The sequence below is a fragment of the Erpetoichthys calabaricus genome, chromosome 12, assembly GCF_900747795.2.
Source record: "Erpetoichthys calabaricus chromosome 12, fErpCal1.3, whole genome shotgun sequence".
In the NCBI taxonomy this organism is placed as follows: Eukaryota; Metazoa; Chordata; class Cladistia; order Polypteriformes; family Polypteridae; genus Erpetoichthys; species Erpetoichthys calabaricus.
The window spans coordinates 25,263,494-25,380,963 of NC_041405.2; the positions used below are offsets into that span (position 1 = coordinate 25,263,494).

At 41.5% G+C, this 117,470-nt stretch overlaps 2 protein-coding genes across 3 annotated transcripts; both read right to left on the minus strand.

Annotated features, from left to right (window-relative positions):
• Positions 1-6,531: 6,531 nt before the first annotated feature.
• On the minus strand, positions 6,532-29,440 carry LOC114661976 (tripartite motif-containing protein 16-like). 2 transcript variants are annotated; one of them, XM_051935132.1, is made up of 6 exons: positions 28,851-29,440; positions 21,684-21,779; positions 18,152-18,385; positions 17,814-17,973; positions 14,045-14,110; positions 6,532-10,052 (listed from the first exon to the last, which is right to left on the minus strand). In XM_051935132.1, the coding sequence occupies exons 1-6, from the start codon at positions 29,427-29,429 to the stop codon at positions 9,511-9,513; spliced, it is 1,677 nt and encodes a 558-aa protein (XP_051791092.1). In that variant the 5' UTR covers positions 29,430-29,440; the 3' UTR covers positions 6,532-9,510. The 2 variants fall into 2 exon arrangements, with proteins under 2 accessions (XP_051791092.1, XP_051791093.1); XM_051935133.1 differs by lacking the exon at positions 14,045-14,110.
• Positions 29,441-32,744: 3,304 nt separating this feature from the next.
• On the minus strand, positions 32,745-108,473 carry LOC114661977 (E3 ubiquitin/ISG15 ligase TRIM25-like). The gene is made up of 13 exons (XM_028815253.2): positions 107,711-108,473; positions 98,905-99,000; positions 96,839-97,072; positions 80,154-80,310; positions 77,378-77,443; positions 76,565-77,134; positions 60,879-61,288; positions 60,583-60,792; positions 56,326-56,421; positions 50,868-51,101; positions 50,632-50,779; positions 40,671-40,736; positions 32,745-33,344 (listed from the first exon to the last, which is right to left on the minus strand). The coding sequence occupies exons 1-13, from the start codon at positions 108,287-108,289 to the stop codon at positions 32,746-32,748; spliced, it is 3,465 nt and encodes a 1,154-aa protein (XP_028671086.2). The 5' UTR covers positions 108,290-108,473; the 3' UTR covers position 32,745.
• Between the last annotated feature and the right edge of the window lie 8,997 nt (positions 108,474-117,470).

Below are 117,470 nucleotides of genomic sequence, written 5' to 3' on the forward strand. Positions count from 1 at the left end.
TCCCGCTTAAATGTCCCATTTCCTGCTTCAGTCGTCATAGACAGACAGACAGACAGACAGACAGACAGACAGACAGACAGACAGACAGACAGACAGATAGATAGATAGATAGATAGATAGATAGATAGATAGATAGATAGATAGATAGATAGATAGATTTTAGTGTAGTAGGCAGGATTAGATAGATAGATAGATAGATAGATAGATAGATAGATAGATAGATAGATAGATAGATAGATAGATAGATAGATAGATAGATAGATAGATAGATAGATTTAGTGTAGTAGGCAGGATTAGATAGATAGATAGATAGATAGATAGATAGATAGATAGATAGATAGATAGATAGATAGATAGATAGATAGATAGATAGATAGATAGATAGATAGATAGATTTTAGTGTAGTAGGCAGGATTAGATAGATAGATAGATAGATAGATAGATAGATAGATAGATAGATAGATAGATAGATAGATAGATAGATAGATAGATAGATAGATAGATAGATAGATAGATAGATTTTAGTGTAGTAGGCAGGATTAGATAGATAGATAGATAGATAGATAGATAGATAGATAGATAGATAGATAGATAGATAGATAGATAGATAGATAGATAGATAGATAGATTTTAGTGTAGTAGGCAGGATTAGATAGATAGATAGATAGATAGATAGATAGATAGATAGATAGATAGATAGATAGATAGATAGATTTTAGTGTAGTAGGCAGGATTAGATAGATAGATAGATAGATAGATAGATAGATAGATAGATAGATAGATAGATAGATAGATAGATAGATAGATAGATAGATAGATAGATAGATAGATAGATAGATAGATAGATAGATTTTAGTGTAGTAGGCAGGATTAGATAGATAGATAGATAGATAGATAGATAGATAGATAGATAGATAGATAGATAGATAGATAGATAGATAGATAGATAGATAGATTTTAGTGTAGTAGGCAGGATTAGATAGATAGATAGATAGATAGATAGATAGATAGATAGATAGATAGATAGATAGATAGATAGATAGATAGATAGATAGATAGATAGATAGATAGATTTTAGTGTAGTAGGCAGGATTAGATAGATAGATAGATAGATAGATAGATAGATAGATAGATAGATAGATAGATAGATAGATAGATAGATAGATAGATAGATAGATAGATAGATAGATAGATAGATTTTAGTGTAGTAGGCAGGATTAGATAGATAGATAGATAGATAGATAGATAGATAGATAGATAGATAGATAGATAGATAGATAGATAGATAGATAGATAGATAGATAGATAGATAGATAGATTTTAGTGTAGTAGGCAGGATTAGATAGATAGATAGATAGATAGATAGATAGATAGATAGATAGATAGATAGATAGATAGATAGATAGATAGATAGATAGATAGATAGATAGATAGATAGATAGATAGATTTAGTGTAGTAGGCAGGATTAGATAGATAGATAGATAGATAGATAGATAGATAGATAGATAGATAGATAGATAGATAGATAGATAGATAGATAGATAGATAGATAGATAGATAGATAGATAGATAGATAGATAGATAGATACTTTATTAATCCCATGGGGAAATTCACAAAAAAAAAACATGACACAAGCTCTAGGCAGCTGGAATTCTTACCGGGCGAGGTCCTCCTAGACTTAGTCATCACCTATAATGCCTGAAGGGATATTCCCTTATCATCATTCATGGTGGTAGTCAAGAGAGCAAACCCAATTTTAGTGTAATGTAGGCCTATTACAACATGATGAAGATAGGAGTGGTGCTATCACTATATCGATCCATAATGGTAAAGAAGGAGCTGAGTCAGAAGGCAAAGCTCTCGATTTACTAGTTGATCTATGTCCCTACCATAACTTATGGTCATGAGCTTTGGGTAATGACTGAAATGTAGTCAGGGGTACAAGTGGCCAAAATGACCTCTCTCCACAGAATAGTCGGGTTCTCGCTTAGAGAAAGGGTTAGAAGTGTAGATATCTAGGAGTGGACCCACTGACAATCCTCATCGAGAGAAGCTAATTGAGGTGGTTTGGGCATCTGACATTGATGCCTCCCAGACGCCTTCCTGTTGAGGTTTTACTAGCACAACCAGCTGGGAGGAAGAAACGGGCCTGCAAGAGAGTAGGTGGGGTGCAACACCAAAACGGTTCAGCCAATATTAATGAATGGTTTGACACCAGCTGTTTCTCAATTGGGCATCAGCACGCAAAACAACACTTCCCAAAATATTGCCCTTAAGAATGATTTAGTGCAATTCCAACTATTTCATCACTATGAGGAAAGCACAGTCCATACCACCATTACATCTCTCTTAATATTTATAGAGCCTTGCAATGAGAAAGCGTGATACATGAATGAAAGGATATAAGAAAATTAGAACACTCTAGATGAGAACAGGCCATTCATCCCAACAAAGCTCGCCAGTCCTATCCACTTATTTCTTCCAAAAAAACATCAAGTCGAGTTTTGAAAGTCCCTAAAGTCTTACTGTCTACAACACTACTTGGTCGCTTATTCCAAGTGTCTATCGTTCTTTATGTAAAGAAAAACTTCCAAATATTTATGCGTGTTCTTGATGAACTCATTTTAAAATAACAGTCTCAATCCACTGGACTAATTAATAATTGTAACCACTTCAATCATGTCTCCTCTTAATCTTCTTTTGTTTAAACAGCTCTTTTAATCTTTCCTCATAACTCACCCCCTGTAGCCCTGAAATCAGCCCAGTCGCTCTTCTCAGGACCTTTTCTAGTGCTGCTATGTCCTTTTTGTAGCCTTGAGACCAAAACTGCACACAGGACTCCAGATGAGGCCTCACCAAGCTTGAGCAGAACCTCCTTGGACTTGTACTCCACACATCGTGTTATATAAACTGGCATTATGTTTGCCTTCTTAATGGCTTCTGAACACTGTCGTGAAGTCGATAGCTTAGAGTCCACTATGACTCCTAAATCCTTCTCATAAGGTGTACTCTCGATTTTCAGACCACCCATTGTGTATTCAAACCTCACATTTTTACTTCCTATGTGTAATAGGAGGAATTTGCTATACCAGAACAAAGTCATATTGTGAAGAAAGGGACCAGAAGACCTTAAGACAGTGATGGCGAACCTTTTGGGCTCGGCATGTCAAAAATTCTGAAAATACCTAAGCTGACAATCTGGCGTGTCGCCCTCTGCTAAACGAAGGAAAGAAATAATTCTTTACATATTCATTTATTAAAAAAAAAGAAAAATAGTAGCCCAATCATGTGTGATGCTATGTATTATAAAAGTAAAAGAAAAATCTTATAATATAGAATATTATATGTGCAATGATAATTGGGCTTAAAATAGTGCACTACAAAAATTACCGCTACTTTTAATAGTAATTTTCAATTGAACTGAATAATATATCAAACGGGCAGCACGGTGGTGCAGTGTTAGCGCTGCTGCCTCGCAGTTTGGAGACCTGAGTTCCCTTCCCGGGTCCTCCCTGCGTGGAGTTTGCATGTTCTCCCCGTGTCTGCATGAGTTTCCTCCGGGTTCTCCGATTTCCTCCCACAGTCCAAAGACATGCAGGTTAGGTGCACTGGCGATCCTAAATTATCCCTGGTGTGTGTGTGTGTGTGTGTCCTGCGGTGGGCTGGCGCCCTGCCCGGGTTTGTCTCCTGCCTTGTGCCCTGTGTTGGCTGGGATTGGCTCCAGCAGACCCCCGTGAATCTGTAGTTAGGATATAGCGGGTTGGATAATGGATGGATTGATATATGAAACACATTGCATTTGATTTGACATCAATTAATGGCTTCTTTGCTGAGTTTTAATAGATAAGTCTCAAATTGAAAGTAGGCACTTTGTGCACATCAAGCCCAAACAAGCAGCACTAACTTCATCAGTCAGTCAGTTTCTTTTGCCCATTTTAATGTTGTTTATCACAGAGAATAAGGACTCGAAAAAGTATAACGTGGAAAATAAGTCAGATTGAGAAGGGATTAGGAGGGACAGTTGAGAGAAGCATAAAAACAGCACACGCTTAGAAATGGAGACTACTTGCCCTTGGCAGAAGTGGAAAAAAAAACAATGTCAGCACTGACTGCCCTTTGCAGACTCTATGGCGACAGTACTTTGTGAGACATGCCCGGACACCACCAGACCGAGACCACATCTTTATCAAAAAGCACACATTTATTAATGGTTACACAACACAGTCCCGCACAGCACACTGTGCTCCCAGCACCTCTCACCCCTACTCCGGGCTTCTTTCTCACTGTCCATGGGCCACCTTTCCTCTCTCCACGGGAGCCTCGTCCTGCTCCCACTCCCGACTCTAGCTCCCCAATTGTAGGGAAGCGGCCCCTTTTATTCTCACCCGGACGAGCTCCAGGTGCCTGAAGACATTCTTCCTGCAGCACTTCCTGGTGTTGTGGAAGTGCTGCCTTTGCACCCGGAAGCACTCTGGGCGTCCCTGGAAGCCTCTTCATCCATCTTCCCTGGTGTGGCGGAAGTGAATGTCTCCCCAGCTCTCTGAGGCTCGGGGCACCCCCTGGCAGTGGCTACGGGCCCCAACGGGCTTGAGCCTCCTTGCTTCTCTCCCGTGGTCCTCATACGATCCAGGACGGTTGCCCCCTCGTGGCCTGGAGGACGAATACGCCACCTCCCGGTTCTTCCAGGTGTCCCGGCTGGGTCTGTCCCCCAGCCGCTTGTAGACTGAAATAGTCTTTGAGGTTAATGACTTCCTTACCTCTGCAGCAGTTTCTTGTTTAGGGAAGTTCTGAACTGCACAATGAAAAAAAAAATGATGGGATAACCCTTATCTTGTACATATCCCATATGTATGTGAAAATATCAGAAATGTAGTATGTACGGGATATGTACGAGATAAGGGTTATCCCAAGTGACAGATGGCAGCCGGAGCCATTACCTGACCAGGATGCCTCCGAAATGAAAGGTGGAGAGGACTTCTCCCCCAAACTGTTACTTGGCAGCCATCCCCAGGGGTTGCAATGGTGCCTCTGATTCCCACTGAGCTGTATGGGAATTACTATTAGACAGCACAGCCCTGTTGGGTTTTGTGGATGCCACAAGGGAGAGCCGTGGGAACTGTGGGAGCTGCAGAGCCGTACTTTGGGCATCAGCCATACGTGGGAGCAATTCCTGACCTCCCTACTGAACCACCTGGAGTGCTCCCGGGTGTGGCTTTAAAAGGAACCAGCCACCTCACAGAGGGAGCCAGAGTCGGGAGGAGGTGGACAAAGCTTGCTGGAAGAGGAGTGGAGGCAAAGAAGAGACAGAAAGTGCTGTGGATTGTGCTTAACGTACTATGTTGTATAAGGGGGGGGAACAAGGGAGAAACGTTTCCCAGCTCTTAATAAAGGTGTCTTGTCTGCCAAACTTGGGCTCTGTGTCTTTTGTGTCTTGTACACCCCCTGGTATCCACACTCATAATTTTATTTTCATTGTGCAGTTCAGAGCTTCCGTAATTGTTGAACCGACTCCTGGCAAAAAATAATTTAATGCACTTCACACGAGCGATAGATAGATAGATAGATAGATAGATAGATAGATAGATAGATAGATAGATAGATAGATAGATAGATAGATAGATAGATAGATAGATAGATAGATAGATAGATAGATAGATAGATAGATAGATACTTTATTAATCCAAAGGGGAATTTCACATAATCCAGCAGCACCTTACTGATACAAAAAACAATATTAAATTAAAGATTTAACATTTAAACCCCCCCCCCCCCCCCCCGGGTGGAATTGAAGAGTCGCATCGCTTGGGGGAGGAACGATCTCCTCAGTCTGTCAGTGGAGCAGGACAGTGACAGCAGTCTGTCGCTGAAGCTGCTCCTCTGTCTGGAGATGATACTATTTAGTGGATGCAGTGGATTCTCCATAATTGATAGGAGCCTGCTGAGCGCCCTTCGCTCCGCCACAGATGTCAAACTGTCCAGCTCCATGCCAACAATAGAGCCTGCCTTCCTCACCACTTTGTCCAGGCGTGAGGCGTCTTTCTTCTTAATGCTGCCTTCCCAGCACACCACTGCATAGAAGAGGGCACTCGCCACAACCGTCTGATAGAACATCTGCAGCATCTTATTGCAGATGTTGAAGGACGCCAGCCTTCTAAGGAAGTATAACCGGCTCTGTATTAAATGCAGATTTCGCACAAGTGCTCATTTTGGAGCCTGCAGTTGCAGATATTGCACATGCACCATAAAAATGAGCTTCCAGTGCGCCGGTTAGAAATCAACTGAACTGTCCAGTTGCCGTTATGACATATGATGTGCCATTTTAAGCTCTGGGTGGTGCAGGGTCTCATATTTTTGTTCTTATATTTTTATTTGTTCAGTTTCTTCTGTATCTTGGGTCTTGGTGAACACTGGTGTCACCCAAAATGTCATTGCGTGTCACCTTTGACATGCGTGTCACATGTTCGCCATCACTGCCTTAAGATGATAATTTGGTGATGATGAGTGTGCAAATAATTCCAAACTCCAAAGGTCAGTAACAAACTTTAATTTTTTTTAAGCTGCATTGTTGTACAATATAACATTTGGGGTAATATAGATAAAAAATTAGTTGTTGAGTAATAATTTCAGTATTAACATGCAAAGCTACTTTTAACATAAAAATTTGAAAATTTGTCAAGATCTTTAGATTGATTCAGAGTAGCACAGCAGTGTGATGTTTTACATTTACAAAACACTTCGAGATGTTTGCATTTTGCCATAGCTTGAAATGCTTAGCTCTCATTTTTCGTTTGCCTATTTTTCTGTGTAGTTTGCTCCCGTAATTGTGAAGCACTTTCTTCACTCTTTAACCCATGTGCGGCAGTACCCTGAGTTCATATTAAAAAGGTGCCTAATTTATAACTTATTTTTCATTGTCCCTTGTAATAGATAGCAGTGGTTGGCTGACATCCTTACCTGGCTGAGATCCATCCATTTTCTAACCTGCTGAATCCTAAATATAGGGTCATGGGGGTCTGCTGGAGTCAATCCCAGCCAACACAAGACGCAAGGCAGGAAACAAACCCCGGGGAGGGCACCAGCCCACCGCAGGGCACACACACACACACAGACACCAAGCACACACTAGGGACAATTTAGGATCGCCAATGCACCTAACCTGGAGCACCCGGAGGAAACCCACACAGACGCGGGGAGAACATGCAAACTCCACACAGGGACAACCCGGGAAGCGAACTTGGGTCTCCTTACTGCGAGGCAGCAGCACTACCACTGTGCCACCATACTGCCCATACCTGGCTGAGATGTTTTTATTAAATGAACAATGTTAGTTGAAGGACATCCCAACTGGCCTGGGCAGTGGTACCTTTCCTGATCAGGATGCTTTTATAAGGGGAGACTGCTTCCCAGGGCCATGTGCTTCCCCAGTACCCTGGGTGGTGACACCCCTCTGCCATGTACACCCACAGGGCTGAATGGGATTTGAGTGTTGGTGTGCAGCCCTGTTGGGGTCCTCGGGTGCCACTAGGGAATACTGTTGGAGTGGAGAATTCTACCTGACCCCGAAGTGTTTCAGGGAAGCAATGCAATAGCACTGAAAATACTTTCGGGTCTGGAATAATGGAAGCTGCTCTACTTCAGTTGGGAAAGTAGTCGGACGAAGCCCATTTGGGTGAAGTAGAGAAGGGGAGAGTCATATAATTGGAGCTGTAGAGTGTGTTAAGGTACTTGTGGCAATAAATCTATTTATTGACATCGGGAAATGTGTCTGTGCTGCTGTGTCTGAGGTTTGGGGTACAGCAACACGCCCCTTGTGGTTCACTCCCTTTAAAGGAATTCTCCTCCCAAATACATTTTATAGTCTATGTTATTTACCTCATTTGTTCTGTAGCGATGGCAGATGAAAATTTTTAATTTCAAATTTTTGTGCAGAACGCACGTAACAAAGTTCCTGATAGAATTGAAGCCTACGGTGACCCAATGCTCGACAACTGCCATCAATATTAAAAATGTCCGCCAAAAAAATCTCACGTTACAGTTGTACGCTCACAACATGCAAAACACATGTATCTTCCACAAACAGGAAGTTCCTTCACACTGGATTGTGCTTTTGAATTGAAGACAAGATTCTTGACCAATGAATGTGGGGTTGTGGGGGTGTTGGGTGGCTTGGGTTGTCTTCATTTGACTTCTACTTGTGCATTTCTGAGAAGCTTCAAGAAGCACAAGGTCAACTCGCCTTTGGAGTTTTATAGACTGCCACTAAATAATCTTGAGGTACTCCTAAAGTGGATATGAATATAAAAGGAATGACAGGAGGGGGTCTGTATTTCAGTTTAAAATTCTAAACTTTCCCTCCTTTTAACTTATAAAACCTTAAATGTCCAAGGCCCTGCTTACGTATCTGAGCTTATCATTACTTCCAAATCAAAGTGCACATTGAGAGTTCAAGATGTTGGCCTATTTAAGATTCTAAGGATTAATAAAATCAGAGTGGGAGGTTGAGCTTTTACTTACAGGGCCCTAAAGTTGTGGAATGATCTGCCTGATAATATAAGAGACTCCCTTTCAGTGTCAGCTTTAAATGTTCTAACTAATTTAGTTTGGCATACCCTGACTAGAGCTGCTGATTAGCTGTGCATACTTCATTTCTGTTTGTTAGTCATATCAAATAAATTTGTAAACCGTTACTAACCCTCCTCTTTTCTGTTTCTTTCCTGGGTATCTGAACGTGGGACTTGGTTGCCACCACTCTACTGCTGGGCCGCTCTCCTGCATGTGGAAAAGTCATCTCAGATAATGGGCCATTGGAATCATTGGATGGAACGATTCTCTCATCGGATTGGACGGCCAGCACAGACTCTACTATAGAAAACCCAGGAGTGGGTTGGTGGCCAGTTGGCTGAGGTCTACAGGACTGTGATGTTATTTTTGGATTTCTCTTTTTACGATTTTAATTTCTACCGTTGTTCATCGGTTAGTTAATGGCCAGATATTGTTGGTTCCTATTGACGTTTAATTAGTCTCTACCTTGTTTTTTGTGTGTTTTAACAAATCTGCATTTATATGTGTGCCAGTTCTGTATTTAGTAATTAGTATAATCTGGAATTGTATTTTAACTGAGATTTGTTCACAACACTCTGCGCCTGCACTCAGTGAAGAGCACTATACCAGAATAAGCTGTATTGTATTATTATTGTATTTTAATGCCTGTTTGTGTCCGAGTATGTTCCACTTTTGTTTTATTTAACAATATTTTAGAAAAATGCATGTATTTGGGATGTTGTAAGCATACAATCTGATGACTTGACATATGTGATATAAGCACCATTTTATATTGATTTGCATTTGTCCAGCACTTGTTCCCATAAATGCACATTCTATCACAAACTTTTTCATCTCCATTCAGTATGGAAACATGAAATTAAACATTTTTATCGACCATCAGTACAAACTATATGGGGTAAGAGTATCAGTTTTGGGTGGACTATTCGTTAAGGTCGAATGTTGGTTATAGGGAAGGTGAGGAGAGTGTGCAGATTGTTACACTGGAATCAGGATAATAAAGACTAAACCCTGGGCAGAGTGGCTCAGTGAAAGTGGTCTGGAATCTGTGCAGGAGGGTCATTGTGTCTGAGACACTATAAAATGAGAGCAGTCCAGCAGGATAGTCCAGATACACCCCTATTCTTAGACAGCGCGGGGCACTTATTTCAATTTTCCTACTGTTGTGCCATACAGCAAAGCAGACATCTGAGCAAAACAAGCTCCAGGATATGTCATTGCATCCGAGCAGACACTCCTTATCTACTCCTTTCCTACCAATTCCTTTATATGCAACTGCAATATCTGCTCCTCGATTCCACTCCACTTCCCAGTAGCAACGAGTCCCGGATAGACTCTCTCTGCAGAGGACTTGTTCATAAAGGTCAAATCTGTCAGGGTGATTAAGATGGAACTGCATGTCTTGCCATGCCGTCACCTTCTTGTTCTCATCTGACAAACAGAGGTTTTTATTTGCTGTGTTGGGGTCCAGTGTGAGATCACAAGCATCTGAAAGAATAAGAAAACCAAAGAATGCTAAAGAATTACAAAAGTGGGAGTGTTAATAGAGGCTTACCATCCAAAGATGAACCAATAATAAATGTTAATATAAAGCTAATTCTTGGTAAATATTTGTAATATACTTAGTATTAGGTACACCTTTGCATACAATTAACTATTGAATCAGTGACTGAATCACAAATAATAACTGTGAGATTCAAAAAAGATTTAAGCAGCTTTGGATTAAACAGAGTAGTAGATAATGTGGTCAATGTATAAATAATGACCTATCAATCAAAAGCCATTTAGCTAACAGTGGTCCTGTAATAGGGGTGGCATGGTGGCGCTGCTGTCTTCCATTAAGGAGACCCGGGTTTGCTTCCCGGGTCCTCCCTGTGTGGAGTTTGCATTGTCTCCCCGTGCCTGCATGGGTTTCCTCCAGGTGCTCCGGTTCCCTCCCACAGTCCAAAGACATGAAGGTTAGGTGCATTGGCGATCCTAAATTGTCCCTAGTGGGTGTGTGTGTGTGCACGCCCTGCAGTGGGCTGGCGCCCTGCCCGGGGTTTGTTTCCTGCCTTGCGCCCTGTGTTGGCTGGGATTGGCTCCAGCAGACCCCCGTGACCCTGTTTTAGGATATAGCAGGTTGGATAATGACTGACTGACTGGTCCTATAATATGAAACAGACCACTGAAACAGAGGAGGCAAGCAAAATCTCTGTCCAAAGCTTTAAAGAACACTGCAGGGCCAATTGGTGCTGCACCTCCGCTAGAAAGTGTTGTTTTCATTTTTTAGTGATGTGTTTGCACTTGCAGTTCGAGGTAGTGAGGAAAAGGTCATCAAAACTACTCCAGTTGCGCAATATTTCTCAGATATCATATGTCTTTGTTTCTTATCATAACTAATTGATAATATCGATACACAATCATTTATCTCTATAATCAAACTTTATATTAAAATGATATTTTCGCACTTAGGGAGGTTGAAAACGGTGGTGGAATTTTTTCATGATTACATATGCATTACCTACTTTAAATAGAAAAGAGTTATAGTCACTTAAAACATAGAAAAAGTGTTGGTATTATATAATATTTGTTGCAATAAATTGCTATAGGTAAGACTACATTTAGCTACATTTAATTATGATAATGATGATGGAAATAAAAAAAAATCATAATATTAAATGTATTACCAGGAACATGACGGGGACGTAGCAGCTTATTACATCTTTATATTTACATGGCATGGGCGGCACGGTGGCGCAGTGGTAGCGCTGCTGCCTCGCAGTTAGGAGACCCGGGTTCACTTCCCAGGTCCTCCCTGCGTGGAGTTTGCATGTTCTCCCCGTGTCTGCGTGGGTTTCCTCCCACAGTCCAAAGACATGCAGGTTAGGTGGATTGGTGATTCTAAATTGGCCCTAGTGTGTGCTTGGTGTGTGGGTGTGTTTGTGTGTGTCCTGCGGTGGGTTGGCACCCTGCCCGGGATTGGTTCCTGCCTTGTGCCCTGTGTTGGCTGGGATTGGATCCAGCAGATCCCCGTGACCCTGTGTTCGGATTCAGCGGGTTGGAAAATGGATGGATGGATGTTCAATGTTTACATGTTATTGTTAAACTGATGATGTATTCATTAAAATAAATGAATAATACTTATTGAAAGAATATACATTGTATTGAATACAGTTTTTAATATTGTGTACTCATTTATATTTCCATGATGCAAAAAATTTGGATGGTTGTTTAAATAAAATAATACTTCTGGTTGAGTAATTTTTCTCAAATTTCATATCTGTTTGCTTTTTATCATTATAAATATCTATACAAAATTTGAATCATCTATCTGTAATCCATATTAATAACCGAGAATGGTAAACCGGAAGGCACGGACGCAGGTACATGGCGATGGGACCATGAGACATAGTGCGCAGGCGCCTACAGCGCGTGTCTCATAAACCGCAAGCGAAGTCTGATCCACCGCGAATGAAGGAGTCACAGCCCAAAAACGAAAGAGCTCAACTAACGTGAATGAGAAATGAAGCAACAACGCTCTCATAGCTAACGACTAACGACACAGCCACACAAAAAATAGGATTCTGCGCTGCACCCCAGAGTCGAACGGAAGAGGCTACGGAGTCCCCACAGGTCCACAAAGATAGTACAGAAGGCGCGTGAAAGTACAAAAGGCGCATGCGCCTACAACGCGCTTCTGAACTAAACGTCCACACACACAGCATGGTCCGGGTAATGAGAATAAACGAACTCTCTGTATTAAACGTACGGCATCCTCACATGTCCAAACCATATAGCATATGTGAATCACATTACAGTGATGCATTATTAACAGTACAACCACAGAAAGCGCTCCGTATTAACTGTAAGTGCAATTATCCATATTACTAACGGTAGACAACATATAACTAATGGAGTCCCGGTCACGGCTCCGGCTCCAAAACGAAATTTTTCAACTAACGGACATACAGAAACGAGCCCGCCTGAATACAATTAATGAACACACGCGCCTCTCAAACAGCAGAGGCAATAGATAAACGTCAAAGAAAGGAACGACAAACAGCCTCTAAACAATTCCGCCAATTAGCTGACAACGCATTCTGTAATGCGTCCACTATTAATGAACATTCATTTGGATTAATGAATATCATTTGCTGTCATTGTCATTCACTTAACTTCCCTGAACAAACAACTGGCAATACAACTAATGAGTTTACACGTTGTTGTCAAAGGGGTCAGGTTAGACTGCCTCCTTTAGATGAATATCCTGAATATCTACGGATGTTTCTAACTAACAATGTACCCGAAAGTAAAAAACATTATGGACTGCATTAGATCCTACAATAGTTCATTTGCTTTTGGATCTACCGGGGTAAATATCAGGCCACCAGCTGGCAATGGCCCATACTGCTTTTGCGTATGTGGACAAATATTACATCGGATTGGAACAGTGCACCCTGAGCCAAATCACGAACGCAAATATGCACAGCTCTACGTGTTAGATCCAGATGACGCAATCTATCAACGATTTTACTACAAATGTTGCGTATAAAGAAGTATTCCAATAGATCCTTCTAATGTGCCATGCTATGGGTTCTTTACTTCCTTTGTTCGTCATCTACACCTTTACACTCCAATATATCTCATACATTCATCAATGTATTTTGGGTTACCCAACCCCGGGGGTAGGCGAACGAAGCGAACAGGGGGCGGAGCCCCCTTGTTATAACTATAGTTTACTTGAAAATTTGCTAAAGTATTCAGTTAAAGTACCACTTCTGGTTGCGTGATTGTTCTCAAATTTCATATTTACTTATTTTTCATCATTTCTAATATCCACACAAAATTTTAATCATATATCTTTATTTATAGCCATAGTTTACTTGAAAAAATCTGAAATATGTTCAGTTAAAGTACCACTTCTGGTTGCCGGAAGTGGCCCAAAAGTTGATAGGATTCCTTATTTTTGATTTAACCCTTATCCGGCCAAGGTGGGTCCAGCGGACCCATTCATGCATTTGGCCAGAGGTCCTAACCAAACCCATACCCAAAAAATTAAGAAAATATTAGAATTCCTCAGTAACCATATATACCACATAATACTAGTAAAAAAAAATTCTGTGACGTTGTTAATGATGTAAAAAAAATGTTTTTTTATTGTACTGACATAGATGGCCAACCCAGGTCCATTGGACCCAAAGCATTATTTCCACATTTATGCATAAATGACATCATATTTTTAGTCATTTATAATTAGTAACACTTGACAGGTGATGGATCAGAGTCCTGCCCAAGCACGTCAGCCTTTTGCCTAATCCTGGTGGGATAGCCTTTAAGTTTCAAGAACCTTCCTACTGAATGCAGTCCATGGTGGACTAATTTGCCTGCACAGCCCTCAAATGTACTTGAATGTTACGCCATTTTCTAACATGTTTATTACTGAGGAACACATTTTTAGGAGTAATGAGAGTTAAAGAAATAAATAATGGCAAACTTACACTGCAAGAAATGATCTCTGCTTTCGGCCATCGGTGACTCCAACAAGTATACTGACGATTGACTGACTTAATAAAAAAGAAAGGTGTAAAGTTAATATGGGGAAGGGCAGTGCAACAGCTCTTCTTGAATTCTCCACATCTTCGTTCATTAAATTCGCTCTTGTCAAGAATCTCAAGTCTTTAAACCTTAACAATTAGAGAATTTCCCTTACCGTCCATACATATTGAAATTTTATTCTGTCTGAAAGAACAGGCCAATTAGTGAGACGGTCCAGTACGATGGTCACCTACTGTTTAAAGAATTCTGATAATTTGCAGAATAACAGCAGGCACTTCAGTTGCATGGATTTGCACTCAATGTCATTGCGTTCATTGGAAGGTCAAGCATTAATGCACTCCTTTCACTTACTGGATGTAATTATTGTTACAATGGAAATGAAAAGTGCTAATTTACAGTATCATTTATCCCTCAACCCTGAATTAGATTAAGCAAGTTTATGTGATTTTAATTTTACCAGTTATTGTTGAGTAGAACTAAATTGCTAATTAAATTCAAAGTCTAAGCCCAATAGACAGTAATTCAGACCAAGTGTAGTTTACATACAGTACACATTGCTATCATTCTAAAAGCTGCTCATAATAAATATAAGAACGTAAGTTTGTAACAGAAATACATTTATGTACTTGTGGGTTAACATTTGCTTTATTTTATAATACTGTAGCATTGGTGGCGAGCGCAGCAATGGAGGAATCATATGCTTTGAGGTGGCTCACTAGCCTTAAAAGAGCCATGTAAAGGGCAAAGAATCCATTTATTGCAGTGCTCAGCGCCAACACTACATTGGCATCAGAAGTGGGATGAGAAGCCCTACAGTCTGACTTAGCAGAGTTGGCAGGTGCTTCGAGACCAAAAAAAAGAACCTGCTTGGCTCTTCAGAGGAAGTGCTGGAGAACTTAGAGGCTCAAATTCGAAATCTGGAGTGCTGGGATTTGGAAGGACTCGCTGGGGATGGCAAATTCATTGGGAGGGCACAAGTTACGTCAGCCAGGAATGAGTCACACAAGTATGAGCTGGCATTGCATCACCAGTGGCAGGAGAGAATATATAAATGAAAAGTCTTTAAAATCACATGTTTTTCCAACTAGTGTGGCAGAAGAAGAGCAGTCCTTTTTAGGATAGTGAGCCACCTCAATATAAAGAGCAGAGAATCCATCCATTGAGGCACTCGGCGCAGATGCTACAATACTGTTGAAAGAATGGAATGGAAAACAGTAAAGAAAGGAACAGTCCATTAAAAAAATGTCTCTAAGAGGCATCCATAGCTGTACCTGTAAAAAACGGTATAAGTACGTGTAATTGTTTTTCTTTTTTGAAGTGAACAAAGGAAGTAAAAGTGAGATCAAGGCCAAAAGGATTACACATATATAAACAAAACACCTGGACGTGTATGGCGCAGTCCGCTCTGCTCATGTTCAACCACAGCCTCTAGATGGCACACGCATGCACTTTGACATTTTTTTGCCTCTTGCATGTGCCTCACTTCTCAGTACAAACGACGTGTGTCTGTGTGTATGTGGGTCTATGGAACAGTCGACTCAGCTCACACTCAACAACAGCCACAGGAGTTGATGTGAATTCTACGGAAGATGTAGAAGCATATACAAGTGTGACTTGCTCTTAGTGAGATGGTCCATGCATGCACTTTTAAATTTTTTCGGGGCTTGCAGCACCTTAGTTCTCACTATGTGTAAGAGCCAATCTTAGAAGGTAATGCTTTAAGTAAAGTCATATTAGTGTTTGCTTAGTCATAGCCATAGACAATGGTATAGCCTTTTTCTCTCTCTAAGTTATTATGAGATAGAACGTTTTTGCTATAACTAAGATACAGTGTGCTAATTGAGTCAGTTGTTGTTTTGAACAAACAGACAGACAGGCAGAGATATACAAACAAACAGGGAAGGCACATGTACTGAAAGAAAAAGCACTGAATAAGCTCACCCGCTCTAACATCACCCCTCCCCCGATCTGGCTCTCTAAGTAACAGCGCAAGTACAGACGCAAACCAAGTGTAATCAAGAGTTACCGGTTCGATCCCCACTCACTCCTCTATTTGCCGTTTTCAGTAGTAAGCAGCTGTTTTTGTTAATATTATACAGTACACACATGCACTTGGTTTGTGTCTGTACTTGTGCTGTTACTTAGAGAGTCAGATCGGGGAGGAGGGGTGATGTTAGAGTGCGTGAGCTTATTCAGTGCTGCAGGAACAACGCACATGTTGATTTTTTTTTTCTTTCAGTACATGTGCCTTCCCTGTTTATTTATATATTTCTGCCTGTCTGTCTCTCTATTACGCAGTGCTCTGTCTGTCTGTGTGTTATGGATCTTGAAAAAATAAGTTATAAGGACAGTTGTTCATGTTAATTGCAGTCTCAATTGTTAAAAAAATATTTTAAAAGGAGCATCCCACATGAAAATATAACAATCTCATTAACTGACAGTGCATACCAATTTATAAATTTTATGTCCGTTTGAGGTTAAAAAGAAAAAAAGAAGTAACACTTTATCCCCAGCGGGGAATTGAACTCATGTCTTTGAGGCACAGTAAAGCTGCTGCGCTCTGAGAGACAAATCTTAACACGCTACGCCATGGAAGCTAATGTTTAGTTCTTGAAGCTTTTGTGAAAGTGCTTATTTGATCATTGGAACTCAGGCTTTACACATTCTATAGTTTATGCCTACATTTTGTAACATTACTAAAATATGAAAAAGTTTCTGTTTTAACACATGAAATGCGTGTGTTCCAAATAACGATCCATTATTTCCACTCTAAAACTCTACTTCACTCCCAGATAATCAATCAAGGCATGAGCTGGGAAAAGTTCGTGAATGTTCTAAGTCAGAGGGGTGATGGAATAGCCGGCTGCTGGCAGCTTGTCTTTATCAGCACATTTAGAGGACAAAAGACGCTGGCGGAGAGGTGTGAACGGATTTAAGAAGCGATTTAAGGTGGGCCGGATCTACGAGTTTTTTCATAGACTCTGGTAATTCTAGTGTTAAAATTGTCCAAAATGTACCAGGGGCAAGATCTAACTTGTGAGCATTGCAATCTAGGTTCAGCCTCACTAGGCCATATATTTTGGGATTGCAGCAAAATTAATATAACTTTGAACAAAACTCTTTGGTATTATTTCTAGTTTGGTGTTGAAGTAATTTGTCGTATAAGTTCTGCAAATTTTATCTGCTTGATTGTACTAGTTCTTGTTACCTTCTTGAAATAAAATTAATTAAGAAAAATAAGACAGTTGATGGATGGGGTAGTGGAGTTGCTGAATTTCCTGTAATGTGCATGATGGGGTGTTTTGGTGTGTCTTTGTGTGGAACTTAAGCACATGGAAACAGAAGTGATTTTATTGGTGTGGTGTAGATTACGTGCTTTACAAATAGGAAAGAAAATACTTCAATACCTCCCAAAAACTCTTTAATGAGTTTTGTGTTTTGCAAATATGAAATTACTGCGGTGGGTTGGCACCCTGCCCAGGGTTGGTTCCTGCCTTGTGCCCTGTGTTGGCTGGGATTGGCTCCAGCAGACCCCCGTGACCCTGTGTTCGGATTCAGCGGGTTGGAAAATGGATGGATGGAAATATGAAATTATTTGCAAAATAAATTTCAGGGTTCAGTTAGTTTCACTGTGTACAAACTGAAACTTGCCTGCGTCACTCATCACTACCTATGGATGACACCTGGTGATGGAAGTCTGAGGTAACTCACCTGTCCAAACATATTTCTCAAAATCCCACTGGTTGATCTTATCCAGATGTTTCTTGAAATTGGCCAATTCCTTCCTCAGGTTTTCAGAAGAGAATTCCGTAATAACCACAATGCTGAGAGACTCTCCATCTTCAGGAGAGGCACAAAGAGTTGAAAAAGTCTGCATGAGGAAAGAAAAAGGTGAGAGGACTTCAGAGAGGTGAACTGAAATGAAGAGACATTCTTCTGTTATTAAGGGCCTAAGAGGCCTTGTCAAGTCTCCCCATTACTTCGTCTAAGTGCTCTCTGGTCCCACGTGCCCTGGTGTATTCATATTCCCTCAAAAGTTAGCCACTGACCTGGAGGAACAGAATATGGTCATCTGTCTCTGAAAGCTCAGCCAGTGCAGTGTCTCTCTTCTTCAGCTCCTCAATCTCTTTCTCCAGTCGCTCTATGAGCCTTTCAGCCTTCTCCACATCTCTCTTCTCTCGTTCTCTGATTTGCTCTGTCACTTTCTTGCAGGCTTCCTCAACAGAGAGGATGAGATCAGTGAAACATTTCTCATTTTCTCTCACCTCCTTATCTGCTGATCTCTGATTGAGAAAGTAAAACATTTACATATAGTTAAATCAGAAGACAAGCCTCATGGACTTGTTTGTCTCTTTTGTCATATGTCTTACTTTTGCATGTTCTAACTCTCTAGGAGTTTGTGCAGCCATTTTAATGATTGCATGGTTGATTAATTTTGATGGAAATGTGCATTTCTCCCTGTAATTCATTTCCAGGAACAAATGGAGACATGAATAGAGGTTAGAAGCATATACTGATACAGCAAGTTGCCGTACCCACCACATGATGAACCACCTCAGGATCCCAAATTAGGACCCGACTGCAGCCGCGCAGTGGGTGACACCTCAGCATTATACTAGTTCGAAAAGAATGGTGTGAGGTTTTTTTTTTTCAGTGGCTGGAGTGCCAATCTCGCTACCAACTCCTGACTTTTCCCTTGTAAATTGGAGGACCTGATGCAGATTAATGTCATACCCAGGACAGAGCAATTACAGGGTAAGGGTTTTGCTCAAGGGCCCAATGCAGTGGAATCACTTCTGGTATTTACGGGATTCGAACCAGCAACCTTCCTACTGCTGGAACAGATCTCTACCCTCAGAGCCACCACTCTGCCTACAGGACATCAGGCTTATTCAACATATTTAGATTTTAGTAGAACCTGGATCTGCTCCTCTCCTGTGCTTACATTCCAGAATCCAGACCCATTCTTCCTGCTGAAACTTGTGTACCTTTGTGTTTAGCATTTTTGTGGTTTCTCTTCACCATACATCCTGTATGATTAATTAATTCTAAGCCTTATGGTCTTTATATACCCTCCTCAGATGAGGCAGCATGGTGGTGCAGTGGGTAACGCTGCTGGCATTAACCTCTAGAGTCCTGGGTTCACATTAAGTCAAGTCAAGTGTTATACCATCCATACATTGTATTGCAGCATACAGTGACATGAAATAACGTTCCATGGTGTAACATATTAATCAATACACACGTGCAAGACAGATAAGGGACTATACCATACTATAAATAAATACTTTAAATAATAACAAAAAATAATAAAAATTACAGAAGTAAGATATTAAACAATTGTACTACAAACAAATAAACTACTACAATAGAAGCAGGTCTGAGAGCAGGGGGACAGCACAAAGTCCCAATATAAAAGGGGTAGAAGCTGTTGCAGAATCTGGCAGAACTGTCTCAGATGCTACAGAAACATATGGTAAGTTAGAAAACCTTCTGGAGGGGTGGTATCGGCCCTCTATAATGCTAAAGCTTAATAAATGTGTCTTTAATGGAGGGCAGAGAGGTCCCAATGATCTTTTCTGGTGTGTACACTTTGTTGTAATACCTTACGATCAGAGACACTGGAGCTCCAGACAGTGATGCAGCTGGTCAGAATGTTCTCAATGGTGGACCAGTAGAATGTGCTGACTATGGGAGGGCTTGCCTTCTTCAACCACCAAAGGAAGTGCAGACACTGCTGCGCTGTCTTAGTTATGGAGGTAGCATTAATTGACCAAGTAAGGTCAGCTGGCAGGTGCACATCAAGACCTTGGCCCAGGCACTATTTGCATCTGCCTTGTCTAAGGCTTAGTCGACTTTACTTCAGCAAGGGTGGTGAAATATACCAACTATCCCTTGTAGGGAGACACTATCTAAATCTACCACTTTAGACTATTCTAAAGAATTTGCTTGAAGAGCATGTTATTCTGCTAAGCTCTCTTTCTCTCTAATCATGTTAGTTGGCTGAGAAATGTGTTGATCTCAGCTTAGATTGCCAACTTCCATCTTAATGGTACTGGTCCTAAATTTGACCAGTAGGGTCAGAGTCTGTTAATCATTTGACATTTTGTAAATCAAAAATTATACTTACCATCTAGAAAGGCTCACCTATGTGTTTCTGGGCACTAGATAGATAGATAGATAGATAGATAGATAGATAGATAGATAGATAGATAGATAGATAGATAGATAGATAGATAGATAGATAGATAGATAGATAGATAGATAGATAGATAGATAGATAGATAGATAGATAGATAGATAGATAGATAGATAGATAGATAGATAGATAGATAGATAGATAGATGATAGCAAACAGCATCTCAGGCACTTAATGTCCAACACAGGTGCAGAAATGTGGTCAATGGCAGACACTGCAGTAGATGCTAGGAATGTCCAGTCTATGAGCTGACAGTTTGTAGTCAGTTGCATCATCCATTGAGATCCTTCATGGAAGGAACCATCCATCCATCTATTACCCAACCCACTATATCCTAACTACAGGGTCACGTGGATCTGGTGGAGCCAATCCCAGCAAACACAGGGCGCAAGGCAGGAAACAAACCCCGGGCAGGGCGCCAGCCCACCACAGGGAAGGAACCACATTAATACAAATGGAAGAAAGCATTGACTAAAAAAAACAAAAAACACCACAATGGACCATGGTACATTTCATTACTCCTTCTACTTTGGTGGTCCTTGAGAATGAGCGCCAGGCATAACAGGTTTTATCTTGTCACAGCCAGCATTGTACCATTCTGACATCTTTGTGAGCACTGTGTGTCATGAAACAAAGACTAATCATTTGGCTGCTATCAGACTTGATTAGTAGTTTATTTAATTAAGGAACATGCTAATTGTGAATTTGTGGGTGTTACTGTGCTGGCAGTAGCAGCATGCTCAGATCACTGTTACACTGGGGACTTTCAGCCAATTAAATATTCAGCAAAAGTGTGTCAAGAAATTACTGGGGCTCCATTATACCAACAGCAATATTACTAATATTTTAATTTGCATCCTTTTTGTTATTGTTGTGTGTGTTAAGACTATAGGGTGATTTATACCATAGGTATTTACTTATTTAAAGAGCTTCTGTAAAAGGTTAAATTTCCCCAGAGGACAAATAAAGTTCTATCTATCTATCTATCTATCTATCTATCTATCTATCTATCTATCTATCTATCTATCTATCTATCTATCTATCTATCTATCTATCTATCTATCTATCTATCTATCTATCTATCTATCATATAGATATAGTTTCTTTCATATCTATTTATCTACAGTATTATTTGTCAGTATCCAGTCATTATCTTATTATGTCGGTCATATCCGTGCAGTTCTGGTGTCAGTTATGAGCATAATGACACATAAAATGACCTGCATCCATCTGCAATGCTGTTTTGGTCACAGAGTCTAAAATTGTTCCTTGTATTTGGTATATTTGTTAGCAATCACTCTCAAAAATTCACTTCACAGTCTATTCGTTCCTTTCGTTATAAATATTGCATTCACGTCATTAAGAAATAAAACCAAACTCACGTTAATTGCCAACACAGCATGTCTGAGCTCATCCACTGTGTTCTGCCTCTCTTCAATTCTCTTCTGATTTTTTCTTATTCTCATTGCAAGTTGAGTCTGTGTGGGAACAGAGAAACGTAGTAGACATTCATTGGGTTTTTGAGCCATCAGTCTGTTTGTACATGAAGAACCACAAGAATGACATCCATTGTGTTTTCTGAGCAGACAAGTCGGTTGTACAACCAAGTGGGCATTGCTTATGTTGTCTAGACTTGCAGTAGTACCATATTAATCCCGCAATTGGAAAACAACAAGACTACATTGACTACATTTTTAATGAAAACCAGAATCCTAGCTTCTGGCTGGAAATCTACTGACTCTCCCTGTCTCTGCAAATGTCTCCCTAACTTAGTCTTACCTGGCCTGTCTGTGGGGTAGATCAATGGATGATCTACAACATACAACATAGAAATACAAACCAAGGTGTAATACTGTGAGGCATACAATCCACACTAAAAATATCATGAATCATTTGTTTCCTAATTTCACAGTTCATGTTGGCTACAAAGTGCGAAGGGCAGTGCCAGTCCATTGCAGGCCATACTCACAAAGTCAATCAGAGCTATTTTTTTTCATTGCTGATTGATTGACAGGCTGTCATTGGATTGTCAGAAAATGTAAGAATTCCCAGAGGAAGCTCAGGGAAAACATTTAAACTCCATATAGCAGGACCTGTGGTGAAGCACATTAGGGGTCCATGGCGGTGCATTGATTTTTGTTTTAAGACAGAGCAGTTCAGACATGTGGGTGTAGGTGTAGCTGGATAGACTTGAGCCCACATTACTCATTGGTACTTCCGTAGGCCAATAAGCTCAGGAGACAAAAAGGGAAGAGAAACAGAAAGAAATGAAAGAGAAGGTAAAACTTTGGAAAAAGGAGGGAGCAGGTCTGGGCTGGAAAAAGTGTGGAGAAATGCGACTTAAATTGCCTACAACTCTCAGCAGCCTTGGTAATATTAAAATTATTGGGCAAATATAGAGGGTGCGGAAGAAGGATAATTAAGTGGTCTCTTTAAAAAGGAGACAGACAGACGTAGAAGGGATCACAATCATTTGCGTATATTTGTTTTGTGCATTACAACTCCAATCACTTTTGAATTAAGGTTTCATTCTTGATTTATGTGCTGTCCTCTTCCTGCTTGTTTGTGTAATTTCATCTGAATCAGTAAACATCTTCACCTGGGGAGCGCTCCCAAAACTTTCATAACATTCAGAAAACTCTTCACTTGGCATCTCAATTCATTCACTCCATCATGCACACCTCTTGCACTGACTGTGTCGTAAGTGTTGATTATTGATCGTCTAGTTTGTAAACTGTTATCGCCATCAGGAGAAGTGGGGAGAGCTTTTGCATATGCATCATTTGTTTAGTACCATATATACTTGCTAATAAGTTCTCCCTCGTATAAGTCAGGGCTTGATTTTACCAAATAATTTCTTGTATTTCATAATGTCGGTCGTATAAGTCGAATGCAGAAAACTCACGCCTGGTGTGGATTTACCTTCTTTTGGTCCTTCTAGCTGCCTCCCATGCGCACGTGTGAGACATAAATTTTATAAAGTAGGTAAGGAGGGGAAGTTAATGTTACAGATATTTTAAATGTGAATACTGGAGGTGGAGATACTATATTGAAGACCTCAGGGCCCTACACACTGATTAAAATAAAGGGAGGGTGCAGCAGTTACACAAATTAAAGCTAAAACTGAAAATTAGAAGTTAGTCTTCTGAGTGGTGAGAGCTTTTGAATGTCCAGAATTGAACCCTGTGTTTCTTTAAGAGTTTTGTACATAGTTGATTTCATAAAAGACAAGGGGCAGGATGGGAATAAAGGCGAACTGGTGGTTTGTGGGAAAAAGAAGGTTTAAATAAAAGAAAGAAAACGTTTGGGCAAAACCTCTGTGTAATGAGTTTTTGTGTCTGGACACAACAGTAGCGTCTGATTGTTACTGATAGAACGGAGAAGATAATAGTAGTCATTGCAGAGAACTACCGTATTTACTCACGAATAAGTTCTCCGCAGATAAGTCGGGACTTGATTTTACCGTATAATTTCTGGTATTTTATAATGTTGGTCTTATCTCAAATGTGAAAACTCACGCTATTGGTCCAAGAGATTATAATATGCCAACGCCCACCTGAGAAAGTAATCACGGAGCACACTTGCTTTTGTTTCTATCTATTATGCCTACGTGACCACGCGGTAATACCTGAACTATTCCGAAGCGACGTTTGCACTGTTTTGTGTTTTTTTGTATCTCACACCCTCATACACCTTTATCGTAAGAGCATCCCTTATCTACGATGGAACGTTCAATCAGAAGAAAATATGAAGCTGGTTTAAAATTATTATTATTTTTTTAAATTTATTTATTAATTATTTTTGTAATTATTCCATACAAATAGATCAATTTATAACCAAACAAAATTGAAGACAAATCAAACCCCACCCCTGAGAAGGAGAGCTTAGCCAAAGGAGAATTGCTTAGGGCAAAGGAAAATTGGTTATAAGTGGCAAAATGGTAACTGCGGTGCTGCAACAAAATTCGATGTGTCTGAGAAACTGATGCGAGATTGGAGGAAGCAAGAAGATATAAAAAAAAAAAAATCAAGTGTCGTATTTTTGAACGGGCGTATAAGTTGGGGACTGAATTTATGATCGATTTTTCGGGTTTCAAAATCTGACTTATATGTGAGTATATATGGTAATCATTACAATTTACTTAATATAGTATACTGTATTATTCTTATTATATCTTCATCATTGATTGATTCATTGAGCATCTGTGTATGAGAGTGTGTATTCCAGGTGAAGGCCGGGTGTGTTCTTGGGGTCCTCATAATAAAATAAATAAATACCCACCTTCAGACAGTGTAAATCCTAGCATCCTCACGACCGCTACAAGGAGGTAAAGCAGTTTGGGAGACACCAAGAGGAGCGTTCTGGGCTTATGTAAGTCTCTCAGTGCCGAAGGGTGGGATTAGGAAGATCCCAGCTTGGTGGCATATGAGGAAGCTGGAAAGTTGACAGTGTTTGGTGTTGTCTCAGCCTGGTGCGAGACCCTAGGATGGTGAGCAGAGGAGACGAGATAGAGAGATAGCACTGGAGAAGAGGCAAGGGAGGACACAAACCTGAATGTGTTTTTTTGTGCTCTTTTAAAGGAAATATTTAATGGAATTTATTTACTGGGGGCGGCACGGTGGCGCAGTGGGTAGCGCTGCTGCCTCGCAGTTGGGAGACCTGGGGACCTGGGTTCGCTTCCCGGGTCCTCCCTGCGTGGAGTTTGCATGTTCTCCCCGTGTCTGCGTGGGTTTCCTCCGGGTGCTCCGGTTTCCTCCCACAGTCCAAAGACATGCAGGTTAGGTGGATTAGCGATTCTAAATTGGCCCTAGTGTGTGCTTGGTGTGTGGGTGTGTTTGTGTGTGTCCTGCGGTGGGTTGGCACCCTGCCCGGGATTGGTTCTTGCCTTGTGCCCTGTGTTGGCTGGGATTGGCTCCAGCAGACCCCCGTGACCCTGTGTTCGGATTCAGCGGGTTGGAAAATGGATGGATGGATGGATTTATTTACTGGTTTAATCTTCACATATTATTTTATGGAATATGTTTGTACTGCACTGTTTGCATGTTGCCTGTATGGTATAAACTGCACTAGCACATTTTGCACCAGTCTTTCTTGTTGGTGTCCTCATTGCACTAGTCCATCCCGGTAATGACTATCAATAACCTGAGTTCAAGAAGATGTGAGGGCTGTAGACAACCAGGGGGGATCATGGTACCACAGCTAGGCACAGAACCAGTACCCATGTGCACTGTGGCAAGAACAGAATTTGATATTCCATCCTGCTGCACTGAACATTTTTTTTTTTTTTAAAGAAACTATGGTACCTATCGAACACGGGTAATAGAAGGACTAAAAGATATTTGCTATCTCTTGTTCGATATGTACCATAAGTGCCTTTCCTCTGTATTTCCGAGTGTGCACAATGTCACGGACCACTCATCACAGCATCTTATATCTTTACTAATGTTTCTTCACCGGCAAACCCCCTCTCAAGCGTGTTCCTGTAAAGCCAGCTTCTCAGACTCTTATTATTCTTGAACCGCCTTTGCCGTCTAATGTCTGGTTTTATACTTTCAGTCTTTAAAGGGGACTCTGTCAGCATGCATCTATGATGTTCAGGGCTGGTCCCATGCTTCCTGGTTGCTTTTAAGAGCCTTTCCAACCCGGCACTGAGAAATGAGGACACACATTCTGCAAGGGGTTGTTGCAAAAAAAGTGTTAAGTGCTTTTATTTAAAACTAGCCATCCCCTGCGGCTCCACCCACGTAATAGTGAAACAGGACAAACTTTAAAAATCAATAATCAAAAAGGTATTGCTAGCTAAGTGGAGGCAAGGTACACTCCAAAATGCAGAGGTACAACGACTTGAACAGAGGCTGGCACATGAGTGAGGTGGGCCTCGCCTGGCTCCCCACTTCTGACGTCATGCTTCCCTCTCCCCTTGACCCACTGCCTGTGTCTTGGATTAGTGTGAATATATCGCTCCTGCGAGTGAACTACGATTCTTAGCATGATGAGAGAAGTCACGTAGTTACTTAGTTCTCTCATTCGCTAGCTAAGCAGAAGTAAGGTACGCCATGAAGCTGAAGTGTGACTGAGGAGGGCCCCACCTCCCTCCCCTCGGACTGCTGCGTTTCTCTCAGATTCGCAAAAATAAATCAGTACTGTAAGTGAACTATGATATTTAGCGGAATGAGAGAAGTCTCAAAATCAACTGAAATGTTCAAGCAAATTATAGAGAAAAACCCGATCTAAATCTGTTAAGTAGTTCTCTCGTGAAAAGCGGACATACATACAGACAGACAGACGTTGGATTTTATATATATATAGAGATCAAATCCAAAACAAATAGTGCAAATGGTGCAGTGAATCACATTTCTTCAATAAATAAATAATCCATAAATACGGTGACAAATTGCAGAAGTTTAAAATCCCATATAAACGAGGTTAAAATCCTCCTTTAAAAAACTCACGAGCCCTAATGCTTTCATCTAAAACTGATATCTTCTCCATTTGCCCCAAGTGGGCTCTTGCAGTCCTCATGATGTCTGTTTCTGGCTCCGGTCCCCATTTCCGGGCCTTCAGCAATTATGGGGCACCACACTGAGCTGCACATGTCTCCCACTGCCAGTTCCTCAGCGTCTACAGGGGACATCGCATATCGGACCCCTCCAACTCCCTGGAAGTCGCTCAATAGGAGCACCGTTTCCCTCAGCCTCAGGATCCTGCAACCCAGGACTCACACCCGACCATCTGCATCCATTCTCTTCCATATGGGTTCTCCAACTCTGGTCTCTCTTTCTCTTTCATCTCCTTTTAAACTCTGTTCTCTCTTTCTGATCTTTTTCTCTTTTCTGTTCAGTCCTTTTTCCTATCTTAACCCGCCCTGCTGTGCAGCCTCCTTTTATCATGTGACCTAATTGGACACAGGTGTGATATGCCTCTCCCTCTGAGGGCACCTGACTGACAATCACATTTGCACGCATATTCACGACCAGCCAGGCACCCCAAAAATCCCTAGAGTGGAGCACTCGAGCACACCCGAACCGATTCCGAGTCCTCACATTCTCAGGGCAGAATTATTTAGTTAAAACTTGCACAATGTCACAGACCACTCAACATAGCGTCTTACATCTCTCTCTATATATAAAATCCATCGCCTGTCTGTCTGTACGTCTGTCTGCTTTTCTATAATTTGCTTGAACATTCTGGTTGATTTTGTGACTTCTCTCAACGTGCTATGAATCATAGTTTGCTTGCAGGACTGATATATTCGTGCTATTCCAAGACAGAGGCTGCGGGCCGAGGGGAGGAGGAAGCGTGACGTCAGGAGTGGGGAGCCAGGCAGGGTCTTCCTCACTCACGCGCCAGCCTCCATTCAAGTCAGTCTACCTCTGGCCTTGTTTTGGAGTGTACCTTGCCTCCGCTTAGCTAGTGTGGAACGAGCCCCGGACACAGACAGGCAGACATGTTATTTTGCACCACCACATGTTTATTTACACTACTAATATTTACAAGTCTTTAAGTGCTCCACAAATCCCAATCTTCCCCAAAGTCCAGGCCAACCACACTGCCTTCTCTTCGGACCGCCTCCTTCTCTCTTTCTCTCTGACCTCGTCCTGCTTCCACCCGACTCCAGCCTCGAATGAAGGGAAGCGGCCCCTTTTATCCATACCCGGATGTGCTCCTGGTGTCCACCGGCAATCTTCCACCCGACACGCCCCAGTGTGGAGGAAGTGCCGGCTGTCTCCCCGGAAGCACTGCAGGTGTTCCCTCTCTTCTTCCCCCCAGCACTTCCTGGTGTGGCGGAAGTGCTGGGGTCCAGGGTCCTCTGGCGGTGACCACGGGCCTCTACATGATTGAGCTTCTAAGCCCTGTACCCGTGGCCCCCAATACAACCAAGGCGGTCGCCCCCTCGTGGTCTGGAGGAGGCATGAGCCCTTCTCCTGTCTCCCTGGGCATCCCAGCCGGGTAGGAATCCCAGCCGGGTGACATACTAGAATACCTGTTTGTTTATTGATCTTTAAAGTTTGTTCTGTTTCACGACTAATAGGCCGTAGCCTTGGGGGACGGCTAGTCTTTAATAAAGTTTCTTCACCAGCAATCCCCCTCTCGAGGACGTTCCCTTAAGGCCTGCTTGTCAGACTCTCGTTAATTTTGAAGCGCCTTCCTCACCTCCTGTCCAGTTTTATACTTGCCATCTTTGAAGGTGACGCCCTCATACACCTTTACTCCTGCTTGCATGTTTCACACTCGCGCTCCGTCTTTCAGTTACGTCACCAAAGCCAAACTGGCCAATCAGATTTCGCTGAAGGACCTTAGCGTTCTAAAACAGGAGTTTTATGAGCAGTAAATACAAGCTTTAGGTGCACAAGTGGACTGGAATGAAGCCCAACTAATGCTGCTCATACCTATGGTTCCATATTGAAATACTTGCTTCAACTTTAAAGTGAAATGAGAGGGGTTGTCATAAAATGTGGCTAATTAATGATAAGAAAACTGAATTTAAAACTGTGTTTCAGAAACTCTTCCTTTTGTCAAGAGTATCTTAAGTAGTCAAGCCCACTCACCTGTTTTACCTTCCTTTCCTTCTCTGGCTCCACCACTTCATGTTGGCCATGTCCTATCAGCACACACTGAACACAGATACACTTCTCATCTGTTCTGCAAAAAAAATCCAAATTTTTATGATGCTCGGTGCAGAGTTTCTGTGCCAGATTTTCATTTGGGTCAATCAGCCGGTGAGCCTGCCAAGTAGGAACTTGATAGTGGGGCTGGATGTGCTCCTCACAGAACGAGGCCAGGCATGTCAGACAGGACTTCACAGCTCGGTGCTTCTTCTCCATGCAGGCATCACAGCCAACATTCCCCGGCCCAGTTTCCTTCCAAGAATTATTGAAATCTGCTTCCGGTTTCTGTAATGTCTGGATTACTTCAGCCAGCACAGTGTTGTGACACAGACTGGGCCTTGTGCTGAAGTCCTCCTTGCACCGCGGGCAGTTAAAGACACCTGCCTGAGGCCAGTAATCAGTGATACACCCCTTACAGAAGTTATGTCCGCAGGGGATAAGGACGGGGTCCTGCAGGGTCTCCTGACAGAGCGAGCAAATAATCAGATCCTGTAATTTGAGCACGACTGCTTCTGCCATCGTGTAGGAGTCCATCTGGAGAAATGAAAGTGAAAGTAGCTGTTTTCCAAACAAGAAAAAAAAAAGAAAAAGGTGGAGTTTTGAGCTGAAACTCGGAGCATAAACTGACGACTTGTGTGGCCGTGCAGCACAAACACGACACACAGCCTCCACTTTGTACAGCTTCAAGCCTTGTTAGATATCATCTATGGCACTTCTCATTATTTGTGGAAAGAAGATATGAAACCTTTCTTCTTAGATTCCCTAAATTATTATCAACTGCATTTATACAAATAACAATAATAAATAATAACATTAAAATGAATTAAAAAAATGAATAATAAAAATCAAGTAGCATCCGGAAACCTACTTTGATATAGATAGATAGATAGATAGATAGATAGATAGATAGATAGATGTGAAAGCCACTGTATTAATCAATAATTGATTGATTGATTGACTTTCTTTCTTTCTTTCGTTCTCTCTCTCTCTCTCTCAGGTGGATCATCAGCATTATCTGGAAGTACTCCCAGGTGTGGTGGAAGCCCAAAGTAGGGCTCAGTAGCTCCCCCTGGTGGCCCCCACAGAAACTAACAGGGATGTGATAAACTCCAACTCCCATGGACCCCTATGGGAATCCGAGGCACTGCTGCAGCCTAGGGGTTCTACCATCTAGCACTCCAGGGGAGGCAGTGCCATGTGCACATCTGCTCCCCCGGTCCTTCCCTTACAACAGCCTCCTGGCCATCCGTCAGTCACAAATTTACGGTGAGACAGATAGATGGATTTTAATTTTAGTATAGATAGATAGATAGATAGATAGATAGATAGATAGATAGATAGATAGATAGATAGATAGATAGATAGATAGATAGATGTGAAAGGCAATTTATTATTCAATAATTGATTGATTGACTGATGCGAATGGCACTATATGACATATAGATAGTTAAAAATGAAAGGCACTATATTATAGATTAATTGATTTATAAATGTGAAAGTCACTATATGATAGATTGACTGATTGATGTGACAGGCACAATATAATAGATAGATAGATAGATAGATAGATAGATAGATAGATAGATAGATAGATAGATAGATAGATAGATAGATAGATAGATAGATAGATAGATAGATAGATAGATGCACTATATAACAGAGTTAGTTTCTATAAGCTTAGCTTGTTAGGAATAGTTAGAAACACACTACTAACAGTTTACTGTAAGCGCAACTGCATTTGACCAAAATTACCACAGTTCTGCCACTTTTAGTTTGCTTCCTAGGACAGTTCCAGCAATAGTTGGGCTCATTTTCAAATAATTCCTCACTCAAAATATCTTTGTTTTAAAAGTTTTAGTAAAATTCAAAGAAAACAGTTCACAGAAAAAAGAGAAAAAATGGATATTGCAAAGAAAAGGAAAGTTCTTGTTTAAGTGGACAGTGCTGCCTTAGCTGTCTGTCCTCTCTCCCTCCAGACATCTTTGCTATTATTTAAATGTGCATTTGAACAAATGTTTAGGAAATTATGAGTAGACTGATGGTTAAGTTTAGGTAATCACATGCAAAATGGTTTTGAAGAAGACAAATGAAAACAGACCAAAAGAACAGAATGTAGATATTCAGTTTAAATGTATTTATTAATCAGTTTTGCTTTAACTGAGTTATGGCTAACACAACTTAACATTTTACAGCATTACTTTCATTTTCTCTATAGAAATAAAGGCAAGTCAACAATATGCAAGCCAAAGAGAATAATGTAATTCTATACATATGCATATAGTGAAAGCTCAGTGTTGCCAGAGAGCCCCAAAAACAAATACACACAGACAGTCCTGGGTTCAAATAATGTGTTGTTAATTGCACAAATATCTCAGAAAAGCACCAAAGCACAAGTTCTCTCTCCTCCAATCATCTCTCCTCTCTCCACCACACTGCTCTCCTCCAGCTGTGTGTTACTCGTCCTCCTTCCAGCTCCGACTTGCCTGGACAAAGTGACCCGGGAGTACTTCTGGTGCCAGGACTGTTGCCCATTGGAAGTACTTCCGGGACACACGGAAGTCCCACATAACGGGGAGGACACTTCTCTACAGCAAGCTATTGCAGCACCCACAGACCCCAGCAAGGCTGAGCTGCTGGACTACAACTCCCAGCATTCCCTGCTGGCTCCCAAATGGGTGTTGATCTAAAGGGCCCACTGCCATCAGGTGACTAGTGGGAATAAACACCTCCAGAGGCAGTCATTCCCAGTCCTCCTCTTTTGTCCCGTGCTGGGGAAATTGCTACACACATGCCTGTCCATTTGTCTGGGGCTTCCCACTCAGGTAAGGAACCATCTTTTCTTCTGGCTGAGATGTCCATCCATCCATCCATTATCCAACCCGCTATAACCTAACACAGGGTCATGGGGGTCTGCTGGAGCCAATCCCAGCCAAAACAGGGCGCAAGGCAGGAAACAAACCCCGGGCAGGGCACCAGCCAACCGCAGTGGCTGAGATGTCCATCCATCAATTAGAGAAGCCTTGCCTGGGTGTGACATCCTTCCCTCTTTTGGCCAGAATGCCTTTCTGTCCACTCTAGGCCTCCAGGTAAGGTATCTTCTCAACTCCTTGTCAGAATGCCTGTCCATCCAATGTGCCATCTAATATATATTTATACTTACTAATATATACATATACATACACATATACACGAGAGACGTTCAAAAAGTTTCCACACTTCCATTTAACTCTACTTATTAAAAATTTCAAAAACAAATTACATAATTTTTCTACATAGTCATCTTTGTTTGCAATACAGTTTTCTAAGCGTCGTACCAACTTTTTACGGCATTTCCAATGAAAAAAAAAAATATATATCTATAATGTATATATATATATATATATATATATATATATATATATATATATATATATGTGTGTTTGTGTGTGTAAATACATTCATATACAGCATATAAAAAATGTATATACTAGTCATTTAGACATACATACATACATACATAGTGCCATGTTAAACGTATTCAGATCCTTCTCTAGTTTTACTGAAGTGTGGCAGCTTCATCTTCAGCCATTGCCTGTCAAGAACACAGTTGCCATCTAATTGGCCCCCATTGGTGACTCTTTAATCTGATTTTTCTGGTTAAACATTTGTAAATGCTGCCATCTCAAAGCCAAGGGTGAAAAACAAAATCTAAACAAGTGATTTATTTTGTTACTAACAGATTAAAAACATGTAACTTAATTAAAAGAGAACCATTTAGGTGAAGAGGATCAGTGACCTTACTTGGACCACTAGCTGTTCTTGCCAAAATTGTTCTAATGTTTTAATAAATCTATATTTACACATCAAAATTTATGCTTTCACTAAATTTCCGTTTTTTATTTTTCACGCCATGGTTCTTCTGTGAGGTGAGTGAGCAGATGGCGATGCTAGAATCAACAAAATAAAGACCGAACCCTGGGTAGAGTGGCTCGGTGAAGGTTGTCTGAAAGCTGTGCAGGAGGGTGAGTGTGTCCGAGATGCTATAAAATGAGAGCAAGCCAGCGGGATGGTCGAGATAGATGCCTATCCTGGAACAGCAGGGGGATGTAATTTTAATTCTTTCGTCCTTGTGTTGCACACAGTAGGTGTAATTGTAACAGAACAAACACCAGGACTTGTCGTTGTACCCGAGCAGACACTTGTCACCATCTCCTTTCCTGCTTATTCCTTTATACGTGACTCCAATCTCTGCTTCTCTTCCACTCCATATCACTTCCCAGTAAAAGCGGCCCCCGGAAAGGCCCTCTCTGCAGAGAACTTGTTCAAACGAGTCAAATCTCTCTGGGTGATCTGAAAATAAATTATTCTCCCTCATCCATACCACCTTCTTGTTCTCTTCAGACAGATGCAAGTGTTTGTTGGCAGTGTTGGGGTTCAATGTTAGATGACAGGAGTCTGGAAGAGGAAAGAGAAAGAAATACAGAAACTTACATGTGCACGTACAGTCTCCAATCTGAAAATTCTATTTCTATACCCATCCTGGTGGCACCTAATCACAACGCAGGAAACTACCCTGGGTAGCTAACCAACAGGAGACAAAGAGCACAGGTAAGAGGAGAATGATCCACAAGGAGTGAGGTCATCCCGGAGTCCCTTAGGGGTCTGTCCTTGGACTGTTATTTGTTCTGATTTATATTAATGACTATGATTGTGTTGTAGTTAGTAAACCTCTGAAATGACAATCAAGTTGGAGGAATGGCAGGCACTGTGGAGGAAACAGAAAGACCGGAACATACTTCATAACTGGGTGAACACCTGGAAACAGCAGTTAAGCACAGGAAATTGTAAAGTTCTACACGTGAACAAAGGCAGACTGGTACGGGCACCCTTAGCCCCAGTGAAGGCACTCGGAGTCTCAGGACAGGCAGCAGAATCTGCATCTATTGTATGGCGCACATACAGACCCACTACAAATACAATGAGCAATGAGCCATCGGTATCTCTTACATTTATTTAAATTCTTATCATACAAGCCATTCATTATTCATCCTCATCTGACTCCTCATTTCACTGCTCTAATCTTGCCTCTAATTAATTCTACCAATTTGTCTTAACTGAGGGGGTGTCAAAACCCCTCTCTGTCCACCATGTCTGTCTGACAAGGCCTATCCTTACTCCCTACTAACTCTTCGCTTGCTGCCATTATTTATGGACAAAGAGTTCACATTCACTCTCTAAGCGAGGGGCCCACCCTTCCCAGCTCTCCTGCACGTCTAACTTTTGGCTTAATGAACTATTGGTGGTTTCTAGCTCATACAGAATAATAAAAAATATGTAGGCATAAGTCTTTTTAATCATAACTCTTACATCTTAATGCTTAGTGAAATATAGTATTTATTTTTCTCATGTGCTTATAATATGTTGCTAATACGTAGACATTACCAATTTCACGAATATATTTTTCTATAGCATCAATTTTAAATACAAGATGGGAGACACTGTCGTACTGGAAGCAACCTCTGAAAAGGATTTAGGGGTTTGTGCTAACAAAACGTTTTTATCGTCTCAGCAATGTGCTGGAACAAAACAAAAACAGGAAATAAAATGTCAGATTATATCATAAAATAGTATGCAATAACATTGGTTGTCGAATGTTTTGTCTTTGTTGTATCTATTGGATCTCTGAAAGAATTTCTTCTGTTTTTGTACTTTACTGCTGCAAATACATTTCCCTCTTGGATAATGAAGTCTACCTAAACCTAAACTTAAAAACTGTTGACTATCAATCGAGAGACATTATGTTTAGACCATATACAGTATTGTAGTAGTGAGACCGCATCTGGAGTCCTCTGAGTGTGTGCCACCAGCTTGAATAACTTTTGATATTTGTGTTGAGTCGAGAATGAGTCACATTTGTTTATTGTTTGAATTGTTCACTTTGGTATATTACTCACTTTGATTTTATTTGCTTTGAATTCAATTTTTTTCTTTCATACACTGAGTTAATTGATGTATTAAATGTTTTTTTTTTTCTGTAAGTGGTATTTTCATTTAATTGATGGGTTAATTCTTGATTTCTCATAGATGAAGTAAGTTTAGGTTTTTCTAAGATGAGACTCAGTTCCCAAAGTCCCTCTGTAATGCAGAGGATATCCCTTTGAAAGGGAGAAGTCTCCATTCTTCGAAACTTGCAGCTATCGCCCCTCATTCCAACAGGTGTTGTATGGGCCATATCTGGATACAGATGGTGGATAACTTCCTTAGAGTTAACAACTTGTTTGCTGTCTTTCCCCAGCCTCCCCTGTGGCCTTGTGGGCTTTAGAGTTGGGTTATGCCCTGGGGTCGTGATACTTGATCTTCGTTGTCCAAGCTCCCCTGGCTCTTTACGTTCTGAGTTAGGGTTAGGTTCTGGGAAGTAGCTTCCTTGCCTTTAAGCTCCAGGGGCTTCTCCCTTGGTCTTGTATGCTGTCCTTATGTAGGCCATATCTAGGTACAAACAGTGGATAGTGTCCTTGGAGTGATCACTCTGTTGGCTCTCCAGGTTCCCTTTGGTTTTGTAGGCTTTGAGCCAAGTTCTGGTCCTGGCCACAGAGCCACTGGCTGAAGTCATCATCTGGGCTTTTCTGCTAGGGTTTGATCGTGGCAAAGGGGTCATTGGCCAGAGTCCTGTAGGTTATGAATAAGGTTAAAGACTGGGAAGTGCCTCTCTGGCCTCTAGGCTACTAGGGTTTCTCCTTTGGCCTTGTTTGCTTGTTAGGTTGGTTGACTATTGCTGTAGTAAAAACATCTTTCCATTAGTTGGTACCAAATATCCCACCCACACCATGAAGAGGTAGATGCTATAGGGCAATAAATAAGAGCTGAACAGGAGGGCAGGAGAGACAAACCAGAAGATGAGGCTTTGTGAGGAAAGGAAGGGCTGCTGGGGTGTTTGAGATGTTATTGTAATGTTGCTTATAGTTTTCATTTTAAGGTTTTAATTAGTAAGATTTTTTGTTCAAATGGAAAACTAGACAATCTTGGGGACTTAAAATGAGTTTTTTTTTTAACTGTGAAAAGGACTCTGGCTGGCAAAGTGAACTGCAAGGGGCGGACCCCCAAAATTCAAGGGGCTTGGAGTTTTTGTGCTACACCAAAGAGAAAGGTGTTGGAGAGAACTGAAGTGAAACCTGTGATGTAAAGCCAAAAAGAGTTGTTATATTGACAGACTCATCATCATCGTTGAAGGCCTTAGAATCGGGGAAATCATCTAACAGAAGTGACTTCTTATTAGAAGTCAATCATATAATTACTGATATCTATTTAAGTAATATAATTATAAAGTTTGCATGGATTCCTGCATATAAAAGACTGTATGGTAATGAAATTGTAGATAAGCTGGCTAAGAAAGCTTTGGATAAAACAGAACCCGACTTTATGATTCCTTTAGGGAAATGTGAATTTACAGTAACTGCATAATTAAAAAGGCAATTTATAGAGGGCGGCAAAACAGTTGGAAAAGTAATGGAAAAGGAAGACATCTGGCTCAGGTAAAACCGATAGTGAGAAACAAGAATAAGTGGAGTCCTAGAAGGAGAAGGGGAGATATGACATACGATAGAATAAGGCTTGGAAATCCATCCATCCATTATCCAACCCGCTGAATCCGAACAAAGGGTCACGGGGGTCTGCTGGAGCCAATCCCAGCCAACACAGGGCACAAGGCAGGAACCAATCCCGGGCAGGGTGCCAACCCACCGCAGGACCCACACAAACACACCAAGCACACACTAGGGCCAATTTAGAATCGCCAATCCACCTAACCTGCATGTCTTTGGACTGTGGGAGGAAACCGGAGCGCCCGGAGGAAACCCACGCAGACACAGGGAGAACATGCAAACTCCACGCAGGGAGGACCCGGGAAGCAAACCCAGGTCCCCAGGTCTCCCAACTGCGAGGCAGCAGCGCTACCCACTGCGTCACCGTGCCACCCAGGCTTGGAAATGTTGGTTTAAATCAATATTATCATTACATTGGCAAACATAAAACAGGAACGTGCAAACAATGTGGGATTGGGGAAACTGAACATTACTTGATTTGGTGTCAAAAATATGTTAGGGCAAGGGAAAAGGTTAATAGAAAAATTTGTGAAAAAAGATCTCTCATTTTGCAATTTTAAAGAAATAGTAATTAATATAACTGGAAATAAAAGTCTATTTAAAGCTTTTATTAAATATCTGAAAGATTTGGAAATGTATAATATCTTCTAGAATTTTACAAATTGGAGATAGAGAAATGATATGGAAACTTCTGCCCAGTAGATGGCGGTAATGGATTAATACCGATATGAAGAAGAAGACCTGAAACCTACCTGGAAAAGAATTGGAATGTAACCTGCCTGGCAGTTTCTACCTTAAGCTATGTGCCTTTTAAAGTAGGAACCTGACCACAGATAGTGGTGGGGGGTTCCTTTGGTATGGTGGGATCTTTCCAGTTCCTAAAGGAGATGTTTTCTCTTCACAGATTGGTGGACTTGATGCCAGCATTGAACAAACAGAAGTAACTGTAGCAGCATCGGCCTCAAATTTCCTTGAACATTTTTTGTCAGTCTTTTATTTTTTAATCTTAATGTTTTTGTTTCAAGATTGTATATGGAGATCCATATATTTATTGTGCGGGACCTGAGAAAGAGCCTGCGAAACCAAAAAATAAAAAACAAACAGTAGAGTCCTAGTTGGCAATGCATTCTCACTAGGTGGAGTAGTCAGCCTAGTTGGCACTAACATTTCAGGTCACATGTGCAGTTCTGATCACCACTGTTCTGGCTGGTCAAGAAAGACATAGCAGAATGGAAAGCTTTGCAGATGATAGCAACCAGGAGCATCCCAGGACTGAAGTACATGTCCTACTCTGACAGGCTTGGAGAATTAAACCTGTATGGTCTTGAGCAGAAGAGACTGTGTGGGGACTCAATCCAGGTCTTCAGTCTTCTCAAAGACATTGATAAAGCAGATCCAGCAGAACTCTTCCAATTGAACGGCGAATCCTATACATGATGACACCAGTGGAAACTAAAGGGAAGTGCGTTTAGAACTGAATTCAGGGAGCATTTCTTTATATAGTGATCCGTCGCTATATCGTGCTTCACCTTTCGCGGCTTCACTCTATCGCGGATTTTATATGTAAGCATATTTAAATATATATCGCGGATTTTTTGCTGGTTCGCGGATTTCTGAGGACAATGGGTCTTTTAATTTCTGGTACATGATTCCTCAGTTGGTTTGCCCAGTTGATTTCATACAAGGGACGCTATTGGCAGATGGCTGAGAAGCTACCCAACTTACTTTCTCTCTCTCTTGTGCTGACTTTCTCTGATCCTGACGTAGGGGGATTGAGCAGGGGGGCTGTTCGCACACCTAGACGATACGGACGCTCGTCTAAAAATGCTGAAAGATTATCTTCACGTTGCTACCTTCTGTGTGCAGCTGCTTCGTGAAGCGACATGCTGCACGGTGCTTCGCATACTTAAAAGCTCGAAGGGCACGTATTGATTTTTGACTTTGTTTTTCTCTGTCTCTCTCTCTCTCCCTGCTCCTGACGGAGGGGGTGTGAGCTGCCGCCTTCAACAGCTTTGTACCGGCGGTGCTTCGCATACTTACAAGCCAAACAGCCCTATTGATTTGTTTGCTTTTCTCTCTCTGACGCGCACTCCTTTGAAGAGGAAGATATATTTGCATTCTTTTAATTGTGAGACAGAACTGTCATCTCTGTCTTGTCATGGAGCACAGTTTAAACTTTTGAAAAAGAGACAAATGTTTGTTTGCAGTGTTTGAATAACGTTCCTGTCTCTCTACAACCTCCTGTGTTTCTGCGCAAATCTGTGACTCAAGCATGACAATATAAAAATAACCATATAAACATATGGTTTCTACTTCGCGGATTTTCTTATTTCACGGGTGGCTCTGGAACGAAACCCCCGCGATGGAGGAGGGATTACTGTACAAAGAGATGTGGGATTCTGAAACAAACTACTAAGTCATGTAGTTGAAACAGAAACATTTAAAACCTTTAAAAAGTATCTGGATGAGATGTTGGGTCAGCTTATCTATTAGTTAAATAAACAGGCTCAATGGACTGAATGGTCTCCTCTTGTTTATCAGATTTCTTATGTTTTTATGCTAGTGCATCATGGGTCCCTAACAGGTACACATCCTTATTCGTGAACACTGGGGTCAACTTGGAGTTGCCAGTTTAACTAGAATACATGTGGTTGGGAATGTAAAATTGGACCACCCAGACAGAAACTTGAACAGACTCCCCTCAGACACATACTGGATAAGAGATTTAAACACAAGACGCTGGACCAAACAAACCACAGCGTGCCTCCCTAACGAGCCAACTCATCCACTTACGACGCACACATTTGGGAAACAGGTACACTACAATTAAGAGATCACTCGCTTTTGTAAAATCAGAGCAACACTAAGTATGTTTATTTTAAAATTAGCCGTCTCCTGCAGCTCCATCCACGTAGTAATAGGAAGGCCCTGCCCGGCTCCCCACTCCTGATGTCACGCATCCTCCTCCCCTTGGCCCACAGCCACTGTCTCAGATTAGCGCAAATATATTGCTCCTGAAAGTGAACTATGATTCTTAGCGTAAAGAAAGAAGTTGCACAATCAACCGGAATGTTTAAGAAAATTATAGAAAAAAACCCAATCTAAATGTGTTAAGTAGTTCTCTCGTTCACTAGTTAAGCAGACGTAAGATACGCCCGAGGCTGACGTTTGAATGAGTAGGGCCCTGTCCCCCTTTCCTCGGCCTGCTGCATCTCTCTTGGATTCATGCAAATAAACCGCTCTTGATAGCGCATTATGAAAAATAGTGCAATGGCAGAAGTCGCAAAATCAACCAGAATGTTTAAGCAAATTATAGAAAAAAAAACAGATCTAAATCCATTAAGTAGTTCTTTCGTTCGCTAGCTAAGTGGCGGTAAGATAGGCTTTGTGCAATTAAATTTAGGGAGCATCTATATGCAGGCAGAATAGAATATAAGATGACTTTTTATGCCCCTTTGTAAATTCAACCAATTAAACTAAAATCACACAAAACTAAACCGTATAAAAATATTAATTGTTTTCAACTTTATATCATTTGTACAGACTACAGTGAGAACTTATTTCACAACTTGCTGAAGGCAGTTTGAGCTTGAGCTGATTTTATTACACATAACTGAAACCAATCCATGACGTTTGGGAAGTTTGATAACTAGACTGCAAGGGCACTGGTGCAGCCAGCAGGTTTTAGAAGTCCCATTGGAGATCAGCTCTGTTTGTTGGATAAATGAATCTTGTCTGGAAGGTCCAACTTGTGGTGATTAATATGGTGACCTAACCTACACAGTGAAGACAAGAGAACACTCTGAGCAAATCCATTAAAAGGGGACTGAAAAATCTGGGGATGAAGATATGAAAACAACTAAGTGTCTTAATATTCCTCTGAGTCATTAAAAACAGAGAGTGCATGGTGCCACTGTACATCTCCTTTGTACAACATTTATCTGTTAAATGATATATTTTCTCAGCTTTTGAACTCACGCAACCAAAACTGGGATGGCCTCCAAATTCCTCTGAACAGCTTGTAATACAGACAGAAAAGAAGATGGAAATCATTATATATTCCAAAGGTAAGGGCTTTGCTTTTACTTCGTTCTGTAACTGCAGGAGCAGGTAACATTCAAGAAATGAAGTCAAAAGAAGGAATCTGTGTAGCTATGTGAACTACGTAAAAAGAGAAACTTACACTGCAGAAACTCCTCTCTGATGTCAGGAGTGGGCGATTGCAGGATGGACAGTTGAGCTTTATTTACTAAAAAAAATAAAAGAAAACAAATAAAAATCATTTTATATATATATATATATATATATATATATATATATATATATATATATATATATATATATATATATATATCTTTATTATAATAAAAAAATCTTGGGATGAGACGTGACTTTTGGAAGAGACTTTTTGGAAGGAAGTCCCGGGAGATGGAAACATTTACCATGAGATTCTTTCAAGTCACGCACTACTTACAACTATTTTCATCAGGTGCATTCCAGCAATTAAACTGGACAGACAACAATCCATTAAAGGACTTACTTATGAACACACACACACACACACACACACACACACGCACACACACACACACACACACACACACACACACACACACAGACACTTACAAAGATCCAGTTTAGAATCACCCATTCATCTAAATATGGCAGCGAGAAACGATGAAGTCAAATGAATTAATGTGAAAATTTGTCGATTGTGATTAAGTGCATATCAATAGACTATGCTGAAACAGTTGGTGGTGATGGTGCGGAAGATGAAAACATCAACTTACAATATCCCAAAGAACAACTACAACCGTTAGCACTGTCCGGTCTTCCACCGGCCGAATTACTGTTGAAAGAAGGATGTATCGTAATGTTATTATCCAACCCACTACAGTGCATCCGGAAAGTATTCACAGCGCATCACTTTTTCCACATTTTGTTATGTTACAGCCTTATTCCAAAATGGATTAAATTCATTTTTTCCCCAGAATTCTGCACACAACACCCCATAATGACAACGTGAAAAAAGTTTACTTGAGGTTTTTGCAAATTTATTAAAAATAAAAAAATTGAGAAATCCCATGTGCATAAGTATTCACAGCCTTTGCTCAATACTTTGTAGATGCACCTTTGGCAGCAATTACTGCCTCAAGTCCTGTTGAATATGATGCCACAAGCTTGGCACATCTACCCTTGGCCAGTTTCGCCCATTCCTCTTTGCAGCACCTCTCAAGCTCCATCAGGTTGGATGGGAAGCGTCGGTGCACAGCCATTTTAAGATCTCTCCAGAGATGTTCAATCAGAATCAAGTCTGGGCTCTGGCTGGGCCACTCAAGGACATTCACAGAGTTGTCCTGAAGCCACTCCTTTGATATCTTGGCTGTGTGCTTAGGGTCGTTGTCCTGCTGAAAGATGAACCGTTGCCCCAGTCTGAGGTCAAGAGCGCTCTGGAGCAGGTTTTCATCCAGGATGTCTCCGTACATTGCTGCAGTCATCTTTCCCTTTATCCTGACTAATCTCCCAGTCCCTGCCGCTGATAAACATCCCCACAGCATGATGCTGCCACCACCATGCTTCACTGTAGGGATGATATTGGCCTGGTGATGAGCGGTGCCTGGTTTCCTCCAAACGTGACGCCTGGCATTCACACCAAAGAGTTCAATCTTTGTCTCATCAGACCAGAGAATTTTCTTTCTCATGGTGTGAGAGTCCTTCAGGTGCCTTTTGGCAAACTCCAGGTGGGCTGCCATGTGCCTTTTACTAAGGAGTGGCTTCCGTCTGGCCACTCTAACATACAGGCCTGATTGGTGGATTGCTGCAGAGATGGTTGTCCTTCTGGAAGGTTCTCCTCTCTCCACAGAGGACCTCTGGAGCTCTGACAGAGTGACCATCGGGTTCTTGGTCACCTCCCTGACTAAGGCCCTTCTCTCCTGATCGCTCAGTTTAGATGACCGGCCAGCTCTAGGAAGAGTCCTGGTGGTTTTGAACTTCTTCCACTTACGGATGATGGAGGCCACTGTGCTCATTGGAACCTTCAAAGCGGCAGAAATTTTTCTGTAACCTTCCCCAGATTTGTAGCTCGAGACAATCCTGTCTCGGAGGTCTACAGACAATTCCTTTGACTTCATGCTTGGTTTGTGCTCTGACATGAACTGTCAACTGTGGGACCTTACATAGAGAGGTGTGTGCCTTTCCAAATCATGTCCAGTCAACTGAATTTACCACAGGTGGACTCCAATTAAGCTGCAGAAACATCTCAAGGATGATCAGGGGAAACAGGATGCACCTGAGCTCAATTTTGAGCTTCATGGCAAAGGCTGTGAATACTTATGTACATGTGCTTTCTCAATTTTTTAATTTTTAATAAATTTGCAAAAATCTCAAGTAAACTTTTTTCACGTTGTCATTATGGGGTGTTGTGTGTAGAATTCTGAGGAAAAAAATGAATTTAATCCATTTTGGAATATGGCTGTAACATAACAAAATGTGGAAAAAGTGATGTGCTGGGAATACTTTCTGGATGCACTGTATATACTGTTATATTGTACATCTGTCATCCTCAAACCCAAATGATGACCACAGAGTACAAAAGCAGCAAAAGAAAAGGGTTTTATTTCAGCCAAAGCAATTATCCAATAGGCACATAGGGGCTTAAAAACAACAAAAACCTAAGCCTTCTGGTTTCCCTACTCACCCCATACTTACTGTAGTTCACCTCTAATCTCTTAGCAATGGCTTCCACCCAACACTAAGCTCTCCATATAGTGACTGCAGGGGCCTTTTAAGATTGGATCAGGAAACTCTTGTAGGTAAGCCTTCACCAGTGTTTTGGGTTACCCTGCCAGCACTCAGAGGCCTGCAGGTACTCCAAAGCAGCACTAGGTTACCCTACAGAAGTGTGATTGGGGAGGGCCAGATGGTCTGTCCTCCCTAGTATTCCTGTGAATGTAACCCAAAGTGCACTCTAGTGGCCTGGGGGACATTACTAAGGATAACAAATCCGTTTTTACCTTTCCTACTTTCATAATATATACTGTATATATAATGTTAATATGATAATATAATACATACATATATACACTCATAAACAATACTTTTTTTTAATGAACAGTCAAAAAGTTTCAAATAACAAATGCAATACCACTATAAGAAAATCCCATCATCAACCAGTTCATACATATAATCCACCCTCCTAACCCTATCCATACCCAAAGTCTGGAGTTTCAAGAAGAGACAGATAAGATGACATAAGAAACTGACAGCAATGGAAAGGTGCTAAAAACAACAAAGGGGGAAAAAAGAGATATAATGATAATAACAAAATAAGGGTTAGGTTATATAGGACCTTAGTGCACATACAGGGTGATTGAATTAGAAGAATTATTAATTCTAGCGAAAGACTTTTCTAAATGGATTAAATTAAGAAACTGAAACTATCCAGGGTGCATCTGTCATCAGTTCTGGGGATTTCCATCAAGATGCAACAGTGATTTTACAGCTACAGTATCTAATAAGAGGGCTGTCTTTTGATGATGATAAAAGAAAAGAGAAGAATTGTCAGCAAGGAGAAAGACTGAAAGAATAAGAGGCATTTTAAAGTTTAGTGTACAGGAGAGCAAATGGGCAGCTGCAGACCAGAAGGCAGAGACGCTTAGACACTCTCAGAATACATGAAGGAAAGCACCAGGAACATCAAGTGAGCAGGACTGACACAACAGATCAGATTCCAAAATTTTTGTCACACATGCACGTTAGGGAGACACCTTGAGAGCTCATCCATGGTATGCAGTACCCCACCAGGGCAAGCTGGGGCGCTGTGCCACTAACAGTGCCATCGTTTTTCACTTTTATTGCATTGAGAAGATGCCCCTTGAGGGAGAATAACCCCTTTCCTACTGGGCCCGGGCGCTATAAGAACCCAAAAGAATGTTGGTATCTCATTTGGACCTGGAGTTCTGACACTGTGATGCCCTCTTACAAGCCACAGAGCTGTGAAGGCCATTTCTGTTGCATTTTTGCACCCCTGAGTGCCTGTATTGTTTATTTTTGCAAGCAAAATTAAAAAGGGCGACTCGACTGGCGCCTTAACACTTCCTGGAGACAACATATGTTCCTCCCACCTACTCACAATATCTATATATATAAAATCCCTATGTGCGTCCAGGTGTCCGTGTGTGGGTGTTTTCTGGTGAAGTGCGCATGCGCGGGGCATGGTGTGATGCGCGATATTACTGTCAGAGAAAGTTAGAGGTGTTTTACAGAAATACAAACCAGTATTACTGCGAGAGGAAATTAAAGGTACACAATACAGTGACGCATATTACAGCCACATACAAGCCAGTATTACTGTCAGAGGAGATTAAAGGCATATTACCGACGCACACGCCTGTATTACCGCCAGAGAAAATTAAAGGTATATTACGGATGTACAAGCCAGCGGACGTACAAGCCAGCGGACGTACAAGACGGTATCCTTCAATAAGGGCACGCACAGGCATCCTTCAATAAGGGCGCACACAAAAAGGCGAGCCTCTAAAGGGCGACTTCAATTGGGCGCAGTAAATAAAGGCACGCGTAAATAAAGATCTGCACCTTTGTTGCTCTTCACATATTCCAGAGCCATTTGAACTAAATTATCTATGCGCCCTTATTGAATAGAGCCGTACAAGACAGTATTACTGTCACAGAAAATTAAAGACACACAATACACGGCGGCAGCCCACAAAGAACGGTCAGCTCACCAAGTAAACATCAACAAAAGAAAGGCTGAAAGAAAGAAAAATACGACCAACAAAAAGAATGAGGTGAAAGTCCCTTGCCATTTAATATAGACTGTTCCTACTAATGTTTATGCATTACTGTTCTAGCGCCCGTTATTGTAACGGGCTAAATGACTAGTATATAAATATTTTTATATGCTGTATATGAATGTATTTACACACACAAACACACACACACATATATATATATATATATATATATATATATATATATATATATATATATATATATCTATACATATTAATAAAAGGCAAAGCCCTCACTGACTCACTGACTCACTGACTGACTGACTGACTGACTGATTGACTGACTGACTGACTGACTCACTCATCACTAATTCTCGAACTTCCCGTGTAGGTGGAAGGCTGAAATTTGGCAGGCTCATTCCTTACAGCTTACTTACAAAAATTAGGCAGGTTTCATTTCGAAATTCTACGCGTAATGGTCATAACTGGAACACATTTTTTGTCCATATACTGTAATGGAGGAGGCAGAGTCACGTATCGCGTCATCACGCCTCCTACGTAATCACGTGAACTAAAAACAAGGAAGAGATTTACAGCACGAGTCAAACGCGGGAACGAAGGTAAATGACGTTAATTTTTGACTGTCTTTTAATACTGTGTAAGCATATATATTAACACATGTGCAATTAAACGTGTGCATTTACGGGGTGATTTCTCAGGCTTAAAAGCTCGCCTTTTATCAAACGCGAGAACAAAGGTAACTGACGTTGTTCACTGTCTTTTAATACTGTGTAACCATACATATTAACACATGTGCAATTAAACGTGTGCATTTACGGGGTGATTTCTCAGGCTTAAAAGCTCGCCTTTTACTAAAAAGGTAAATGCAAAACTATTTTCAATCAGTTTATTGAAACGCTCCCGTTAAGGATTGCAATAACATATTCGCAAGATAAAAGAACGAAGTAGGGGGAAATCAAGGAAGAGCCGCAAACAGCGAAGAGCAAAAAATTCATTAAACAATTGAGAAGGGAGCGAGTGAAGCATACAAGCATGTTCATAAGGGAAACAAAGCACGATGTAAAACGTAAGTTTAAATTAAGTTTATAGAAACGCTCCCGCTGCGGATTGCAATAACATATTCGCGAGATAAAAGTTTAATGAGAAGACACGAGGTATAAACGAACCACACGCCGTGGCGCAACGTTAGGGGCAACAGTTTCAACCATTCTATGATCTGCTTCTCGCAACTGAAAGACGGCACATGGCGGATGTTAGCCGACTTGCTGACCGCAACGTTAGGGGCTTCAACTCTGGCGCTGACGCCACATCTCAGTGCCAACAGTTTGCAGACTCTACTTAAAAGACACGCCCTCCTCACTGGACAGTTAAAAACACCAATCAAACTAACGATGACATCAAGTATTACCCAATCAAAAGTAGGAAAGGAGGCATCTTCATAAAATGCGTGTGGGATGATTTGCATGAGACGCTGCTTTAAAAAAAATGATAAAAAAAATACGGGACAAATCCCGTCCCGTATTGATTCAAAACGGGACGCGCAATTTCATTCTCAAATGCGACACGATTCCGTATTTTAAAGGACGGGTGTCAACCCTACAGTGCCAGGTAACCACCCATACAATCAGATTGTGATTCAGACTAGGAATGCAATGAATGTAATTACCCCGATCTACATACAAGGCGAAAGTCTTGCAACATTCAAAGATGATGGTTTGGGATAAGTTCACCATACAACATAAAAGAGCTTATGAAGCCTTGAACCGAAAAAAGCAAGATCTCAGAGATCGTAAAAAAAAAAATAGGAGGTAATGTCGTTTTACTCGCTGTAGATTTTAGTCAAACATTACCAGTTATTCCACGAGGGAGACCAGCAGATGAACTCAATGCGTGTTTAAAATCCATGCTTCTCCCACGCTCGGTTATATGTCGCGTGTTCTCGGGTAGGTACACCAAAAAATGTATACATTTAAGCATGTAATGGGCAAACAAAAAATGAGGTATACCCGAAGGCACTGCAGTAGTACTTAATGTAACTTTACTTCTTAAATGTTAATGTTTTACTGTTTAATAATTTATACGCTTCTTATATGTTGTTCAAATTCTTTTAGCAAAATACCAGTGACAGCGCAATGCACGATAACATGGAGTGAATACACCATACGCATCCGCCCACGGCCGCCCTGGTGTGCGCAGATAGGAGTTGATTCTAAAATAAAATAAAATAAAGATAAAAAGAGTAATACAATCATCACCCATAAAGCGGATAGTAGACGTGACGTACTATATGTGTACCACATTTCAAGTGTATAGGTGAAACGGTTTGCGAGCTACAGGTGATTTAAAATCCTGGACAGACACACAAATTGCCACGGTAGCAAATTACAGAAGAAGATTTTACTGTTTAATAATTTATATTTATATGAAATGTGCTTCTTATATATTACTTCATATTCTCATATGATAATGATGTTAATATTTATATTTCTATGTTATTGAAACTGCATGTATGTGTGTATATGTATATATATATATATATATATATATATATATACTAACAAAATACCCGCGCTTCGCAGCGGAGAAGTAGTGTGTTAAAGAGGTTATGAAAAAAAAGGAAACATTTTAAAAATAACGTAACATGATTGTCAATGTAATTGTGTTGTCATTGTTATAAGAGTTGCTGTCTTTTATATATATATATATATATATATATATATATATATATATATATATATATATATATATATATATATATATATATATATATATATATAATATACACACACACATAAACATTTGTATACATATACATATATATACATATCTACATATACACATATCTACATATATATACACACATACATAAACACACACATAAGACTTATTGACTGAAACAGGCTTTCACGAAAAAAGTTAGGGCTTTGCTACAGGATACACCCTCCACAAGTTAACCAAGTAAAAATAAAATATATATTTCTGTTTTATTTAAACCTTTTAAGTTCGTATGCATAGCCCCATTTGGCTGTTTAATTTTTTTTTTTTTTCTTCAGTAATATTTAATCTCCTTAAAGAAAAACAACATATCCATTTTACTTTTTTTGTATCTCTGTAGTAATATTTTAGTGTAAAAGAATAACCAGTATTTAAACCTTTTATGTTACTTTATACATTTATTTTACACAATGTTGAAAAATTAATAAGAAAGCTACATATTTTGGCAGCTGCTGCTTTCATTTTGAATGAAATGAAAAAAGCTCTCCAAGAGAAAACGTCAATGAAGAAGAAAAAAAAAATCAGAAACCCTCATTTATAAAAGTTTGCTGCAGATGACTTAACTGAAAATAAATGAATAGTTCCTATGTGTATAATACATATTTATCTATTTTACTTATGCCTTTATTCCACCAACTTACAACATCTGAGGTACAATTTGTTACATTACTTTTGTTTTTTGCAGCACAGGCAGGTGAAGTGACTTCCTCAGGGTCACACAGTGGTGTCAGTACCACGATTTGAACTGACAAGCTCCGGGTTTGCTGAAATATTACTGAAGAAAGAAAAAAAACGAAAACAGGCAAATGGGGCTATGCATACAAATGTCCATCCGTCCATTATCCAACCTGCCATATCCTAAATACAGGAGCCAATAAGTAGATATGTATATATACAGTATATATATATATACAGTATATATATATATATATATATATATATATATATATACATATATATATATATATATATATATATATTCTAGGTTATGTAAACATATATATACATAAACATATATACTTATATACATATCTACATATACACATATATATATATATATATATATACACATATACAAATTTACATATCTACATATATATATATATATATATATATATATATATATATATATATATATATATATATATATATATATATAGATAGATAGATAGATAGACAGATACATACATATATACATACATACATTCACACACATATATATAGAGCAAAATACCCGCGCTTCGCAGCGGTGAAGTACTGCTTTACAATTTTAAATAATAAACTGAGGGAAATTATACCAATAATTATTTGTTAAGGATCTCTTTGTATACCATGTTGTCAGTTCGCCCCTCCGGTTGTAATATGACCAAGTTGTGCGCTGAGCTTACTCTTGAGCATGCAACGTATACTTGGCCATGTGAAAAGCAAATCAAGAACAGCAAGACCGCGCCAGCTGCGGAGCTCAGCTCGGAGCGAAATGAAGTGAATGAAATGAGGTGAATGGGAGGGGAGATGATCACGTGACTCCAACACCCGTCAGTTCAAATCCTGGTACTGACACCACTGTGTGACCCTGAGGAAGTCATTTCACCTGCCTGTGCTGCAAAAAACAAAAGTAATGTAACAAATTGTACCTCAGATGTTGCAAGTTGGTGGAATAAAGGCATAAGTCAAATAGATAAATATGTATTATACACATAGGAACTATTCATTTATTTTCAGTTAAGTCATCTGCAGCAAACTTTTATAAATGAGGGTTTCTGATTTTTAGATAGTGCAAACTGTTTCTTCTTCATTGACGTTTTCTCTTGGAGAGCTTTTTTCATTTCATTGAAAATGAAAGCAGCAGCTGCCAAAATATGTAGCTTTCTTATTAATTTTTCAACATTGTGTAAAATAAATGTATAAAGTAACATAAAAGGTTTAAATACTGGTTATCCTTTTACAGTAAAATATTACTAAAGAGATACAAAAAAAGTAAAATGGATATGTTCTTTTTCTTTAAGGAGATTAAATATTACTGAAGAAAGAAAAAAAAAATTAAACAGCCAAATGGGGCTATGCATATGAACTTAAAAGGTTTAAATAAAACAGAAATATATATTTTATTTTTACTTGGTTAACTTGTGGAGGGTGTATCCTGTAGCAAAGCCCTAACTTTTTTTGTGAAAGCCCGTTTCAGTCAATAAGTCTTATGTGTGTGTTTATGTATGTGTGTATATATATATGTAGATGTGTATATGTAGATATGTATATATATGTATATGTATATAAATGTTTATGTGTGTGTGTATATTATATATATAATATATATATATATATATATATATATATATATAAAAGACAGCAACACTTATAACAATGACAACACAATTACATTGACAATCATGTTACGTTATTTTTAAAATGTTTCCTTTTTTTTCATAACCTCTTTAACACACTACTTCTCCGCTGCGAAGCGCAGGTATTTTGCTAGTATATATATATATATAATATTTTGGACATGAATTATAAATAATGAACAACTTCATCTCTTCAATTTCCTGCAATGTCTTATCCTCCTAATAGACTCAATATGGACATGATTGGGTACAGTACCTTCAGTAGTGATTTTCTGCGTATCCCACATGTTCATTTCGTCCACTTGATTTTTTAGCTGATTCAATCTCTTCCTTAGGTTCTCTGAAGAGAGTTTTGTCATGACAGGGATGTCTTCTTCAGGAGAGAAACAGAGTGACGAGAAAGCCTACATTAGAACGGAAGAGGAAATGAGCCATCAAAGAGTTTATCACAGCCACGTATGCCCTTAGCTCTCTCTGAAGCCACACTCTCACCTGCAGGAAGTGGATGTGGTCACCAGTCTGTAGAAGCTCAGTCATCTCAGCATTTCTCCTTTTAAGCTCTTCGATCTCCTTCTCCAGTTTCTCCATGACTCTTTCAACTTCTTCCACTTTGATTTTTTCTTGCGCCTTAATTCGCTCTGTTTCTTTCTTGTGGGCTTCCTCAATGGAATGAATCAAGCCATTGAAGACCTTCTCGTTTTCCTGAACTTCCTTTTCTGCAGATATCTGATTGCATAAAGAGAGTGTTCATAGCAGAGGTCCTCAAACTCTTTAATCAAGGTACCAGCTTACCGTCCTTCACAATGTGAGGGGACCAGAATTGGGGTGAAGTACAAAATACATGGGCATAATGTCATAAGTCAATAAGCATAATGTCAATAAGTACATTGCAGGGACACATTGTTGTGAAATTAATCAAGATCTGTGAAATATAAAAATGATAATAATCCATCCATCCATCCATTTTCCAACCCGCTGAATCCGAACACAGGGTCACGGGGGTCTGCTGGAGCCAATCCCAGCCAACACAGGGCACAAGGCAGGGAACCAATCCTGGGCAGGGTGCCAACCCACCGCAGGACACACACAAACACACCCAAACACCAAGCACACACTAGGGCTAATTTAGAATCGCCAATCCACCTAACCTGCATGTCTTTGGACTGTGGGAGGAAACCGGAGCGCCCGGAGGAAACCCACGCAGACACGGGGAGAACATGCAAACTCCATGCAGGGAGGACCCGGGAAGCGAACCCAGGTCCCCAGATCTCCCAACTGCGAGGCAGCAGCGCTACCCACTGTGCCACCGTGCCGCCAATGATAATAATAATAATAATAATAATAATAATAATAATCTTATAAATAATTTGCCAGTCTCCTCACTCACTCACTCACTCACTCACTCACTCACTCACTCACTCACTCACTCACTCATGTCCGTCAGAAGCCGAATGCGCAATCGCCTTCTGCCCAGCTGCCCGAAAAACCTTACGAGACCGACATCACGGCAGGCGGCGGATTTACGGCACGAAAATTCAAAAAGAAAGGCGACTTCAACCAACATCGCGGCAGGCGGCGGATTTACGGCCACAAAAATTCAAAGAGAAAGGCGACTTCGACCATCATCGCGGCAGGCGCCGGATTTACGGCCGCAAAAATTCAAAAAGAAAGGCGACTTCGACCAACATCACAGCAGGCGGCGGATTTACGGGCGCGAAAATTCAAAGAGAAAGCGACTTCGACCAACATCGCGGCAGGGTCCGTCCGAAGCCGAATGCACAGTCGCCTTCTGCGCAGCTGCCTGAAAAACCTTATGAGACTGACATCGCGGCAGACGGCGGATTTACGGCCACGAAAATTCAAAAAGAAAGGCGACTTCGACCATCATCGCGGCAGGCGGCGGATTTAAGGCCGCAAAAATTCAAAGAGAAAGGCGACTTCGATTAACGCTCTAGAGGCCTGAAAGGCGATTTTGACTACAGCTCCAGGCCTAATTACGCATTCATTCAATACACCTATATCAGGTTTGTGGTGCTTATACTTATTACTTACTATTCCACTGTGCCCGTTTCGTCTTACGTTGTCGACATTTAGCTAACAGTGGTCCTATAATAGGGGTGGCATGGTGGCACTGCTGCCTTCCATTAAGGAGACCCGGGTTTGCTTCCTGGGTCCTCCCTGCGTGGAGTTTGCATGTTCTCCCCGTGTCTGCGTGGGTTTCCTCCGGGCGCTCCAGTTTCCTCCCACAGTCCAAACACATGCAGGTTAGGTGGATTGGCGATTCTAAATTGGCCCTAGTGTGTGCTTGGTGTGTGGGTGTGTTTGTGTGTGTTCTGCAGTGGTTTGGCACCCTGCCCGGGATTGATTCCTGCCTTGTGCCCTGTGTTGGCTGGGATTGGCTCCAGCAGACCCCCGTGACCCTGTGTTCGGATTCAGCGAGTTGGAAAATGGATGGATGGATAATGGATCCCTTGGTCCTTAGAAACATTGAAATGAGGAGGTAGGGTGGTGGAAGTGGGGAAGGGCCAGAGCTAGTACTGTAGTACTAATTTCTAGTTAATTTCTAGTTTCAAAACCTTTTCTTAAAGAAAACAAATCACACTTCACTACAATTTATGACACGGCGTTGTTAACACAAAAGCATTTAAAAGTCCACTCTACTCCATTGGGCCCCTGAGCAAGGTCCTTAACCTGCAAGTGCTCCGTCCTGGTGATGACGTTAATCTGCATCCAGCCCTGCGTGTAGGCCCTCCAACCTGCAGGGAAAGACCAGGGGGTTGGTGGCAGGATTGGCACTCTAGCCACCATATAAACCTTCACACTGGTCCAGTGTGGTGCTGAGGAGGGACGTACAGTCAGGGGAGTCCAGAGCCTCACCTGTCACCATGAAAAGTAAAAAAACTAATAATGATAATATAAAATAAATTTGTCGACTGGTCTGTTGTATAAATTTGCTTTCTGTATGATTCCAGTAATTCTGATCATTTTTATATTCAAAATCCCTTAATTGGCACATTTCCTGTTCAATTACAGGGGAGCAACATGAGGTGTCGATAGCGACGAGCCTCACCTCACCTCACCTCGGACTGCGCTGTTCCTCACACACAGGATTGATGCCTGCAATTGGCGCATGTCTGTTGCTGTCTCTCTGTATGTCGCTAATATAATGTTTGCAGACATGTTTATTACTGTCTGGTATGTTCATCACTGTCTGGTATGGCAACTGCAACATATCTGACCGCAAGCGCCTACAAAGGATAGTGAAGACACCAGAGAACATTATTGGGGTGCCTCTCCCTTCACTACAGGTCACATTTTACAAGCACAGTGTCCACAAGGCCTGCAGTATTGTGCAGGACCCCTTACACCCCTCACATGGACTTTTCACACTTCGGCCATCCAAGAGAAGATACTGCAGCATCAAAGCCAGTTCTGCCAGGCAGCAGGAGAGTTTTTACCCCCAAGCTGTTAGACTCCTTAACACCATGCTGCCCCCTGGGATCTTCCACATGTCCTCAAACACCTCTAAAAGCAGAACTTTTATACATGTGAGCCACTTTCCTGCAAAGACGAGTGTGCAGGTAGAGAAGAACTGAAAATCTCATACTGACCTTTAAGTATTTTGACACTCTTAATATCCTTCTGCTGTGAAACATCATTGTTTACATGTCTTAAACAACTATTATCACACACTGATAATTTCTGTATTATTTATATCTATTATTTATTTATTAAATTACATATCTATTGACTATATTTATGTATCTAGATTGCAAATACCCTACATTGCATCAATGTTCATATTGCTAACTACACGTCAATATTGCTGCTACTTCTTTGTCTTGTCTGTGCACAATGTCTTGTCTTGTTTGTGTTTTAATTTTCAATTTTAATTTTAATTCTATTTTTAATTTATTATTTGCACGTCATGTTGTTACACTGTGGACCCTGAGCTTCGCAATTTCATCTATCTGTATACAGTGGAACCTCGGTTTGCGAGCATAATTCATTCCGGAAACGTGCTTGTAGTCCAAAGCACTCATATATCAAAGTGAATTTCCCCATAAGAAATAATGGAAACTCAGATGATTTGTTCCACAACCCAAAACTACCTTTGAAAATAATCATGGCTGGTGTGTTTGAGTTTCTAAACTCTTGTGGGATTGCACCCAACTGGACGACACGCGGAAGAGCGTCCCAGCGCTGTAGCAGTTCTCCGTAAAAGCGAATCCGAAAAGATCGCGGACATGCTATAAGCACCTGCCGTCAATGGGTGATACAAGGAACAAGGAACATTATAAATGTGCAGGGCCCTGCCTGACTGCTGTGTCTGTGTATAAATAACTGTGCTGTTTCTGTTTCAAGCCGAATAAAGCTGGTGTTGCTAAAGTACTGAGACTCAGCTTCTTGTTTTAGGGTGCAAGACGGGGACTCGCACGTCACAGCACACACATGCACGCGTTAGCACACAGTCACAATGCTAATGCTGTAGTAAACACTATACGCTCGTATGGATGTTGACTATATGAGTGAGGCACGCCGACTCAGACGGAGAATAGGAGACGATTGCCCACAATCCCGCAGTGAGAGAGAGAGAAGAACCATCAGCTCAGTTGTGATCACATGACTCTCAGCAGACAAACTACTCGTTCTGCAAGACCTCGCTCGTTTATTAAGTGAAAATTTATTAAAAATTTTTGCTCGTCTTGCAAAACACTCGTAAACCAAGTTACTCGCAAACTGAGGTTACAGTGTACTTGTATATGGTTGAGATGACAATAAAGTTCACTTTGCTTTAATAAACACCCTGACTTTCCGCTTATCTTTAATGAATGTGTGTCTTATGAATGTGTTTTATTTAGTCTTGCTGATCACACATAAAACCGCAGTGAAAAGGCACAAGGTGAGGCAGACAGTACCATGCTGCACTGAAGGGGGCGCATGTGAGCCCAACAGGTGTTTGTTGCTGCTGTTCTTCTCTCAGTGCCAATAAGTCAGCAATATCAGAAAAGCAAGTGCATTGCAGCAGTCCGTTTATTTTATTTTTTTTGTTTCCAACTGACTACCAAAATGGAAGATTAAGGCTTTTAAAACTAAAGGAAAATAAGGAGGACTTTTACAAGAAAGTGACAGAGATTTTCATGGAGAAGGATAGGCGCATGGACTTTATTTACAAATAAAGGTAAGACCATAAACTGTTTTCAGTTTTTTAAAAAATGGGATCAGACTAAGAAATAAAACAATCCAATATTTAAAAACTAAATTTTGACCTTAAATAATTACATCTTGCCTGAAGAAGGGGCCTGAGTTGCCTCGAAAGCTTGCATATTGTAATCTTTTTAGTTAGCCAATAAAAGGTGTCATTTTGCTTGACTTTTCTCTACATTCATAATGGCTAACACGGTACAACACCCTAGTACTACAGACCTAGACTTTTCTTGTTACCCTTTTGTTGAACAGTCTGCATTAAAATTGATTAAAGCATCAGAATTACAAGCTTTTAAAAACAACTAAATATTTCAATTAAGGTCAAAATTGAAATCCATTTTTTTTTGTACACCACTGTATACTTTCATTTGTATTGAATGAGTATGAATTGTGGAATTCATACGTGGAACACATGGAGGGTGAGGAGCAAATGTGCTCTCTCTGCTCTCTCTCTCTCACCACTATAAACGTAATGTTCTTTCTAATTCACCTTACCTGTGTGTGTGTAAAGAATGCTGATGAGATATGAAACATAACCAGTAGTCAATGTGCACGCTGGCTGCCAATTGAACAGTGAATAAGCTACTCTTTGGGGTTCATATGCTTGTAAATCTGACTCTGAAGGAGTCACCAGCCATGAACCTCACCACACGTCAACTGGTGCTGAGGTGTCACCTGCTGCACTCGGGTCCCAATCTGGGTGGTTTGCCATGTGCTGCTGTAATCTTTAGATAGAACTCACCTTAATTGTGCTGACAGTCTGTCTCATTTCCTTCAGCTTCCTCTCGCTCTCTTCTATTCTCTTCTGGATTTCTGTCAGGCTCTTCTCCATCTGAAGCTGTGTAGACACGTGACATTAATTTCTAATTTCTTGACTTTCCATCTATACATTTTACTTAGATGCTTTATTGCTGCAGAATCCTTTAAAGCCAAAATGATGAGTAGAAAGTAGGAAATATCTTTGAATTGTTCTTGAACCAGTCACCATTCAACCAAACAGCATGGCGCTGGACTGTGAGAGGAAGTTAGAGCCAGGCCTGGAGGTGGGGCTCGATGGCGAGCGCCTGGTGGCCGGGCTTGCACCCATGGGGCTCGGCCGGGCACAGCCTGAAGAGGCAACGTGGGTCCCCCTTCCCATGTGCTCACCACGTATGGGAGGGGCCAAGGAGGTCGGGTGCAGTGTGAGTTGGGTGGTGTCCGAAGGCGGGGACCTTGGCGGTCCGATCCTTGGCTACAGAAGCTGGCTCTTGGGATGTGGAATGTCACCTCTCTGAAGGGGAAGGAGCCTGAGCTAGTGCGCGAGGTCGAGAGGTTCCGGCTAGATATAGTCGGGCTCACCTCGACGCACAGCTTGGACTCTGGAACCAATCTCCTTGAGAGGGGCTGGACTCTCTACCACTCTGGAGTTGCCCACAGTGAGAGGCGTTGAGCGGGTGTGGGCATACTTTTTGCCCCCTGACTTGGAGCCTGTTCATTGGGGTTTACCCCGGTGGACGAGAGGGTAGCCTCCCTCCTCCTTCGGGTGGGGGGACGGGTCCTAACTGTTGTTTGTGCATATGCGCCGAACAGCAGTCTGGAGTACCCACCCTTTTTGGAGTCCCTGGAGGGGGTGCTAGAGGGCATACCTTCTGGGGACTCCCTCGTACTGCTGGGAGACTTCAATGCTCACGTGAGCAATGATAGTGAGACCTGGAAGGGCATGATTGGGAGGAATGGCCCCCCTGATCTGAACCCGAGCGGTGTTTTGTTATTGGACTTCTGTGCTCGTCACGGATTGTCCATAACGAACACCATGTTCAAGCATAAGGGTGTTCATATGTGCACTTGGCACCAGGACACCCTAGGCCACAGTTCGATGATTGACTTTGTGGTTGTGTCGTCGGACCTGCGGCCACATGTCTTGGACACTCGGGTGAAGAGAGGGGCGGAGCTGTCAACTGATCACCACCTGGTGGTGAGTTGGCTTCGTTGATGGGGGAGGATGCCAGTCAGGCCTGGTAGGCCCAAACGTGTTGTGAGGGTCTGCTGGGAACGTCTGGCTGAGTCCCCTGTCAGAAGTAGCTTCAACTCCCACCTCCGGCAGAACTTCGACCACATCCCGAGGGAGGTGGGGGACATTGAGTCCGAATGGGCCATGTTCCGTGCCTCTATTGTTGAGGAGGCTGACCAGAGCTGTGGCCGTAAGGTGGTCAGTGCCTGTCGTGGCAGCAATCCCCGAACCCATTGGTGGACACCGGCAGTGAGGGATGCCATCAAGCTGAAGAAGGAGTCCTACAGGACCCTTTTGTCCTGTGGGACCCCGGAGGCAGCTAATAGGTACCGGCAGGCCAAGCGGAATGCGGCTTTGGTGGTTGCTGAGGCAAAAACTCAGGCGTGGGAGGAGTTTAGGGAGGCCATGGAGAACGACTTTCGGACGGCTTCGAGGAGATTCTGGTCCACCGTCCGGCATCTCAGGAGGGGGAAGCAGTGCAGTGTCAACAATGTATATGGTGGGGATGGTGCGCTGCTGACCTCAACTCGGGACGTTGTGGGTCGGTGGGGAGAGTACTTCGAAGACCTCCTCAATCCCACTAACATGGCTTCCAATGAGGAAGCAGAGCCTGGGGACTCGGAGGTGGGCTCCCCCATCTCTGGGACTGAGGTCACCGAGGTGGTCAAAAACTCCTTGGTGGCAGGGCCCCGGGGGTGAATGAGATACGCCCAGATTTCCTCAACGTTCTGGATGTTGTAGGACTGTCTTGGTTGACACGCCTCTACAACATCACATGGACATCGGGGACAGTGCCTCTGGATTGGCAGACCGGGGTGGTGGTCCCCCTCTTTAAGAAGGGGGACCATAGGGTGTGTTCCAACTACAGAGGGATCACACTCCTCACCCTCCCTGGAAACGTCCGGGGGTCCTGTAGAGGAGGGTCTGTCAGATAGTCGAACCTCGGATTCAGGAGGAACAGTGTGGTTTTCGTCCTGGTCACGGAACAGTGGACCAGCTCTACACCCTTAGTAGGGTCATGGAGGGTGCATGGGAGTTCGCCAAAACAGGCTACATGTGTTTTGTGGACTTGGAAAAGGCGTTCAACCGTGTCCCTCAGGGAATCCTGTGGGGGGTGCTCTGGGAGTATGGGGTACCGGACCACCTGATAAGGGCTGTTCGGTCCCTGTACAACCGGTGTCAGAGCTTGGTCCGCATTGCCGGCAGTAAGTCAAACCCGTTTCCAGTGAGAGTTGGACTCCGCCAGGGCTGCACTTTGTCATTGAGTCTGTTCATCACTTTTATGGACAACATTTCTAGGCGCAGCCAGGGCGTTGAGGGGGTCCGGTTTGGTGGACTCAGGATTATGTCACTGCTTTTTGCAGATGATGTTGTCTTGTTTGCTTCATCAGGCCGTGATGTCAGAAAAAAATTAAAGTCATTTGTCAAATCATGACAGCAGAAGCAGAAAAACAAGAAAAACATGTTATGTCTAAGTGTCAAACTCTGAGGCAGCAAAACTAACCTGTAATCCTAAATACTTATCTTTACTTTAAACAGTCCAATATTAAAACGCAATTCATAATAATCACAATAAAATAATCCAAAATAAAAAGCCAAATTACAGGAGTAGGACACTAATGCCACACAGTTAGCCCTGTAGCATTTGCAGGCTTATAAAGCCTGGGGGCAACTCCACAGCTGGAGCTTTAGGAGGCCTGTCCCCACAGGCTCAACATAGAGAGGACAACACACATTACAAATGTATGTTAATCAACATAAGACAATTTAAAATTATTAAATAAAACAGAGGAAAAACATACACAAAGAAAATAAAGACATATTAATTGGCAGCACTGGGGCCCAGTGGTAGATGCTGTTGCCTCGCAATAAGGCACCTGGGATTCACGTTCCAGGTTCCCCCTGCTCATTTTTTTTCTCTCCACAGTCCAGAGACAGGCTGGTTAGGTGGACTGTCACTGCTAAATTGGCCCCCTGGGGTGTGCCTTTGTGTTCTGCCTGCTGTTAGGAGTATTCTTACTTCTGGACAATTTTTCAGATATTTTGTGTAAACATTTGAAATTGCTTATTGTTTTTTTGGGTCGTGTATGTTCAGCATCATTCTGGATGCTTGTCATTAGGGTACGGATAGGTCATGACCCTGAATTCGCTATGACAGCATAAAAAGGTCTTCTGGGGTGACCCTTCTCTATCCACACTTCCAATAAAAACCCTTTCGAATCCTACAGAAAATTCCTTGTGTATGTTAAATCATTTGTGTGTCGACTCTATGTGGCTCTGTGTCAGTCTTTCATTTGGACTTGTCGCATGGCTTTTTCTGGTTTTGACCCCCTTGCCAGTTTTTGTACGTTCCTCTCCAGTTCATTCTTAAATGCCATCTGCTTAGTAGACACGGCACCTGTGAGGGGCTGCCGTCCTGTCCAGTGATTGGTCCTGCCTTGCGCCTGGTGTTTTCTGGGATAGACTCCAGCTTCCCTGTGTCCAGGGCCCTATTAATGTATGGGCACTGGCTGGGGGCCCCAGGAGCACGGGGGCCCACGATGTTTCTGACCCTTATGTATGTTTCTGTTTTGCTATCAAAACAGGGGCAACAGTGCACTACTTTGCCCAGGGGCCTATGATGCTGTTAAAACAGCCCTGCCTGTGACCCTGTTCTGGAATAGCTGGTTTAGAAGATGGATGGATGGATGGATGGATGGATGGATGGATGGATGGATGGATGGATGGATGGATGGATGGATGGATGGATGGATAATCAACAAACAAAACATGAAAAGAATATTGGCAATATAATAAAACATTTAAATAAAAATAAAATACACTTACGCCAGGAATGAGGCCTTGGCTGTTACATAATACTAAACTAGGGACGGAGAGAATAATGGATGGTCTCCACTTTTTGGCTGGTCCCCCATGGCTACAAGATTTTACAGAAAACTGGAATGGCTGAGAATTTGGCAACAGCACCGGACGGATTGAGTAATTCATTTTTAGTTCTGATCATCTCACCTGTTTCTCAGCTCTTTCAGTCTCAGGCTCTTCTATCTCACAGCCTTTGTGTCCACCAGAGCAGATGCATTCCGGCTCAGTTCTGCAGGAAGATCCCAAAGCTTTCTCATGCTGGTTGCAAAGATTCATCGGTTGGCTTCCAACTGGAGCTGGAGGGATCAGGTTGTGATTCTTTTCAGGAGCTTCAATATGAGCCTCATGGAGGGAAACCTGGCAAGTAAGACAGAACTCAGCACTATAAACTTCTTAATAAAGCAAAAATCGCACTTCACGTTTCCATGTCCAGGTTTACTCACGTGTGGAGGTGATTCAATCTGTTGATTCATTAATCTTTCGATAATTTCCTCCATCTGGGTGTTTTTCTGCAGAACAGGCCTTGGATTGAAGGTTTCCCTGCACTGAGGACAGCTGCAGCTGTCTGCCTGATCCCAGAAGTTACTAAGGCACTCCTTACAATAATTGTGTCCACACGGGATGGAGACGGGGTCCTTCAAGGTATCCAGACATATTGAGCAGGTAAGTGACTCCTGAACAGCTGATGAGTTACCTTCTGCCATTATGCCTTTGTGAAGACAGAAACAGAAGTGACTTCTTAGTAAATGAAAGTGAAAGTCTGAAATCCAATACGAGGTGGAGCTTTGAACAAGTGAAACTTGTCTCACTGGTGATGAAGAAGAAACAGCAGTTCCGTAAGACTCAGTAAATACTATATATTAAACATGTGTGACAGATAGGGGGTGACCCTGAGCCCCCCTAGATTCTCAACACAAGTGCATGTACACAGCTAAGGGTCAGGAATAAAGAACATTTTATTAAACAGCAAATACAGTTTCCAGGTCCGTTCTTCAAAAAAAGTACCTACAAGCACCATTCATATATTAATTTTCCTCTACTCTCCTCCAGGCAAGCCTGGTCCTCCCAACTCTCGACTCCAGCTCGCCTGGATGAGATTGAGGAGCTTCTTTAATGCAGGACCTTGGAGACCTTCTGATGCTACAGGATTACATCCTGCAAGAGAAGCACTTCAGGGTCAGGTGGAGCCTCCTTAAAATTTGTTAGTCTGCCCCCCTCAGCTCCCTCTGGTGGCACCCATGTACCCCGACAGGGCTCCCCATCAGGAATACAATTACCAGTGGGCATACATATGGGAACTCTACCCAAGGAATGCTGCCATCTGAAGAACTGGGGGACTACATGACCCCAAGAGACATTCCTTCCCTGTCCTTCTATTCTATCTTCCTGGCCACTAATTGTATCTGCGACCACATGGTTTGGGACGCCTGTTTGTGACGATGCGGGTTCTGCTCCATGCTGCCATTTGGCTTCTGGGAGCTCTGAACCCGACACCATCGGTAATGTCACCGATGAGCTGGACAGTGAGGCACAACAATGAAGCAAGGGGATGGTGCAAAAAGTGCAAAAGTGCTTTTATTAAATAAAAACAACAAACAAAACCAAATAGTGTCCAAAGTGCAGTGCTTCAAAAATGTTTCAATAAATAAATAAATAATCCAATAAAAACGAGTGAACAGTGAACATTAAAAACACAATAGAAACAAAATCCTGGCTTCACCCCCAGCTTCAGTGGGCTCCCCAGCGACCAGGGCGATCACGCTGGGGAGGTTCATTTCCCAAGTCCCGACTCCCGCTGCCTTCTCGGCCTTATGCGGCGAGTCATCCTCCTTCCGGTCACTCCCGCTCCTCAATAATGCTCAGCGGGAGCGACCACTACCGACTGCTCCCAGGGTGCCAGCCAAACACCCAGGCTCACTGCTCAGCTGCATGCGTTCTCTACAACGAGCACCTTCGCTCGTTCATGCACCGGCTTTCCCTTCCCTGCTTCCTGCCTTCTCTCCTTCTCAACCTCCGTCTGTTTTTTCTTTCTCCCTTTTCCAGCCACCTCGCGCTACTATTATTTATCACGGGGACATGGATCAGGTGTGGCAATCAGCAGCTCCCGGCATCAATTACGGATGCGGATGACTCCTCACCTGTGCACTTAAGTGAGGACCGCCCACATCATGAATTCACCCGGGAACCACTCCGGCCACACCACCACGCCCCCTCTCTAAGACGCGAGTGTGGCGACTATTTATTTAAAAAGTGGCCTTTTTGACTGGAGCTGTGGACCCGCTACACCACACTGTCCATCTATAGCCTTCCCTTATGGCCTCCCATCTGGGTAAGGAACTACGCTCCCGCCTGGTTGGAATGCCAGTCTGTCTACCTTGGTACTTGCATATGTTAGCACTTTACTGCACTTTTATCAGTTAATTATCAATTTAAACTGATACTGTATGGTACTTTGCACCAAGAGCGTTTTCACATTTTATTGTTTTACAATAGTGATGAGCAAACCCTGTGTAGTTCACTTGCCGTGACTTTAGGGAAATCACAGAAATGTTAAGGGACCTTCTTTGAGTACAGCAAGATGCAAAGAAATCAGTGGGGAATTAGTTTTGAGTGGCTAATAACAGTGCAATGGTGTTTTAATTATCCCTGATGACTAGGGAAGCATTTACCATCAATGCTGAACTGATTATTATTACCAAAAAACGTGATCTGCGCTGTAAGACAGCAGTGCTAACCACTGTGCCACCACATAGGTCAGGACCCTGATTTCGCTGTGACAGCTTTCTGGTTTAGACCCCCTTGCCTGTCTTTGAGCTAGTCTTTGTGGCATGGCCAATGTTTTCCCAAGACTGGAACTCTGTGAGCACAATGATATACGTAAATACTGTATATATCTAGATCTATATATGGCCATTGGACCTTATTTAGTATTGCCTAATCTTATTTTTGTAATTTTTATTTTCTTTCTTCATCTTGTAAAGCACTTTGAGCTACATCATTTGGAAGAAAATGTGCTATAGAAAGAAATGTTGTTGTTGTTATATATACATCTATAACTATTATATACTGCAATGGGCTGGCACCCTGCCTGGGGATTTGTTCCTGCCTTGCGCCCTGTGTTAGCTGGGATTGGCTCCAGCAGACCCCTGTGTTAGGATATAGCAGGTTGGAAATTGACTGACTGAGTGACTATTATATGTGTATTTATATATAAAGCTATAACTATTTATATATATATATATATATATATATATATATATGGGGCGGCACGGTGGCGCAGTGGGTAGCGCTGCTGCCCCGCAGTTGGGAGATCTGGGGACCTGGGTTCACTTCCCGGGTCCACCCTGCGTGGAGTTTGCATGTTCTCCCCATGTCTGCGTGGGTTTCCTCCGGGCGCTCCGGTTTCCTCCCACAGTCCAAAGACATGCAGGTTAGGTGGATTGGCAATTCTAAATTGGCCCTAGTGTGTGCTTGGTGTGTGGGTGTGTTTGTGTGTGTCCTGCGGTGGGCTGACACCCTGCCCGGGATTGATTCCTGCCTTGTGCCCTGTGTTGGCTGGGATTGGCTCTAGCAGACCCCCAAGACCCTGTAGTTAGGAATATAGCGGGATGGATGGATGGATATATATATATATATATATATATATATATATATATATATATATATATATATATATATATATATATATATATATATATTGTCACACATGTGCATAGGAGGCAGCTGAAGAGCTTAGAGATAAATGATAATACGTCTTTCCCTTGGCGGGGTGCACTAATGCTCTTTCTGAGTTCCCTGCAGGCCTTTCCCGGGAAATCCCACCAGGAGCCACCGCCTCGACTCGGGACACATCACTTCCGGTCCCGGCCCTGAGGATGACATCACTTCTCCCAAACTTCCTATAAAACCTCACACCTTTTCCCTGGAAGTCAGTTCTGTTTTGGACTCTGTCTTGTAAACTGGACTCAACAACGAATCATTTACTTTTGCAGCCAGGATACTGAATTATACAGGTGGCTGCCCCAAACCTTGCCATGTCTCTTGTCTCTTCTTCTCACAATATATAAATATATAGAGAGAGAGACACGTGAGTCAGTGTCTTGCAACCCAAAACACGAGGCTGAGTCTCAGTATTTGATCAAAGCCAGCTTTATTCAGCTTGAAACAGGAACAGCACGGTTATTTATTGTAGTGGGATCTACCACTCTCCTATGCACAGACACAGCGGTCAGGTAGGGTCATGGCCAAATAATACTGTTACCTGCAGTTATGATGTTCTTTGCATCGACGGCAGGTGCTCATACCGTGACTGCGATCATTTCGGATTTGTTTTCGCGCCAAACTGCCATAGCGGTGTCGGTGCCCCAGCAACTGACAGGCTATCTTTCATAGACGTGGCTATCGCACTTTGGGATGCTCTTCAGCATGTAGTCCCATTGGGGGGAGCCCCAAAAGAGTTCAGAAACCTTACAATATATACATATACATTATATAAAAAAATTTTGGGTCGAGACGAGACGTGATCATCTCGGAGAGGCACTTTGAAGTCCTACGAGACTACTTGCACATCACGCCCTACTTACAAACAATTTCTCGGAGAGACACTTTAACGTCCTGTGAGAATAGGAAGTGAGACAAAGGGACAGCTGCTGTACAGGCCTTTAAATGATCGACGTGCAGCGCGACATGCAGATCACACAGCTCCGTAGCAGCAGCAAGCCAGCAGCTGATCCGTCCTTAGCGTGCGTTCAGCAACCCCAACAATGCGTTAAGTGGCTAGCATGAAGCGCACCCCTGGGGGTGGGGGTTGTGGGGTGTGTAAGCCTGTGCTGTAAAAAGGCTGGGCTCCTAGAAACTATTCAGATTGTCAGAAAAACATTTGAAATGCAGAGTCAGCGGTTTTGTTTAGCGGATGTGCTCACCACCCCCCTTGTCGGTCAGCGGCTAAATGAGTTTGTCTCTGACTCGTTAACTTGGGGCTGCCTTGCCAACTCTTTGATCTTCATTTCTGTAGCCTCGCACTTCTGGGCCAGACAGACAGACACACACGCACTTCCATGCGTAGAAATTTTATATATATCTGTCTGTCCGTTCCCTATATAAGCCTACTAATCTGGAACAAATTTTGCATAGTTGCTCTCGACAACCATACAACGAAAACAGACCACTTCAGAACCCAAAAATTGTTCCTGGGGTTTGAGTTTTGTTTTGTTTTTCTAGTTTGCACACCAGTGCCACCTGCTGGCTCAAAAGAAGTGAAACACCTGAACAGAGTGAAAACAGACTAGCAGGTTAACATTACTTAACTGAGCAATGACATGTGCTGCTTCAATCTACTGTAATATACAAAGGGGTATTGCGTGCTTTTACGGGGGGTGTTGGTTGAGGCTTGATTAAGAGTGGGAGTGCAGCACAAAATAAAGGGGGATGAAGAGTGTTTTTTTTTTTGCTTTTTTTAAACTCCTGCTTTGTCAGCTTTTCTTCAAAATTATGAACTGTCCATTGTGAATTAAGAGGACAAGTCAGGCAAGACAGGGTTTGTGGTTATAACCCAGCAAGGAGTTACCACAATTATGGAATCCAGTCAGACCCAAAAAGAACAAATTCTCAACTAATGACAGCAGAGACAATGATAGAGAGGCAGTGTGGATGTTGGATGGGACAGCTAGCAATAACAACAAATTTTGGCAAGTTTGTGTATGTATGTGTCAGAGGGGGACACTTTTACAATTTTTTTGTGCACTGGGTGGTTCCATTAGGCACCCACTGTTGGGACTGGGGGGTGAGAAGTTAAAAGGCTGTCTGTACTTATTAATGGTATTTGCTGTCCTGCAAGGGAGTCACTGCTTTGAAGTTTGGCCTTAGAGGATGTCTGTATTTACCTGGCAAGGTTTCCTTCCATAGGCTCGGTCCCGGAAGTGATGTCAAGAGAGTCAGGTGGGATCTCCCGTGAATGGTCTACAGGAAAGAGAGAAAAAGAGTCAGTGCACTCTGCCACATCCCGGCATGCCTCGGAACTGCCCTTACTCAAGCCCTTTAGCTACCTCCCATGCGCACGTGTGTGATAATATATATATATATATATATATATTGTTTATATATGTGTGTGTATGTGTGTGTGTATATATATATATATATATATATATATATATATACAGTCGACCCTTGATACACGAACGGCCTGACATGCAAACAACTTGGTTTACGACCAAAATTTTTGTTTTGAATTACGACCAACATCTTGCGTTACGACCCGAATGCGGTCACGTGTATCCGCTTGTGCGATTATAAACAAACAGCCGAGAGCGTTTGTAAGCATCAGTCGGAGCCCAGATACATGTGTTTGTGGATGTAATTTCGGTCAGTGCAGTGATTTATATAATTTATTTCGATAATTGCTAAGGAAGGAAGAGAAAGGTAGGTAAAAGAAAGTGATCACAATCGAAATGAAGAAGGAGATTGTGTGGAAATATGAGAGTGGCGTTCATGTGACCGATCTCGCTAATAGGTACAGCATGTCGAAATCCATCATCTCGACAAATTTACAAAGAAAAGATTTGTATAAGGAAACTCCTTCCAAACAATAACCACCTTCCATTTCATTCTCCTCCTCTTCCCTTCCTGCAGCCCAAAGATGTCAACTTAAATGGTGAGTACAGTATGAAATTGTTGTTTCTGGTAGGCTAGGCACTTTTTATAACTTTTTGGTTAGTACAGTAATCCCTCCTCCATCGCGGGGGTTGCGTTCCAGAACCCCCCGCGAAAGGTTAAAATCCACGAAGTAGAAACCATATGTTTATATGGTTATTTTTATATTGTCATGCTTGGGTCACAGATTTGCACAGAAACACAGGAAGTTGTAAAGAGACAGTAACTTTATTCAAACACTGCAAACAAACATTTGTCTCTTTTTCAAAAGTTTAAACTGTGCTCCATGACAAGACAGAGTTGGATTGGAGTGAGGCGGCCCCTTTTATTTTGTCCCGGATGTGCTCCAGGTGCCTGATGATGCACTTCCGGCAGCACTGCCCAGTGTGGCGGAAGTGCTGCCCTTGCACCCGGAAGCACTCTGGGTATACACCATCCCTAGTTTGTCAGCACTTCCTGGTGTCCCCCAGGGAGTAAGGACCGGCTGAGTGCCCAGGGAAAAGAAGCAGCGCTCTCCCGGTTCGTCCTTCTTCCAGGCATCCCGGTGGTTCAGGGTTCCTGGCCATCTATCACAGTGCTATTTGGTGTTTTTGAAGGGTCAGGTTGTGGACTTGGCAGTGCTGCAGACTTGTGATGTGCAGTAAGATATTCCATTCCGGACTGAAACAGTGAAAGTCCAGTGTGCACGATTTAAGCTTAAATTATTATCTGTAAATAGGTGTGAGCAATGTGAAGACTGGTGGAATGATTTTGTGTTCAGTATAAAATGAAGGTCAGTAGGAACAAGACAGAATACATGTGTGTAAATGAGAGGGAGGTCAGTGGAATGGTGAAGATGCAGGGAGTAGAGTTGGCGAATGTGGATGAGTTGAAATACTTGGGATCAACAGTACAGAGTACTGAGTGGAAGAGAGGTGAAAAAGAGAGTGCAGGCAGGGTGGAATGGGTGGAGAAGAGTGTCAGGAGTGATTTGTGACAGATGGATATCAGCAAGAGTTAAAGGGAAGGTCTACAGGACGGTAGTGAGACCAGCTATGTTATATGGGTTGGAGACGGTGGCACTAACTAGAAAGCAGGAGACAGAACTGGAGGTGGCAGAATTAAAGATGCTAAGATTTGCACTCAGTGTGATGAGGATGGATAGGATTAGAAATGAGGACATTAGATGGTCAACTCAGGATGGATAGTTTGGAGACAGTCAGACAGGCGAGATTGTGTTGGTTTGGACATGTGCAGAGGAGAGATGCTGAGTATATTGGGAGAAGGATACTAAGGATAGAGCTGCCAGGCAAGAGAAAAAGAGGGAAGGCCTAAGAGAAGGTTTATGGATGTGGCGAGAGAGGACATGCAGGTGATGGGTGTGACAGAACAAGATGATGAGGACAGAAAGATATGGAAGAAGATGATCCGCTGTGGTGACCCCTAATGGGAGCAGGCGAAAGAAGAAGAGGAAGACAGTATAATTGTTGAACCATGTATTATTACAGTTGTTATAAGTAAGTTATTACATTTTCACTTTTGTGTTTGCATTTTGTATCTTTGGAACTATTTCAATAAATGTGCCCAACTTAAGTTAATGCCAAATTGTTATTCCCAATGAAAAGAATGTAAAGCATTTCCTTTTAGTGGCAGCAGGGGCACCCAGGCAGGATCTCACTTAGGGCACCAGATGTGCCAGGCCCACCAGTACTGGATCACACACACAAGTCTCTGAGTAGTTACAACTCTTGTCAAAAGATAAAATGAACAAAAGCAAATCTCGGAACAGGTTGTTAAAAAGACAAGGCGGAGAGGCCGAATTTAAGAGTTTTTATTTTTAGAAATTCTAAAGCTTAATAAGGTGCATTATAAACAATTGGAGACGATCGCATCCCAGGGTTCATTGCGAGGTGCATGTGGGCAGCAGAAAAGATTAATGATACCAGTGCATCACTGTGGTGCATGTCTTTAACACAACTTGCACTTCTGTAAATGACCGGGATATAATGTGGATTATTATTATTATTATTATCACTATGGTACAATTCTCATGTTTACTCTTTTTAAATACTAGGAGGCTTTGCCCTCTGCTCACTCTGCTTGCCAACCTCCCAGCCTGCGCTACGCACTAGTCTCTTTATGGTTCTGTTGCTCGAGTTTGGGGAACGGATGTACATTCTAAATAGAAATTTATTTTCTTGGGAATTGTTACATATGAATCAATGCAACATATAACTGTCCGTGACTGAATTTCGTTTCTTTCTCTCTATTAAATTAAATGACTTTTTCGAATGTACAGCTCCGAGATTTGTTAATTGTCATAGCAAAAGCTATTCTAACAGGAAACTGTAAAACGTTTTAAAACGAATGGAATATCAAGATCTCCTTTGTTGTCTAATGTTAGGCACGGAAGATGTACTACAATACCTTTCTTGGATACATCCTTCTTTCTAGAGTAATTTGTGCATTGAAAGACCGGACATTGTTAACGGTTGTAGATATTCTATGGGATATTGGAAGTTGTTGTTTTCATCTTCCGCATGATCACCACCAACTGTTTCAGCATAGTCTATTGATACACATCTAGCTAATTTGCCGTGTAACTGTTCGACATTTTTGGCGTTAATTCGTTTGACTTACTCGTTTCTAGGTGCTAGGATTGCCGTGTAGTCATTTTTCCTGCTGATAACCCTTCGTGATCAAATTATTTAATAAGATTTTGACATAATACGTCTTCTTTAATTGGGAACATAAAGTAAGGAAAACGTTAAAGTGTATAAGAGCTGAGAGCACAGGAAGTGTCTCAAAAGCAATCATAAGAATGAGAGTTGCGAGGACTGTGGTCTTGTTTGAAAATGTTTGACAGGAGGGCGTGACGTGAAAAAATCTCAAGGCAAAAGTCTCATCTCGCGGGATGTGAAAAAATCTCTCTTCCAAAAATTCTCGTCACGTCGAAGGATTTTTTTTATATAGTAGAGAGACATTGCCTTCTTTCTTTTCACTCTATGGCTGTAAAATCCATACAAAAATATTTCTTAAACTATGCCAGAACAAAGGATGAGGAAATTGTTCTGCAGGCTTCAAGAAAAGGAGGGCCCAAGTTAGCCAGTAATTGATTTACTGTTACAAATCAGTATTATCATAATGTTACAAAAAAAAGTGGCATGTTGAGACTCCACACTCTGGAGGACCACATCTCAAACTTTGAGGCTTTAGAATTGCAGCACTCTGAGACCTTCCACAGTCCAAAAGTCTGCACAGTCCTACAGAATATGGAGAAGATAAAAGCCGGAGGACCAAGAGCACCTCAGTTGACTGCTGGGTCACCTGACGGAGTCTGTTTGTGCATTTGTACTGTCATGTGTGTGCACAGGGGAGTCAGCTTCCAGACGTACACATGGGAGACAGCTTCCAGATTGTTATCATCAACAAGTCCAAATAAATAATAATAATAATAATTCATTACATGCCAGGGTCTGTCAGGTATGGGGCTCTGTCTGTGCCCTTACACTTCGGTGATGGCGGCATTAATACAGAAAAGTACATTGAGATTTTAGAGCAACAACTTCTACCTCAAAGATGACTTCTTTTCCAGGGTCATCCATGCATTTTTCAATACGGCAATGCAAAATTACATTCTGCACACGTTACAAAGGCATGGCTGCAGAAGAAGAGGGTACGGGTACTGGACTGGCCGGCCTGTCCCCAATAGAGAATGTGTGGAGAAATTTGAAATGAAAAATGTGACGATTATGACGACCCCGTACTGCTGTACACCTTAAGACGTGTTTTCAGGAAAAATGAGACAAAAGAACACCTGAAACTCCTCATCGCTTGGTATCCTCGGTGCCGAGACGTCTTTTAAGTGTTGTGAGTAGGAACGGCAACATTACAAAGTGCTGAAAGGCTTTACCATCCCAACATTTTTTTGGGGATGTGTTGCAGGCCTGAAATGCATGTATATTAACAAATGAAATGAAGCTGATCAGACAAAACATGAAATATCTTGGGTTCATACTGTCTGCAATGAAATAAAAGTTAAATTTAACAATGCCTGCATTTATTTTATTTGCATTTTCCATACCATCCATCCATTCATTTTCCAACCAGCTGAATCCGAACATTTTCCATACCATCCCAGCATTTTCTGATTTGGTTGTATTTTACAGTATATCATGATGATATGTTTCATGACTGACCTGTGATTCTTCTGTCACCGTTGTGGCATTCTAAGTAGATGACCTTTCCTCTGTGTGACTCCCAGCAGTGAAACTGGTCCATCAGAGAAGTTAGCACTCCCTGCTGGGCACAATGCGTTTCTGAACCTATTTTAGTTCACTTTACCCTAACCCTGCCTGTGAGTTTAGGAGTGTTTTCTAATTAAAATAAGTACCAGCTGAGAAGTGTTTACTGTTAACTGTACAGAATACAGTGTGAACACTAGGGGTTGCTGCTGCCTCTTTAAACCTAACAGACCAAGAAGTATTTTAATACTTTCTTTTCTTGAAACAGTGCCCTAAACACCACAGCCACAAATTAACAGGCAAATAACAATCACAATACTTTTCTGTTTCTCCTCCACACCACCCAGCAAGTGTTGTTCACCTCTTCCCGACTCTGACTCACTTGCTGGGTCTTTATATAGTTCTTGACCCAGAAGTGCTTCTGTTCTTCCTCCCACGTGACTTTCCAGCACTTCCGGGTTAGTTGGAGAATTCAAGTTGTTTTAATCAGCCCAGAAGTACTTTGGGGCTTCCGTGCTCGTGATCCATTAGTACTTTCGGGCTAGGTAAGAATTTATTCTCCCACCATCTTCCCACAGTGTCCCCTAGCGGCACCCACGGTAAGCAGCAGGGCTGTGTTGCTAAACTCCATGTCCCATAGTGCCCTACGGGAATCCGGGGCACTGCTGTAATAAAGGGGAGCTGCCATCGAGCGTCTTGGGGAAGACAGTGTCCTCGAAAAGCTGCCTTTCCCCATCCTTCCATTTCAGGTGTGTCCTGGCCGTCACTTACAACATTATGTGTGCACATTGATGCAACGAAAGGAATTGTCTTCTCTTAAATTTAACTTTCTTTAATTCTTGTCAAGTTTTACTGATTTGCATGCCATTCAAAGGAAGCGTCACATTGGGGAATTCTTTAGAGAGAAGTAGAAGCGGCTCCATTGTGCATTAAGGTAAAGGGAGGACATTTTGTGTGAGGTGCTGGGTGGTTGCCATCGAAACAAACAAACTAATGCAGACCACCATGAGCACAACATCTTCTCAGTTGACACTTCTCCCGTTATTTAGCTTGATCTTTTGGAAGTTAATGTAAGTAAACCCTTTAAACTCAGCCTCATGTTTGTCTGTTTTCTGCTACTCTGATTGAACTGGCTGTACCTTCATCACTCCTCACTCGATTTTCAAAAATAAAAGTCAGACATTTCACTTTCAGAATGGAGAATCAGTTATGTTGTACACATATGTTACAGGGGGACATAATCAGTTTCAAATTCACAAGTGTTTTTACCAAACAATGCACATTGAAAGCTTACCTTATTTCCGCAGATGTTGGAAGGAACTTTTTAAAAATTTTTATAAGTGATATGTCTACTTTTACTGTTCTGAAGCAGCACAAAATACAGAATTCTTTTTCTCCACTTTTACTTTATTCATAGCATACATATCCTTGATTGAAGAACCAATGCATTGTATCATTTTGAAGGGCAGATCTTACTCTATCAGAACATACAAACATACATAGTGTCACACATGTGCAAGAGGTGGCCATCCAAGCCGAGAGGGGGTGCTGTCACTAACTGCCACATCTTCTGTTTCCTCCACAGCACAGAGTGACCACACACACATACAGTATATATACACATATATATACAGCATATATATATACATATACACACATATATACTGTATATACACACATACATATACATACATATATATATATACATACATACATATATATATATACACCCACATATATACACACATATATATATATATATATATATACACACACATATATATACTATGGGGTGCCAAACAGGCAATTACAATGATTTTCAGAATATATATAGTTAGCGTCGGAATATATAAAGTAATTCCTGACTATATAAAGTCAAAACTTGAATATATAGAGTCAGCGTCGGAATATATAAAATCATTCCTGAATATATAAAGTCAGCATTGGAATATGTAAAGTCATTCCTGAATATATAAAGTCAGTGTCGGAATACATAAGTCAAAACTTGAATATATAAAGTCAACATCAGAATATATAAAATCATTCCTGAATATATACAACATCAAAGCATGAGTATATAAAGTCAGCGTCAGAATATATAAAGTCATTCCTGAATATATAAAATCAGTGTCGGAATATATAAAGTCATTCCCGAATATACTGTATAAAGTCAAAACTTGAATATATAAAGTCAGCGTCGGAATATATCAATTCATTCCTGAATATATAAATTTAAAGTCAGATTATATTGATATTGATTGAAATGACATTTTTAGTAAACTAAATGAGTTCCTAATACAACATAATGAAATAAGTTAACAAAAACTTCTTCAGAAAAATACAAAAAAATTCAAAATGATTTTGTATTCAAAATGATGTATGTGCCCGGCATTTTGAAAATTTTGTATGGGTGCATTTGTGGACGAACCTCACAAGCCCGATCGACTCTGAGTGGCTTCTGTCGAAGTTTACCTTTCACTAGTACGAGTGAAATGACAAGCACGAAATTAGAGAATATTTGATGGAACTAGACCATTTTATTTGTGAATTTGGGAATTATTATATATGTATATTCCAATGCTGACTTTATATATTCAAAAATGACTTTATGTATTCCGATGCTGACTTTATATAATCAGGCTTTGATGTTATATATAATCAGGAATGACTTTATATATTCTGATGCTGACTTTATATGTTTAAGTTTTGACTTTATATATTCCGACGCTGACTGTATATATTCAGGAATGACTTTATATATTCCGATGATGACTTTATATAATCAGGCTTTGGTGTTATATATTCAGAACACTGACTTTATATATTCCGAAAATCATTATATTTGCCTGTTTGGCACCCCATAATATACATTTTATATTATATATATATATATATATATATATATATACACACAGTTAGGTCCATAAATATTTGGACAGAGACAACTTTTTTCTAATTTTGGTTCTGTACATTACCACAATGAATTTTAAATGAAACAACTCAGATGCAGTTGAAGTGCAGACTTTCAGCTTTAATTCAGTGGGGTGAACAAAACGATTGCATAACAATGTGAGGCAACTAAAGCATTGTTTTAACACAATCCCTTCATTTCAGGAGCTCAAAAGTAATTGGACAATTGACTCAAAAGCTGTTTCATGGGCAGGTGTGGGCAAGTCCGTCGTTATGTCATTATCAATTAAGCAGATAAAAGGCCTGGAGTTGATTTGAGGTGTGGTGCTTGCATGTGGAAGATTTTGCTGTGAACAGACAACATGCGGTCAAAGGAGCTCTCCATGCAGGTGAAAGAACCCATCCTTAAACTGCGAAAACAGAAAAAAACCCATCCGAGAAATTGCTACAATATTATGAGTGGCAAAATCTACAGTTTGGTACATCCTGAGAAAGAAAGCAAGCACTGGTGAACTCAGCAACGCAAAAAGACCTGGACGTCCACGGAAGACAACAGTGGTGGATGATCGCAGAATCATTTCCATGGTGAAGAGAAACCCCTTCACAACAGCCAACCAAGTGAACAACACTCTCCAGGGGGTAGGCGTATCGATATCCAAGTCTACCATAAAGAGAAGACTGCATGAAAGTAAATACAGAGGGTGCACTGCAAGGTGCAAGCCACTCATAAGCCTCAAGAATAGAAAGGCTAGATTGGACTTTGCTAAAGAACATCTAAAAAAGCCAGCACAGTTCTAGAAAAACATTCTTTGGACAGATGAAACCAAGATCAACCTCTACCAGAATGATGGCAAGACAAAAGTATGGAGAAGGCGTGGAACAGCTCATTATCCAAAGCATACCACATTATCTGTAAAACACGGTGGAGGCAGTGTGATGGCTTGGGCGTGCATGGCTGCCAGTGGCACTGGGACACTAGTGTTTATTGATGATGTGACACAGGACAGAAGCAGCTGAATGAATTCTGAGGTGTTCAGAGACATACTGTCTGCTCAAATCCAGCTAAATGCAGTCAAATTGATTGGACGGCGTTTCATGATACAGATGGACAATGACCCAAAACATACAGCCGAAGCAACCCAGGAGTTTATTAAAGCAAAGAAGTGGAATATTCTTGAATGGCCAAGCCAGTCACCTGATCTTAACCCAATTGAGCAGGCAGTTCACTTGTTGGAGACTAAACTTCAGACAGAAAGGCCCTCAAACAAACAGCAACTGAAAGCCGCTGCAGTAAAGGCCTGGCAGAGCATTAAAAAGGAGGAAACCCAGCATCTGGTGATGTCCATGAGCTCAAGACTTCAGGCTGTCATTGCCAGCAAAGGGTTTTCAACCAAGTATTAGACATGAACATTTTATTTCCAGTTATTTAATTTGTCCAATTATTTTTGAACCCCTGAAATGAAGGGATTGTGTTCAAAAAATTCTTTAGTAGCCTCACATTGTTATGCAATCGTTTTGTTCACCCCACTGAATTAAAGCTGAAAGTTTGCACTTCAACTGCATCGGAGTTGTTTCATTTAAATTTCATTGTGGTAAAGTACAGAACCAAAATTAGAAAAAAGTTGTCTCTGTCCAAATATTTATGGACCTAACTGTGTATATATACATACACATATATACATGCATACACACATACATTGTGGAACACTGGCCTCGACACACACAGATACACAGACTCACAAGTTCCAAAACACACGTTTGATTTTCTCTCCTCCAGCCCTTTCACAGCACAGTGCACAATCACCTCCTTTAAATTCAGTCCTGTCTTTCTTTCTCTTTTTCCTTCTCCTTCTGCTGCCACCTGCACTCCTCTCCCACAAGCTCCGTCCTCTGCCTCCCAACTCCGGCTCCTTGAATGGAGTGAGTCGGCCCCTTTTGTAGTTCACCCAGATGTGCTCCCTGATGACCTTCCTGCAGCACTTCCTGGTGTGGTGGAAGTGCTTTAGTCCACGGCTCCATAACCATTCTAAGCTCCGATCCCAAGGCCCCAATGCCAACCAGGGTGGCTGCCCTCTTGTGTCCTGGGGGAGGTATTGTCCCTCTCCCTGTCCTTCCATCCTCCAGGTGTCCCGGCTGGGCAGGAGCCCCCACCATCTGCTACAAAATATATGTACACATACATATATATATATATGGGTGTCCCAAAAAAATGCAGTAATCCGACATGCGGCAAGTTCAAATAAACAGCCCCAGTTGCAGTGTTGTCTTAATAAAAATTGTATTTATAATTATAGTGTGTATACATATACAATATATGTATAGTAGTACTAGAAAAAGCAAGAATCATAGAGTGGTGTGGACAGCCTGCGAGTCAACAGTCAGGACCGGGCAGATGGCCACACTGGAACTTAAAGTGTAAAGCCTAAATGCAGGATAGAGCGGCTCAGTAAATGTGGTCTGAAACCGGTGCAACAGGGTCATTGTTTTTGAAATACTATAAAATGACAGGGTGCCAGCAGACCAGTCCAGATAGACTCCTATTCTGGGGCAGTGGGGGGCACTTATTTTTACATTCTTATTATTATGACGGGCATAATAGCCAGAAAGAGACAAGAACGAGCTTTGTAGACTCCAGGAGAGTGGATTGCTGCCGAGACTGCAGTTATTATCCTCGCCTGTCCTGCTGATTGTTTTATACGCAACTCCAATTTCAACAGCCCCCCCACTCCACTGCACCTCCCAATAACAGCAAGTGTGAAACAGAGCTTCAGTACAGAAAACTTGCCAGCAGGATTCAAATCTGTCAGGGTGGTAAAGACATGACTCGGGCTCTTCAATCACCGTTGCCGTTCGGCCGTCTTCTGACAGGCAGAGATTCTGGTGGGCTGTGTTGGAGTCCAGCGTGAGCTGACAAGCATCTGACAGGAGAGAACAAAGAAAATCATCTCTGATATAAACTCTTCACCTCCAAGAGATTCAAAGCAGGACTAATGAGCCATTTAGCTAAGCTTTTCAGAAAATGAAAAAACAGTAATGAAATATACCGGAATTTTCCTGGCTACAGTTTAAGTATTTTATTTTGATTTCCAGCATTAGCAATCAGTAATTTTAAATGGCAAATTATCCATAAATGTAATGGTAAAGTCAAATGCAGGACTTACATTTTAAAAAATCTTGTCTGTTTCTCGACTCTTGAGGCGTAAAGATGTAAACTGGAGACTCGCTTACTAGGTAAAGTGAGGGAAAAAGGGCAACACAAGTTAACAAAAAAAATAACAATAAAGATTTCCATTTATTCATTTTCCGAACCTTCTTATTTCAATACAAGATTATCATGGCCTATCCCAGCAAGCACTGGGTGCGAGTCCTAAACCAAGGGTGTGAAATTAATTCCTTAAATTTCTCAGGCCGGTGTTAGAATTATATGAAATAAACTGCGTGACCTCACCCAGAGTGTGTTGACCTTTTATGGGGAAGCTAGCAGGTGATGATGCAAGGAACACTTTGTGGAACTCCTTAACACAGTGGACATGCCCTCTCCACATCACTGTTGCTAAAGCCTCTACAGTAGTAGAGGCTGCTGGGGTGGATTTAATCCAATCGGAGATGTCGTAAGGGCTCGATTTTGTTGGGATAACACGATTAACGCATCTATTTTAGTGTTGCATGGAAGGCGGGTAAAGCACTCTAGGAGTAACAGACTGTTGTGTTGGTTCCCTTATTTAAGAAGGGTGACCAGAGGGTGTGATCCAACTACAGTTGCATAGTCAAGGGTGCTGGAGGGAAGACTCCATGAGATAGTTGAGCAAAAGACACCTGAAGGAACAAAGTGGCTGTGGAGAAGTAGACCATCTCTTACCCCTGGTGCACTTGCTAGAGGGTGCAGGACAGTATTTTAACCCGGTCTACATATGTTTTGAAGATTTGGAGAAGGCATATGAGATGTGACCCTTGGCACGTGTTGTGGGAGGTGCTACAGGAATACGGCATACAATCGCCGCTCTTGCGTTGCATCCGTTCCTCATATGAATGTAGTGAAAGCTGTACCCAAATACTTTGCCTTAAGTTAAATTCATTCACTGTAGGTGTCGGATTCCATCAAGGTTGTGTCTCGTCACCATTCCTGTTTTTGGTTTTCATGGACAGGGTATTATCAAGGCATGGTAGAAGATGTGAGGGTGTCCAGTTGAGGAAGCCAGGGGTAGCATTGTTGCTTTATACAGATGACGTTTTCTTCTTCTCCTCATCTGACTATGACCTACAAAATGCACTCAAAATATTTTCTACTTAGTGTGAAACGCCTGGAATGAGGATCAGCACCTCCAAGTCAGAGGTCATGGTTCTCGCTCTGAAAAGAATGGATCATTCTCATCAGATGTGCTGAGGGACAACTGGTCATAGTGAAGGAATTAAAAGTATCTTGAGATCTTGATCACAAATAATAGATAAAGGGAACGCAAAATCGACCAACGACCACCAATCTGGTGGCATGAGAGCAAACTCTAAAGACAAAACTCTCAGTTTACCAGTCAATCTACATCCCTGTCTCTTATCTATGAGCTGTGGGTAATGAGATCTCGAGTACAAGCAGCAGGAATGAGGTTTCTCGGCAGTGTGTCTGGGTTGACCCCCTGTGATAGGGTGAGATGTTCAGTGATTCAGGAGAGCATCACAGAAGAGTCTCTGCTTTTCCAGGTCAAAAGGAGCTACAGTAAGTGAGGTGGTTTGGGCATGCTTTCCCTGGAGGATCCCCCCAGTCCTACTCTATGAAAGTCCAACTGGGTAGAGACCCTGCAGCAGACTCACGACACAATGGAGGAATTAAAGGAAGGAAGGAAAGAATGGAGGGAATTCCCCAGGAAGAGATGAGATCTATAGCTGGGGACAGGAATGTCCAGGCTGACCTGCTTGTCCTGCTACCACCACAACCCTGACAAGGAAACTTAGTTTCGGAAAATGAGATGAAATGAAATAAACTGAGAAAAGTCACTATACGAGGTGTGATCAAAAAGTACAGTGAATTTTGATGCAGAGCTCCATCCAAGAGCAACGCAAAACAATTCAATGCAGGGTCTGACATGTCCATCCTAGAGCCGAGTTTGTGACAAGTTTCAGCTTCTTTGATACAGTCAGTCGTTTGTGAGCCACTGTTGGGTTCAAGTGTGTTTTTCAAGTTTGTCGTTAATAATGGACATCGAACAACGCATTAACATGAAATTTAATTTCAAATTGCAAAAAGCTCAGGAAACCCATCAGATGTTAAAATTGGTTTATGATGACACTGCACCAACAATTAAGACTGTTTACAAGTGGTTTGATCGATTTCGTAATGGATCTGACTCGGTTGAAGACGAGAAAAGATCAGGACATCCTTCAACATCAGTAACCGAAGAAAATGTTGAAACGGTTTCATTCTTCATCATGACAACGCTCCTTGTCACACATCCCTTCTAGTACGACAATTTCTGTCGAATAAAAACTTTGCACCGTGTCCGCATCCACCTTATTCGCCGGATCTGGCACCATGCGACGAGAGGGCGTTGCAGGGAGACAAGGATATGGACTTCCATGTGACCCAGAAGTACTTCGATCGGGCAATCGCCCCGGCACCAGAAGTACTCCTGGGTCTGTAATTAAAGGGTCCGCACTCCCTTATCCAGGCGAGTTGGAGCTGGGAGGTAATGGAGGACGAGGGTAGTGCGGTAGGAAGGAAGTATTGTGGAGAGAAAACCTGTGTTACATTTTTGGAGGAATTTATAATAAAAACCTTCCATTATCTGACCCCGGGACTGTGCTTGTGTGTTTGTGTTGGGGTTTGGGCTTGCTAGCGCCCAGGTTTCCATCACAGTAGACAATGACCCAAATCAAAACAAAAAACAGAAATGGTGTCAGTTCTTTTTTTTTGGAAGTAGGTAGACTTTACAGAGCAGGACTTACCTGCCCGGGTGACTTTCATTAGCTGCCACTTGCTAATACCTTCCAGTTGCTGCTTCAGCTCAGTCAGCTCTTTCTGTAGTTCGTCCCTAGAGATCATGCTTACCGTGAAGTCGAGGAAGTCTCCATCTCCAGAAGAAACACAGAGAGACTGGAATGTCTAGACCAACAGAGAAAGACTGTCAAGTCAAATGTCTAACATAAATCTGTTCTGTGGCAGTATAGTCGCAATGCAGGCTAGACAAAAAGGGAAAGAAACAAGTTTAATTTTTCATAGAACTTTCTGTGCTAAACCTCATCCTAAGGCTCTTTAGATGTACAGCACATTAGTAGAATTGTTCAGATCTATATATTGTCAGTCACACTGGCTTTAGGAGTACCACAAAGGTAATGGTTTAGGTTTATTCGGGGGGAAACAGAAAAGTGATGCACCAAAATTAATGTAGTTTCCATTTCCTCTAGAGTGGAGGAAAAGAGACCAGAGGACAACTGATGTAACTTCTGTGGTACCATCTCATCTGCTCTCCACCATGTGTAAAGTCTGCAGTCCTGGAAGTGAGCGTTCAAGATGAAACCAACTTCAGAAGACAATGGAGCTCCGCAAGTAAAGCACCAGCAAAAGAAAACGCCTTCAATATGATACTGTCGTCATTTTTTCTAAACTTATTTTCTTTTACTTCAAGACAGGATATTGGCATTGTATATTTTTACTATACACACACATATATACATATACACATATACAGTAATCCCTCCTCCATCGCGGGGGTTGCGTTCCAGAGCCACCCGCGAAATAAGAAAATCCGCGAAGTAGAAACCATATGTTTATATAGTTATTTTTATATTGTCATGCTTGGGTCACAGATTTGCGCAGAAACACAGGAGGTTGTACAGAGACAGGAACGTTATTCAAACACTGCAAACAAACATTTGTCTCTTTTTCAAAAGTTTAAACTGTGCTCCATGACAAGACAGAGATGACAGTTCCGTCTCACAATTAAAAGAATGCAAACATATCTTCCTCTTCAACGGAGTGCGTGTCAGGAGCAGTGACTGTCACAGAGATAGAGAAAAGCAAACAAATCAATAGGGCTGTTTGGCTTAAGTATGCGAAGCACCGCGGCACAAAGCTGTTGAAGGCGGCAGCTCACACCCCCTCCGTCAGGAGCAGAGAAAGAGAGAGAGAGAAAAACAAACAATCAAAAATCAATACGTGCCCTTCGAGCTTTTAAGTATGCGAAGCACTGTGCAGCATGTCGTTTCAGGAAGCAGCTGCACAAAAGATAGCAACGTGAAGATAATCTTTCAGCATTTTTAGACGAGCGTCCGTATCGTCTAGGTGTGCGAACAGCCCCCCTGCTCAATCCCCCTACGTCAGGATCAGAGAAAGTCAGCGCAAGAGAAAGAGAAAAGTAAGCTGGGTAGCTTCTCAGCCATCTGCCAATAGCGTCCCTTGTATGAAATCAACTGGGCAAACCAACTGAGGAAGCATGTACCAGAAATTAAAAGACCCATTGCCCACAGAAATCCGCGAAGCAGCGAAAAATCCGCGATATATATTTAAATATGCTTACATATAAAATCCGCGATGGAGTGAAGCCGCGAAAGGCGAAGCGCGATATTGCGAGGGATTACTGTATATTGTGGACCACCAGACCTGGGACACAAGTTCAGGGCACACGCTTTAATTTTTCTTGTTTTTTTTCCCCATGGGAAATGCATTCCCCAGTTTCTCATGTTTCTCAGTACTGAGCATGTCGCCCTTGGCAGCGCAAAGTCCCACACCCACAACGTCGCCTGTGGTGTTCCACAGGGCTCTGTGCTGGGCCCTATCCTTTTTACTATCTACATGCTCCCCTTTGGAACTGTCATTGGCAGACATGGTTTATCGTTCCATTGCTATGCCGATGACACTCAGCTTTACCTCAGGACTACTCCCACCTCCTCTACTGCTCCTCTGCCAACATCTACATTGTCTACCTGCCTGGAGGAGATAGAGGCATGGATGAGGCTCAATTTTCTTCAGTTGAACAGATCCAAAACAGAAGCCATCTTAGTTGGTACATCACATCATCTTCGCTCTTCTACCATCACCAGTATTACTTTCTCTGGCCAAAATATTCCTCTTTCCACATCTGTTACTAATTTAGGTGTTAGAATGGACTCCCAACTTACTTTTGACACCCACATCAAATATCTCTGTAAGTCATCTTTTTACCATCTCAAGAACATCACCAAACTCCGCCCATTACTCACCCTGGCAGATGCAGAGAAGCTCGTCCATGCCTTTGTCTCTTCCAGGCTGGATTACTGTAATGCACTCCTCATTGGGATTCCTGGCAAGAGTATCCAGAGACTCCAGTATATTCAGAACAGCGCTGCCAGGATCCTGATGAGGGTGCGAAAGTATGATCACATCACTCCAATCCTGAAAACCCTTCACTGGCTCCCTGTTTCATTCAGAATAGAGTACAAGGTCTCCCTTCTTACCCATCAGTGCATTTATGGACATGCCCCTCTTTATCTACAGGAACTCCTTACCCCCCATAACTCCTTACGTTCCCTCCGCTCTGTACTCACTAACACTCTTCAAGTCCCCAGAACTAAGCTCAGCAGCATGGGTGACAGGGCGTTTTCATCGGTGGCGCCGAGGCTGTGGAATGCCCTCCCTGATTACCTGATAGCCCCACAGTCGACTGAGGCCTTTAAGCGAAACCTAAAAACTCATCTTTTTAGAAAGTCATTTTGTTAAAGTATTTTATAGACTCTTCTGTTCTTTTTTATTTTATTATTCTATTTTTACTCTGTAGCACTTTGGGATTGCTAAAATATAAAGTGCAATATAAATAAAATTTATTATTATTATTTTATTATTATGTGTACGGCACAGTCACAGCACAGTTCCAAACACTCTTCCTTCTCTCCTTTCTTTTCTCTCTTCACCTCCACTCCTCCTAGCAAGCTTCATCTACTCCCACCCAACTCTGGCTCCCAGAGCAGTGGCTGTTGGCTCCTTTTATAAGGCACCTGGAACTGCTCCAGGTGCTTGTTGGTCTACGGATGTGGTGGATGTGCTGCAATCAAAGGTGCAGCAACAGCTGCAGCGCCCCCTGGTGGCACCCACTGAACCCAAAAGGGCTGCACCATATTCCAAGGTATTGCTGCAACCCAGGGGGCTGCCACCTAGTGCTCCAGGAGAGGTAATGTTCTGGATGCACTCCCTCCCATGGTCCTTCCAGCGTAGAGGCGTCCCGACTGGGTAAGGGCCCCAGCCATACACCACTATATATATATATATATATATATATATATATATAGTATATATACTGCGGTGGGTTGGCACCCTGCCCAGGATTGTTTCCTGCCTTGTGCCCTGTGTTGGCTGGGATTGGCTCCAGCAGACCCACGTGACCCTGTGTTCGGATTCAGCGGGTTGGAAAATGGATGGATGGATAGTATATATATATATATATATATATATATATATATATATATATAATATATATATATATATATATATATATATATATATATAATATCATATATATATATAAAGTATATATATATATATATATATATATATATATATATATATATATATATATATATATATATATATATATAGTTATAGTTAGACACACACATAAATACACAGTCCATAATGTTTGTGACAAAGACATTTTTCTTGACTGATCCTCTGCTCCACAGTTTAAAATTGCAAATCACACAATCCAGACATCGTGATTAAAGTGCACACTACAGACTTTCATTTAGGGGTATTTGCACACATTTAGTCACAACGTGTAGAAATGACAACACTTTTTCTCCCTGGTCCCCCATTTCAGGGTATCAATGTTTGGGACAGTTGCCATCATAGGTTATTTGTGATTCTTCAGGTGGGTTTCATTACTTCATCAGATACATCGGCTTGCTTCTACCCTTTGGAGTCTGTAGTTGCCATTGTCCAGCATGAGGGCAAGAGCCGTGCCAATGAAAGTCAAAGAAGCCATTATGAGTCTGAAAATCAAGAATAAAACCATTGGCAACATCAGTAACACCTAAGGGATGACCTAAATCAACTGTCTGGAATATCATGAAGAAGAAAGAACACACTGGTGAGGCTCAGTAATCGCAAAGGGACTGGTAGGCCAAGGAAGATCTCCACTGCAGATGACAGAAGAATCCTCACGATGGTAAAGAAAAAGCCCCCAACGTCTGTCTGACAGATCAGAAACAGTCTTCAGGATGCAGATGTGTGTGTGTCAGAGACGACTATCAGCAGAAGACTTCATGAACAGAAATACAGAGGCCACACTGCAAGATGCAAACTACTAGTTAGCCACAAAAGCAGGATGGCCAGATTACAGTTCGGTGAAAAAGGACTGAAAAGAGCCTGCAGAATTCTGGGAAAAGGTCTTGTGGATAGACGAGATAAAGATGAACCTGTGCAAGAGTGATGGCAAGAGCAAAGTGTGCTGATGAAAAGGAACTGCCCAAGATCCAAAGCAGACCACTTCAACTGTTAAACATGGTGCTGGAGGTGTTATGACTTGGGCATGTATGGCGGCCACAGGTCCTGGCACACTTCTCTTCATAGATGATGGAACTGCTGACAGCAGCAGCACAATGAATTCTGAGGTGTAGAGAAACATCTGATCTTCTCAAGTTCCAGGAAATGACTCCAAACTCATTCATCCTACATAAGCTAATAATCCTAAACATACTGTTAAGGCAACGCAGGAGTTTTTCAAAGCTAAAAATTGGAAGATTCTTGAATGGCCACGCTAGTCACGTGATTTTAATCCAACTGAGCAGACCATCCTTATACTGAAGAGAAAACTTAAGGGGACAAGCAGCTGAAACAAACAGGAGCTGAAGATGGCTGCAATGGAGGCCTGGCAGATCATCACCAGAGAAGATTCTCAGCACCTGACTTCAAGCAGTCATTGCATGTGAGGGATATGCAATAAAGTCTTAAATATGACAACGGCTTTAACAGACCTGCCCTTGCTGTGTCCCAAACATTATGGTGTCCTGAAATGGGAGGAACATGAAGAAAAAATGCTGTCATTTCTTCATGGTGTGACTGAAATGTATGCAGATCCCTTTAAATGTCTGCAATGTGCACTTTAACCACAAGTCAAGTTGGGGAGCATGCACTGGTACAACGCGTTGCCACACCCACCACACGATGAAACAACTCAGGATCCCGGTTAGCAAACCCCCAGGCAGACACGCGGTCCAGTCCCACCATCCGGAAATGACCCTCTATCTGCTGCAGCCAGATGTTATGTGGGCGACCCCTTGGCCTGGTCCAGCCACTTAGGTCTCTAACAATGAGGATCTTATGAGCCGGATCACCATCGGGGAATCACGCATCATGGCCGTAGTGCCGTAACTGACGGACCCTCACAATGCAGGTAATGTGCCTCATTCTGGACTCCATGAGCAACCGCTCATTCGACACAAAGTCAAACCAACGGTACCCAAGGATTTCCCGGAGAGACACAGTACCAAAGGAGTCCAGTGTTAGCAGCCTTTTGGCTAAGATCAAGTGTACTTTAATCACGATGTCTGAATTGTTTGATTTGTAATTTTTTGTAAAGCAGAGGGGTAAATCATGGAAAAATTGTTTCTTTGCCACAAACACACACTTTATATACAGTACATATATATAGGCGCACCCACACTTTAGTTAGTTGAAACAGAGGTATTTTAAGTGGCTTGCTTGGGGTCACATAATGAACACAAGATGTGAATTAAACAGGCAGTGTGGACGGATATCTCAAGCTCTGTCTTTTAGCCACTAGGCTTCCCTCCCTGTTCTCACTGATGTGCATAAAAAGAAATGAACTATAAATCTGTCTAATCCATTAGCAGAATGTAATAAAATGCATTTAAAACTGCAGCCTTTGAGTAGTGAAGTGAACTCGACAAGTTCAGATCGATGGTCCATGTTTCAAATTTCCTAGTTCAGGGTCATGAGAGTGTGGTGTAAATCTGCAGCACTGAATGCAAGGCATTGTGGAAACAAGCTAATATAATTTTGCTCTTTGATGTAAAACCATAGATAAGGAAAATCATTTTGCGAGGAACAATCTGTGCCTCCAGTCAAGATCTTTTGGCCTTGAAAGTTTCCTGTAAGACAGTAACATAAATTAACGGTTTGAAGTTCAGAAACTGTCCTTTAAGATGTATGAACACTTTGATATGTTAACATTTATTAAAGAGTATCTCTGACAACTTCAGCAATGTGAGAGTAGCTGTTTGATGTAGAAATTAAAATAACAACCATTTTATCTAGCCAAATTCCCATTAGTTTACAAAAACTCTTTTGGGATTGGGATTTTCCATCAGGCAGGGCAGTGCAAAAGTGCACTATGCTGCCGGCTTCCAGAATATTCTGAATAAAATTGAAACTTGGTCCAAGTGTGTGTCGTGATCTGCTTCTTTAAAAAGAAGCTAAATCTAAATTTCAAGAATCTAAACCTACAATATGGACCAGGCCTTTGAAAAGGGCCGACAGGGCACACCAGGGTTGCCAGATCCTTAAGAATTTTCCGCCCAAAACACTATCCCAGTGTTGACATACTGTAAAGCAGGTTGTGGCATCGAGTGTGGAGGATCAGGTACACACCGTCAAAGGCCTATCACCCCTTGGAGACTTTAAAATGATAAAGTACATCTACAGGTGCAAAGAGCTGCTGGGATACCCGAAAGATGGAAACAATGATAAGGAGGCAGAGAAGGAGGTTTGACCAATAGCCCAAAATGTCGCATTGTTTTAAAGAAGAGGCCCTGGAAAAACACAACCTGCAGAAGCCCATTTTTTTCCTGCAGATGACGGTCAATAAAAGCCCAAATGGGCAAGAAAACTGCAGATCCTGGTAACATTAGGACACACTCACGCACACATTCACATTCATTCATATGAAGGAAATTTAAAGTCTCTATTGCAGTGATTCTTAACCTTTTTTGAGTCACGGACCCCTTTAAGAATCTCATGAAAGCTATGGACCCCCTTCCCTAGAAATATTCACATAAACACAACTCTGCATGCAATGAATTTAACATACTTTCTTTATCGAGATTTGATTGTCTCCTACATATATGACATACACTTGCGGTCATGCAGAGAATGATGACATGGCGCTGTACGCAATGGCAGGGTGCGTTTTCTTTCATTTCTATCAATGGGAAACCATTGATTGGGACAAGGGGGAGGGCTGTATGGTGACCACTATTTTTCTTGAATAATGTTTCTCGCGTGACATTTCTCTCGCAAGTTATATTTCTTCCGCATGATTTTTTCACGAGTATGTAGCTCATGCATTAGGCTTCGGTGAGATAAATACTTTTGAGAAAAATAATAAGCGAGAAAAATAACTGCGAGAGACATAACATGTGAGAAAGTTCACGAGAGAAAAATTAACAGTACTGTGCTATATATTGAATATAAATGTTCATTTTTATCTGATCCTCACGGACCCCCTGAAACCCATCCATGGACCCCCTAGGGGTCTACAGACCTCAGGTTAGGAACCCCTGCTCTGTTCATTCCATGCATTACATAAACAAACAAACAAACAAATAAATAAATAAAGAGAGTACTGAGGGAAACACACACATGGACATTGGGAAATCATGTCAACTCCAAACAAACAGAGGTTAGCTATTATATATCAGTTGTAATTGTTTTTACAACTGGTTAAGTGAGAGAGTTGCACTGCCTGGAGGCTGAAAATCTGCTTTAAAATCCCGTTCCTTGAACACTTGAGCGGACTGAAATAGACAGAGTTGGTAAGAGTTTTTATGAGGAAGGACCGAAACGAGACATGGTCAGAAAACCTAACAAAGGTCAACACCAGGAGACAAAAACAAACGTCACTAAAGTCCTAATTATAAGGTAGAATTCTACTGCCAGAAATCACAGAGAGAATTGAATGTCATTGTTCTGAAATATTTAATAAATCTCATATGGTGTCCTATATATCAGGGGTCCCCAACTCCGGTCCTGGAGGACCACAGTGGCTGCAGGTTTTCATTCTAACCCTTTTCTTAATTAGTGACCTACTTTTGCTGCTAATTAACTCCTTTACCTTTCATTTTAATTGACTTGTTTAAGATTTGTTTCCCTGAATTAATTAATTTCTTTCCTTAAATGGCATCCAAACAGAAATGAAATGTGAAGTTGTAGCGGCGGACCCCTTACCCAGCCGGAAACTACACTACCAAGACCTGTCGCCTGGATTAATTACTGAGGCGAATCTACATACGAGGGTTGTTTGGGTTCCACGCGGAATCACTCAAAATAAGTAGCCAAGGATTTTTTTTTCTATTTTTCTCATGTACTTCGATCCTTTTTAAACTTTTTCCAAGTATTCACCGCCAACATCAATGCACTTTTGGGCTCTTCTGACCCACGCCGCAAAACACTCGCGAAAGTCCTAGATTGGCCATTGTTGAACTTGTCAAGGAAAAACTTGCACCATTCCACGCGAGCTTGCTTTTGTTCCACAGTCAGCAGCCTTGGAACCCATCGGGCACATTTCTTTGTAAAGCCAAGATCTCGTCGAATGATGGTGTCGACAGCATACCGGGTCATCCCAAGTTCCAGGGCAATTTTTCTAATGGTCACACGACCATCTTCTTCCAGGAACTCCTTCACACGATCAGCATTTCTGCCATCAGTCGAACTTCGTGGTTCCGGTTCACATTCTTCATCGTCAAAGTTGAAGTGGCCTGTGCTGAAGCGCTGGAACCACTTAAAAACCATCGGCTTCTTTGGAGCATTCTGCTTGAAGATGCGAGAAAGTTTTTGGCAGCACTCTTTAGCTGTTAAACCATCAGAAAAGTCGTAAAAAATCATCACTCGAAAGTCACGCACGCACTGAGTCGGGAGCTTCCCCGCTAGCGCCAGCTGCGCACTCTCAGTTCGTTTGCTTCTCGTGTTCATTCTGAAGGAAAAGAGGGAGCAAAACATCTGAACAAAAACATGCAACCACTTGAATAATCCCTCTACACAGCAGAACAGGTTTCGACAGGCTGACACTCGACAAATGATAAAATTCCGCGCGGAACCCAGACAACCCTCGTATACTAAGCCGTACCTCTAACAAAAAATATTTTCCCCACAATCGACGGTTAAACACAAGCACACAAAAGTAGATATGTAAAACAGGTGTATAAATATATTAAATGAAACACAATAACAAAAACAATGATGCAAACTCCACCAAATGTATATCCCTCCACCAAAGCAGCAATGTGAAAACACTATATATACAATAACAAACCCTCCCTTGCCCTTGTAACGTATAACAAACAAAACACAAATAACAATAATGAATGAATACTGAAATGACAATGAATGTGAACTTGAGTCTGGGTATATTACTGTCCTGAATACGGATGACTGATCAAGAAAAAGTGGATGCGTTTGAATCTCCCGAAAAAATGGAACAATCTCACCGTGTTTCCTTGGTGTATGGTGAACAATGAAGTCCAACCCCGGGGTTTCTGGTGATGATTGAGCTGTCGTGAATCCGGTGGAATGAGAAACAAACAGGGTACCAGGCGCGATGTGACAAATGTAATGAATATTATTAAATAGCAGGAAATAAGGTTCGGTTGTCGTTAAGTGAAATCTCTGTCTTTCTCTTCCTCTCTCTTCCTCTTTCCCTCCTGATCGTTTAAATAGTAATGAACCGGATGTAACTGAATGTGAACAGGTGCTTTCCATCCTGGGGCTGCGGTCTCTCTCCCTCATCCATCCCCTCTGCACTTACGGGGACGACATTCACTGACGTACACATAACGAACAGTAAACGGGATGATGAAAACAAACACGCACTCAGCACATACATCGAATACACTATTACTATGTAGCCCCGCTACAAAGTGAGTGAGCCAACAGAAGACCAACTAAGTCAGGGCTTCAAACTCCCACCAATTTCACTCCAACCAGTTGCTTAATTAGGCGCTGAGTCTTGTCGTCAATTAAACCCGTTCTTTAATTCCATGGCTTGTTGCTGCTGTCATTGTGCAATAGCAGAATTTTCCGAAATTGTTGATTTTCTCTTTTCTAAGAGCTCTGGTAAAATGTTTTGTGGACCTGAGCAGATCGACATTCCTAAGACCTTCACCTACTTTATTTTATTTTCAGATATTGTATGATGGACACAGTTTGATGGTTATGTTTTGTATCTCATTATTCTTTGTCTGTTAATTAAGGAAAAAGAAACGATAAAGGAGTCTGAGTGTCCAAGAGCAAGGCAATTAAAATGAAATCAAAAGCAAAAACAGGCACTAATTAAGAAAAGAGTTAGAATGAAAATTTGCAGTTACTGTGGTCTTCAAGGACTGGAGATGGGGAACCCTGCTTTATATGGTTAAACCAATGACATCACACTTTGTGCATTCACAATGAATAATAGGTTACATTGTGTTACGCACGTGGGGATCGAGCATGTCTCACGGTTGCTGAGTCAACTAAAATGAGAGGAAGATTTTGAGATGAGTCCAGCCACAGACCTCCACTGCTCCTATGGAGAATTTAGCTTAAGGATCAATGTGCCTTATTATTCGTTTTAGTGCTATTAGCTATTAAAAGCTTATGCTTGAAGCAGCTTAAAAGATCACCATTTATTTTAGCGTAAGAGCCACTGTGTCTCGTCTTCTACGGCCTGCCTGACTTTTCTCTTGTTTTGTTTTGAACTTTTGTGAGCCAAGGACATTGTGTTCTCTGAAGGAACTGAGCAAGGAAACATTTGTGCTGGGAACAGAGGTGCTGAGGCTTCCAAATGACAGAAGACTAAAGAAGCATTAAAGGCCTTTAATCTTAAGAACACTGAGCAAGAACGAATGCTAGCACATAAACATATAAACATTTTAAATGGAATTTTAATTTATATATTAAAGCTCATCAATACCTTAGGTGAACCAATTAAAGCAAAATGTATTGTGTTAGGTAGTTTGAGCTATATAGAAGTTTAAAGAGTTGGGTCTGTCTCCCCAGCAGCTCAGCCCCTGTGCCAGTGTGCAGGTACATGCCACTGCCTAACGGTGAAGCTGTCTGTGCTCACAGACTTTCACATTAGCACTTATGCATATACTGTATTTTAGATAGCATTTAAGTTTACATGTAAATGCTTCTTCATGAATCATGTGATGGATATGTGCCCTATAACCTGGAAGTACGTCCTGGTCACATGAACAGGAGAAATGACGTACTTCCAGGTTGAAGAAAAGGACTTTTTACCCTGGCCCGGAAGTAATAAGGACTTGTGGGTTATGGAACAGGAACACCTCCAGGTCAGGGGGTATAAAGGACCATGGGAAAGCCCAGACATTGAACTGAGCTGGGAGGTAGGGTGGTGAAGTGTCTGGGAGAGGAGGAGTGATTATTGTAGTATTGATTGGTGTTTATATGAGTAGTGTGGAGTAGAGGGTGCTTTGTGCACAGTATTATTATTTAATAAATAATAATTGGTCTTTTACCTGGTGTTTGGCGTGGTACCTGAGGGTTCAAGAGGTCGATAAAAGCTTTGACTGCTACAATCATTATAATAATAAATCAAGTTACAGCAGAATATATTAGACTAGTCATCTTTATGCTATGTAAGAATTACAGGTAAAATTCCGTTACAACGAATATCTTTACAACAAAGTATTTTTATGGTCCCAACAGTTTCCCCATACGACACAAGTCTATAGAAATCTCATTATAAAATACATTCAGCAGATACTTTCATTACAACGAAGTGCCCAAAAGACCTTGAAATGCCTGAATGAATCATCCACAGAGCAGTTAGTTCTGAGGTCACCGCTCAGTTGTGTACAACGATCCCCAAATTTTTCTTATTTCGAACTTTCCTTGTACTGTTTTTTTTGTTTTGCTGTTTTTGTTTTCAGTGGTTTTTCAGTGATACCTTTTGCTAATCGCTCGTCAACATCTGAAAAACTTCCACTGGAATTTAACTCATTGTCACCCTCCTATAGAAATGGCAGACATGAAAAAACAATAATAGTTCATATTAGAAAAAAAAAACTTTTTGCAGCTCTTGATTCCGGCAAAAAGAAAAAAAGACATTGCCAGTGAATTCAGAATTTCGCGATCAACAAGGTCAACTATCTTGAAAGACTGAGCAAAAAAAGTAGAAAAATCTCGGGTTGCAAATGTATGCGACCTGCTACATTTGAAGACGCAGAAAAAGACATTTTTATGTGGTTCAGTGATGCTCGTTCAAGAAAAATTCCTATTAATGAGGCACTCATTCAAGAAAATGTGAGGTTTCTAAACTCTCTTGGGACCTCCATCAACGGGACAACACGCCGAAAAGCGTCCCGAAGTGCGATCACCACGTCTGTGGAAGACTGTTTATCTGTTGCTGGTGCAACTGCAGGCTCACAGCTCTGCTGCGGCTCTTCACCGAAGCAAACAGAAAAGATCTCGATGGGTGATGCAAGGAACATTGTAAATGCAGGGAACAGGATTACTTGGCCACTAACCTGGTCACAATCCTTCTTGACTGATGTGTCTGTTTATAGCAGAGTGGCAGATCCCACTACAATAAATAACCCTGCTGTTCCTGTTTCAAGCTGAATAAAGCCTGTTTTGCTAAAGTAATGAGATTAAGCCTCGTGTTCTGGGGTATAAGACAGGAACTTATAGCGCAACCATGATCTTTTAGGATTCGGTTCTGTGGCGCTTCACTGCAGCGCTCTGAGCCTGCTATTGCCCTGCCCCGGCAACGGATAAACAATCTTACAATTGCGCTTTGGGACGCACTTCGGTGTGTCGCCCCATTGGTAGGGGGTCCGAAAAGAGTTCAGAAACCTCACAATATGAAGAAGAAGAAAAGGATGATTCGGCTTCTGATTGATAACTGTGCTGCCCACAACATGCTCCCACATTTAGATAATGTTCGCATTGAATTCCTCCCACCCAATTGCACAGCAGTGCTTTAGCCCTTGGATCTGGGCATCAATCGCATCCTGAAAGTGTATTACCGCAAGGAAATGCTGAGACAAATTCTTGTCAGCATAACTTGTAGACAGGAGGAGATTAAAATTAACGCGAAAGAAGCTATTGAAATGATTGCAAACGCCTGGACGCAAGTTAAAGAAAGCACTACAGTGACAAATACAGAATCTCATTACTATGAAATTTTCATTGCAAGGAAATATTTTTTAGGTCCCTGGCAGTTCGTTGTAATGAAATTTTACCTGTAATTGTTAAAGGCTTGTATTTTTCCTTTCATTCAAGCAGTCAGGAAACGTCACACTCAAGGCCGTCTGTAGCTTAGCCCTTACCAATGAAGCTGTGTGCTGCCGCTTACCAGCACGACCACCTAAGATTTTAGCCTTAAGGGATGCTAGTGCAACAAGTAATCGTTAATTGAATTATTAAGTGAGCAGTCCTGCTTTCAGGACTTCTGAACTCTTTTGAGACCCTCCTCAACGGGACGACATGCTGAAGCACCATTACCTCTTCTGAGACTCTCCCCAATGGGACAACATGCAGAAAAGTGACTGCCGCATCTGTTGAGGGATGTTTGTTCATCGTCAAGGCAACCACAGATTCGCAGCACCACAGAAACAACTACAATCTGACCGCTGCCACGCACAATGCACCAGTCTCCCGACGGGTGATGCAGAGAACATTACAACTTGGCCACTGACCTGGCCCGGACCCTGCCTGTTTGCTGTGTCTGTGTATAGTAGAATGGTAAATCCCACTAGAATAAATAACCTTGCTGTTCCTGTTTTGAGTCGAATAAAGCTGGTTTTGCTAAAGTACTGAGACTCAGCCTCGTCTTTGGAGTTCTAGACATCAATTCACACGTCACAAGGATTAAACTGAGCAGTAGAAGGTCAATGATTCATATAGCCTGAGCATAAAGTTTTACAATAGTTACTTCTGTTAGGGATGAAGGAATCGTCTAGCTTTTCGAAATCTTGTGGCTTAAGAAACAAGTGTTGAATGGAACACTGAATCATGTATGTATTACAGCTGTACATATTTGCTTTCTGGATTTCGTTGGTGTTCAACAGTGAACTCCTAACAAATAGAAGGAGCTGTAGCCATTGATGGTCATCATTCACCTACTGTGGAATTTCCTGTGTCTCCTATTAGCTCTTACTGTTATTCTGTTCATCCTGTTTGTGAACATTTGGTTCATTGTTTTATATTTTAAATTGACAGCAGAACGTCCATAGGCTCTTTTCACAGTATCCAGATTCCCATTTCACAAATCTTTTATTTGTATTAAGTTGTATTACATTCCTGTGTGTTTTATAAAGCAAAGTTACTATATAAATCAAATACAGTAATCCCTCCTCCATCGCGGGGGTTGCGTTCCAGAGCCACCCGCGAAATAAGAAAATCCGCGAAGTAGAAACCATATGTTTATATGGTTATTTTTATATTCTCATGCTTAGGTCACAGATTTGCGCAGAAACACAGGAGGTTGTAGAGAGACAGGAACGTTATTCAAACACTGCAAACAAACATTTGTCTCTTTTTCAAAAGTTTAAACTGTGCTCAATGACAAGACAGAGATGACAGTTCAGTCTCACAATTAAAAGAATGCAAACATATCTTCCTCTTCAAAGGAGCAAAAAAATCAATAGGGCTGTTTGGCTTGTAAGTATGCGAAGCACCGCGGCACAAAGCTGTTGAAGGCGGCAGCTCACACCCCCTCCGTCAGGAGCAGAGAGAGAGTGAGAGTGAGAGAGAGAGAGAGACAGATAAAAAAAATCAATACGTGCCCTTTGAGCTTTTAAGTATGCGAAGCACCGTGCAGCATAGTTAAAAGCTGCACACAGAAGGTAGCAACGTGAAGATAATCTTTCAGCATTTTCAGACGAGCGTCCGTATCGTCTAGGTGTGCGAACAGCCCCCCTGCTCACACCCCCTACGTCAGGATCACAGATAGTCAGCGCAAGAGAGAGAGAAAGAAAAGTAAGTTGGGTAGCTTCTCAGCCATCTGCCAATAGCGTCCCTTGTATGAAATCAACTGGGCAAACCAACTGAGGAAGCATGTACCAGAAATTAAAAGACCCATTGTCCTCAGAAACCCGCGAAGCAGCGAAAAATCCGCGATATATATTTAAATATGCTTACATATAAAATCCGCGATGGAGTGAAGCCGCGAAAGGCGAAGCGCGATATAGCGAGGGATTACTGTATACAGTAATTGTTTGCACTTCCAGTACTGTTCGGTAGGGTCTAAAGATTTAGGACTTACAGAAACTCCATCCTGTTCTTTTTACAAAGCATCCTGGGACTAAAGTTGTTAGACAATAAGCCACATATGCTTTACTTGAAACTCAACAGATTTACTTGAAGACTCAACAGAAAAACAGATACAGTGGAACCTCGGTTCACGAACGTCTCTGTACACGTACAAATCGGTTTACGACCAAAAAAGTTTGCCAAACTTTTGCATCTGTTCACGACCACACACTCGGTATACGAACAAGCCAGTTTCCCTTTCGGTTTGTGCGCGCCGATGATTTCCGCACATGTTCAGTCTCTCCCTGTGCATTCTCTGTGCAGTGAGCGAGAGAGATACACACAGACACATGCGAGAGAAACACATACACGGCATGCACGCGAGAGAGAGAGAGAGAGAGAGAGAGACAGACACACACACACACACGCATGCACACGCATGCGAGAGAGAGACAGACGCACGCACGCACGAGAGAGAGAGAGAGTGAGAGAGAGAGAGAGAGAGCTGGCCGCATAAGGGCTTGTTTTTAAAGAGACTGATTCCAGCATTGTTTTAACCTCGTATTTAATGAAGACTTTTTTCTATTGGATTTTAACCTCCACTTCACTTCTGTTTACAGTGATTGGTTTGTAGCGTGCATTGCTGCAATGTTACTTTTCTTGGTGGTTTATTAAATTATGGATTTTTCAAATGTTCATTTTTTTCCTTGTGCTTAAAACTTATTAAAAAAATGTTTTTAGCGAGCGGTTCGTAGCACTATAGCGCGAACTTTTGCAGTATTACTTTTCTCGGTTGTTCAAGGTTTTCTCAGTGTTATTCAATGTTTTTACATTTAGTTTACTATTATGCTGTACACTCTATGGTGTAATTAAGTAAATTTTTGTTCTTAAAAATCTTTAAAAAAATATATTTACATACAGTTCGTATGGTCTGGAACGAATTAATTGTATTTACATACAATCCTATGGGGGAAATTACTTCGGTTCACGATGAAATTGGGTTATGACCAGAGTTTTGGAACGAATTATGGTCGTGAACCGAGGTTCCACTGTAACTAGTTTCTTGAGTTAAACTAGGAAATGCGTGCAAAAGGCAAAACAAATTAATGTAAAATTAAAACGAAGCAACTGAGCCCAACATGAGATGCAAAAATCACAATCAGTAATCAGGCAAGACAAGAAAAATAATCACAAAGTGAATTCAAAAAGGTTCACTTGGTTTTATCCGCAGGTCAGATAAGGGTTAGTGCATCCTGCCTGTTGGTTAATTTGTGGTTATGACCCCACAGACCACGCCCCTAGAAACACGGGACGCGACCCTGACAACGGTACACAAAAATGGCTTCCATAAAAGGAAAAGGCTGTAAGACCTCAAATTTCATGCCCTAATCATGACACAGTATTTTTGATCTTTTATTATTCATTTTAGTAAATTAAAAAAAGACATTACCTGAAGAAAATAGATGTTGTCTTCAGTCTTGGAAAGTTCTCTCAGTCTTAGGTCTCTTTTCTTCAGGTCCTCAATCTCTCTCTCGAGGCGCTTCATGGCTCCTTCAGCTCTTTCCATTTCACTCCTCTCCTGATTTCTAATCAGCTCTGTCACTTTTTTGCTGGTTTCTTCAATGGTGCGGATCAAATCACCAAATATCCTCTCACATTCTTGTACTTCACAGTCTGTATATCTCTGGAATACACAGCTGTGCAGATTGAATTTCAACACATTGTTGGTTTAATTTTCTAAGAAATAAAATTGTGGTGTTTCTGCTGTGTTCAGTAGAGGGCAGTATGCATGGAAGGAAGGGGTGAGAGGGGAATGAGGAGAAACAGGAGAAATAGGACCATTTTGGTTGGTTTTGCAATTGTAATTGCTTTCAGTGAAGTTAAAATATCACTCCAGAAGTAGCCGTTCTCTGATATGAGAAGAACTAACCTTTTCCACAACCTAATCCTGCATCATTTCATCCGTCAGTTCTCCAAAACCACAAGTAACAATCAGTTCTTGTAAAACTGCAACGTATTGCTCAATCGACTCACCAGCCCATTGGCCATGCTGGCAGAACTTGTAATATTCAACAACATTAGCTTTAGGCACAAAAAATGATTTGGGAACTGTTACAGCAGTGTTGTATGTATTGTCTTCAGCTGGTAAAGTGTAAAAAATACATTGCCCTTCTGCTTCGAGACAGTGAATAAGCAAAACAAGATTTCTCTCATCGGGTACCGCGAACCTGATTAGCGGCAAGCATGTAATTCTCAAAAATGCATAGCCAAGCAGTGAAAATAACTGTAGGCTTACCCGGGTGTGGAAGGAAAGGTGCCAGCTGCTGCAGGGATAGTAAAGACATCCTCGTCGCCAATATGTTGTGTATTCAGTCAGTTCAAACAGCACAGTCTCCTTTGTTGAAATGCTTTTGCGGGATTAGGTTGTGGAAAAGGTTAGTTCTTCTCATATCAGAGAACGGCTACTTCTGGAGTGATATTTTAACTTCACTGAAAGCAATTACAATTGCAAGACAGATTGAATCTGCCATGACTGAAGTCATGCTTTTGTAGAGATATTGGGAGCGTCACACACCCTTTTCCAGCGACATCATAACCCCCCCATGCTCTCCAAATCGGTCTTCTGACTTCATAGTAAGAGTCACCAGAGACATGGATGTCACTGCCGAGGTAAGTAAACCTCTCGGCAAGGTCGAAACTTTCTCTGCTGACACGCTGCTGATGGCTATGCCTAAGAGGTCATTAAAGGCCTGGATCTTGATATGCAGGACACTTGTAAGCCCAGACACTCAGACTCCTCATTCAGTCTCTTGAGAGCCCTGATCAGATCCTCCATTGACTCCACGAAGATCACAGCATCGTCAGCAAAGTCAAGATCCTTGAATCTTTCTTCAACAACAGATGCCCCACAGCCGCTGGACCCAACGAACTTGCCTAACACCCAGTCCATACAAGTATTGAACAAAGTAGGAGCAGAACACACCCCTGATGAGCCCCAGAATCAACTGGGAAAAATGCAGAGGTCCTGCCTCCACTCTGCACAGCACTCACAGTACCAAATGTACAGGCCGGCCATGACATTCAGCAACTTTGGGGGGATCCTGTGAAGTCTCAGGATGTCCCACAAGGGTAACTCAATCAAATGAGTCGAACACTTTATGAAAATCGACAAAGGCTGCAAAGAAACTCTGCTGATATTTGCGTTTGCACTCCTTGAGAATCCTGTGCCAGGATGCAGCCAATGGTAGACATTTTATGGATGGCTGGTCAATGGTAGACATTTTATGGATGGATGGATGGATGGATATTTTAGTATAATAGGCAGGATTAGAGAGAGAGGGAGATAGAGAGATAGGAGAGGTGCCATCTATCTCTCTCTCTATCGTGTAATGCCTTTCCTATCTTTCTTTCCTTCTATCTATGTATCCAAATATAAAACAATTGTAATGCTAGACACTATTGCAACTATTTTGCAACAAAATAATAATAATATCATCATCATCATCATCATCTCACCTTTAGCAAGTTTACAGACTGCCTCAGCTCCTTCAGCTTCTTCTGCCTCTTCTGAACGGTTGCCTGTATCACTGCTAGAGCTGTTCCCATCTGCGCCTTTGCGAGGATGAAAAGCACTGGATCACTGTTTTTTGTTTAGAATTAATGATTTTGTATAGCAATCAAACAGTTAATCTAGCAAAATTTAATTTTATAATGTGCCATTAATAGCATGCTGCTTTACACGGCAGACAATATTACGATACTGCATCAAATTTAACACCTGGGGCCTCATGTATAACGCCGTGCGTAGAACTCACACTATAACATGGCGTAAGCACAAAAGCGGGATTGTGCGTACGCACAGAAAAATCCAGATGCAGGAATCTGTACGTACACAAACTTTCACGTTCTTCCACTACATAAATCCCGATCAGCGTGAAAAGTAACGCACGTGCACGCGCCTTCTGTCCCGCCCCAACTCCTCCCAGAATTACGCCTCTTTGAATATGCAAATTAATATAAATAGCCTTCTGAGAAAAGACAATGGGAAAAGCACAGGGGAAAATATAAGAATTTCAGCGAATACCAAGTGGAGGCAAAGGGAAAACATACTATTTGTTGGTTTAAACAGTGGTATAATCAACAAAAGGAAGTTGATCGAGTGACAGAGTGTCAGAGAAATTCGAAAGCTCAAGTTCACAAAGTCGCACAGTGCCCGAAATAAAAAAGAAATCACATATCAAAGTCGCCGTGAAAAGGCGAGTCGTAGCTCACCGTCTGAGTGTCATATGAAAGCTTATTAAGGTACAGACAAAAAAATAGGCACACAGTGGGGAAAAAAGCACGAAATGTCAACTTTAATCTCAAAATTTCCACTTTAATCATGTAGTTTATTTTGTTATTAAAGTAGAACATCATAAACTTCATCTTAAAATCGTTTAATTTACTAGTTTCTCAAATCCCATTGTAACTAAAGTAGGACATTAAATGCTTTGATCTGTATTTGATCTTCTTTGTGCTCTGTGTGTGAATCACTACCTGCTTCTTAAACAGGCTTTCTCTTTCTCCAACAGGACACATAATCCATTACATTCGTGATATTACAGCTGTCTGAATAATTAAAATACTGAGATGTATACGTGATATCTTTTTCATGATGATAGGAATGAAAGCATGTTATTAAACATGGGAACACGGTGGCACAGTGCTTGTTCATATCTCATGCAAGAGGCTTGCTCCGTGACCTTCAATGAAATAATTTATCACAGCAGTACTGTCTCTTTCAAACGTACTAACCTCCAATTCCTGTCCTTACTTTTCTTTCTCCAAATACCCATTCGCCACACAATCAGCTATGTAATAGACGTGACGCCATTTGTAAGCTTAGAACGCCGATTCTTCAAAACTTTTAAGGAACATTGAAATATCTTCGTAGTACATGTTTAATTATTATATCCGTCTATCTTTCCAGTGTTGCGTCAGCACAAGAATACAATGCAATGCAGGAACAATCCCTGAACTAGCTAGCGCTACGGCACTGTGTCCTCACATGTTTAATTATTAACAATACAGATTATTTAAATGAAGTTAAAGTTTTATCTGTATAATATAATCAACATATTTTGCTGCATTTCATCTTAAAAATGAATACCGTCATCATATGTAAATATGCGCTTTATAAAGTGGCGCAGGTTGTGCAATATTATAACTGTAGTGCAAGTTTACAGTGAGGTAATTGTACTTATAAGTAAACAGTTCTACAAGGAGCGCTTGATGGACTGATTGAGTGCGTTTCGAGTTCTTGGGATGAAACCTTTTCTAAACCGCAAAGTCTGTACTGGGAAGTCTCTAAAGCGTTTTGCCGTGGCTCAAGCAGCGTCTGCTTCATGTTGTATGCCGATATTTCTCTTTCCGATCAGCTGCTGCTGTGATTCCCCACTCAGATACAGTGATATAAATACTCTGAGTGGTGCAGTGAGAGTAATATGGAAAAACATGATCTGCTGTGGCAACCCTTAACGGGAGCAGCTGAAAGAAGAAGAAGATGCAGTGAGAGTTACAACGCTAAAGCAGTTATGGTATTTGGAATACTATGGCTATTCCCTGGACCATTATATTGCTGCAGGTTAATTACAATCAGATGCATTACACTAATAAACAATATGCAGTTAGTTTCAGTGTATTTATAAAGCCGCGTCAGGAATGTGGAGCTAAGAAAGAAAGGTGATCACACAGGAACAGTAGCACTGCTTTGACACTGGGTGCCGCCAGTCTGCAAAACCGAGCGGAGAAATTGCGTACGCCAAGGTATGAGTTACTGTGGAAATGTGCGTGGCTTTACGCCAAGTTTAGGTTTTATACATCGCGATTTGAGCATGGAAACAGGAGTACGCAACACTTTTGTGCATTCACACCGTTTATACATGAGGTCCCTGGAGAGTACAACATTAGAAAAACAGACACGTGTAGCAGATCTAATGTATGATTCAAAGGAAGACATATTGGAAGTATATTGTAAATATTCTTTATTTTCTGTGCATACTACATTCTAGTTAACTAGTGTGTGAATGTATATAAAAAATACCCAGTAAATATTCATGTAGATATTTTTTCATAAAGCTAAAGGTTGAGTAAAGTCACCTAGGAGGCTCAAATTCTTTTTTTGTTTATTTCAGTTTTTGTTATTTCACTATTATGTAATTAATACTGATCCTTTCTGTCTTTGAATTTATGTAATATTATTATTTTTATTCATTTGGTATCATGGATTTCTTTCTCAATTTTGTATTATGTATTAGTTTTCTGGGTGATAAGCCCTGCCTCCTGTATGTGGAGCCCAAGGAGGCGGGGCCACATGATGGTGCACCTGGGGGAGGGGACTACATCAGCTGTATTAAAAGAGAGACGTCAACATTTGTTGTGTTTGCTTTGAGGCCTGTTTGAAGATTTTGAGCTGTCAGAAGAAAGTGACAAAGCGAGCTCTCTTGAAAAGCAGCATCAGAGTGCGATACGTTTGTGAACACACCGACTTTGTATCGCATGTAGTTCGTTGCCTTGAATGCTATCATACTCTTCAAACTGATAACATGTAGAATGCTCACACAGTTGCTTTCCATAATTTGAAAAATAAAAAGGAAACTAAGTTTTCCAGAAAAACACACAAATCCACAATGAAGAAAATAAAATGAGCCTTGAAAGAGTTAACAAAGGTAGACTGCCATAGTGTCAAATAGTAACACCTGACAGTAAGGGAGTTGTTTGGCAGGACTCGCATCTATGAAGATAGGCATCTGTAGCACCGGGTTTGAAGTGTGCCACTGCGATATGTAAAGTTTATCTCCAAGTCCCTGATTTCACTCAAAACAGCAGAAACTATCCACTCTATGCAAGCCAGCTGACAGAGAGAGAGAAACTGATACTGACAAAGAGATGGAGAGAGACAAGCGAGGCAAGCTATTAAAGGTGACAAAGTATGTCCAGTCGTCTAAACGGTCAGTTTATGGTTTGCCGTAACCGTGTGCTCTTTTCAGTGCATGCGATGCCAGCAATAAAAGTGTACCCATGTTTGGGGATTGCATAGAACTTTAAACTGCAGAGAGAAGGATAAAAACTCAGAGTATCGCCCTGAACATGAAAGCCCCCCTCCGGACGGATGAACGACACCATTAACTGTATCTACAAAGCCTTCCGCCCTACCAAAGTTGCTAAAACCCTACTTGTTTGGACCCCACTCCAGTATCGGGCTTTGTCAAGAGCTTCCTTCGGGTTATTATTGGCAGTGTAAGCAAAAGCTAAGTGTTATTTCGCCCAAGTGATTATTTTTCTTTAGCCTAACATGACTGCCACATCACACTGGGGGATACTGTCTTTTATTCTATACTAGCTGAAATATCCAGCGATGCCCGGGAAGAAAATAAAGTTTTTGTTAAATTATTTGAGAAAAATATAATTAAGGCAGCACAGTGGCACAGTGGTAGCGCTGCTGCCTTGAAGTAAGGAGACCAGCGTGGAGTTTGCATGTTCTCCCCGTGTCTGAGTGGGTTTCCTCCGGGTGCTCTGGTTTCCTCCAACAGTCCAAAGACATGTAGGTTAGGTGCATTGGCATTACTAAATTGTCTCTAGTGTGTGCTTGGTGTGTGTGTGTGTGTGTGTGTGTCCTGCGGTGGGTTGGCACCCTGCCCAGGATTTGTTCCTGCCTTGTGCCCTGTGTTGGCTGGGATTGGCTCCAGCAGACACCCATGACCCTGTACTTAGGATATAGCGGGTTGGATAATGGATGGATGGAAAATATAATAAAATAAAAACACAGCTTGACAGATTAATTTTTGTTTTGTGGTGTAGTAAGTTTTTACATGCAGACTTTTTGACGATGAAAAAAAAAAATGTAATTAATTATTATTAGGTTAATTTAATTCTATTACCACTACAACATTGTTACAATTAGAATAATGCAAGATGAAAATATAGTTAACAAAAACAAATATTAAAATGACAAACAAATAATAGAATGGATTTTTCATGATAAATCCATTGGTTGCTTTTACGAAGTACAACGATAAAAAATGTTGGTTGCTTTTACGGAGCATACTAGAAACATTCCGAGTGTCAACTGGATGATAAAAAATATAATTAGAAAAAACACAACTTGACGGATTAATTTTTGTTTTGTGGTGTATTAATAAGTTTTTACATGCAGAATTTTTGATGATGAAAAGAAAATGTCAATTAAATTAATATTATTATTAGGTTGATTTAATTCCATTACCACTACAACATTGTTACAATAAGAATAATGCAAGATGAAAGTATAATTAACAATAACAAATATTAAATGACAGATTTTTCATGATAAAGATGTCAGTTGCTTTTACGAAGCACACCAGAAACGTTCCGAGCATCAACTGGATGATAACATACATAAATGACTGCAAGATTGTGACAGTCTGCTTTATATATAAGATTGTGGCTAATTTTTGGAGAGATGTTCATTGGAAGGTGCTTTGTGGAATAAACACTCTTTATTGTATTTATATTCCTATATTGTGGACTATATTGAAATGTCTGGGACTCCCCTTGGTTACTACCGTATATACAGGTGCTGGTCATAAAATTAGAATATCATGACAAAGTTGATTTATTTCAGTACAGTGATCTCTCCTCCATCGCGGGGGTTGCGTTCCAGAGCCACCCGCGAAATAAGAAAATCCGTGAAGTAGAAACCATATGTTTATATGGTTATTTTTATATTGTCATGCTTGGGTCACAGATTTGCGCAGAAACACAGGAGGTTGTAGAGAGACAGGAACGTTATTCAAACACTGCAAACAAACATTTGTCTCTTTTTCAAAAGTTTAAACTGTGCTCCATGACAAGACAGAGATGACAGTTCTGTCTCACAATTAAAAGAATGCAAACATATCTTCCTCTTCAAAGGAAACAGAGAGGAAAGCAAACAAATCAATACGGCTGTTTGGCTTGCGGTACAAAGCTGTTGAAGGCGGCAGCTCACACCCCCTCCGTCAGGAGCAGGGAGAGAGAGAGAGAGAAAAACAAAGTCAAAAATCAATACGTGCCCTTTGAGCTTTTAAGTATGCGAAGCACCGTGCAGCATACTTAAAAGCTGCACACAGAAGGTAGCAACGTGAAGATAATCTTTCAGCATTTTTAGACGAGCGTCCGTATCGTCTAGGTGTGCGAACAGCCCCCCTGCTCACACCCCCTACGTCAGGATCACAGATAGTCAGCGCAAGAGAGACAGAAAGAAAAGTAAGTCGGGTAGCTTCTCAGCCATCTGCCAATAGCGTCCCTTGTATGAAATCAACTGGGCAAACCAACTGAGGAAGCATGTACCAGAAATTAAAAGACCCATTGTCCTCAGAAATCCACGAACCAGCAAAAAATCCGCGATATATATTTAAATATGCTTACATATAAAATCCGCGATAGAGTGAAGCCGCGAAAGGCGAAGCGCGATATAGCGAGGGATCACTGTAATTCCATTCAAAAAGTGAAACTTGTATATTAGATTCATTCATTACACACAGACTGATGTATTTCAAATGTTTATTTCGTTTAATGTTGATGATTATAACTGACAACTAATGAAAGTCCCAAATTCAGTATCTCGGAAAATTAGAATATCAATTAAGACCAATGCAAAAAAAGGATTTTTAGAAATGTTGGCCAACTGAAAGGTATGAACATGACAAGTATGAGCATGTACAGCATTCAATATTTAGTTGGGGCTCCTTTGGCCTGGATTACTGCAGCAATGCAGCGTGGCATGGAGTCGATCAGTCTGTGGCACTGCTCAGGTGTTATGAGAGCCCATGTTGCTCTGATAGTGGCCTTCAGCTCTTCTGAATTGTTGGGTCTGGCGTATTGCATCTTCCTCTTCACAATACCCCATAGATTTTCTATGGGGTTAAGGTCAGGCGAGTTTGCTGGCCAATCAAGAACAGGGATACCATGGTCCTTAAACCAGGTACTGGTAGCTTTGGCACTGTGTGCAGGTGCCAGGTCCTGTTGGAAAATGAAATCTGCATCTCCATAATGTTCGTCAGCAGCAGGAAGCATGAAGTGCTCTAAAACTTCCTGGTAGATGGCTGCGTTGACCTTGGACCTCAGAAAACACAATGGACCAATACCAGCAGATGACATGGCACCCCAAACCATCACTGACTGTGGAAACTTTACACTGGACCTCACGCAACGTGGATTGTGTGCCTCTCCTCTCTTCCTCCAGACTCTGGGACCTTGATTTCCAAAGGAAATGCAAAATTTACTTTCATCAGAGAACATAACTTTGGACCACTCAGCAGCAGTCCAAAGGTGAGACGCTTCTGATGCTGTCTCTTGTTCAAGAGTGGCTTGACACAAGGAATGCGACAGCTGAAACCCATGTCTTGCATACGTCTGTGTGTGGTGGTTCTTGAAGCACTGACTCCAGCTGCAGTCCACTCTTTGTGAATCTCCCCCACATTTTTGAATGGGTTTTGTTTCACAATCCTCTCCAGGGTGCGGTTATCCCTATTGCTTGTACACTTTTTTCTACCACATCTTGTCTTTCCCTTCGCCTCTCTATTAATGTGCTTGGACACAGAGCTCTGTGAACAGCCAGCCTCTTTAGCAATGACCTTTTGTGTCTTGCCCTCCTTGTGCAAGGTGTCAATGGTCGTCTTTTGGACAACTGTCAAGTCAGCAGTCTTCCCCATGATTGTGTAGCCTACAGAACTGGACTGAGAGACCATTTAAAGGCTTTTGCAGGTGATTTGAGTTAATTAGCTGATTAGAGTGTGGCACCAGGTGTCTTCAATATTGAACCTTTTCACAATATTCTAATTTTCCGAGATACTGAATTTGGGACTTTCATTAGTTGTCAGTTATAATCATCAACATTAAAAGAAATAAACATTTGATTAAACATCAGTCTGTGTGTAATGAATGAATCTAATATACAAGTTTCACTGGAATTACTGAAATAAATCAACTTTGTCATGATATTCTAATTATATGAACAGCACCTGTACTCGCGGATAAGTTCTTCCACAGATAAATCGGGGCTTAATTTTACCGTGTAATTTCTGGTATTTTATAAGTCGAATGCAGAAAACTCACGCTGTTGGTCCAAGAGATTACGATATGCTAACGTCCACCTGAGAGAGTAACCACGGAGCACGCTGCCTTTTGTTTCTAAGTATTGTGCCTACGTGACCACCGGTAATACCCAAACTATTCCAAAGCGACGTTTGCACTGCTTTGTATATCTCACACCCTCATACATCTTTATCGTAACAGCATCCCTTATCTACGATGGAGCGTTCGATCGGAAGAAAACATGAAGCTGCAATATGGAGGTGCCCCGAATGCCAGTAGGGCATCATGGACATTGGAGTCTTTATTCACAGCCCTGCTGGATACCATGGGGGCCGCCAGAGGATGCCGCAGGGAGGCCCAAAGACTTGTATTTTCCATATAATCCGGAAGTACTTCCAAGTCATGCGGACAGAGGAAATGACGTACTTCTGGGTTGAAGAAAAGAGAGGTTTACCCGACCCAGAAGTGTTATGAAGTCACATGGACTAAGGGACAGAAACACTTCCGGGTCAAGGACTATAAAGGATTCTGGGAAAACCCCAGACTGAGACGTACCTCAAAGTAGCAAAAGAAATTGGTAACTGTGCTGCTGCAACAAAATTCAATCTGTCTGAGAATCTGATGCAAGATTGGAGGAGACCAGAAGATAAAATAAATAACATTTAAGAGTTGCATTTTTTGAACGGGCGTATAAGTCAGGGTCTGATTTTATGGGTTTCAAGACCTGACTTACACGTGAGTATATACGGTAAATGTCAAGTGGATGATAACATACATACAAGACCACAAGATTCTTACAGTCTGCTTTATATATAATTTCTATATAGATTCTTATTTAAGTAGCACGCTCCAATCATGAACAAACTCATTCCCTGGGAGTGTGCGCCCCCTGCTGGGTACAGCATCACAGCTCATGCTATATCTCATCTTTTTTTACAAATGTAATAACTTACTGACCCAAAGCAAGAAATGAGAACAGTTTATTGTCCTCTACAGCACGTAGGCAATGTGTTTGTCCTTAACTAGTAAAGTAAGGGGTGCAGCTCCATTTAATACTAAAGCAAGTGACCACCAATTCACATTAATGTACTGCCATTTTTTTTAAAATGATTTTGATAGAAAGAAGGAACAGGCTTTAAAATTTGTATCACTTTTATCCCAGAGCGGCTGCACTTACACGGTCTTACATTTGCCATTTGGCTCAGATGACAATGACTCACATCCTTACCTGTTTTTCTGCCCTTCCAGCTTCAGACGTGACAGTCTCATGACTTCTGTGCTCCGTCGCCCCACATAAACAGCAGATGCACACCTCGTCGGTTTTGCAAAACACCTCCATGGCCTTCCCATGCTTGGTACAGAGGTTCTGCGGCAGACCCGCCGTCGGTGTGACCAGCCTGTGGTCCTTCCAAATTGCTCCTTCATAGTGGGGCTGCACATGAGTCTCACAGAAGGAGGCTAAGCAGGTTAGACAAGACTTCACAGCCCTGAACTTTCTTCCAATGCAGAAATCACACTCCACGTCTCCAGGTTCTGCATAGCACTGAGGGGGTGCAACAGACGTGTCGGATATCTTCACTTTTTCCACCACTTCCACTAGCATGGTATTCCTGCGAAGAACGGGCCTCGAGGGAAAGATCTCTCTGCACTGAGGGCAGCTGTACTCCACTGCCTGATCCCAGTAGTCTTTAATGCAGAGCATGCAGTAGTTGTGGCCACATGGGATCGAGATAGGGTCTTTGAGGATCTCCAAGCACATTGAGCATGTAAATTGATCCCGAGACAGGGAAATCGTAGCTTCTGCCATTACGACTACAAGGAGAGATTTCCCAGGAAATGAAAGTAAACAGGCTGACTGTCTCCAAAATGGAGGGTGTGGTTCTGGACTGAAGCCTGGAGAGCGAGTTACACCTGAGCAGAAGTGCCAGCAAACGCGCACTGTGGAGTCCTCATCCACATGAAAACCCTTTGTTGGAAATGTAGAAAAAGTGTTGTCATTTATGTCATTTGTGTTGTCTCGACTGAAATGTATGCAGATCCCCTTAAATAAGAGTCTGCAATGAGCACTTAACAGTTTCAAATTACAAATCAAAAATTCAGATGTTATTGAAGCAGAAGGGATAATCAAGGAATGAATGGGTCTTTGTCCCAAACCTTATGCAGGGCAGTGTAGGTGTTATGATTCTATTAACTTCCTTAGCGTTACATTTTTTCTTGAAAAAACATGTAAAAAGCATTGCATTTTTTGGCTTGAAAAATTACACACTCATTAAATCTGATCTTTCTGCCATGCAAAAACACTAAAAGTACAAAGTTACAAGCGTAGAAAGTATAATAATGATACAATTAATAATGAAGAATAATAAAATGTTAATACCGTATATACTGTCATCATGTGTTATTTGTGTGGTATATCTTGGAAGCACAGTGAAATACACAATCCAACGTCATAGTCAGGACAAATAATAGCGTAATTCCTTGCGGATTTTCTGTCCAACTGATTAACTTTTGAACAGCAGACTGCACATGAGCAACTGACACGAGTGTCACTTTCAGTTTCATCAGAATCCCTTTCGATTTCACTGTCTGTTTCAGTTCCACTGCCTGAAGACAGATTCAAGTTCTTCGTCGCTGCTCGTATCACTGTCAAGAGCGTGAAACACCATGGGCTGCTGGAAAAGGTTTCTTATGAGACCTAATGAGAAATAAACTGTACTGTATTGAAAATTGTACGTATATATTGTGAGGAATGGTCGGTGCATTTACCTAGCCAGCCTCCTTAAAAGAAGGACAGGAGGAGATGGCTTTTTGTCTATTTTCCCCAAACTACTACTCGGCAACCCCCCTGGGGTTGCAACGGAACCTCGGACTTCCACAGGGCTGTATGGGAATTACTATTTGTTGGCACAGTCCTGTTGGGTTCAGTGGATGCTGAGAGGGGACTGTGGGACCTGCAGAGCCCTACTTTGGGCTTCCGCCACACCCGGGAGTAATTCCAGATCTCCCTAACAAGCCACCTGGAGTGCTCCGAGGTGTGGCTTAAAAAGGAGCCAGCTGTTACACTGAGAGGGCCAGAGTTGGGTGGAAAAGGACAGAGCTTGCCAGGAGGAAGGCATGAGAAAGAAAGAGAAGTGTATTTTGTGCCATGTACTGTGCTTTGGAACTGTGCTGTGAAGGTGGGAAACAAGGGGTTTCCCATGATGAAAAATAAAAACTTATGTCAGGGATGAGTGCCCTCTACAGTCCGCTATTTTTCTTTTGTAATATATATGTATCTTTAAATGGGAAAAAATAACAATGAATTCCCAGCCCATCAACATTCCCAAAGCTCTTACACAATCACTGATGATAGATTTCTATGTTATATGAAACTACCTTCATTAATTAATTATAACACTGTTAACCAGGTCATTAACGGGAATGTTTGTGCACATTAGCCCGTGCTCTGGATTGAAGAGAGAGATTGGTCTTTAATGCTCATATGCAGAGGAAAGGCTCATCTCAAAGCAAAATAAACATATAGAATTAAAGCAAAAAAAATAATTGCACTAGCTTTTCAACCACTTTAAACCATTTCCCACCTTACACAGCAATTTAGTGATAACTGCACCAACCACACAAGTGAGTCCTAGCAAAGCAAATAAAAGATGCAACACTGTCAAACAAGTGGCTTAGAGCACCTGGGCACTGTGTCGGCTCTGAGAAAGAGACATCCCGTCACAAGGTAGGATGATTTAATCAAAAGGTGGATTGGATGAAACATGCCTTTTGCCACCATCCCCCTGCCAAAAAAAGGCCCGGATACCACATTAGTGGAGGAATAATAATAATAATAATAATAATGATAATAAAAATGATGGCATAGCAAAAATACAGACAAAGTCAAATAAATGTGGATAGTCCACTTTTATCTTCTTATATAATATGATACTCTATCTATCTATCTATCTATCTATCTATCTATCTACTGTGACTGTCCGTTTGTCTGTCCAGGATTTTAAGTCACCTGCTTTGACCTATTGAAATTTGGTACACATATACTACGTGACCTCCACTGTCCGCTTTTGAGGTGATGACTTTTATTACTCGTTTTATTTTATTTTATTGTACAATCAACTCTCAGCAGCACACAGCAGGGAGGCCCTGTGGTGCATGCGTACGGGTGCCATTCTCATCCCTACCACCTTCGCCATCACTTCCTCTATCTCTTCATATCTTAAGTGTTCAATCTGCCTCAAGAATGATTTAAGTGTCAGCTTAAGTGAAAAACTAAGAAAAACGTACCAAGTAATTGCAACACAAACACTGACTAAATCAGTTTTAACGTGAAAAGATGCCGACGGAAGAAGAGAAGAAGTGGGCCGTCAGAATGGAGAAAAGAAGAGCTGCTCAGGAAGCAGCAAGCACATCAACCTCTGAGCAAATGAATGGTAAACATACAGAGAAAGAGGATGAAAACGATAAATGCTCAAGTCAAGTGTACTCACTGCACGTTATTGTGCAGTGCGCTGTTACTGATAGATAGATAGATACAGTGGTGTGAAAAACTATTTGCCCCCTTCCTGATTTCTTATTCTTTTGTGTTTGTCACACAAAATGTTTCTGATCATCAAACACATTTAACCATTAGTCAAATATAACACAAGTAAACACAAAATGCAGTTTGTAAATGGTGGTTTTTATTATTTAGGGAGCAAAAAAAATCCAAACCTACATGGCCCTGTGTGAAAAAGTAATTGCCCCCTGAACTAATAACTGGTTGGGCCACCCTTAGCAGCAATAACTGCAATCAAGCGTTTGTGATAACTTGCAATGAGTCTTTTACAGCGCTCTGGAGGAATTTTGGCCCACTCATCTTTGCAAAATTGTTGTAATTCAGCTTTATTTGAGGGTTTTCTAGCATGAACCGCCTTTTTAAGGTCATGCCATAGCATCTCAATTGGATTCAGGTCATGACTTTGACTAGGCCACTCCAAAGTCTTCATTTTGTTTTTCTTCAGCCATTCAGAGGTGGATTTGCTGGTGTGTTTTGGGTCATTGTCCTGTTGCAGCACCCAAGATCGCTTCAGCTTGAGTTGACGAACAGATGGCCGGACATTCTCCTTCAGGATTTTTTGGTAGACAGTAGAATTCATGGTTCCATCTATCACAGCAAGCCTTCCAGGTCCTGAAGCAGCAAAACAACCCCAGACCATCACACTACCACCACCATATTTTACTGTTGGTATGATGTTCTTTTTCTGAAATGCTGTGTTCCTTTTACGCCAGATGTAACGGGACATTTGCCTTCCAAAAAGTTCAACTTTTGTCTCATCAGTCCACAAGGTATTTTCCCAAAAGTCTTGGCAATCATTGAGATGTTTCTTAGCAAAATTGAGACGAGCCCTAATGTTCTTTTTGCTTAACAGTGGTTTGCGTCTTGGAAATCTGCCATGCAGGCCGTTTTTGCCCAGTCTCTTTCTTATGGTGGAGTCGTGAACACTGACCTTAATTGAGGCAAGTGAGGCCTGCAGTTCTTTAGACGTTGTCCTGGGGTCTTTTGTGACCTCTCGGATGAGTCGTCTCTGCGCTCTTGGGGTAATTTTGGTCGGCCGGCCACTCCTGGGAAGGTTCACCACTGTTCCATGTTTTTGCCATTTGTGGATAATGGCTCTCACTGTGGTTCGCTGGAGTCCCAAAGCTTTAGAAATGGCTTTATAACCTTTACCAGACTGATAGATCTCAATTACTTCTGTTCTCATTTGTTCCTGAATTTCTTTGGATCTTGGCATGATGTCTAGCTTTTGAGGTGCTTTTGGTCTACTTCTCTGTGTCAGGCAGCTCCTATTTAAGTGATTTCTTGATTGAAACAGGTGTGGCAGTAATCAGGCCTGGGGGTGGCTACGGAAATTGAACTCAGGTGTGATACACCACAGTTAGGTTATTTTTTAACAAGGGGGCATTACTTTTTCACACAGGGCCATGTAGGTTTGGATTTTTTTTCTCCCTAAATAATAAAAACCATCATTTAAAAACTGCATTTTGTGTTTACTTGTGTTATATTTGACTAATGGTTAAATGTGTTTGATGATCAGAAACATTTTGTGTGACAAACATGCAAAAGAATAAGAAATCAGGAAGGGGGCAAATAGTTTTTCACACCACTGTAGATAGATAGATAGATAGATAGATAGATAGATAGATAGATAGATAGATAGATAGATTATTAATCCCAAGGGGAAATTCACATACTCCAGCAGCAGCATACTGATAAAGAACAATATTAAAGAGTGATAACAATGCTGATAACAATGCAGGTAAACAGACAGACAATAACTTTGTATAATTTTAACATTTACCCCCCCCCCCCCCCCCCGGGTGGAATTGAAGAGTCGCATAGTGTGGGGGAGGAACAATCTCCTCCATCAGTGGAGCAGGACAGTGACAGCAGTCTATCGCTGAAGCTGCTCCTCTGTCTGGAGATGATGCAGTTCAGTGGATGCAGTGGATTCTCCATTATTGACAGGAGCCTGCTCAGTGCCCGTCACTCTGCCACGGATGTCAAACTGTCCAGCTTCGTGCCTACAACAGAGCCTGCCTTCCTCACCAGTTTGTCCAGGCGTGCTTCCACAGCACACCACTGCGTAGAAGAGGGCGCTCGCCACAACCGTCTGATGGAACATCTGCAGCATCTTATTGCAGATGTTGAAGGATGCCAGCCTTCTAAGGAAGTATAATATATATCTATATACTAATAAAAGGCAAAGCCCTCACTGACTCACTCACTGACTGACTGACACACTCATCACTAATTGTCCAACTTCCCGTGTAGATGGAAGGCTGAAATTTGGCAGGCTCATTCCTTACAGCTTACTTACAAAAGTTAGGCAGGTTTCATTTCGAAATTCTACGCATAACGGTCATAACTGGAACCTCTTTTTTGTCCATATACTGTAATAGACTGCAGCTCGATGGCCGTGGGAGGCGGAGTTGCGTATCGCGTCATCACGCCTCCCACGTAATCACGTGAACTAACTGAACGCAGTACGTAGAAAACAAGGAAGAGCCCCAGAGAGCGCTGAAGAAAACATTCATTACACAATTGAGAAGGCAGTGAAACAATAAGAAGCGAGCGAGTGACGCATACAAGCATATTCATAAGTGCAGCTACTGCGGAAACAAAGCACGGTGTAAACCGTAAGTTTAAATTAAGTTTACAGAAACGCTCCCGCTGCCGTTTGCAATACCATATTCGCGACATACAAGTTTAATGAGAAGACAAGAGGTATAAACGAGACTTTGGATCACTTTGTAACGGAGTTAAAATTGCTGTAACGAGAAACTTTTAAGTGCCGGGTCTTAGCTAACATTAAATAAAGCCGTGGACATCGCAACATCACACAAGAGAGCGGCTCACGTGAAGTGACTGAACGCAGCACGAGTGATCACTTTGATGAATCAAACCTGTTCAAAAAACACATTACACAATTGATAATGTAGGAAAAGAATATGAAGCGACTGACGCATACAGACATTTTCATGAGTGCAGGTACTTCGGAAACAAAGCACCGTGTACACCTAAAGTTTAAATTAAGTTAATAGACCTACAAAAGGTTGCCACTGATTTGAGGCAAGATTGCTTTTCTCCTGTACAACTATACGTTGCATTCTCAACAGTAAGCTTGCATGGCTTGGTCATATTACAACTGGAGTGCTGAACTGACAACGTGGTATACAAAGAGAACTATAACAATCGTAATAAACGAACAATAAAACAGCGGAGAACCCGTGGATTAAATAAAAAGGCTTCTTCCTTGGCGAAGCAAGGACAAAGGATGACCTTATATGGCGTTTGTTTATAAAACAGCGGAGAACCTGTGTAAAGGCTGCTTCACAAAAAAACAGCAGAGCGCCTTATATGAGCAGGCAGTCAGCTAAAGAAGGGAATCAATAAATAACTATAATCGTAATAAACGAACAAAAAATAGCGGAGAATCCGCGGATTATATAAAGGAAATGGGTACCTGAACAGAAAAGTGAGTCTCAAATTGCTACACAATAACTATAACAATCGTAATAAACGAACAATAAAACAATACAGAACCGCTAAGCAAGGAGAAAGGCTGTGTAAAGGCAGCTTCACAAAAAAACAGATCCTTAACAAATTGTTATTGGTATATTTTCCCTCAATTTAAAAAGGTTTTCTTTTCTTCTTAATAAAAATTTAAAAGCAGTACTTCGCCGCTGTGAAGCGCGCGGATTTGGCTATATGTAGATATGTGTATATATATATATATATAATGTGTATATATATATAGATATGTGTATATATATATATATATATATATATATATATATATATATATATATATATATATGTGGATGTGTATATATATATGGATGTGTATATATGTAGATATGTGTATATGTAGATGTGTATATATATATATATGTTTACATAACCTCTTTAACACGCTACTTCTCCGCTGCGAAGCGCGGGTATTTTGCTAGTAGTATATATATAATAATCCAAATGCATCCTAGTTTCCGTAGACACGTCCACCTGGAGACTCGAAGCATTACGATCTTTTGTCCAACTGTCCCTTCCAGTTCAGGACTGAAGGCAGATGGGACCTTACTGGGACACAATTGAATCAAATCTGGAAGAGGCAAATGCACAGAGTTGGCACATTTACAGCTGCCAATCGACCAAACTCCTACTTTGGTAACACTGAAGGTTAGAGGCCACTTGAAACGTAACTGTTACTCACTTGCTTTGCTGGAATAGTTTCTTTTGGTCTTAAGAATAAAAAGGATCAATCAAGTTAGCAAGCACATCTAGAGTTTGAGATACACCAGTAAATCAAGTCAGTCGTAAGCACTGACTGATGATTTTGAAGCCTTATACTTAAATATGATGCATTGAGAGATGTACCACTCAATTATTTTAGCATGTCGAATAACCACTTTATTCACAATTTGTGTAGACGTATTATTAGAAAAGCCTAATCTAAAGCGATGCCCCTCATCTTTGAGGTGTAGGAAGATAACCCATGTAGACAAAGGCAGAATGTTTAAACTTCTTCCACGTGAGAGTTTATACGCCGTGTTCTACATTCATATACTGTATTAGTATGCTTCATGCAAATGGTCACAATAAGGGTCTGTATTTAATTATATTCAGATGTATACTCTCTGATTTTACTAACTATGGGGGGGAAAGGCATTTTATTGAGACATCACAAATGCCTAAATAGAGAAAAAAATAAAATCTATGAAGATGCATATATCACAACAGAAGGCATCTAAAGGAGATGCTAAACTTTATGACAGCTGGGCACCAAACTTAAAAATACAAAAGTTGAAAGCATGCAATTAAGATATACTCTGACTACAAACTTAGATAAGGAAACCATTTGCTAGGATAAATCATTGTTCCATGTTCAAACACAATGTATTCATTGTACTATTTTTGTTTGTTTTGGAACAGTAATTGAGAGTTTGGCCGAGTCGTGTACCGGACACAGTGCTGCCAACTCAAAGAGCGTTTTGCCAAACAAGAAGTTCAATCCAAGTGTGTGCTCCTAGACTCTTCCTCTAAATAATTAAAATGATCCGTACTTCGTAGTAGTTCAACAGCTCACCTGCAATCAACACCGCCATGGGCTTTGGATCAAAGACAGCATTATGTAGGACAGACAGAGCATTGCCCATTCGTCTAAGTTGTCAGTGGCAGACAAGGCATTTTAAGGCAGCAGATTTAGGAGGGATGCAGAATCCCCAACCTGCCTTCCTGAGACATGACTAAACTGCAGCTTGTGCCGTACTTGGTCAGCCCGGTGGTCCGCCTGCTAATGAAGGTGTAAATCAGAGCTGAGCTGACAACTTTGTAGATAGGCTCCCTCAGACATGAAGGCCGGAAGAATACGAAAAGTTGTATTATTCTATTTGTTAAAACAAGTACCCATCAATTACCTTGATATGACCAGAGACCCCCCCCCCCCAATGTAATATAAACAAAGTGTGTGGGGGGAGGGTCTTTATTTTTCTTTTTTTATTACCAGTATTGCCAAAAGTAAAACTGATAATTAAAATTCTCTCCCTTTCCTACATTTATACATAACAGATGACCAACACCTAAAATATTACTTGCCCCTAGTATGCTGTGAATAAATCTACATAGGGATGAATTAAGAAATCACTTGGTAAAAGAGCAGCTTTTATTTAACATCTCTGAAGGATGCCACAGGCTAGCTGGAGATGACACCAGTTTACTCACAAGTGACAAAACTGACACAAAAACAACAGAGTTAAACAAACTTGGATATAGATGGCCTGAGTCAATGCAACTCAATTCAGGAGGATCTGTGGCCTGTAGTGTCAATATTTAAAGAATACTGACTTATATTTGAATTATTTTTCTCACACCTTGAATCCATCTGATGCTTGGCATAAAACAACTCATTTAAATAATTATCTTTAGAAAAACACCATGAAAAAGGACACAGGGATGAACATTTAAGGATTTGACCAAATTTTTCTTAACCCACTTGGTCCAAGCAAGGGTCCTGGAGAACTGACTAACTTCCTTCCAGCCATCCATTCTCTTCCGCTTATCCGAGATTGGGTTGCGGGGGCAGCAGCTTGAGCACACATGCCCAGACTTCCCACTCCCCAGCCACTAATCCTAGCTTTTCTGGGGGAATTCCGAGGCGTTCCCAGGCCAGCCGAGAGACATAGTCCCTCCAGCGTGTCCTGGATTTTCCCCGGGGCCCCCTCCTGATTAAACGTGCCCAGAACACTTCACCAGATTACTGACTAACTTATCGTGTTAAACTTTTTTCCCCGGGGCCTCCTCCTGATTAAACGTGCCTGGAACACTTCACCAGATTACTGACTAACTTATTGTGTTAAACTGCTCCTGACTGGGAGTGCGCACATGGCTGCGATCACACGAGTGTTTACCCTTTACCACATATCTTATAAAGAAATGCTACTTCAAGTGGTGA

What these genes read in the sequence shown, in the direction of transcription:
- LOC114661976 (XM_051935132.1), bottom strand. Translation starts at nt 29,429, where the DNA reads ATGGCAGAAGCAGTCGTGCTCAAATTACAGGATCTGATTATTTGCTCG. An exon ending in AGGAAAGGAAGGTAAAACAG is followed by an intron (nt 21,780 to 28,850) that starts GTGAGTGGGCTT and finishes GTTCCCACACAG; the next exon opens with ACTCAACTTGCAATGAGAAT. An exon ending in ATGCTGTGTTGGCAATTAAC is followed by an intron (nt 18,386 to 21,683) that starts GTGAGTTTGGTT and finishes TTTCTCAATCAG; the next exon opens with AGATCAGCAGATAAGGAGGT.
- LOC114661977 (XM_028815253.2), bottom strand. Translation starts at nt 108,289, where the DNA reads ATGGCAGAAGCTACGATTTCCCTGTCTCGGGATCAATTTACATGCTCA. An exon ending in AGACTGTCAGCACAATTAAG is followed by an intron (nt 51,102 to 56,325) that starts GTGAGTTCTATC and finishes TTATGCAATCAG; the next exon opens with ATATCTGCAGAAAAGGAAGT. An exon ending in ACCACATCCACTTCCTGCAG is followed by an intron (nt 50,780 to 50,867) that starts GTGAGAGTGTGG and finishes GTTCTAATGTAG; the next exon opens with GCTTTCTCGTCACTCTGTTT.